At 49.2% G+C, this 124,202-nt stretch overlaps 6 protein-coding genes and 1 long non-coding RNA gene across 14 annotated transcripts; 5 read left to right on the top strand and 2 right to left on the bottom strand.

Moving 5' to 3' along the window:
• Window positions 1-10,047: 10,047 nt before the first annotated feature.
• On the bottom strand, window positions 10,048-13,191 carry LOC149304397 (uncharacterized). Its single transcript, XR_016271946.1, has 3 exons — window positions 13,103-13,191; window positions 12,336-12,461; window positions 10,048-10,305 (listed from the first exon to the last, which is right to left on the bottom strand). It is a non-coding gene; the product is annotated as an uncharacterized LOC149304397 (long non-coding RNA).
• On the top strand, window positions 12,529-29,044 carry TSC22D4 (TSC22 domain family member 4). The gene is made up of 4 exons (XM_089479784.1): window positions 12,529-14,486; window positions 16,912-17,072; window positions 26,937-26,988; window positions 28,209-29,044. Exons 1-4 carry the CDS (start codon window positions 13,671-13,673, stop codon window positions 28,407-28,409), a joined length of 1,230 nt encoding a protein of 409 aa, XP_089335910.1. The 5' UTR covers window positions 12,529-13,670; the 3' UTR covers window positions 28,410-29,044.
• A 902-nt stretch (window positions 29,045-29,946) lies between these two features.
• Window positions 29,947-34,731, top strand: LOC149304395 (uncharacterized). The gene is made up of 2 exons (XM_089479785.1): window positions 29,947-31,496; window positions 34,576-34,731. The coding sequence occupies exons 1-2, from the start codon at window positions 31,137-31,139 to the stop codon at window positions 34,729-34,731; spliced, it is 516 nt and encodes a 171-aa protein (XP_089335911.1). The 5' UTR covers window positions 29,947-31,136.
• Window positions 34,732-37,653: 2,922 nt separating this feature from the next.
• On the top strand, window positions 37,654-75,947 carry LOC149304394 (polyamine-transporting ATPase 13A3-like). Of its 2 annotated transcripts, none has more exons than XM_089479781.1 (33): window positions 37,654-38,180; window positions 46,223-46,307; window positions 46,841-46,934; window positions 47,670-47,843; window positions 53,271-53,450; window positions 53,529-53,680; window positions 53,870-53,939; window positions 54,789-54,923; window positions 55,081-55,153; window positions 55,595-55,726; window positions 55,820-56,002; window positions 56,112-56,269; window positions 56,546-56,734; window positions 56,830-56,891; window positions 57,783-57,933; window positions 58,252-58,368; window positions 59,591-59,608; window positions 59,751-59,904; window positions 60,965-61,085; window positions 61,175-61,299; window positions 62,339-62,514; window positions 62,643-62,780; window positions 63,122-63,201; window positions 63,336-63,378; window positions 64,068-64,177; window positions 64,328-64,424; window positions 64,544-64,616; window positions 67,768-67,939; window positions 68,626-68,861; window positions 71,991-72,079; window positions 73,633-73,713; window positions 73,872-73,961; window positions 75,350-75,947. In XM_089479781.1, the coding sequence occupies exons 3-33, from the start codon at window positions 46,884-46,886 to the stop codon at window positions 75,512-75,514; spliced, it is 3,795 nt and encodes a 1,264-aa protein (XP_089335907.1). In that variant the 5' UTR covers window positions 37,654-38,180; window positions 46,223-46,307; window positions 46,841-46,883; the 3' UTR covers window positions 75,515-75,947. The 2 variants fall into 2 exon arrangements, with proteins under 2 accessions (XP_089335907.1, XP_089335908.1); XM_089479782.1 differs by lacking the exon at window positions 37,654-38,180 and adding an exon at window positions 44,015-44,032.
• A 1,457-nt stretch (window positions 75,948-77,404) lies between these two features.
• LOC149304393 (stress-associated endoplasmic reticulum protein 2-like) lies at window positions 77,405-82,865 on the top strand. Of its 2 annotated transcripts, none has more exons than XM_089480167.1 (3): window positions 77,405-77,546; window positions 77,761-77,833; window positions 78,735-79,262. In XM_089480167.1, the coding sequence occupies exons 1-3, from the start codon at window positions 77,463-77,465 to the stop codon at window positions 78,773-78,775; spliced, it is 198 nt and encodes a 65-aa protein (XP_089336293.1). In that variant the 5' UTR covers window positions 77,405-77,462; the 3' UTR covers window positions 78,776-79,262. The 2 variants fall into 2 exon arrangements, 1 of the variants encoding a protein (XP_089336293.1); XR_016271963.1 differs by lacking the exon at window positions 77,761-77,833 and adding an exon at window positions 82,199-82,865 and having other exon boundaries at window positions 77,458-77,546; window positions 78,735-81,811.
• A 1,653-nt stretch (window positions 82,866-84,518) lies between these two features.
• On the top strand, window positions 84,519-110,169 carry SRRT (serrate, RNA effector molecule). 3 transcript variants are annotated; one of them, XM_089481114.1, is made up of 20 exons: window positions 84,519-84,662; window positions 86,314-86,451; window positions 88,111-88,239; window positions 88,925-89,071; window positions 90,032-90,220; window positions 94,821-94,990; window positions 96,703-96,872; window positions 97,306-97,407; window positions 98,637-98,751; window positions 99,467-99,627; window positions 100,062-100,123; window positions 101,897-101,975; window positions 102,811-103,002; window positions 104,327-104,497; window positions 105,391-105,544; window positions 106,562-106,755; window positions 106,862-107,018; window positions 107,634-107,723; window positions 108,904-109,000; window positions 109,872-110,169. In XM_089481114.1, exons 2-20 carry the CDS (start codon window positions 86,333-86,335, stop codon window positions 109,945-109,947), a joined length of 2,574 nt encoding a protein of 857 aa, XP_089337240.1. In that variant the 5' UTR covers window positions 84,519-84,662; window positions 86,314-86,332; the 3' UTR covers window positions 109,948-110,169. The 3 variants fall into 3 exon arrangements, with proteins under 3 accessions (XP_089337240.1, XP_089337241.1, XP_089337242.1); XM_089481115.1 differs by lacking the exon at window positions 107,634-107,723; XM_089481116.1 differs by lacking the exon at window positions 88,925-89,071 and having other exon boundaries at window positions 84,520-84,662.
• A 2,571-nt stretch (window positions 110,170-112,740) lies between these two features.
• Window positions 112,741-123,582, bottom strand: LOC149304391 (beta-1,3-galactosyltransferase 5-like). 4 transcript variants are annotated; one of them, XM_089480046.1, is made up of 3 exons: window positions 117,403-117,544; window positions 114,127-114,677; window positions 112,741-113,328 (listed from the first exon to the last, which is right to left on the bottom strand). In XM_089480046.1, the coding sequence occupies exons 1-3, from the start codon at window positions 117,504-117,506 to the stop codon at window positions 112,793-112,795; spliced, it is 1,191 nt and encodes a 396-aa protein (XP_089336172.1). In that variant the 5' UTR covers window positions 117,507-117,544; the 3' UTR covers window positions 112,741-112,792. The 4 variants fall into 4 exon arrangements, with proteins under 4 accessions (XP_089336172.1, XP_089336174.1, XP_089336173.1 ...); XM_089480048.1 differs by lacking the exon at window positions 117,403-117,544 and adding an exon at window positions 117,155-117,249; XM_089480047.1 differs by lacking the exon at window positions 117,403-117,544 and adding an exon at window positions 117,037-117,148.
• Window positions 123,583-124,202: the final 620 nt, after the last annotated feature.

The raw sequence follows: 124,202 nt of genomic DNA, 5'->3' as shown, positions 1-124,202 counted from the left end.
TGCCGCCTGGCCGGTTCTGGGTCTGGCTAGCTGGCTCTCCCTCCGGGGCCGGGGCCAGGGCCTTCCTCCTCCTCCTCCTCCTCCTCCTCCTCCTCCTCCGGATGGAGGGGGCCGGGGGCTTCTTCTTCCTCCTGCTCGGCCCCCCAAAGACCGGGCGTTGCCTTGGCGACGGATGCAGAGCAGGGCCAAGGCCCTGGACCACCTCCCTGGGCCCCTGCTGGCTCACCTGCCCAGCCAGAAGCAGCAGCAGCAGCAGCAGGAGAGGAAGGAAGGATGCTCGGGAGGCTGGCGCTGCCTTGGCTCCAGCTGACGCCGCCGCTCTCCTCCGACTGACGCAGCGCCTCCTCCTCCTCCGAAGGAGAGCGAAGGGGCGGAGGAGGAGGAGGACCCCGGCCCGCCTTGCCTTGCCTTGCCTTGCCTTGCCTTGCCTTGGGGTCCCTCCAGAGTCCGGCCGCAGGGGGGGTGCTCTAGGCGCCCCTGCCTGCCTCTTGGGCCTGGCGGGACCGCAGCTCCCAGCAGCCCCAACCCAGCGGCCCTCGTCTCTGCCCCTGGCCTCTTGGTTCCCACCAAAGCCCACAGCAAGCCCCCCCGGGTGGGTCAGTGGGGGATGATGGGAGCTGCAGTCCCTCCCTCCCTCCCTCCCTGGCCCACTTCGGCTGGGGAAGGAAGGAGGCTTAGGCGGAAGAGGCCCCCCAAGGCCCCAGGGAGCAGGGCAGCCCTGGCCAGCCATCCCCTCCCTCTGGCCTGGGGCTGGGCCTTCCCTCCAAGGAGGCCTCCCTTCTCCTGCGGGGTCCTCCTCACTTGGGCAGCCTGCTCTCGGACCCATTGGCCTGTTGTCCCTTCGGTCCCTGCAAAGGCAAGGCTTTGGACTCGATGGCCCTTGGGGCCCCTCCAGCTCGGCTTCTCCAAGGCACTTGGCTGAAAGGCAGGGCCACTCCTCATCCCTCCCCATTGGGGGCCTTGACTCTTGTCCTCGATTGGATTCTTCCCGGATTTGAGGACTATGTTCTTTCTGGGAATCTCGAGGTCCTCCAGCAGCACAACTCTATGGTCAACTTGAACTAACAGTTGCCCTGAAAGGCGTAGCTAGCCATGCCTTTGCAGCTCCTCCAGCCTAGGGAGGGCGAGGGCCCTTGGCCCCAGAAGAGTTGCCCTGCAGGTCCCTAGAGAGGGGTATTTGCAGTGGTTCCATAGCCCCAGGGGTCTTGTGGAGGGAGGAGGGTATATATATACGCTGGAAGTAGGGTGATGAAAGAGGCTGGCCATGGAGACAGCAAAGGCGGGGGGGGGGGGGGTAGTAGGAACCCTGCAGGCTTGCTAGCGATCCAGGCAGGCCATGCTGGCTCTCAGTCATAGAAGCCTAGAGCTGGAAGAGACCCCATCAGAACTCTGCCATGCAGGAAGACCCCATCAGGGCCCTCCCTGGGACCAATGGCCATCCAGCCTCTGTTTAAAAAACAGCCTCCAAAGAAGGAGACGCCACCAGCCCAGGAAAGCTCCTGCTAGTCTCAAAGGTGGTACAAGATCTCTACGTAGCATCATCATCATCATCATCATCATTGTTGCATCTGAGGAAGTAGACTGAAGTCTAGGGAAGCTCATACTGCCAACCTCTTTCTTTCAGTGAGTCTCAAAGGTGCTGCAAGATCTCTCTATGTACTGATTCCACAGACTAATACTGCTATATATCTTTGAATCCTGCTCCTTGAGGGAGTTTGCTCCTCTGTCGAACAGCCCTTACTCTCAGGAAGTTCCTCCTAATAGTGAGCTGGAATCTCTTTTCCTGTAGTTTGCATCCATTGTTCTAGGCCCTCTTCTCTGGAGCAGCAGAAAACAAGCCTGCTCCGTCCTGTTGGAAGATGTTTGCATTCTCTTTTCCCCAACTTAGATAGACAGGGAATTCCTGCATGCCAGCTCTCCTCTCTCTCTCTCTCTCTCTCTCTCTCTCTCTCTCTCATTCGAACTCCCCTTTGGGACTGGCTTCTCGCCAAGATTTTCAACTGAGAGCTGTTTCCCATCTTCCTGCTCTCTCCACTTTCTTTGAAAGATGGTGAGATAAAGACTTATTTTCTACCTGAACTCACTAGCTATCTTAGGATATGGCCCTTTATGTCAATATAGATTAAAGCCATTAGTAAACTTTTGTTTCTTGAAACTACAAACTATGTGAAGTCAAAGGCTTTCATGGCCGGCATCCATAGTTTTTTGTGGGTTTGGGGGGATCTGTGGCCATATTCTGGAAGAGTTTGTTTCTGCCGTTTTGCCCTCCTCTGAAGATGCCCATAGCCACAGATGCCGACGAAACGTCAGGAAGAAACTCTTCCAGAACATGGCCCCAGATCCCCAAAACCCCACAAACAATGTGTTTGGGCTTCTTTGGCGTTCTTAGGAAAGCATAGTCAGACAAGAGCACATTTTCTGCTACTCTGCTCATTTGAAGCTGATCTCTAACAGGCTTGGCTATGGCATTGTAATATTTAAACATGTTTTGTTTCCTTTGTTGCAGATATGGGGTGCAAATAACTGGAAACCAAGGTCCAAGGTAGGAAAGGAAAACAGATTTTATTTGGCCGAAGATTCACAGGGGCATCATTTCCAGAAGCCTTAGGAAACTTAAATTACCCCATCCATCTTGAATGTGACATCCCTTCAAATACTTAAACAGGGTTATCATATCACCTCTTGACCTTCTCCACTGGGGCAAGTGTCCAAGGGCCACAAAGCCAAATCTGGGTTGGCCTGGCTTTGTAGTTGTTGTCGTTGTCTGCCTTCAAGCTGTTTCTGAATTACGGTGGCCCTAAGGCAAACCTGTCCTGGGGTTTTCTTGGCAAATGTCTTTAGTGGGGTTTGCCATTGCCTTCCCCTGAGGCTGAGAGAGTGTGACTTGGCCAGTGGCACCCAATGCGTTTCATGGCCAAGCTGGGAATAGAATCTAGGGGGGGTTTCACACTGGGGCTGATTTCGACATTAAATTAAAGCATATTTAAAGCATCCCACAAATGAAGTGGAAATGGCGAATGATTGTGCGAATGATTATCACACACAATTGTGCACATAAAGTGATATCAGAAATGCATTGTCGCTGAAATCCTGAAAGTAAAAAGATGTGCATTAATCCTTCTTTGTGACCTCTTTAATGGTGGATTTTGTGCATAATTACGCTATTTCCCCGGGAATATTCACAGGATAAACTCCTGATCTTCTTCCTGTGATAAAAGGGTAGGAGACTTTAAAACGGGAAATATTTAAAATAGACTGCTTTTCCATTTATTTTCCATTTAATTATTTATATTTGAATTTCACCTGTAAAATCCCCCAAATACCTGATTAATGAGTGTTTTAAAATACTAGCGTATTATCACATATTCTGCTTAACAAATAATCTCCCAACTCATAGTTGACTATTTGGAGGTAATCATTTTATTGTCAACTAATGATGCTTGATTAATTAATATTTAGAAAAATCCATGGTCATTATTAACAAATGAAATCCCTCCACTCATAGCTGATTGATTATTAAGTTTATGTTTCTATATGCATTAACCTTAAAGTACTTTAATTGACATGACCATGCAGACCGTGATACTATGATATTGACCTGCCAGCTGACGAGAGTCAATTAACTGTCGTCAATACCATGTCTTTCCCAATTTGGCTCCAGTGCATCTAACAGTTTGCAACAGAAATTTGTTCTGAAATGCTGCAAAGGCCATTTGTTTTGGGGTAAGAAAAACCCCAGGGGCGCATTTGGAGGTGCAGGAAGCTGCCCAAGGACCACAAGCTGGGCTATTGTCCACCCTTGATGTCTCTTTTTCACCACAGAATGACCCCTCACCTGCCTTTGGGCATGCAAAGGTATGGCACACCTTGGCCAGAGTCTGCAAAGGTTTCTCCTTCCTTATACAAAAAAAAAGAGGGGACTTTTCCAAGCTCTGGTACAAACTTTCCAACATTTCACAAACGAAGACTAGGATGCATGTGGCCAAGCAACATCAGAGTAGGGTCTAGATGGCAAAAGATATGAATGAGGAAAAAGAGACAAGCTAGGAGAGGCTGCAGCAGTTTGCTTTTGCCTAAGTGTACAGGAAAGGGCAAGATCCTTTCCTCTCCTCTGCTAAGTTAATGAGTTGTTGTTGTTGTTGCATGCCTTCAAATCATTTCTGACCTACAGCGACCCAAAGGCAAACCTATCATGGGGTTTTCTTGAGCATTATTTTGCAAAGTTTCGAAGTCATGCAGGCGGCTCTGGGGTCGACCCACAAGGCAGCCATCGGCCCCAACCCCAAAGCAGAGCGGTCCTGGCGAGAGAGAAGCGTCCCAAAGTGTTGGAAGCCATAGAGCCAGGTGGGAAAGGGATTTCTCCATTCTTCCTCCAGGAAAAAAATAATAGAAATGCTTTTAAAAATTGAAAAATGCAGTACTAGCATCCTTTATGGACAGAATGTAATTACAAATTGAACTCAGTGTTTAAATTTGTATCTTATGTTACAAATGGAGCTACAAAATATTGGACTATAAGGAACACCTGAACAGTAAGGAACCTCTTTTTTGTGAGGAACAGGCAACCCCCCCCCCAGACCCATTAAACCCAAAGAGAATGCCAGCCTCAGTAAAGAGGGAGTCTTATTTGTCTCCTCCATTAGTTCTCCATAGGGACCAGCCAACGCAACACGCTCATTCCCCTAAAAAGAAGCCAGAAGAGGAAACCAGGGCCAGGAACTGCAATGGCCAAACAGCGTACGCAGTGTTACATAAAAGCCTTTCTCTTACCTAGTTTTCAGAAATGCTTTGAGGGCATAAAGCTTGTCAACACATTGTCTTAAACATTTTATCCATCCTCCTAAAAGAAAATACAGGCATACCTTAGTTAACCTGGACTGCAGAAAGAAGGCAGCTTGACACCACTTCAAACTGCCATGGCTCAATGCTGTGGAACTGTGGGATTTGTAGTTTTGGGAGATGTTTAGCCTTCTCTGTCTGAGGCTGCATCCATACTACAGAAATAATTCGGCTTGACCCACTTTAATTGCTATGACTCCATTCTGGTGCCACAACAAACTACCATTCCCAGAATTCCACAGCATGGAGCCATGGCACTTAAAGTGGGGTCAAACTGGATTGTTTCTGCAGTGTGGATGCAACCTTGGTGAGGCTGGTGCTCTGGCCAGAAAAGGAGTGGGGCTGAGTGCTGCCACCTGCTGCCCACTTGGACAACTGAGGCCAAGGCAGCTCCAGTGATGTTGTTCGTTGACTTCAAGTGGACTTTGACTCATGGCCACCCTGTGGATGAGGCATCTCCAAGATTCCCTGCCCTCCCTTCATCTGCTTAAGTCTTGTAGGGTCAGGCCCATGACCTCCCTGACGATCGAATCTCACCCTCTGGCATGCGTTTCTGTTTCTACTTCCCTCCACCTTTCCCAGCATCATCCTCTTTTCTTGTGAGTCCTGCCTCAGTTTGGCCCTGGCTTCCAGGGATATTTTAGGCTTGATCTTTTCAAGAACCCATTTGAGAGAATCACAGAATCCTGGAGTTGGAAGAGGACCATCCCGTCTGATCCCCTTCTGCCACGCAGGAAGACGCAGTCCAGGAGCTCCCTGTCACAGAGGACCATCCAGCCTCCAAAGGAAGAGACTCCATCACACTCCAAGGCAGCATCTTCCAGTGTCAAACAGCCCTTACTGTCAGGAGGTTTCTCCTAATGTTGAGGTCTTTTCCTGTAGTTTGCATCCATTGCTCTGTGTCTTGTTCTCTGGAGCAGCAGAAAACAAGCTTGCTCCCTCCTCAAGTATCCTTTCAGATACTTAAACTGGGCTGTCATATTACATCTTAACCTTCTCTTCCCCAGGCTAAACATCCCCAGCTCCCTAAGTCACTTCTCAGAGGGCTTGGGGCTCTCAGACCCTTCACCATTTTGGTCACCATCCTCTGGACACGCTCCCGCTTGGCCCCATCCTTTGTATGTCTTCTTGGCTGTCTGCAGTATCCTCAGCATTCTTCTCCAGCACCACATCTCAAATGAGTTTATTTTCCTTATGTCCATTTTCGTAACTGTCCAGCTCTCACATCTGTACATAGTGATGGGGAATAGATGGCTTGGACTAGCCTAACTTCAGTGTTCAGAATTATACCTTTGCAGTTTAGGATCTTGCCTAGTTCTTTCAGTGCCCTTGCCATTCCTAGTCTTCTACCGATTTCTTGACTACAGTCTCCATTCTGGTCTATCTGTGAGCAAGGTATGGGACTCTTTGTGGTCATTATGTTTGTTTTCTTAATGTTTAGCACACACAAAGTTTGTTGAGAACCACGGAAGACAGAAAACATCTAGGGGCAGCCATGTTGGCCATATAGCAAATCCAATAACATCCAAACAATGATCCCTTTATTGGGCCAACCAAAATGCACAACGATGTGTTGCAAGCTTTGCCCTCTAGACCACCTAAAGCAAAACAGGAAGACTGATGCAAAACAGGAAGACTTCTAGAGAATTTCAGTGTCCTCTACCTTCATAGGAACCTGTAGCTTCACAAAGGAAGGAGACATGCTGGATTCCAAGGAAACATCTTCCTCGAATTGCAAATGGACATTAAATTTCCTTGACTTTGAGAATCTCCTAGTGACTGCATGGCCAAAGCATTCAGATAGCCCATCTGAGACCAGAATCAGCAAAATGCAGGCCTAGGACTAACATCTTCAATTCTTTTCTCCTGTTTGCCTGATGAAGAAGAAGCCAGTGTGACTTGGAAAGCTTGCAAGACGTAGTTGTGCATTTTGGTTGGCCCTGTAAAGGTATGTTTATTATTTTCAGGGCTAGCCTGAAGAAAGAGGCTCCTCCCTCCCCAACTGTCATCGTTCGGCCTCTGAGGGAGAGAGAAGGCTGGCCCAGTACCATCAGGGGCTAGCCTGAAGAAAGAGGCTCCTCCCTCCCCAACTGTCATCGTTCGGCCTCTGAGGGAGAGAGTAGGCTGGCCCAGTACCATCAGGGGCTAGCCTGAAGAAAGAGGCTCCTCTCTCCCCAACTGTCATCGTTCGGCCTCTGAGGGAGAGAGTAGGCTGGCCCAGTTCCATCAGGGGCTAGCCTGAAGAAGAAGAGCCCTCCCTCCGGTCCATCTGCCTTGGTCCAGGCCTCAGAGGGACAGAAGAATGCTGGACCTGATTCCCTCCCCCCTCACCATTCCCTTCTCCTTTTGTGTCATGTCTTTTAGATTGTAAGCCTGTGGGCAGGGAACTGTCTGTTATCCCCTCTATTGTAAACCGCTCGGATTCCCAGTGATTGGGCGGTATATAAATAAAACCTATTATTATTATTATTATTATTATTATTATTATTATTTATATTATTATTATTTATGTAAACAAGAACACCTTTTCCTTAACCAGGAACCATGTCCGACAAACTGCCCATATCGAATGTATTTACCTGACCCTGAAGGCCAGGGACAGTTTAGGGATTCTGTTGGTCTACCGGCCACCCCGTGCGCTAACAGACTCCCTATCCGAGCTGACACAGCTGGTCTCGGAGCTGGTGTTGGAGTCCCCTAGGCTTCTTGTCCTGGGGGACCTCAACATCCCTTTCGAGGCCAGCCATAGTTCAACTGGTGCGGCTTGGGAGTTCATGGCTACCATGACTGCCATGGGCCCGTCCCAATTGGTCTCGGGGCCCACACATTCTGCTGGTAATACGCTTGATATGGTCTTTTGTACGGACATGGAGATTCCATGGGTGGAGGTAACAAATATCTCCGCCTTGTCATGGACGGACCATTTCCTGGTTGAGGTTAAACTCAAGGCATCTACCCAGATCCCTCCCGGGGGTAGCGGACCTATTCAGATGGTCCACCCTCGAAGGCTGATGGAACCCAAAAGGTTCCAAGAAGCCCTAGAGGGGTATATGGTTGGAACTGACAGCGATTCTGTTGATGCCCTGACTAACACCTGGGATACTGATCTCTCCAGGGCTATACACAGTATCGCTCCCAAGCGTCCTTTCTGGCCTGCTTCCAAAAAACAGCCCTGGTACACAGAAGACCTCAGGGAAAGGAAGCGGGTTCTGCGACGACTAGAGCGCAACTGGCGAAGACACCAGCACTTAGCCGACAAGGCACTCCTGGACTCTCATTTGAAGGCCTACGGAGTGGCAATAAGTGCAGCAAAGAATTTGTTCTATGCTGCACGTATTGCGTCCGCGGAGTTGCGTCCGGCAGAGCTGTTCAAGGTAGTGAGGGAGCTTACTCAGCTGCCCTCCTCCCTGAACCCTATTTTGGAACCATCCAAGGCCTGCTGTGACGAGTTTAACAACTTCTTCACGGATAAAATCTCTCGGATGAGGGCTGATCTCGACGCCAGTATTTCTTCAGGATCCAGAGTAGAGGTCCCCAGAGCCTCCGTGGACTCGATTGTACTGGATCATTTTGAGTCTGTGAGTACCGAGGAAGTGGACAAGATCCTTCGAAGTGTTAGGAAGACAACATGCTCCCTTGATCCCTGCCCCTCATGGCTAGCAGCTCAATGTCACGCCGTATAATTAATTCATCTTTCGGGGAAGGGCACTTTCCATCTAGCCTAAAATCTGCAGTAGTAAAACCGCTGCCAAAAAAGCCCTCCCTAGACCCCCTAATTCGGAATAATTATCAGCCAGTTTCGCTGCTGCCTTTTTTTGGGGAAGGTGATCGAGAGAGCAGTTGCTTTTCAGCTTCAAGGGATCTTGGATGAAACAGATTTTCTAGACCCATTTCAAACTGGCTTCCGGGCGGACTATGGAGTTGAGACTGCCATGGTCGCCTTAGTCAATGATCTCCGTCTGGGCATGGACAGGGGTAGTGTGTCCCTGTTAGTGCTCTTAGACATCTCAGCGGCTTTCGATACCATTGACTATGGTATCCTTCTGGATCGCCTGAGGGAGTTGGGTATCGGGGGCACTGCGCTCCAGTGGTTCCGTTCCTACCTCTCGGGTAGATTCCAGATGGTGCAGCTGGGGGACGTGTGCTCCGATAAGAGGGCCCTGACATCCGGTGTCCCTCAGGGAGCGATTTTGTCCCCCATGCTATTTAACATTTACATGAAACCGCTGGGAGAGATCATCCGGAGACACGGGGCACGGTGTTATCAGTACGCTGATGACACCCAAATATTTTTCTCTGTGTCTCCGACTGATGCAGTGACCAGGGATGGCATCTCTCCTCTAGATGCCTGTCTGGAGTCAGTAATGGACTGGATGAGGGAAAACAGACTCAGAGAAAACGGAAGTACTTGTGATAGGTTCCCCTGGCCCAGGGATGGAGATTTCTCCACCTGTCCTGAATGGGGTCATGCTTCCCCTGAAGGACTCAGTTCGCAGTCTGGGGGTGCTTTTGGACTCATCGCTCCACCTTACTTCTCAGGTGGATGCAACAGTCAGAAGCGCCTGTTACCAGCTTCGGCTGATATGCCAGCTGTGACCCCACCTAGGCCAGAGGGACCTTGAAACGGTGGTACATGCTCTGGTAACCTCTTGGCTGGATTTCTGTAATGCTCTCTACATGGGGCAACCCTTGTACCAAACCCGGAAGCTTCAATTAGTACAGAATATGGCAGCAACGCTGGTCACTGGATGCCCCAGGACTAGCCACATAACACCTATTCTGCAAGATCTTCATTGGCTGCCCATTCGCTTCCGAGCCCAATGCAAGGTGTTGGTTATTACCTATAAAGCCCTAAACGGCTTGGGCCCAGGGTACTTGGAGGACCGCCTCTCCCCATATAATCCGCCCCACACTCTCAGATCGGCTGGGAAGCAATTGTTGAGGGTTCCTGATACAAAGTACACCGTGACTGCACTGAGGGCATTTTCCAACTCTGCCCCGCAGCTTTGGAACTCTTCCCGGTGAGCTCCGCTCGGTTACCTCCCTTGACCTGTTCAGGAAGAAGCTGAAGACCTACCTCTTCCAACAGGCCTTCCCCTAGGCGTTGTGATATCTGCTCTCTCCTCGTTACACTTGCACTTTTAAGCTAGTTATTGTTGTGGTTTTTAATGTTTGTAATTTTTATCTTGTTTTAAAAAAAATGATGTATTTGTTTGAAATTTTATAATGTAGATACTGTTGCAAATTGTACATTGTTTAGTGCCTCTGTTGTAACCCGCTTTGATCTCCTTGGAAAAGCGGGCTATAAATAAACAGGATGATGATGATGATGATGATGATGATGATGCTTGCATGGAAGACAGGGAGAGGGTGAAGCGGCTCTCCTCCGCCACCAGGGGGCAGCAGCGTCCCACCATTCTCAGCATCCTCGTTTCTCCAGGAATCTCTTATAACATACCATGGGATCTAATAAAACACAGGATAAACTTTTGTACAGCCTTAATTAATTAATTAATTAATTAAAAATAAACACAAGCCATAATAGTGACCAAACAGGGAGACAAAGGGAAGTGGCTTTCTTTGGCTAACAGCTCAGCATCGTATATCTCAGTACAGTGGTCCCTCCACATTCGCTGGGGTTTGGGGTGAAGGACCCCCAGGAATAAACCCCAAATAAAATAACACTGTTCTTTTGACCTGAGGGAACCCCTCCCTAGGAATCTCCAGGTCTTCCAGGGCAACTCTATGGTCAACATTGTGGGGACTGTAGTCTTGTGAGCCATTTAGCCTTCTCCTCTGTCTGAGTGTTCAGGTGCCATAATAAACTACAATCCCCAGGATTCCCTAGCACTGAGCCAGGGCAGTTCAAGCGGTCTCAAACTGGATTATTTCTGCAGTGTGTTTTGGACCAATATTAAAAGAACAATATAATTAAAAGCCTACAAAAGTGATGCATTAAAATGGAATTAAATGCTGGGGCTGATGGGGCTGTCCAGTTATGTCCCTTGTCTTTCTCAGTCCCTCTGATGCCCCTTCTCTTCCACCTGCCTTTCTCCATCTTTTCTCATAGGATGGCCTCCTTGGACAGCATCACCATCTATCCCAACACTGACCCACAAGCGGGGCCTAGCAAGAGGCCAGCAGGGCCCCTGCGGTGGTGGCCACTTTGGATTGACCAACTTTGCTGCAGAGCCTTCTCAGGACTCCTAGTCGGGACAGTTTTCCAGATTTGGGGTAGGTTTTCTGTACCCACGTCCCCCCGTTATCTGGGACCAACGGAGAGTTGTGGGAAGGGGGCCCCAGTGCCACCCCAATCTCCTTGCCCCCCTGAGGCCTGCCGTGCGTCCCTTTCGCCTTAAAGAGAAAGTGGAGATTGCGCCACCCATCCTCCCCTCGCAGCTGCCCTTTTGACCCACGTCGCAGACGGTGGCGGGCCTGTTTCCCAGGGAGATAATCCCCCGCTTCCGATCCCATCCGTTAATCCCGTTATTCCCCCGAGGGTTTGATACGGATTAACCTTCTAGCACCTCTCAGGCTCAGGACCTTTGCCAGGAATTATAGTTTTCTGTGTGGGTGTCTGTTCGGACCCTCAGGGGTTGAACCCTAGATTTGGGGGGGTCCCTCAAAGGTCACCTAGTGCAACCCCCTGCGGTCAGTAGAATCGCAGATCCAAAAGGATCTAGCTAACACCCCGGTCATTGTCCAGCATGACCTCTGTAGGGGTCAACAGCAGAAGAAGTCTTTTGGGGGGGGGAGGAGATTAGCAAAGGTAGGCAGGGGAGCCAGGCTCTTCCTAGACTGCATTTACACTGAAGAAATAGCCTGGTTTGGCACCGCTTTAACTACCCTGGCTCAAGGCTATGGAATTCTGGGAGTTGGAGTTTGTTGTGGGCCCAGAGTGGAGCAGAGCTCCACCCCACTACATACTCCAACTCCCAGAATTCCATAGCCTTGAGCCAGAAAAGAGTTAAAGCTGTGTCAAACTGGGTTATTTCTCTAGTGTGGATGCAGCCCTAGCCCCATTCCTCTCCCCTCCTGGCTGTTTGGCAAAGGACACAGTAGAGTTGGTACAGAGTTTTTATGTGGGGTTTTAACTATATTTTCAATATTTTAATGTGCGATGCTTTAAACTTTTTGAAATGCTTTTTTCAAAATTGCTTTTTTTAAAATGTCGTATTTCTATTTTAATGCTTTGTGTTGTTTCTGACTTGTGCGCTTGGCCCTTTCTATCATCCGGGTTCATTTTATCCACGGATTCAATCATCCGTGGCTTGAAAACATTTTTAAAATATATACATCCCAAAGAAGTAAACCTTGATTTTGCCATTTTATATAAGAGAGACCATTTCGCTGCGCCCCTGTCTTTCACGGGACTTGAACATCCACGGATTTTGGTACCCAAGGGGGGTCCTCGAACCAAACCCCAGCGGATACCAAGGGCCCTTTGCAATAATTAACAACAATAACAGTCATAATAAGAAGAATAAGAATACCACCTCATTGTATTTCATGGGACTTCAGCATCCATGGATTTTGGTATCCATGGGGGCCCTGGAACCAAACCCCAGAGGAGATCAAGAGCCCACTGTCCTATTTTAAATGTTGTTAGCCGCCTTGAGTCCCTGTATGGGGAGAAAGGAGGGGTGTAAATGTAATAATAATAATAATAATAATAATAATAATAATAATAATAATATGGTGGGGGCAAGCAGGAGCAAACGCTAAGGATGGTCTGCTGAAGGTTCAAAGCAGAGCATAGGATAGTTATTTTGCAGGGAACTACAACTCCCATATTGGTTTGGGGGCAATATAGGAGTTGTAATCCCAGCCCCAAAGGAATTGCCCCCTCCCTGGGACAGAAAGGTCCGTTTAACTGCTCTGGCTCAGTGTCCCAGAGATCGCTCTCTCTGACAGAGAAGGAGGCTAAAGAATGTCTCGCCAAACTACACTTCCCAGAATCCCCTAGCCCTGAGCCAGGGCAGTCAAAGCGGTCTCAGACTAGGTTATGATTTCTGCAGTGTGTTTGGGACCTTGCGAATCCTCCTGCCAGTTGTGGCTTTTGCCCTTTGGGGCAAAGGAGGCCGAAAGGAGGCCTTCAAGCGGCGTCCGGCTGCCTCTGCCTGCGCCCCGGGCCCCGGGCTCCAGACAGGCCAGACCCCTCCCTGCCTGCCTCCCTCCCTCCCTCCCCAGGAGACGCTCGGCTGGAGAATGCGGGCTGCTTTGCTGGCTGCAGCCCCTTTGCAGCCCCAGGATTGGAACTCACAACTTGGAGGGAAAGAGGGGGCTCCCAGCAGCAGAGGCAGCAGCTCTGCTTGGCTTCCAGAGGCGGTGGGGCTGGAGGAGTTAACCCAGTGGCCAGGGCCATCGGGGCGGGCCTGGGGGCCGGGCTTCTCTCCGGAGGAGCCTCCTTGTCCTCCTCTGCGGGGCTAGTCAGCAGCAGCACCGGGCAGCTGGGTGGGCGAGCCAGAGCCAGAGGGGGATCGTCGGAGACCCTGGCCCCCTGCCCAGCCCCTGGGCCACTGGGGGGCCATCGCCCCCTGCCCCCCGTCTTCGGCCACCATGCCCCCTGGAGCCTAGACTGGACATAAGGGGCACTGCCCACCTGGTCCACCCTGCAGGGCTTGGCATGCCCCCTGGGGGGCTAGCAAGGCTCCCCCGAGGCCTGCCTTGCAGGGGGGGCGTTGGCCCTCCTTAGGGGCCCCTGCGAAGGTGAGGATGGCCTTGGGGCACTGGTGGCCGCAGGCGGTCTGGCCCTCCTGGTGAGCCTGGTCGCCAACACACCCCTTGGAGGAGTGGCCCCTGGGCTAGAGCTCTTTTCAGGGGACAGGACCATGAGCGGCGAGAAGAAGAAGAGTGGCTTCCAGATCACCAGCGTCACTTCAGACTATGAGCAGAAGGAGGCGGCTTCCTTGGCCAGCAACGGAGAAGCCAAGTGGCCCACTGGCCCCAAAGCGGCCCTGGAAGGTGACAGCAACGCCAGCCAGAGGGCCAACGGTGGAGGCGGCGGAGGTGGCACCGTGCCCAAAAATGGGCCCTCGGTCCCCACTTCCCCAGGGGCCTCGGCCCCCTCCTCCCAAGGCGGGCACCCCATGGTGGTCACCGGTGTGGCCAGTTCACGGTTCCGGGTGGTGAAACTGGACCAGGGCTTGGGAGAGCCCTACAAGCGCGGCCGTTGGACTTGCCGGGATTTCTACGAGCCAGAGGTGGATCACCACTTGGCGGGGCGGCTGGCCGAGGCTGGACGGCACCCTCAGTCCCTGGATTCCCGGCTGGAGGTGGCCGGACTCTTGGCCAAGCCACAGAGCCCCTTCAGCCCCCAGCCTCAGCGCCGCCAAGGAGGAGGAGGTGTCTGTGTCGGCCTGCAGTCCCAACTGGTGCTGCCTGCCCCGGGGCCAACGTCGGGCCACCAGGCCCATTCCGTAGGGGGCGGCCTCCCAGTCCTGGTCCGGCCCCACAGGACTCCCTCCAGCCCGGTTCCCCTCCAGAGCCCCGAAACACGTCTGCCAGCTCCTCTGGGACACAGTGCCAAAGAGCCAGGTGGTCCTGGGCCCACTGGGTCAGTGGTCCCAACGTTGGTGGTGGAGGAGCATCTCCTGCCCAAGAGCGTCACACAGCTGATCCAGAGGGAGACGGAAGAGCGGCGCAAGGTGAGGGGCAGTGTCCAAGCAAGGGTGGTCTGGTGGCCCTTGACACACTTGGTGGGAAGAATGGGGCAACCTTCCATCTTGTTCTGGGCCTGAGAGTCCACTCTGCCTTAGGATGACCCTCTCCTAGGGTTTCCTTGGCCAAAGTTGCTCAGGTAGACATTTGCCATTGCTTTCCTGTGAGGCTGAGAGCTTTTGTCATGCACAAGGTCACAGAATATCACACTACACTGTTATAGTGCTATGGTTCCACCTTAACTGCTATGGCTGCCTCCTGGGATTTGCAGTTTACAGAGGGACGGCATTTAGAATTCTGGGCCAGAGAGTTCTTGGACCTCCCTAAACTACAAACCCCAAAATTCCACAGGAGGCAGCCATAGCCGTGAAAGTGGAATGACAGCGCAATCGCAGTGTACTGTAGTGGGATATTGTGGGTTTCCAGAAGCGAGTGTGGCTTTGAATCTGGTCTTCCGGAGTCCAAGTCCAGCACACAAATTGTGACATCCAGCTGTTCAGATTTATTTGGAGAAGGTTTGCCCCCATTGCCTTCCTCTGTGACAGTTTGGCTCCCCTAAGGTCACCCACTGGGTTTCCAGGGCTGAGCAGGGATTTGAACCCTGGTCTCAGGGAGTCTTAGTCCAGTGCTCTATCCACTACACCACACAGCCTGTCCTAGGGTTCTCTTAGCAAGGTTTGTCTGGTCAGGCTTTGTTATTGCCTTCCTCTGAGAGGATGACTTTCCTAGGGTTACCCAGTGGGCTGAATGTGGATTTGAACCCTGGTCTTCTAGGATCCTAGTCCAGCATTCAAACCAGGGTTCTCTTGGTCAGATTACTTCAGCCTGGGTTTGCCATGGCCTTCCTCTGAGGCTGAGAGAGTGTGACTTGATCAAAGGCACTCTTGGCTTTCCATGGCCGAGTGACCATTGGAAAAGCCTGACCTTCCAGAGTCCTAGTCCAACATGTCGTCTTTCTTCAGGATTTCTTAGAGGAGGCTTGCCACAGCTTTCCTCCAAGGCTGAGAAAGTGTGCCTTGCCCAAGGTCACTCCATGGCTGCGCAGAGAATCGAACCCTGGTCTGCTACAAGCCAACCCTAAGCCAACTCCCTTTGGCCATCGAAAGGCCTCCAAGGACGGGATTTGAGAGGAGGTTCAGGCAGGCAGATCTAGGCTGGATGTTTCCCAGCATTGTCAGTCTACGGCATTTGTCTTTTGTTTCCTGGTGGAACTCCTTGCCACTTGCTTTGCTTGGAATGATTTGTGATCAGTTGCTGCTCTTAACCATGGAGCTAGTCCTCAGCTCTTTTCAAGACCTTCTCTCCTTCTCAGATTGGGAGGCATCCTCACTGCCCTTTGGCTCACCAAGACTGCAGCCGCACTGCAGAAATAGTCCACTTTAAATCCCTTGGCTCCATGTTATGGAATTCTGGGAACCGTAGTTTTGTGAGCCATTTAGCCTTCTCCATCAGAGAGCTCCGGTGTCCCATCAAGCTACAAAATCCAGGATTCCATAGCATTGACCACAGTAGTGCTGAACTGGATTATTTCTGCAGTGCGGATAGCCTCCAAGTGGCCTTGGCTATCCTAGTGCTGAGCCAGAGACACACTGATTTACCTAGGAAATTATTTTCTTCAAATATTCACATCCTGCTCTATATCTGAAAATCTCAAAGGCTGTGTGTGTGTGTGTGTGTGTGTGTGTGTGTGTGTGTGTGAAAAATCAACTTAAGACAAGACAATATCAGCCATGGTGGGTCATCCTGCCAGCCTTATCCAAGGGGTCCTGCCAGCATTTGAGCCTGGGGCCCTGTGTTTCTCCGGCCCAACAGTGCTCACAGTCACAGTTGGGAGGAAAAAGCCCGGACGCTAAAGATGGCTGAACCAAGTGCATGCTGGGAGAATCTTCGCAAGGTCTGACCATTTGGCCCAAGTGGGGATACATGAGTTTAAAGCTTGGGGAAAATTCCCCCTTTTTTGGACTACAGTTCCCAGTGCTGGCTGGGGGATTCTGAGAGCTGTAGTCCAAAAAAAGGATTTCCCCCTTCCTCTTTCTCAATTTTTGGGAATGTTTATCAGGGGAGGGTTCTGACGCCTGCTTTTTGCTGCACCCAGCCCCACTTCCTAGAAATCCATCTCTGTTCCCTCCAGCTGGAACAGGCAGACACAAGACCTCCCTTGTTTTTCCTTAAATGAACCCCCCTCTGGGATTTTGAGTTGGCCTCCCCCTTGACCACGGAGTCTCTAACACATGCTCCCCGGCTGCCAAAAAGGGAGGACGCCCCCACGACTCCCCTCCATGTTCCGGTGTGTCCCTATCTACCTGCCCTCCGCTGAGTGGGGGGAATGGTTTTATTTGCCCAGGTGGGGGAACAAATTTGGACAGTTCTGGGTTTTGATTATCTCTCTTTCTTGCTTCCTCCTGCTGCCAGGTCTCGCCAAGACAGTCCCGCTCACGCCCATCGTCCCCAGCTCCCCCACTTTTCCGCGATGCCAGCCCCAACCGAAGAACTTCGGACCCCTTTGGTTCTGCCCGCTTCAGCCTGGCGCAGTCCATGTTTGGCATGGGTGCCCACGACAGCGATGACGACAGGTAGGAAGAGCAGGGCGCCTGGGTTGGTGTGGCATGGAGGAAGCCAGGCCAACTTTTGCGTGTGCGAGAGTGTGTGTGTTTGGTGAGAAATTACAGATGGCTTGGCACTCTGGATCTGTGCTCCATCTTGCTGCTGTTCCCTGCCTTTGTGTGTCTTGTATCTCTAGACACAGCCAACGCTGGGGTTAACAGAGCACTTGGGAAAGCTCCTTTTTGGGGGACTGCATCTCCTGGAATCTGCGGATGGGAGGTGCAGTCCCCCAAGATAGGCTGTCTTGTGTCCTTGTCCAAAAAAGGGACTTTCTTGAACTCTGGCCTAGGCCCCGTTGATGTGCTCTTGGTGGTTGTGAGCATATGCACGTCATCAGCTGCAGAATTCTTAGGGCTGCCAGGAGTTGTGTGTGTGTGTTTAAGCAAGACTGGCAGGTTCAAAGGATGATGTGTGGCAGATGCAGAGGCATTGAATCAAGGGCAAACCTAACTAGCTCTCACATTTTCTACTCTGAGTAGTCCTACTGAAGGATAGCAGTTCATGCCTCTCTGGAGTACAGTTGGCCCTACGTATCCACAGATTTTTTTATCCATGGATTCAAGCATCTACGGCTTGAAAATATTCCCAAAAGGTATAAATTCCAGATAGCAAACCTTGATTTTCCATTTCCTACAAGGGACACCATTTTGTTCTGCCATTATACAGTATTTAATGGGGCTTGAGCATCCATGGATTTTGTTATCCACTGGGGATCCTGGAACCAAACCCCAGTGGATAACAAGGACCCACTGTACTGTAGTGAGGGATTCCCGCATTCATCAGGGGTTTGGAGTAGATGGCCTTTGGGAGGGGGGTCCTCCCAGCACTTTTAGAAAGCAAGCTTATGCCATGCCTTTCCCCTCTCTGGCTCTGGACATCCTTCTTCTCTAGGATGTGTGTGGGAGGGCTGCGGTTAAGCAAGAGGCAAGAGAGGGGCCGGCCCCACGCGCTCAGAGGCACCTAGGCCTGTGGGACAAGGTTGACCTCTAGCCTTGGAAAGGGTGCTGTGTGAAGCCAAGGGAGGAAGTTTTCAGGCTTGGGTAAAGAGGAAGGAAATGGGGGACGGAGAGAGGTGTCCTCAGAAAGCAGTGGAAGTGGTTTCAAGTGCAGGGAGGGGGTTTATCTTACCAGGCCAGCTCAGAACAGCCCCCCCAAACCCTCTCTGTTCCAAAGGCTCTAGGTCCCTGTCTACTACACAACCCAAATCATTTTTACAGAGCAGTCGACATAATCATTGCTTTCTAATAACTTTTGCTCTGGTGGCATCTGTTGCTTCTTTTTGGCTCCCAAACTTGGCATTGGAGGAGGAGAATTTGAGGGGAGGGATTGCATTGGAGAAGGGGGGCAATGTTTGTGGCAAGGGAGGGAAGGTCTGGACCCTTCCTCCTGACCCCCTTCCTGCTGGTTTCTGACTTCCCAGCCTTCAAAGCCCGATTTTGCAGCCATGAGGACTAGGAACATGCTTTCAGGAAGCCTGGTGTGCCTGGAGGGGATTCAGGGCATAGAAGGTTGGGGTCCTTGGGGTTTCCAGGCAGGTGCCCCCCACAGTTCCTTAAAAAGGAGCCCTTTCCTCTCCCTGTCCCGGCCTGGCCTCAGAATTCGGCTGCCTCCCAGCTAGGTGAGGAATGCAGGGCTTCAAATTGCCACGCGGGGCTATTTCCGTCTGTCTCAGCCTGGGGATTTGCCAGGCCCCCTCTGTGGGGAGGGCAGAGGGGGAATCTATTTCAAGCGTGACCCTCTGCCAGCTGTGCCCAAAAGTGACACGGCCTGCCAAACCCTTCTTCTCTCGCAGCGCTTCCCTTGAGCCTAGAGAGCTGGAGAAAGCACCTTTTTTCGGGCAAGGACGCAGGCTGGGACCCACACAAAGCCTTCTTGGTTCCCCTCCTTCTGCCAGGTTGCCCCCCTCCCTGGCATTGTGAACTGAAGTGCGTGAAATGCCCAGAAAGTCTGAGGTCCAAAGGGAGACATGTGTTTCCAGAGCAAAGGATCCTTTCTGTTTGAGGGAAAGGAGGCCTATAGAACCCAGAATCCCCCAGCTGGATGGCTCCCTACCACTATCATTGAAGAATCTTTGCAAAGGCCCAGAACCTGACTGAAGTTTGAAGGCCCAGACAGGGATGTCTGTGTCCAAAACTTTGGGTTGCGGGAAAATCCTCTCTTTTCTTTTTGGACTATATGTGCCAGAATCCCTGCACCAACTATGCTCCAGGGGTTTTGGCTCCTTCAAATTCTGCACTTGCCCCTATGCAACAGTGCAGTATTAGAACAGGAGGAGCAACCATGGCTATTATGGCATTGCAGCCATCACCCCAGAATATAAGGCAGGCCTTGGAGGTTGCGAGGGAAGGCAGCCCCCCATGCGATTTCTACATGGAAATGGCCTCCTTCCTTTTGTGACTTTGTGAAGACCCAAGTGCATTGTGGAGGAGGAGGAGGCTGATAAATAAGGGCTACTAAGAGACTGATATGAGAAGGGGGTGTTCTTGGTGCTGGGGGTGTCATGAAAGGAGCTGTCAGGCCAGGTGGGGCACAAGGGCCAAGCCCTCCCTCCGAGAGCAACACAGCCTCCAGCCCTAACCTCCCTTGGCGCACTTTGGTTCCCACAGGTGTGGCTGCTGTGGCTGATCATCTGCATGCTTGCACAGCCTTTGCCCACATGTTTACAGGAGAGGTTGAATCACAGATTCACACAGCTGGAAGGAGCCACAAGGGCTACCCAGTCCAGCCCCATTCTGCCATGGCGGTGAATCCACTGTTAAAGCCCTCCTGAGAGATGCCCACCCAAATGCAGTTTAAAGGCTCTGAAGACGGAGAGTCCCCCAGCCTCCAAGGTAGTCCATAGGCTAAAGTGAAACTGTTCCGATTAACAAAGGCCTTCCTGAGGTTTAGTGGGGGATCTCCTTTCATGTCCTGCTCCATATTTCCCATGTCATCTCTTCAGAGATTTGAGGACAGTTCTGTCATGTCACCTCCCAGTCTTCTCTTCTCCAGCTCCCTCAGTCCTTCCACATCAGGTTTGGTTTCCAGACCTTGGAGCGTCTCGGTTGCCTGTTTTGCCTCTAGCCCTTTCCTTTTCCTAGGCCTGGTTTTGTGTTCTGCTGTCTTCTGATTTCACCATTAAGAGCCCAAAATAAAAACATATTTATTTAGTTAGTTAATTATGTCCCACCCAGTATCCCTAATTCCAAGGACAGCATACAGTAAAATCAAAGACTATAAATGACTGGAAAAATAATATCAAAAGACTAAATAGATACTAAACAGTTTTTCATTTTCCAAACCAGACCATTTAAAGCCAGTGAACACCAATTAAAATGTAATGCCACCATAAAATGTAATGCTACCATAGACAAAAACAAACTAGGCCCAAACAGAGATGCCAACATTCAACACTGTCAGAGGTGCTTAACAGTAGCTTACTGTCAGCAGAGTTCAGAAGCACAACCCAGTGTGCAGTATTTGGCAACCAGGCACTGACCAACCCAAAATAAGGCACAGATGCAGTGGAAGCTTTTATCTTCCAGTTGCAATATGCACAACAGAAACTCTGACTTGTACTGTCTGTTATATTTACAAACTCAACAAACCAACTCCTCTCTCCAGTCCACTATCCTCACTCCAGTCCACTATCCTCAACCTACATCTGCTCTGGGTTTCAGAGTCCTTATATATGTAACTAATTACAAAGTATTGGCACCTGGTGTTTGCCCCCATTTACAGCCATATAATTATTTGTAAATTTCCTTAAAGGGACATTTAACCCAACAGTATATTTCCCAGACACAGCAGAGGGCTCCTACAAGAGACCTCCGTGATCAGGAAAGTGTGTATACAAAAGGCCTTTTTAAACTCCTTTTGCACTTTGAACTCAGTTTGCAGCAACTGAGGACAAAGGGTTGAAGTGGGAAGAGTAGAGAGAAACTCTGACATTTTAAGAGCTGCTGGAAAAGTGGGATGGCTGAGGATGAGCTGGGAGCGTCCTTGCGAAATCAGGGAAGTTGGCGGTACATCTGCTCTCCGAGTCTGAATGCGCTTCCTTATGTGCGGTGGGAGTCCAGGCCTTCCGGAGCCTCCTCCCCACGCCTCCCTTTTGCACACTGGGGCTCCACAAGCCCAGCACAGGCCTCCTTTCCCTCCCCTCCAACACTGTCTTCTCCTTCCAAAGGAGGAAGGTTGCATTGTTAAACACACTCCCTCCACACACTTGTCTTCCCTCTGGCAGCTCTCTGCTAAAGGGATTGGCTGTAAAATGCAGGACAGTCCCTCTGTGGCATGGAGGGGGGAGAGTCCAGGCCAGCAAGGGGCCGGAGTGTGGCCAGCCAGCCGGCCAGCAGGGCCAGACCAAGCCGCAGGAGCTAGTGAGAACTGGGCTGGTTCAAGCTGGCACCCACCACATTCCTTCTGGGATTTGACAGGGCTATTCTTAGCCGTGTTTATGCAAGGGATGGCAGGGCAAAGTAGCCAGTGAGGAAAGGGGGCGGAGGGCAGGGAGGGGGGCATCCAGGCTGGACGGGGGTTGGGGGGTTGGGACGTCTTCAAAGGGAGAGCCCTTCCTTTGCGCCCCCCTCCAAACCCAGGTGGGAAACTTGGCACAGGGCAAGAGAGGCAGCCTCAGCACCAAGAATAAACCCTTTGGAGGAGGCTGGAGGGTTGTAGGGCTGCAGTGTTTGGGGTGGAGAAAGAGAGGAGGTCCATGCATGCAGGAGGAAGGGGTTGGCTATGGATGGATATCTCTCTCCCTCTCTCTTTTCTCTCCCCTTCCTTCTGCCTGGTTCCTCCTTCTGCCAGCTGCTCTGGACCGGTGCCCTGGGGCAAAGGAGGCGCCCTGTCACATCCAAACCAGCAGGGCTGGTTTCTGCTCACAAGGTTCATGCCCAGCTGGCTCAACACCCCAAACACTGCCCAGGTCTAAGGTTAACCCCTGGCCTGCCAGCCAGCCTGGGACAACTCTCAAGCCCTCCTTTGGCCTTGCCTCAGTGACATATTTGCTGCCAGAAGGAGAAAGAGAGCATTTTTGGAAAGGAACCGCATTGGAGTAGCCAGGCTTGGGCTTCAGTGGAGCGAGGCAGGCAGATCTTCTTGCGTACTTCTTGCTCCTGAGGAGTGCCTCTTCACAGCCTCTTCCTCTCCATCCCAATTCTGGCTTCCAAACTCTCTTCCAGCTTCCAGCTTCTGTGCTTATTCAGTGGGATGGACGCCCTGTTCAAGCACTCTGTGCATACTCAGAGGCACTCTTCTTCCTTACATGTTGGACTCCAGTCCGTGAGCTTCTGACTTTGCTCCAGTTCAGACCTCGAAGTAACAGGAGAGCTGGAGACTCCTGCTTGCCAGACTCCAAAACCAGGGCAAAGTTCCCTTTTCTGGCCAGGCTATCTGGGGGTTGTAATCCAAAAAAGGTCCCTTTTCTCATTTATTTTCTTGCCTCAGATCTCTGGCATTCTGGGTGGGCAACAGGACAGCAAGCAGAGGCTTGCCCAGGAATGCTCCGCTGAGCAGGAACACCCCGCCCTGCCGTTCGGCAGAAGAAGGGGGTTGCCTCGGGCAGCGGATTCTGGGTGTCATGACGGGACATCACATTTTTTGTTATTTAGAGCATTGGGACCACATTTGTGCTGCTGGGAAGGGAGGCTAAGAGGCACGCTGGAAATGTCCTCCCGCTAGTGCCACAGTATCTTAGCTGGCCTGTTTCTGCCGGACGCCTTGATTTGGGGAGACAGAGTGGCCTGGCTGGCCATTTGTTCCCTCACCTCAGGCAGCAAAATGTCTTGGGACGGCCCTCTCAGCAAACATTGCTTCCAAGTCACCAAAGGATTGACCCAGCGAGAAAAGGGCATTTACCTGGGTTTTGTTAAAACCTGGGCAAAGAGATAGGAAAGAATCCTGTAGCACCTGCAGTGTGCATCTGAGCAAGAGAACTGTAATACACAGACGCTTCTTGCTAGAAATATCTTTCTCTTCATTAGTCTCAAAGGTGGTTTGGATGATGCCTTTATATCCTTTTACGCTGAAACAGGCCAACATGGCTATCTCTTTGAATGCTGTACCCTCCAACTGTCCTCTCTCTTCCTACTTTCTCAGATGCTTTTAAAATGTTCCAGTTTCTCTTTCCTCCTCCTCCTGCTTTCCCTCTTTGTCCTCTCCTTACTTTAGTTGCTGCAAATTGAGTTCAAAGTGCAAAAGTAGTTTGCCCCCAATTTACTCAGCGGTGAGGAGAGGAGAGGGCAGAATCCTGCCCTTCCCGGGAGGCAAAAGCAAACTGCTGCAGCCTTTCCTCCTAGCTTGCAATTGACCTTGCTCATTGGTAACCTTTGCCACCTTGGTCACCCTCCGATGCTTCTTGGCCACTCGCAGCCCGGTTTTCCTCAGTGAAAGGCTGGAGGGTATGGAATATAGGACAGGGCAATTGTGGGGGGCAGGCAAATGGCACGTTGTCACGCAAAGCTGTCTTCTTTCACAGGCTAGGGCTGGATCAATGGGAATGTGCCACAGGCCTCCATTTTGGTTCCATTGAGGGGGACGAAGCCAAGGTTGCTTTGACCTCAGCTCAGGAGGAACCTGACTGGTCTCAGGTTGTGGGCAGCAACCCAAAAGAAACTCAGACCTCCCCCCAAAATTTTCCCCAATGGCTGGAAAGAAGATGGGGAAACATTTGCACACACACCTCCCCCAAAACCCACAGACCACAACCCTGCAACTCCTGCCTCCCCATGGGCCTTGCTCCCCTTACTCTTTGCATGCATTCACAGACAGGGACCCTCGGCCCCCTCCCCACCCACACCTTCCCCCAAAGGAGAACCGATCGGATCCGTGGTTCTGTTTCCCATTGAGCGGAGCAAGTGTGCCCAGTGCCATGTTATGTAATGTTTTTGGGCTGTGTTCCCAGTTTCCCTAGTAACATTGCTGCCCCCCCAGCATCCCCCCTCCCCGGATGGGACTGGCATAAACAGAGGGTGGCAGGCGTATAAAGGCCTCTTTGTGCCCCCCACACCCTCCTTCTCTGCCACACCAGAGCCAAGAACAAGCAAGGGGTGAAGGGGGAGGTTTTGGACGGGGACACGTTTTGCTTTACTTTTCCCTGGAGGACGGTGTGACTTGTGCGTTGTGTGTGTGAGAGAGAGCCTGCACAGTGTGAGCCTTGAGTGTGTTGGGGTGTGTTTGTTGGGGGAGAAAGAAGGCTGGCACAGAGGGCAGCCACCAGTTTGAGAGCCTCCTGTTGCGCTGGGGCATCTGACGTCCCTCCTGCTCTCCTGGCTCCCTTCCCACGGATGGCATGGGTGGGCACACGCTTGTTCACTCTCGCTCATACACACACTTGCACACAGACACACACACACAGGGCCTTGGCCAATGGGAGTGAATGAGAGGGGGCCGAGGAGCCAGGCACAGAGATGGCTATTTATGCCGAGCCAGAGACTGGGCATCATCCTCATCAGAAGGCATCTTCTGGTGCCCACACCCCCTTCCTCCCCCCGCCTCCATCCGATTTGGCCAGCTGGACTGGATGCGGGAGGAGGAACAGCAGCTGCAGCCTTTGCAGTGGATTGGGCCCCGGACCCCATGCTCATCCTCTGCCCCAGCCCCCCAGCCTGGTCTCCTGAGGTGGGAGACGTCCCATCGTCCAGACCCAGACCGCTGTGGGGCAGGAACCAGATGATGCAGGAGTTCAGACCAGCAGAGAAGAAACCCTTGTGATTGTGATCTGAGGGGGTCCACTCCCCCAGAGTCACTGCAATTGCAGAGCCCACCGGAGACGACCCAGACGGAGGCCACAGAGCAAGAGACCCAGGCCCCCGAGGGGAGTGTGGGCGCCCCAGGAGGGCCCCGTCATGTCTGTCACATCCCCTCCAGGGGTCTCCGTCAGGTCCATGGTGAATGCCTACGAATCCCAGCGGGAGCCTCAAGGCTGCGGATGCTGCGCACTGCCCAACTCAGGGGACCCCCCGCGCCCCCGGCAGCGCGGCTGCACCTCCCCAGCCCTTTCCAGGGACGCATCGCCCTCCAGGCCCAGGGAGGGCCTCCGAGGCCCCTGCCGGAAGCTGAACAGCCGGACAAAAGAGGTGGACAAAACCTTGGTCTCGCTCCTGCTTGTCTTGCACAGGTAGCCGGGAAGGGAGGGCAGAGGAGTGCAATTGCCAGGAAGGCTTGGGCGTTGGTGTGTTTCTGTGTGTGCCTTGGAGAAGGTCTCAACAAGGGCCACAGACCAAGAGTGTGTTCTGAGTGTGTGAAATTATTGTATCATAACCTGGGGGGTAGGTCAGGGCTATTGTGGTCATGAAACTCAATGGGCAGTGATGTCTGGTGTGTGCTTTACTTGTGGACTTCATCCATGGGTGGGGTGGGGTGGAGGCTGGACTAGTTGATTCTTGGAGAACCCTTCCAGCTTTATCCAGGGCTAGCTGAATTGGCCAGATAGCAAACCCCAATAATATGCAAAATCCACAAAACAGCAATACTTGTCCAACCTTAGGATTCTGATCTTGCAACGTAGAAGCACAGAGCTGGAAGGGACTGCAAGGGCCATATACTCCACTGGTTCCCAAACTTTGGTCCTTCAGCTTTTTGGACTTGAGCTCCCAAAAGCCCCTGCTGCCTTGGTCAATAGTCAGGCATTCTGGGAGCTGAAGCCCAAAATAATTGGAGGACCAAAGTCTGAGAATCACTGATCTAATCCAAGCGTAGGAACTGCAAAAGCAACCCTGAGAGGTGAGCATTTGACCTTTGTTTAAAGACCTAGCCAAAGAAAGATAGCCCACCGCCCTTCATGGCAATCTACTCTCGGCCTAAACAATCCTGCAGGGTTGTGGTGGGGATAACTGTGTGTGTGTAAGAGAGAGACGCTTCCTTCAACCATTTAGGAGAGTACCAATAAAAATGGTGGGCAGCTAGGTATGAAACTTGAAAGAGAGGATTCTGGGAATAGCAAATGCTGTATTGAAGAAGAAGACTGTTGTGCTTCCTTGCCCGGACCAATGTGTTAGTTGTGGGATTCTGGGAGGTGTAGTTGGACTCATTCGGTTGGAGAGCCTGTCCCAAAGCCCCTGGCTGCCTCAGGTGGGTTTGGGTTGCTGTCCAGCTGGGCTACTCTCGGGTCTCAGCATCCGGGGAGCCTTTTCGTAGGCACACGCTGGCCTTTATTTTGGGGGACAGGAGAACGGCTCATGGAACATGCCATAAATAAACAAACACAGCTGGGTCCCAAGAAGCGCATGTGACATGGTCCTTGCTGCCGGTGTTTATAATTTCCTTTGGATGGCGGCAGCTCTCTTGGCTAGATGGTGAGCGACTTCCGAATCCCTGGGCGGGAGTTTGGAAAGCATCAGGAGATGGGAGACCCCAGTTGCTCACGGACTCCCTGGATGCCAGAGGCTGTGATTTGGGTCGTTCTGTGTTAGCGCAAAGCCTGATGCCTGGAACATGAGCTGCTCCAAAGCTGCTTGAAGTCCACATCTTTTGGGGTGGATGCCTTTCCCTGCTGAGGTCAAAGTGTTATTCAGGGGTGAGTGGATGGGCAGCACTCTGCATGTGTCTAAGGTCACTCTTGTTGCAACTTGCTACAAGGATGCCTTTAGGCTGCCAGCGTGTGTATTTGCTGGTGTTTGTGTGAGCTCCACAAGACTTTGTGGAAAGATTTGGGAGTTGTTTGTGGGCAATGGGGGAGAGATGCCGATTGAAGCCATGCATTTTTGGCGCTCAGAGGTTGACACTGAAGTTTGCAGAGGAAGCGTATGAAAGCAGCTGGAGCCGGTTGGGTCAGTGGTCAAGAGTTTGGCCCTAGGAATGGAAGGTCTGGTTTTTGCCTCTTATTAACCTGCCTGTCCCTCTCTTTTCTGCAGTGGAACCAGCAGCAGCATGATTGCCATAGACAACAAGATTGAACAAGCCATGGTGAGTCAAGGGAAGTTAGGGGAAACGGGGCGGATGTCCTGCAGGCGGCTGAAGCAGCGTGTGGCCAGCTGCGCACCTGAGGGACAGCGGGAGGGCTTTCTGCATTTCACATGAGGGATGGAGGAACAGACTGAGGGCCGCTCAGCAGCAGCACAACCTCATCAGTACCCCTTCCACCTTTGTTCCCACCTGCTTTTTCCTCTTTAAACTGTGTGTGTGTGAAGTGATGGTGCTTTGCACTATCTGCACAAATCCTTCCAAGCTGTCTGGCTGCTGTGGGGATCCAGTCCTTTACTGTCATTTTGTGCTTGAACGAGATTCTAGTTCCAACTGCCAGTCTGCTACTTTGGCATAACAAGGAGGGTTGTGGGATGTCGTTTCTGTATGGGTACATCTTTGAGTCCTGTATTGGGAGAAGGAGGAGGTCAATAAGTTACAATGATCAATAAGTTACATGTGCTGCAAAGAGGCTGACACTTGTTTCCCACAAACTGACCTAGTTTGGAGGACTGGTGTCAGCTGTAAGCATTTCAGTGAGTAGTAGTTCCCGCCTGGGGAATCTGTTGGTCCTCATTCTAGTCTCTGGAGCAGCAGAAAACACGCTTGCTCCACCTTTAACATGATATCCCTTCAGGTGTTTAAAGATGGCTCTCATGCCACCTCTCCGCTTTCTCTGAGCCAAGTATGCCAGCTCACTAAGCCTATCTGATTTGGAGGTTTCCAGACATTTCACCATTTTGGTTGCCCTCCTCTGGACATGTTCCAGTATGGCCATGGGGGAGAGATGCCAATTGAAGCCATGCATTTTTGGTACTGAGAGGTTGGCACTGGAGTTTGCAGAGGGATTTGTGCTCAGAACTGGACACAGGATTTGTTGAGATGACATCTGACCAAAGCAGAAGAGAGTAGCACTATTACTTCCATCCATCTAGATCAAACTGTGCCCTTTGAAGACTTTTGGACTTCAGTTCCCAGAATCCCAAACTATTGGCCAACATGACTGAGGCTTCTGGGAGCTGAAGCCCAAAATTTTTTAAGCGGAGCAGTTTGGGGACCACTGATCTAGACACTGTACTCCTGTTGAAGGTTTATGCAGCTCAGAATGGCCAGGGCTTTTTTTTTGGCTTCCGCATCACACTGTTGGCTCACTTGTCTCCCCTGACTTCCCAGGTGATTGACCATGGTGTTGTTGTTCTTCTTGTTGTTGTTATGTGCCCCAGGACCTGGTGAAAAGCCACCTGATGTTTGCTGTGCGTGAGGAGGTGGAAGTCCTGCGGGAGCAGATCAAGGAGCTGTCTGAGCGCAATGCCATGCTGGAGCAGGAGAACGCCTTGCTCCGCTCCCTCGCCAACTCAGAGCAGCTCGCCCATTTCCAGGCTCAGCTCCACGCCGCCAAGCCCCCTTCCAGTGGCACCGCATGACCCCGGACTTGTGGCGAGTGGACAGAAGGGGTGGACATGACGGACGGACGAGAGACGGACACTAAGGATGGAAGGGTAGCGGCGTGTGAGGAAGGGAGTGTTACTCACTAATGGATTCCCACAGATGTGAACAGGGTGTGTGTGTGGGGGGCAGCGTGGCACCAGAACAGCTGGAGTCAGGTGCATGAGTGGGGTGAGCGGGTGAGTATGTGTGAGCAGAGCCAGCCTTTTGGGACAGGTTGGGGGGAGGAAGGGGGCTACTAACACGGCATGTGCCTTCAGGGGGTGGGATGGAGACTTGTTTTTATCACCCCCAGCTCTGGGAGAGGATTGGGACCTTTTGTGGGAGGTGAACTTTGCAGGTTGGGGGGCTTTGCTAGGTGGGGTGATGCTCAGGGGCCCTCCAGAGGAGCCAGGCTCCTCTTCCCCGTTCCCCACCCCAAATTTCAGTCTGGGAAGCCTTTGCCATCATCCCAGTGGAATGTGGGCGGAGAGATGGGCTTGGCACCTCAGACACAATTAGAAACAGGGTGAGGAGGGGGAGAGGGGCATTGGGAAAAGATGGGAGCTGGTCAGAATTTTATATTAAGATCACTTTTGCAGTATTTCAGGTTATTAAAGAAACTGTTAATGGCTCCCCTCTTGGCCTCTGTCCATGTGGTTGTGGTTGTGCGGTGGAAGGGGTTTTCTGGATGTCCCAGGAAAAGCAGCGGATGGGTGAGAGTTAGTTAAGGGGTGGGATGCCCTTGACCAGAATGCACATGCGCATTTTGAAAGCACATCTCCTACAAGGTACATCCTCAGCCCCTACCCTTCGAGGTAGGCCTGTGGGTCCATGCAGCAATAGAGTTCAGGAAAATCCCTGGGAATTAACTGAACTGCAAGACTGTCCAAATAATACCCAGGGACTGGTCTGTGCTGCATTGTATGGCCCCTAGGCAGCTGAATCTCAGGGCAGGTGGAAGGACAACACCTCCACAACCCAAGTCCAGTGTAGTGTGCCTTGACTGCCATGCCCTTCCACCCACCCTTCCCAGCTCAAGCCCTTGCATCTGGGTGCATGCAATGCAGAACACAGCATCTGCAACAAGGGCTATTGTTCGACAGGTCCACTTCCCACCCGTCCCTCCTTCCTACACAAGATCACTGTGTTCCCATAAGGCTGGGACAAACAGCACCACTGAACAGACACACACACACACACAAAACACTGCCAGCCCTGGAACGAAAAGCAGCACAGCTGGGTTGTGTGTGTTGTGTGAGTCAGTCTAGTCCAAGAGAGTTGCAGGGGTTCTTGGGCCACTCACAGAACCCACCCCTTGGAGGAATTGAAAATCCCCACCTTTTTGGAAACAACAACAACAAAAACCTCACACAGCTCCATGCAAGATTGGGTTGGGAAGGCAGGCTGGCAGCCCTTGAGGTCATGCCTAAAAGATGGTAGGAGCTGGAATGTGGGGAAAGAAACAGAGCCTGCTGTGCAGGAAAAGCAGTGGGTGGGTGGGGGTGCAAATAAAGCGGGTGTGGAAATGGGGGAGAGGGGGCTTTGCCAGGACCTGGATGGGCCCTTTTAAAGCAGCTCCTAAAGAATGTACAAAGGTAGGCTCAATGCTGAACATAAAGGACACAAAAATAATGGCCATAGGGGATCTACAGGCATTCACCCTAGACAGTGAGGAAACCAAGATGGTAGAAGAATTCCCTTGGATCAAACACTGATCAGAACAGAGAACGCAGTCAATAAATCAGAAGAAGACTAGGAATGGGAAGGGCAGCAGCGAAAGACCTGGAAAAGATCCCAAACAGGAAAGATATACCAACGGAGCGCTATAGTTCAAATCATACAAGCCATTGTATTCCCCATCATCCCCATGTACGGAAGAGAGCTGGACAGTGAAGAAAATAGGAAGAAAATCAACTCCTTTGAGATGTGGTTTTGGAGGAGAGTGCTGAGGATCCTGTGGATGGACAGAAGGACAAACAAATAGGTCCAAGAACAAATCAAGCCTGAAGTCTCCCTGGAGGAAGCCAAGGTGACCAAACTGAGGCCGTCGTTCTTTGGCCGCATCATGAGAAGACACGACTCGCTGGAAAAAACAATAATGCTGGCAGCAGAAAGAGAAAGGCTGCATGCCAGATGGATGATGGTCTCCGTTAAGGGGATTGTGGGTCTGGATTTACGGGACCCAAGCCGAGCAGCGGATGCCACGGGGCCTTGGAGGTTTCTCATCTATAGGGTCAGTCATCCATGAGTTGGGATCGACTCAAAGGGAGCTAACAACAACTGCAACAAGAATTCTGCAAGGAAGGACAAAATGCAGCCATAGCTCCTAGTCTGCCGGGCCACCATTCAATGGCCACAGTACGGAGGAGGGGGAATCCTTTGGATCCCATTCATCCCTCCTTTGCCCCATCAGTGTTCCTGAGTTGCAGTAGCAATTCCATTTACATTTCTATACCGCTTCATAGTGAACCCAGCACTCTCTAAGTGGTTTATGGTGTATAAGTCAATTGCCCCCAACAAGCTGGGCACTCAGTTTGCCTACAAAAGGATGGAGGGCCGAGTCAACCTTGGGGCCTGCCTGGGATCGAACTCACAACCTTGTGGCTGCGTTACCATTATCCAACCACTGCACCGCCAGGACTTGGTCCCATCCTGCTCCATGAATCCTCTTTTTGGTTGGTTGGTTTGTATATAATTTTAAGAATACATGAAAAGTCACAGAAATGGCTGAAAAGGGGGAAAGTGGTCCACTGAGGCTTGTGACTCCGGTCTCCCTGGTGACGGGGAAACAGACCGGAATCCCTGGAGAAGATCCCCAGAATGAAGACAACACCATGGAGAGAAGGTTCTTTGTCCTGCTCCTGGCATGGACCGTGGTCAGCCTAGCCCAGGCCAGGCGGCAGAGGGTCGCTGAGGTCTTCCCGGAAAAGCCGACGGGGTCCCATGTCAGACTTCGGAGGCTTGGGCCGCCCATCAAGGACTGCGATGCGCCGCCTCTGCTGCCGATCCTGCTGCCCTGCGGCCACTTGATGGGCATCCTGGCTGCCCTGGTGCTCTACTTCCTGTTCTTCAAAGGGAGAGGGGTGAGTCTGGACGGAGAGGAGGGCCTGCGTTGACCCAGCCGGTGGCTCGGGGTGGCTCCTTGGGCAGAGGGTGGCCAAATTGCCTTCCCCTGTGGCCAGGGCTTAGAACCATAGAATCGTATTGGGAGACCACAGGAGCCATTGAATCCAAATCCTTTCTGCCACACAGGAATACACTGCTAAAGCACCCCCAAGAACCATAGAGTTGCAATCAAGGGCCTCCCAGTCCAACCCCATTCTTCTGCCATGCAGAAACTCACAATCAAAGCATCCTCGATTCATGGCTATTGAGACTCCACTACACTCCGAGGAAGGAGTGTGTTCCACTGTCGAACAGCCCTTACTGTCAGGAAGTTCCTCCTAATGTTGAGGTGGAATCTCTGTTCCTGGAGCTTGCATCCATTGCTTCAGGTTATAGTCTCTGGAGCATGAAAAAACAAGCTTGCTCCTTCCTCAATGTGACATCCCTCCAAATATTTAAACAGGGCTATCATATCGCCTCTTCTCTTCTCCCAGCTCCCCCAGTCTCTCCTTATAGGGCTTGGGGCTTTCCAGACTTTCCACCATCCTGGTCACCTCCTCTGGACACGCTCCGGCTTGTCAATGCCCTTTTTGAACTGTGCTGCCCTGACCCAGTCACCCAGATCCCCCCAGGGAGGTCCCTCTGGCCTGGCTCTGCCCAGAAACCTCTTTAGTCCCTTGCAAAGGCTTCCTTCCCCCTCAGAGACCAGTAGTTATACCTGGCCTGGCCTGGTCCTCCTTTTCCTTTGTTTGCCTCTGAGCCGAAGACTAACAGTTTTAGCCCTGGCAGTGGACAGCCACCTCCCCGGTTCCTTCCAAATCCCTCTACTTTACTGCAGTGTCTTTTGCTCAGAAGAGATGGGTGCAAATTATGCAGCCCCTCCAGATGTTGTTGGGAGCACAGTTCCCATCATTCCCCACCGTTGTCTGTGCTGGCTTGAAGGATGCTGAGAGTTGCAGTCCAGCCAGGTCTGGAGGGCCAGAGGACCCCTATTCCACCCAATCAGAGCCTCTGGCCTTAGAGAGAAGGTTGGACTGGCAAGCCCCATCATCCCTAGGCAGCGTGATCAGGGATGATGGGAGTTGTAGCCCAAGAGCATCCCTGTTCAAACTGTTTCTCATAAGGATGATGGACCCTTATTCACCCCACTCCACCAATCTTTGGTTACTGTTAGTTGTCCTAACTGGTACCTTCCTCACTTCAACCATAGATAAGGTCTGAGTGTTGGACTATGACTCTGGAGACCTGGGTTCGAATACTAGCTCAGCCATGGAAACCCATTGGGTGACCTTGGGCAAGTCACACTCTCTCAGCCTCAGGGGAAGGCAATGGCAAACCTCCTCTGAACAAATCTTGCCAGGAAAAACCCATTATAGCGTGTCTTAAGGTTGCCATAAGTTGGAAACGACTTGAAGCCACGCACCAACAACAGCCACCTCTGGCATGCCACGCCAAACCAGAGGTACCCCCTGCTTAAAAAATAATAATAGCCATAATAACCAAGCCCCCTCCCCACATATTTCATACTTGATCCCTTGAGCCTCTCTTCCAGGGGCCAAACTTTGGTGACTGACCACTGGACTAGCTCTGCAGTTTGGATTAAAAAGCTGCCTCTTTTCATCCATTTCAGAAGGACCCAAGCCACTGTGACTTCCTCAACTAAGGCTGCATCTGCACTCCAGAAATAATCCACTTTGGTACCACCTTAACTGCCATGGCTCAATGCTATGGGATTCTGGGAATGGTAGTTTATTTAATTTAGTGGTTCTCAACCTTCCTATAATATATAATAATATAATACTTTATTTATATACCACTCTTCCGGAACGATCAAAGAGGTTCACAGATCTTTAAAAATTATACATCATAAAAATGCACATCATAAAATATCCATCAGTAAAACTAATAAAACCAAACAGCGTATAAAACCAACATGGAATCTTCTATCAGAGGAGACATTCTCTATAAAGAGTCCAAAGGGAAGGCTAATCGGAAGAGGTGGGTCTTTAGAGCCTTTTTAAAAGCATCCAATGTAGAGGTCAGACGAAGCTCTTCTGGAAGTTTATTCCAGTACATTGGTGCAGTCGATGTAAATGCTCTCACCTTAGGATGTACTAGTAGATTTCCCCCCGATGTTCTGAGAGTGCGGGGTGGACTATATGGGGAGAGGCCTTCCCTCAAGTAACTGAGGCCCAAGCCATATAGAGCTTTATAGGTAATAACCAACACTTTGTATTGAGCCCAGAAGCTAATAGGCAGCCAGTGTAGAGATCTTAGTACCGGTGTTATGTGGTCTGACCTGGAAGTTCCAGTGACCAATCTGGCTGCAGCATTTTGAACTAACTGTAGCTTCCGAACCTGGTACAAAGGTAGCCTCATGTAGAGCGCATTACAGAAGTCCAAGTGAGAGGTTACGAGTGCATGTACTACGGTTTCAAGGTCCTTTCGGTCCAGACAGGGATGCAGTTGGCGTATCAGCCGAAGCTGGTACCAGGCACTCCTAGCCATCGCATCTACTTGAGATGATAACTGTAGAGATGAATCCAGGAGTACCCCCAAACTGCGGACTTTGTCCTTTAGGGGAAGTGTGACCCTGTCCAGGACTGGATGACAAATTTCCCTGCCTGGACTTGGGGTACCTATCACGAAGTACCTCTGTTTTCTCCGGATTCAGCCTGAGTTTGTTTATCCTCAACCTAATGTTGTGACCCTTTAATACAGTTCTTCATGTTGTGGTGACCCTCAACCATAAAATTATTTTCGTTGCTAGTTATATGTGAAATAGAAACGTGTGTTTTCTGATGGTCTTAAGCAATCCCTGTGAAAGTATCATTCGACCCGCCAAAGCTGAGGACCGCTGGTTTCATTGCTATGGGCTCAGTGCTATGGGATTCTGGGAATGGTTGTTTGTCGTGGCACCAGAGCAGAGCTCTGAATCCCATAATGCCAGAATCCCATAGCACTGAGCCATAGCAATGAAAGTGGTATCAAACCGGATTATTTCTGCCGTGCAGATAGAGAGACACAGACCCGACAATGTACTTTCCTCCCACGTAGGACGATTCTGACCTGAATGTCCTGTTAGACGAGGCCTTGCTCCGCGACATCTCGGGAGTGCTCTTCACAATCCGGTGCCGGCTGTGTCAGATCATGGAAGACAGGAAGAAAGACCATCAGCGCTTCCCGAGCAGAAGTCGAGCCAAAAGCCACTGAGAGGGCCAGACGGATCGGTTCCTTCCTGCAAGGAAGAGATCTGGATCGGTTCTGAGGGAGGGACTGCACTGTGGGGGAATAAAGGGGAACTCCAGACAAAGGGGGACAGGTCTGTCCTTTGTGTGCGTTTGTTTGTGTGCGTCCGGATGTGCAACCTGGTTCAGCCCCATAGGAAAGGGGCCACTGCCAGGAGCGTTTGGGGTTTCTCTTCGGGGGCTTTGTGTGTTGGGCCCACAATTGCCTTCAAGGACCAGACTGGCGAGGCAGAGTGACCCCTGTGCAGTCCTCCTCTGATAAATACCTGAGCATCTGATAAAGGAAAGCCCGCACCTTTGATCCTTCCTCTAATTGCAGGCTGAGGAGAGATTGCCTTCCTCTGAAGTCCTTCTCCTGGGATTTAAAAAGAAAGAATTATGTTGTGCTTTGGCTGAACGACACTCAAGAACAATATAACCATCCCTTAGTTAACAACAAAGCGCTTCTTTGCAGATATTTAATGGCCCCAACCAGTTTTCTTCCTTGTTTTCTGACTAGCCAGTTGTTACTATTATTGTTGTTGTTGTTAGCAGTATTGGCTGCATAAATAATGCAGTTTCACATTGCTTTAACTGCCATGGGTCCATCCAATCGAACCTGGTATTTGTAGTTTGCTGTGACGCCAGAAGCCACTGACAAAACTACAGATCCCAAGATTCCATAGCACTGAGCCATGGCAGTTAAAGTGGTGTCAAACTGGATTATTTCTGCAGTGCAGATCAGACCATTGAGAAGATGGTGAAGGAGGGCTGGAGGAATGCAGGCCTCTGGTTGCAGCAGCATGTCTGCCGTCATGAAGGCAATGAAGCTTGAGGGGAATGAAGCACTTTCCGCTCTCCGGTCCGAGGGTCTCGGTGTGGGGCTGCCTGCGACACGCGAGGGGGACCCCTTACGAAGATTGCATGGAAAAGCAAAACGGAGAAAAACAGAAAGCGGATTAGCCTGTGTCGCCAGATCCCCACCACCAGCATCATGTTCAAAAAGCGTCACAGTGGAAACCCCTTTAATTATAGCTGTGTTTTGGAAGAAACTTTCACATGGCTCCTAGGAGGTTCCAAATGTTTTTGCTTGCTTATAAAACCTTATCTGACCTGCTGGGAAGGGCTTCGTTGTACATAAAATGGCGAGTTGGAAGGGTCCCCATGGGCCATCAGGTCTGACCCCCTCCTCAGTGCAGGGTCTCCAGCTGAAGCATCCCTCTTCCAACTCTATGGTTCTATGATTCTGGATGTATGCGCACACACGGTGGTCCCAGTTTGCCGCGTTCCATGTACGGCTTGCGTTGCCCTCAAAGCCCAGCCTGAGCCACCTCGTTTTCCAAGGCCTAGTCTTCAGACAGGTAGAATCATAGAATCCTAGAGCTGGAAGAGATCCCAAAAAGGGCCACACAGTCCAAGCCCCTTCTGCCATGCAGGAACTCTCAATCAAAGCACCCCCCCCCCAATTGACAGATGACCCTCCAGCCACTGTTTAAAGACCTCCAAAGAAGGCGACGCCACCATCCTCCATTGAGGGACTGTGTTCCACTGTCAACCAGCCCTTACTGTCAGGAAGTTCCTCCTAATGTTGAGCTAGAATCTCTTTTCCTGGAGCTTGCATCCATTGTTCTGGGTTCTGTTCTCTGGAGCAGCAGAAAACAAGCTTGCTCCCTCCTCAATATGACATCCTTTCAAATATTTAAACAGGGCTATTATCATATCACCTCTTAACCTTCTCTTCTCCAGGCTAAACATCCCCAGCTCCCTGAGTCGTTCCTCATAGGGATTCATGGCTTCCAGACCCATCACCATTTTAGTCGCCCTCCTTTGGACACATGGCTCCAGTTTCTCAATGTCCTTTTTGAATTGTGGGGCCCAGAACTGGAGACAATATTATTCCAGGTGGGGCCTGACCAAAGCAGAATACAGTGGCACTATTACTTCTATTGATGCAGCCTAAAATCACATTGGCCTTTTTAGCTGCTGTGTCACACTGTTGAGTCATGTTCAATTTGTGATCTCCCAGCCATCCATATTTCCATTTTGGTCAGTTCTGAATGGTGTCTCTGGCTACATCTGCACCACAAAAATATTGACTTTAGCTGCTTTGGCTCAGTGCTATGGAATTCTGGGAACTCTGGTTGTGGCACAAGAGCAAGGCTCTGAATTCCATAGCAGTCTCCAACATTCCATAGCATTGAGCCAGGGCAACTAAAGTGGTGTCAAACCAGGTTAATTCTGCAGTGCGGACGAAGCGTCTGTGTGCAATTCGCGTCATGCGCTGGGCTGCTCTGTGTCCAGTTTGAACCTGGAACTCTCCTCAGTTATTGCCGGGATATGAAGATGGAGGGCCTCTGACTGGGAGAGAATAAGCAAAGCACACTGAAAGCCTAAGAGAAGAAGAGCGCATTTGAGGCGGAAAACAATCCTTTTCAGGGGAGGGAATTGTGCGTTTTGTCTCTTTAGAGGCTGTTTGATGGCGGTAACAAAAAGAGGGATATCAGTTAAAGTTCTATTATGTCTTTCTTTGAAAATTACTTTTATTACATCACGCTCTATAAATCATTATATAGTGCTATATCATAAAAACAATTTAAAAAGAATGTTAATTAATGTATTATATAGTGTTATATAATGCAAGCTCGACTCAGGCTTGCATCCTTCCGAGGAAGGAGCTAAAAGGAGTACCCAGACTGTCGGGGGCTAATTAGCTGACTTGCTAATTAGCTGACTTGCTGTTCACTGCTATGATCTCTGGAATAGCGGTATATAAATAAAACAAATTATTATTGTTGTTAATGTTTGTGATATAACGCTATATAATAAAATAAATGTTATTATAGAAGACTATAAACCTATATTAAATTATAAGTCTTTTCGTGAGGGGATTTTTCATGGCTCTTTAAGCTTTACTGAGGACGTTTTTAACTTGTTGTCTCTGGAAATGTCTGATGGAAAGGCGGCGTCTAAATGGAGGTAAATCAGTGCTTCAGTAATAAACACGCTCCTTTCTGACTGAGGTTAAAAAAAGGGGAGCTGAAACTTTCCCTCAGCGCGAGGGAGGGACTACATTTCCCAGGCTGCCTCGCGTACACTGAGCGGCGGGGCCGAACAACGCAGTGCGCATGCGCGGTGGAGTAAAGGCGGTGCTCGCCATGTGGCAGAGGAGCGCATGCGCCCGGCGCGGCTTTCCCGGCAGCCCCCGGGAGGTCCTGACGCGTTTGCCGGCGCCTCCACGTTTTTCCGCCGCTGCTGCTGCTGCTCCTTCGTCGGGCTTCTCCTTCTCCGGCAAGCGCGCGAGGAGGAGACGGAGCGGAGCCACGCCGTAGGCCTCGCCGGCCCTCCCTTGCCCCCCGCTTCCGTCTCCCTGGCCCCGCCCCCTTCCGCGGCCCCTCCCCTCCGGCGCCGGGAGATGTGATGAGGAGCCTCGAGCGGGTGAGTCACGTGGGGGAGGGAGGGGGCGGGGCCCACGAGGCGCCGCCCCCGCGTGACGTGTGAACGCGTTGCCCGGTGGGAAGAAGGGACAAAGCCTCGCGAACAGTTAATGCAGTGGCCCCCAAAGTGTGCCCTTTAAGGCATTTTGGACTCCATCTCCCAGAATCCCCGGCCATTGGCCGACAGGGCTGAGGCTTCTGGGAGCTGAAGTCCAAAAGCTCTTAAAGGGCACCGTTTGTGGACCACTACCCCAGAATGTATCTCCTATGGGCAAATAATTCCCAATCTTTCCCCATAGGCAAGTATTCGCCAGTGATTCCCTATGGGCAAGTATGGCTTCCCTGGGGGCAAGTACTGTCATTTGTTAGTGGTCTCCAAACTGTGCTCTTTAAGGGATGTTGCACTTCAACTCTCAGAATCCCAGGCCATTGGCCAGCGTGGCTGAGGCTTCTGGGAGCTGAAGTCCCAAAGCCCTCACCCATATTTGTAGTCCAGGCCCAAACTGCCTTAATCTTTCAGTGCAGATGGAGCCAGACTCCATGAAGTGAATGGGAGATGAACCCTCCTGGAAGTGCTGTGGGTTCGGTGGGCGTCCTCTGGTTGGCATTAGCCCTTGGGTTTAGGCCTAAATGCCCTATGGCTATGCCTTAAACAAAAGAAGCCTGTGGAAGCAGAACGCGGATGTAAAAGGGAGAGAGAATTCCCAGCCCAGAGGCTTTGGATGTGTGTTTTTGGCTTGCGGCGGTAGCACAGGATAAGATGATCTGGGACCTGAACTGGGACAAAGAAACAAAGGTGATGATGATGATGATGATGATGCTGAATAAAGGCTTGGTAGACTTCTTCAGGGACCACAAGGTGAAGCTCTTGGTAGTCCAAACCAAGCCACATGTTCTAAGCCTGTGCTTGAGAAGACTGCCCTGTGCCCCTTTGAAGACCTGCCTAAGCCTTGTGCCCAGAGGCATCGCTGTGTGTTTCCAAAAGGCTTTTTACCATTGTATGTCTTCATTGGTCTCTATTTGTTCCTGACCTAGTCAGGACTGCCTTTATTGGCAGGTCATAAGAATGCAGCACAGAAGTGATAGGAAAGGGATTCTGGCGCTGGCGCTGGGTCTGGGCTGAGCTAGGAAGGCGGCACACTGCAGGAGAAATGTCAGGCTGAGGGACTAGGTCAGGTCACCGACTAACAGTCTTGCGTCCCGGTGAGCATTTGTTTTCTCAGGAGGCACAAGCCTTCTGTCTGCTGGGATTTCTTTCCAAGAGAGTGCATTCGCATACTTGTGCAGCCCTTTCTCCTTGAGGTGCTACTGTTCTATGGGGATTCTTCCCATCCAGGTCATGCCCTGACGCCGTGGCCTTCGCTGCTTGGTTCTACTCAAGAATGTAAAAAGCCACCAGAAGGACCGAAGCGGAGACTTCTAGGAGAGGAAAAAAGTAGATTTGAAGGGATGAAGGGGGACCAGAGCCCAGGAAAACATGGCTGGGGGGCACACAGCTTTAGAACCACATTTTGCTCATCCCTGCCTTACCAAACTCACATCAGAACACCAAGATAACAGTTTTCTGGGGGTCTTTCAGGCTGTGTGGCCGTGTTCTGGAAGAATATCTTCCTGATGTTTCACCTACAGCTGTGGCTGGCATTGAAGATGACTAAATTCTTCCAGAACACGGCCTCCCAGCCCCCCAAAACCCACAGGAAACTATGGATGCCAGCTGTGAAAGCCTTTGGCCAAGATAACAGTGTGTATATCCAATCAAAAATCCACCAAACAGTGAGACCTTTATTGGCCAACCAAAATGAACAATATACACTATATACTCGATTATGGATTTTGCTATGACCCATGGATAGGTTAAGGGTAAAACTTAGGGGCATCTAGCAAAGGATCTAAAGGATGAAGCAAAGCAAAGCAATGTCGAAGAACTTGTAAAGCTCCAGCAGACACTCAGAAGGCCAGAGGGGCAAGAGAGCAGGGATTGGTGCTTCCAGGACAGATGATACTCTTGTCTTTCAAAAGGGAATAGTTCTTTCTTTTAAATAAGAGTTAAGGTACACACAGACTTAATTATTGCCCATTTTAAAACAAATCTTTAAACACTACAAATGGAAAATATCAACAAATCAAACAAATTAACATACAAACTAATAGATACAGAGCAAAGGCACCACACCTATTAAAATAAGAATTACAAAATCCTCAATGATAGATAATACTGTGTTTCAATGTTCTCCTATCCATCCGTAACATATTCTTTTATCTATTTTTGCTCTTATTATCTTGTTTTTAACAAACATTATTGTCTAACTAAATAAATGACTGTTTACATCATTATAGTACTAGTTACATGTTTCTTATTATTTACATATTCATGTATTGTTGTTACTAAAAATTGGTCAACCTCTATGAGTTTATATAGATATTTGCATGCTTATGCAATCATATTCATAATATTATTCCTGTTCATATTGCAGTTCTTTAATCCTATCCATATTGTTTAATGTCGGTCATTTGAGCTAAATTTCTAGGCTTATACATGAATATACGGTACATGTTTGTATATAACTAGCTTGTATAGTTAGCCAGTAAAAACTTATAAAGGTTATGCTTTGGGATAAAAACACCCAGAATCCCCTGGCTAGCATGACACTGGCCATGTTAGCCAGGGGATTCTGGGAGTCATGCCCTCCTCCCGAGTTAAGTTTTGCAAGATCTGACTTCTCCTTTCCTTGGCAAAGTCATTCCATTGTGGGATGTATGCTGGGAATCGTAATTGGAAACGTGTACTTTTCCAGAGAAGGCACTTTACAGGTAATTTGACCAAGATTTGCCCTGGCAAGGGAGAGTCAAGAGCAGGAACAGGAGTCACGCAGCCCTCCAGATATTCTCCCTCATCAGCCCCATAGCCAGCAAGGCCTGCAGTGAAGAATGCTGGGAGTTTCAGGCCAACAGCAACTGGAGGTTGGATCCGCACCTTGATCAAGAGGACCGTGTGAGCTCTTTGGCGACTCTTCTTCTGAGAAATGTAGGGCCCTTGGGTGGGTGGGTGGCAGGGGGGATGAAGGGTGGAAGTGTTGCGTTTCGGAAGGACATAGCCAAATTGGAGTAGATTCAGAGAAGGGCAACAAGGATGATATGAGGTCTGCAGATCAACACCTAGGAGGAAAGGTAGAAGGAGCTGGGCATGGAGGACTGGCATGATGTCCCTCTTTAAATGCCTCAAGAGCTGCTACAGAGAGCAAGGAGAAGCCATGCTCTCCACTGCCCTGGAGGGAGGACAAGGAATGATGGTTTGAAGTTACAGGAGGATAGATTTCAGTTGAACATTAGAAGGTGCCTCTGGATGATGAGAGCGTTTCTGCAATGGAGCCAATTGCCTAGAGAGGTGGTGGGGTCTCCTCCTCTGGACGTCTTCAGGATGAGTCTGGACAGCTCCCTGCTGCTGGGGATGCTTCAACTCAGAAGCTGCACTGGATGGCCCATGAGTCCCCTTCCAACTCTATGGTCCTATGAGTCTGTGATTTCAGTGCTGCAGAAGCAGAGTTGGCATGCAAGGCCCTTGCTCACCAAACTCTGGACAGTCATGTATTTCACAGTTGCACAGTCACAAACACACATTTAACCTGTGTGCATGTAAAGTCACATGCCGTCGCCTTGGAGTAGGGTCCTGGTTGCTGCGTTCGGCATGGTGTCTTCGTGCTCTTTCTCTTCTCTTCTGTCCAGCTTCCCTGGCATGTGGAGTCCCAGTTTCCCATGTCTGCTGGTTGAAGGATGCAAGAAAATCCCTTCAACCTGCATCCTGACACCATTTTGGGTGTACGTATGCTTTGCACACTCAAGCAGTGAGCGAGCTGAGAAGCCATTTTGTCTGGTTCTTAGTGAATGGCTTCAAAGGGTGGATGACACCCTCCAGCCAGAAAGCATCCCGAGATAGGTGCTCCTTCCTTCCCTCCCTCCATCTTAGACTCGCTCCCTCTTTTCAGGTCTAGGCAGAAGAGCAGATAGTGAGATATGGGTTTAATGACTGGGCTGGGTCCCCACCAACAGATTCAGCTGCCCCAAGGAGAGGTGGGTAGGAGCCGCTCACTTAGCCAAAAACATCTGTCTGAGCCTTTCATATTGGATCCTGCTGCTGAGGGGGCCATGGGGGCCCCAGGGATGTGCTCTGCCCCACTTCAAGAGGGTGAGAAATTTGGGGTCAGGCTCTCTCCTTCCCCACTTCCCTCTCCAACCATAAATAGGTATGTTTATATCATGCCAGAATGTTCAATGTGAAAGGGAGATGAGATCGCTCAACTTTCTTGCGTGTGTGCGTGCGTGGCTTCCTGACATTGGGGGGAGGTGTCTGTGACATGTTTGGAGAGGTGTGTTTCTCCCCATAGCGATCTTAATGTTCCCTGTTTAGACATGCCATGTTACAGCAGCAGATCCTGCCTTTGGACCCCACAGCTTCCTGGAGCAGCAAATGGGGCTGTGTTTTGGGACTTGCTCTTATGGGGGTTACTAGAAGAGAGGCTACTCAGTGTAGCAACTGCTTAGGAGACTTCCTTCTTGGGATTACAGTTCCCGTAATCCCTCCAGATAGCTATGTAAGATGTGTGTGTGTGGGGCTGGGGGGGATTCTGGAAGCTGTCATCTAGAAAGTAAATCCCTCCCCTGACCCAGGTTCTGCAGTAAGAGAATCTGGAGCCAAACCCCCGGAGCGTGGCCTCCTGCCTTGACGTGCCGGGCCCCACCTCGCTCTGCTCCTTGCACAGGACTCTGCCATCCATCTTAGTTTCGCCCACAGAGGGAACAACCCCAGCAAACCCAGGTGTCCTGGCATCGGAAAGGAAGGTGGTTTAGCTCCCTGCCAGAAAAGGCAGAAGAGCATCCGGCTCCCAGCCCAACCTAACCTCCGAATCTCTGCCCTGGAGGAAAAACCGTTACTCTGCAGATGAATGATTAAAAAGAAAAAGAAAAGCTCACAAAATTGGGTTCCTTCAACCTCTCCCAGGGTGAACCGGCTTCACCTGGCTTTTGGGATGCAGCCGTTCCTCTCCAGGGATGGGCAGGGGAACCCATCCGCACTGTTTGTTCCCAACCGGGATCAGGGCCTCTCTTCCGCTACCTGATTTGGGACACATGGAGCTGGTGGATTTCTTTCCCAAGAACTGTTGGTATTCCCAAGGTGGGGCTCTCCCTTCTCCCCAAAGGCCTGGAGGGGAAACCAGGGGTCTTGCACTGTCCTCCCCTCAGATCAGAGACTTCTCAGGCTTTGCCACATCGCCACCAGGATCACCATCCACACGCGGCTGCATTCCCAGGGCAAAACCGCGGACAACTGTTTGAGCTGAGCTAGCCCTCCGTTCCTCTTCTTCTTTGGGAAGGTACAGAGCTACAGGGAATTGAGGGAAGGGGACCAAACTGAGAGCTTCTACCAGAGGCACTGCCTCTCCAAATATGAACTCTTTCCTCTCTGGTGAAACCTGACTTCAGTCCCCCCACTTCTAGTGTTGCAGAGAGCAAGACACTGAAAGTGGTTCATACTTAGAACCTTTGTACTTGCTTTGTCTGCATTCCCTAGGTCACTCTTTGCCTTTTGCTCTTTCCTTGGGATGCCTAAACTCTATTTCTGAAATGCTTGGCTGGAGTTTTAAGCTAACAGCAATGCTAGAAATTTGGGGACAGGAAGAAAATTTCAAGGTGTGTGCGCAGAAATCTTACATTCGTTTAGAAAACCTATTTTTCCTCCCTGCTCTAACCAGACACTGTTGGAGCTCCAGCGCAAGTGGTCTCTTGACACCAGAGAGAAAGCCTTTCTAAACTTCCTTCCTGCAGGCAGTTAAACAGGCGCAACCACAGGAGTGGCACGTAAGCGAGCGCAAGGGTGGGTTTGGCCGTTGGCACGCTCTGCGTGGCACTCTTCCTCCCCGACCCATCTCCCCTGTTACTCTTGGGCACATAACTTCTTTCCCACAAGACCAGGAAGCTTGAAACTTGGATCTTGCCTTTTATTTGCCAAACAAACCAACTGTGGCTTTAAAACTTGCCTATCTGGAAATGTTACTGTTAAGCCTCCACCTGTTTTCCTCTCCCAGCAACCGCAGAATGAACTGTGTGCGAAATCCCTTTTTCTCACTCACCTGTTCAGGAAGGAGGCAGGGCAGGTGGCAGGTGGAGGCGCAGGGAGGGAAGGGAGCGTGGCCAGTTAGCACCCGGGCAGCTCTGGGGTCAGGGCCATTTTCTGCCCAGGTGGCGAGGTTGTTCACCAAAGAAGGTTTGAGGATGTTCGCCTTAGACCCTCGAACCCTGCCTTAGTCAGAGCATGGGAAAGTTACTTTTCCTGCATGACAACTCCCAGAAACCCCCAGCCAGTATTCTGAAAGTTGTCAAAGGAAAGTAAATTGCCTAAGCTCATTACCCCACAAAGTGTAGGGCTGCCTGCTTGGTGACTTTGTGGGGAGGGAGAGAGATTCAAGGAGGGATTTGAATAATTGACGATGATATGGAGCCTCCAGTTCAGGAGCAGTGTGCCTCTGGGTATCAGGTGCCAGGCACAAAGAACAATAGAGACACCTTCATTGCAGCCCAGAGTACCTCTCAGTAGATGCTGAAAGGAAGAAGCAGAGGATTGGATTAGATGGAGACCCCCCTCCCCCCCGTTCTGTCTAATCCAGATTGAGAGCCCTTGCTGAGATTAGAGATGCCTCTTAGAGTGGGCACAGGGGCATCTGCCAGTCTGAAGGGCCCTGGAGCAAGAGAGCCACCTCTGCATCCTCTAGGACAACTGCCTCCAGCGGTTTCATCTCTCCAGGAGCCTGTGGAGTGCAGGGATAAATGGCTTTATTTAGTTAGTTGTGTTTGGGGCATTTATATCCTGACCAAGGCCTTGGGGCAGAGTACAAGAATCCTTTTTTAAAAATGTAGACACACAGAAAATAGGTCACTGCCTGTCTGCACCTCTTCTCTTTCCCTCTGAGCATGTTTGTGTATGGATGTATTAGAGAGAGATATCATCCTTGGGTTCAAGGACCAAGAATATCTACACTTTTCTCCCTTCTCTACACACTCACACAGAAAAAAACCTCTGTTCAAAAAACCCAGAATATATTGTTTCTCGCACAGAAAACCTATTTTCTGTAGAGAATGTGCATTTTCTGCATAGAAAAACTATGCGTGTTTCTGGGCAAAATGGCCAGAAACATTTTCCAGACGGTTGTGTCTCATTGTTTTTCTTGGTGGGATTTCCTGAGCATTGGGAGACCCTTATTTCATTGAAGTTATGCAAGGCAATGAATATTTTCCCCACTCCATGTGTATGTGTTTGTATACATATACAGTGCGCCCTTGGTATCCGCTGGGGTTTGGCTCCAGGACCCCTGTTGATACCAAAATCTGTGGATGTTCAAGCCCCATTATATACAGTGGGGTAATAAAATGGTGTACTTTATATAAAATGGCAGGATCAAGATTTTCTTATTGGCATTTATGATTTTTAAAAATATTTTAAAGCTGTGAATATGGATACAGAATCTGTAGGACCAACCGTATGTTCGTAGTTTTGAAAGACATAGCTGTGTTAAGCATAAAAAGGAGAAAGGGAGGGGGGTTATAAAAGGGAAAGTAGCAACACCTTTAAGACTTACTGTTTTTACTTTAGCATGAGCTTTCATGGATATGAACCCACTTCTTCAGATGCAGTGCAAAGCAGTATTAAGCCCTTGGGTATAAAGCATATTTATACAGTTGTGGGAAAGGGATAGCATAGAATCCAGATGTATGTATACCGATCTGTTTATAGCACACTCTCTCCAAACATTGCCTTTGTTGCCTGGGCACACTCTTTTGACCACGTTCTGACATTGTTCAGCCACACATGTCTCAGTTTTCATCCATAAATTGTTGCAGGTGTGTAGTTTTCCTTCTGCACAGTGTTGTGCCCTTCAGAATATCTTTATATTTTATTCATTTATATGTGAATACTCCTCACTCCTTTTGCACCAAGAGACCGAACTACTCAAGGCAGCTTTTCCCTTTCATTCTTCATTTCTCTTTCTCCAGTTCCTGAGCAGGCTGCCAACCTTTCCGTCCTGGATGTGGCCGGTGGATCCAGGACCCTACAGCTGACACAGTGACAAAAGCTGCCGTAAGTTTGCCAGATGTGTCCCAGTGGCTGGGAACCTGGTTGCCCTCCCCTTGCCCTGCTCTGACCTACTGGCCAGGCTGCTTGTCGGCCTTTTTTAGCCGGTCCCTGCAGGGTTACAGCCACAGGCTTGTGGTCAGGAGGAGGCAGAAAAAACGCATGCCTTGGAAGGGGCAACAGGGAGCTGCATTCACAGCCGAGAATAAGCGGCTCCAGAGGTGGCTCAGGCGGATGCTGACGTGCGGAGAGAGACGGATAGCTTGGCTGACAAGGCTGCTTGTCTCCAGGGCCAACAGGGAGGAGTGGTGTGCTTTGGAAGTCACATGAAGAGGGAAGGAAGCCTGAGGGGTGGACAAGGGAATGGGGCAAAGAGAGGTTTATGTGACATTAATGTGGGTTAATGTGGGGGAAGAAGGGTGAGAGGTTGTTACACTCACACATGCACACTTATGATCCCTTGCTGGCCTGAAATGTGTGGCAGTTGTGGCCATTTCTGACAGACCCCCCCCTCTTTTTGTTCTCCGTTGGTCCCTCAGGAGCGTGGAGGTGGGGTAGGTGTGTCACCCACAGGAAGGAGACATGGAGAGAACGGGTGAGGCGTACGTGAACCGCGACAAGGAAGACGAGATGGTCAGTGGGGCACGAGTTCCCCAGACCTTGGTGTTGGGGATTGGCGGGGGGGTTCAACCCACTGTACCAGGGACTGGCAGCATTTTTGTGCCCATTGGCTTCAATGGTCCCCTTCCCGAAAATTTGCAATGGACCAGCAGCCAGAAGTTTACAGACTGGCACTGGCCTGGAGACCACCACTTTGAGTAGCAACTGCCCTGACCCGTGGTGCCTGCCAATCCAGATTGGTTAATCCAAAACATCCGTCACAGTTTGCTCCCATTCCGCCACACCCGATGTTAGGTGAAGGGCCATAGTAGAGCCCCTTGCTTTGAGTCATAGAATCATAGATTTGCATGCAGGAGGCCTTGGATTTTATGTCTGGTAACAACATCTCCAGGAAGGGCTAGAACCCTGAGTGAGTGCATGCTGGCAGGCTATGTCAAGCAGGAATGGAGGAGCTGCAGCTTCCAAGGCTTTTTTCCTGCTCCCCAGCGCTCCTGGACACTCCCTTTTTTTGCGGGGGGATGCCCAGAAATGACCCCAAACCCTTAAAAGCTTCACCCTACTTGGAGGAGCTCCAGAAGGATAGGGGCTTGAGGATCAAGGATGTTTATCATTCCTCCTGTCCTCCTCCTCCAGGTCTGTCCGCTTCCATCAGAGAGGGGTAAGATGGAGGAGCTCCCAGGTCTTCGCTGTTTGATATTTTTCTTCTTCCTTCAGGCCTGACTCTTTCTTCTCTTCTTCCGCACTCAGGAAATCTCTGGCTACAACCTCTGCTACTGGAAACTGGCGCTGGTCTCGCTGGGCACAGTGTGCAGTGGAGGCTTCCTTCTCCTCTTCCTTTATTGGCTGCCAGAGCTGAGCGTCAAGTGGACCTGCCATGCTGTGCCATTGCAGGAGGCCCGGGTGCTGCTGCTGAGGACCACGGTAAGGAGCCAGGGACAACGTCTCCACTGCTGAGTCCTTGTAGAAGTCAAGAAGGAGCCAGGACTCAGAACGGGAGAGCCCTGGCTTCACATCCCCAGAGGCTCAGGCCCCATCCCAGGCAGCATCCCCAGACAGGGCTGGGACCTCCCTTGTCTGCTTGACCATGGAAGAGCAGCTGCTGCCGCTGCCAATCAGTGTCAGTATGACTGAGCTGGAGGGACCCATGGCATCCTGATACCATCTGAGGCTGCATTGTGCACTCCTTTCTAATCTTCACAAAATTAGTTTCGGACTGCAACTCCCAGAATCCCCCAATCAGTAGCCATGTTGGATAGGGAATTCTGGGACTTGTAGGCCAGAAAGAACATTTCCAGGCACTGGCGCCTTGGTTTGTACCCCACAATTCTCTTTCTCTTTGCTACACACACAACTTCCCTGACCTTCTTTCTGTCCCTTCCCCAGTTTTGAGTGCTCTTTTTGTGCCCAAACCGGTCCTCTCTGACCCACTGCCACATTCACACAGTCAGCATTAGAGGTGCCATTCACAGTTCTTTGGAAAGAGAGGGCTTGATTTTTTGTTCTTATTTCATGGAGGAGAGAAAAGGTGTGCCTCTCCTTCCCCTGCTGTGCTCCTGTTTATTCCTAAACTCACTCCCTTCTCTAAATGGGATTTGGAGGGTTAGGTAGCCATTCTAGTAAACAGCACCCTGAATAGGTGTGAGGGTGGCTTTTAGGTTTTGATTTGGGCAAGATCTATGACCTTTAGGGCCATTGGTTTGCTTGCCCGTCTTCACCAAACTGTGGTGTTGTTTTTTATAGAGGATAGACTAAAAGAATACCTGACAACCAATGTAATCTTCCACCTGACATTTGGTTTTTGAAAGTGATTTTAAATTCAGCTTTTAAAAATGTTTCTAAAGAGTATTTCCTCATATATACATGTAATAGGAGCCACGGTGTGCAGAATTGTTTTTTTAATGTTGTCATTATAATTATTAGTATCAGTGCCGACAGGGTTTCTTTAAAGATTGTTCCCTCGAGGAAAAGTGGCAGCCAGGGCTGGGCTGAGGGCAGCCATTCACTCCCGCCTCTCTCTTTTCCCAGCAGACAGGGTCCCAGCCTCCTGTATTCTGGGTTTAGCTCCTCCTATTTGCTCCTGTAGGCAGGGATAATAAACAAAAGACTGGCCCCTATATAGGGAGGAGCTAGCCCCCCTGGGCCCCAGTCTTGTTCCTGCCTATGCTCCTTGCAGGATGTGTCTCTTCGAGCCAGCAAGGTTTTTCCTTTCTCCAAAAGCGGTTTGAGAGTTTCTTGGCCTTCCCTTCTTCTCCTCTCTCCTACCATTCCCCCCTTCCTTGGTGGTGGCTATGGCAGAGGACCCTGAGAGCACTGGCTAAGGGTCATCCTTAGCTCAGGCTTCCCTAGCTCAGGGTCTGCCAGCTCAACAGAGGGAGCTGGCTTCAGAGGGAGACCCATTGGGATGGGTTTGCTGTTGCTCTGCAGCTTCTTCACTACAGCGACTCCAGTCCTTTTCTTCTCTTCGTTTCTCTTGCTGCCTTGGAAGCATGAAGAAAGACTTAATATGGCAAGGGCTCCCAGGATTGGACAAAGGTCTTGGCTTTGCCAATGACTCTCCCTCTCCTCCAAAGCTTCCCCCTTTCATGGGGGGAGCACAGGAGATTTCTGCATACAGCATTGCAGCACATGGGAGCCGTGGGAACAGATGGTGAGGGGTTTCCCCTCCATGTCTCTGTTTCTCCACATCACCTCTGCCCAGCCTGTTTAAGGCCAGGGATCAGTGAGGAAACTGGCCAGAAGTCATGGAAACTTCCCTCCTCAGCATCTCTGCTCAGCCAGAGTTCAGAGGACAGGCCAGCCAAAACCATGGCAAAGGATTTCTCTGCATCACCTCTGCCCAGCCTGAAACGGCCAAGGTCAGAGAGGCAAGCCAGCCAGAAGACACAGGAAAAGGGTGAGTCCTTCCTCATGGGCCTCCATCTCTGTCTCCATTGGGGCCAGAGCCTTTTTGCCTTAGCTGGAACAGCCTAAGACATAAGATGAGCACATGGTTCTACCTCCTTTGTGCAAAATGTTATCAGCCATAGCACTTCTCATTGAGAACATAAGCCTTAACAATACAGATTCATTTAAATGCTAATAAACAGGGTGACTCAAGCAAGGAGAAGGCCTCTGGTCACTCAGCAGACTTCTAATGCTTACATGCATTGAGGATCTTTGGTAAAAACATCTCATAGGAGGTGATAGATATATTGGATTAAGGTGACCAACTAAGCTCCACTTTAGTGGCAAAAGGGTTATGTTCCTGTTATAAAACACAGGGAACCTCAGTCAGCTAGCCTCAGGAGAGGTGGCTCCCCTTGCCTTCCCTTCTTTCATAGGAGAGATGTCTGTTAAAGGGAAGAAACTAAAAAATACAGTTTCTTCCATGAGATGGTTCTCACTAATACAGGGGGTTAAGAAAAACTCTTTATCAAAAACAGACAAACAGCCTCCTCTCCGTGGGGAGGGAGAAACCCCCCTTTCTCCATGAGTGTTTTAAAACAATATAATCAGGTTTTTCTGCTAAGGGGTTGCTTCAAATCCCATTCAGACATCCTACAGAGCCCTGAGGAGTCTGCCACAAAGATCACAATTACCTCTTACCTTGGCTAGATAGTTACATTTTAAATAAGAATGCCTGCTGATGGACTTGCCATTCAGCTGCTGCCTGGCTTGGAAGACCTATTGTAACAAGGTCTATCATGCATATGATGAGTTGGGCTCAAGGCCATGAAGGTTCATGCTGCCAATCCTTCTTTTAGTGGTCTCAGGGTGCTACAAGATTCCTTTGCATACTGTTGGGCATGCTTTGATTGTGATTTCCTGCATGTCAGGGGGTTGGACTTGATGGCCCTTGTGGTCTCATCCAGCTCCATGATTCTGTGATTTTATTGTTATAAGGTTAGCTGCTGTGTGGGTGAGTGTCTTATCCTTGTCTGGGTTTTCATGCCAAGGTCCGGTCCAAAAAACACCATTGTCCACTGCCTTCTGAGGCTGGGAAAATGGACTTCCTAGTGCCTGTGCCTTGTTTTCTGCTAGCACATGTGCTCAGATTTAATATATCATACAGCTCCATATAGACACTTACACCAGCCACCTATAAGCCCACAGCTTGTGTGTGTGTGTGTGTGTGTGTGTGTGTATTCCCCCCCCCCCAAAAAAAAAAAAACCAAGAAAACCAATCTGATTTTACTATTTTATACAGGAGACTCCATTTGACTATTCCATTATATTTTATGTGACTTGAGCTTCCATGGATTTGGTATCCATGTAAAGTCCTGAATCCAACTCCAGTGCATATCGAGGGCCCACTATACTATTTAAAATTTAGGTTTGTGTTCCTTTGACAGATCCTTTTTGTGGAGAAGGTTCTCTCCTCGAAATTAGATACCAGAGTGCTATCCTTGCCAAGCCCTCTGTTCCCATTTCATGACTCCTTAATCAGCAGTTCATTCAGCCGGGAGACCCCTCAGCCTTCATACTGGTTGATGATAGCCTGCTACATGGAGTTGGGGTGATTTTTGAAGCCTCTAGACAAGTTCATCCTCAGATGAAATCAGACTTAATTCTGACCACAGGCCCTGTTAACACAGAGTGCCTCCACGCTTCTGCATGGACTCACCAATGTCTGCGAGGTAAAGGTTAATCCAGTGTCTCCTCCATGGGATTAGTCTTATTTTACACAGGTTCACAGATGTTCCAGTAAAGAACTGCACATTGTTTTGAAATATTAGTTGGAGGTCAGACATTAACATTCCTCTTGCAGAGCGGTAAGTCTTAATTGCTACAAGTGAAATCACCTTAATATCACCTTCATTGCTATAACCAGTTGACAAGGTGATCAGTGATCGGGTGGAAGCCGCCATAGGTCCAGATTAGATCAGACTCTATTCTGATTGATGACATCATCCACCATTATCCACCTTTTAGACAAGTTCTCATCGGCTGCTTCAGGTTTTCAGTGGCTAACCTGCTATAGTCCATCCAAGATGGCATTAAAAAAGAGACTAAGACCCAACATGGTTATAAGGCAGGTGTCTGCCATCACATCGGTTCTGCTCCATACGAGAGCAGCTAGAATGGCGGCCATCCTCACATGAAGAGGCTGTTGAGGGGAGTTTCCAACAGGGCCAGCCCACCAGACATCATTTTCCATCTTGGGACGTGAACACGGTCTTAAAGGCGCTGACAGTTGGGTCGATCCAGTCCCTTCGGGAGGCCTCCCTCAAACACCTCTCCCTCAAGGCCATCTTCCTCATGGCCATTCCCTCCGCCAGATGGGTGTCAGAGCTGGGGCCCTGTCGATACGTAAAGACTTGTGTATTTTTAGGCCTGTCTCAGTGTGCCTTCGTCCAGACCCTACATTCATGCCTAAGGTCAACTCAGCCTTTCAGGTATCACAGGACGTTCTCCTGCCTTCATTCTGCCCTGATCCTAAGAAGGACTTGGAAAAGACCTGGCACACATTGGATGTGTGCAGAGCCCTCAAAATCTACATCAAGAGGACTTCAACCTTAAGGTCATCTGAGATGTTGTTCATTTCCTTTCTCCCGGGCTCTTTGGGGTGCAAGCTATCTGCCTCAACTCTGAGTAGGTGGATCAGGTCTTGTATTCAAGAGAGCTAGTGAACTCTTGATCTCACTCCACCCGAGGGGGTGATGGCGCACTCAACCAGGAGTGCATCGACCTCTGCGGCCCTGGCCACTAGCGCCTCCCTGTCAGACATTTGCAGGGCGGCCACATGGAAGTTGCCTTCGACCTTCATAAGACATTACAAACTGGACGTGTCTCAGTCCGCTGAGGCGTCATTTGCAAGGAGGGTCCTCCAACAGATTGTGTCGGTGCCCACAGTCTCCTAGCAGCACTTCGCTCCCGGTTTGAGAGGGCTTTTGTAAATCCCAGAATACAGGAGGTTAGGACCCTGTCTGCTGGGAAAACGAACGTTGGTACTTACCTGTGATACGTTCATTTCCAGCAGACGAGGGTCCTAGCATCCTGCCCACCCGGGTGCTGCCTGCAGCCTCTGACCCTGCCTGCCTCTTGGTGGACCTGCCTTGTTCTTCTAGTTGCTGGATTGGTTTTTCTGAGTTCTTGTTTGTTCTTGGACTAGTTTTTTCTAAGGTGTTCTAGTTAACCCTTAGCTGATGTTACTAAAGTTCAGTTCCTTACTACTCGCATGGCTTGTTATTGACTCAGGCCCAGGGGGCTAGCTCTTCCCTATATAGGGGCCGGTCTTTTGTTTATTGTCCCTGCCTACAGGAGCAAATAGGAGGAGCTAAACCCAGAATACAAGATGCTAGGACCCTCGTCTGCTGGAAATGAACGTATCACGGGTAAGTACCAACGTTCGTTTCTCCCCCCCAACAGGACGAATTCCGGACTTGGTTCCGGATCCAGGTCTGTTCCCTCTCGGCCCCCGGATCTGATCCCTTGGGTTTCCCCCAGCTGTCGGAGAGCAAGAGGCCCCTGTGCCAGGCCGTCCCACTGGAGGACTGGGATTGTGAGGAGGGACTTCTGAGCCCCCCCGGCTTCAGAGAGCAGACAGAGGTGAGCTGGTGAGTGGGAAGGAGGCCGGACACCTCCTTGGCCGCAGTGGGCTCACCGAGGCCCTCCTTCTCCTCCTAGGTCCGCTTCTTTGTCCACCACAACACCCGCTACTTCTGGAGCGTAGAATCCCAGTCTTTCCAGCGGCTTACGGCCCTGGATTGCAGGCTGCCTTTCTCTTCCCTGCACACCATCCACGGGAGTGGCCTCCCTCGCGGCACCCAGGACTACCGGTAAGTAGGGTTAGGAGGAGATCCAGCTGGTGATGGTGGGACTCTGTGGGCAAGCCCACGCTGTAGTGGAAGTCTCTTCTGTCTACAGAGCGTAAAGGGAACAGCTGCAGCAGATGGGTGGGCAGGTGGCCAGCTGAGAGAGACCACCTCCTACAGGTGTCCTCTCTGATTCTAGTCCTCTGTCCTCAGGAGGCTTTTCTATGGCGCCAACCAAATTGATGTTCAAGTGCCTTCCCTCCCCAAACTCCTCATCAAGGAGGTAAGTTTCTCCCCCATGTTACACAATCCCCGTCTTTGAGACCCCTGACTGTGCCGACACTGCTGTCATTTTGTTGCTGGCTAAAAACATAACTGTTTACTAAATACCTTTGGGGCATGACTGATCTTACTTAAATTTGCATGTGTTTTAGCTGCTTTTAAGCTCTTCTGTTTTCACTATTAAATTGTTTAATGTTCCTTCAGTCTTTAAAACAGTCTTAAGATTTATTGTTTTAAACTGGTTAAATTGATTTTTGTGTGTGCCACCCTGAGGTGATAGAATCATACAGTCACTGAAAACAGCCCCCTGCCTTGCAGGAGTGCACAGTTAAAGTACTCCCAAGAGATGGCCATCTAACCTATGTGTAAAGGCTTCAAAAGAAGGGGATTCCACCATCCCAGCTATTCCCTCAGTCAAGAGATTCTTCCTAATGTTTAGCTGGAATCTTTTTTTTTTCTTTTTTTGTAATTTGAATCTATTGGTTTGTGTCCTGGTTTTTGAAGCAGCAGAAAACAAACTTGCTCCATGTCTTCTATAAAATATTCCTTCAGATATTGAAAGATGGTTGAATCGTATCCCCTCTCAAGCTTCTCATCTCCTGAGTAAACATATCCAGCTCCCTGAGCTGTTCCTCATAATGCCCTTCTCTGAACATGTTTCAGTTTGTCAATATTCTTCTTGGACTGTCCTTGGATCCTCATATGTGGAGCACATAAATATTTTTAATAAAAGCAATAAATAAGTGTTGGCATCCTTTGTGCAAACCTTGGCTGCCATCTGGTCCTGAGGTGTTCCCCTTGCCAGGAGGGCAGTCTCCCTAACCCACCTTTGCTTCTCTTTCCTTCCCAGGTATTGAATCCCTTCTACATTTTCCAAGTCTTCAGCATGGTGCTGTGGTCCCTGGACAACTATTACCTGTATGCCTCGGCCATCCTCTTCATGTCCCTCGTCTCCATCTGCTCCTCCCTCTACACCATCCGGAAGGTATGTCAGAGGAATGGGGGAGAGACTGACCTGAGAAGGGCCTGAGAAGTCTTTGGCAAAGAGATCGGGGTGGTCCATCCATAGGGGTGCCAAGAGGGACATTGGTAGGAATGGGTTTTTGGAGACTGGAGCTGACTTTTCTTCTTCCTCTGCTCAGCAATATGTCCTGCTGCATGACATGGTTGCTACGCACAACATCATCCGGGTGACAGTGTACAGGGGGGCGCATGGTGAGTAAGCAGCAGAGGAGATGCCAAGGGGCTATGAGGAGCCTGGACCTGGCCTGGCCCAAACAACTGTAAGAATTATAAGAGTTGGAAGAGAGACGCCAAGGGCCTTGTAATCAAGCCCATAACCGTGCAGAAACCACAGTTGAAACAGCCTGAGAGGTGGGCCAGCTAACTTCTGTTTAAGAATTTCCAAAAGAAGAAACATCTGAAAGTTCTTTCCCATGTTTAGCCAGAATCTCCTCTGTCTTGTAACTTTGAATCCATCGATTCATATTCTATGCCATAGAGCAGCAGAAACCAGGTTTCCTCCACCTTCCATGGCATAATAGCCCTTCAAGATGTTTAAAGACAGCTGAATGTGGCCTTGATGCACAGCAAGGAAGTTTTTGGAGGCTGTGACTTCCAGGATCCTCCTCACCAGACTTTGTGTTTCCCTTGCAGAGACAGAGGAGATCTTCTCCACAGAGCTGGTGCCAGGTGACGTTCTGCTGGTTCCTCCAGAAGGGCTGACTGTGCCGTGCGATGCGGTGCTGCTGAGCGGCACTGCCATTGCCAATGAGAGCATGCTCACTGGTACGGGTGCCAGGCCTCTGGCCTTGTGGGGGTGGAGTAGGGTGGTGGAGGGGCAGCCACTTTCCTTTGGCGCTGATCTCTTCCCACCTTCAGGAGAGAGCGTCCCTGTGACAAAGACAGCCCTGCCTGACCCATCCCGAGCGGCAAATGGCCCCCACCAGGATCCAACCTATGACCCAGAGGAGCATAAGCGCCACACACTCTTCTGCGGCACCTCCGTCATCCAAACACGGTACTACTCTGGGGAGCCTGTTCGGGCGCTGGTCATCCGGACAGGTAATGACAGCTGTGTGTGGGGACACTGGGCCCTGACCCTGGCTCAGGAGGGGGAGAGTGGCAGCTGGCGGGAGAATTGGTGCAGCCTCTGGCTTTTTCTCCCCACCAGGTTTCTCCACCTCCAAGGGGCAGCTGGTTTGCTCCATCTTGTTCCCAAAACCAACCGATTTCCGCCTGTACAGAGATGCCTACCGCTTCCTCCTCTGCCTGGTGGGCGTAGCTGGGATTGGCATGTTGTATTCGGTGATCCGCAGCGTGCGGCAGGCGGTGAGTGCTCCTGCGGTGTGGGGCAGGCGGTCCAGTTGAATCTGGATGGTGCCACTAGCAAAGGCTGGTGGTAGGAAGGGCACAGAGGACTCCCTGGAGGTCAGCCTGCCAAGTGGTCGGAACACTTCTGTTATTTCCTATCACAAAGATGCCTAAATGGTCATATCTAGATTCTTTTTTTTAAGTGCCTGAGAGAAGGGAGGTCTAATCCAGATTCCACCCACCCACCCACCCCCTCTCTCTCTTTCTCCGCCCCCCTTCTGTCTTCACTACTAGGAACCAGTTGGCCGTATCATACTGGAATCCCTGGACATCCTGACCATCACGGTCCCTCCTGCTTTGCCAGCAGCCATGACAGCCGGGGTGGTGTATGCCCAGCGTCGCCTACGCAGGGGGCACATCTTCTCCATCAGCCCCCAGCGCATTAACATCTGTGGGCAGATCAACCTGATGTGTTTTGACAAGGTGGGGCTGCTTCTCTTTCATTCTTTTAGCCCCCAAGCCCTCTCCCTCCTTGTCTTGGGCCTGATTGCTAATGGGATCTGGTTTACTTTTTGCAGACTGGGACCCTGACTGAGGATGGACTAGATTTCTGGGGTTTCGTACAAGCTCAGGACGGCTGGTGAGTGAAGGAAGGAAGATGGAAAGCTCTTCTTGCTATCGCTTTTCACTGCCCACCTGGCGAGGACTAGGAATATCCCTTCTTGTTGGAGATGGAGGGCGGTGCACCACTGCATGGTTCAACAGTTGGTATTTCATAGAATTGGCTCCACAATGAATGGTACTCTTTGGAAGTAGATGTACACTGGGCCATCCCTACTATAGAGGTTGTGGCCATTGCATGATGTTAGGATAGGTCCCCACAGGGCATGCTTCTCCATAGGGCTAATATTTTACCCCAAACTTTCTGTATGGGCTGCATCCCCCCCCCCCAAAAAAAGCCCTAATATCTGTTTGCTTCTGCAGTCACTCTCAAAATGGTGACAGGAAGAGATATGCCTTCTCTTCCTGTCACCATTTTGAAAGTAGCCTCAGAAGGAAACAGGTATTTGGGGATGTACGGGGTTCTTGGTCACTTTGGGTGGGGGAATTCCCCCCCCCCTGCATGTTTTTATTTGAGAGGTCTCCTATGGGATTCTAAAAAAAAAAAATTGACCAAAGACCATGTCAATTTTTAAAGAAAAATTGGGTCATGGGGAGCTTTGGAGGACTGGTGGGGTGCAGCAGGGCCGACAAAGTGGGGTGAGGGCAGTTTACTCGTCCTGTCATAGGATCTGGTTTAAAAACAAAATTGTGAAATATTCAAGAGGGTTGGCAACCCAGCTTTCTTGTCTCTGTTGACAGCCTGACCATCCCACCTATAAGGTTCCTTTTAGTCACTTATTCTGCATTGGTTCCTGTGAGTTCATCTGTTCCTGTCTGACTCAGTATCAGAGGAGCTCTGTTTTCCCCTGGCTGTTGGTCTCTGAAAAGTGTGCTCATTTCCTTCATTCTTGTGTCCCTCTTTTCTCAGCTTTCTCTCACCTGGACAGGACCTCCGTTCCCCCTCCCTGACCAGCTCACCCTTTGTCGCTGCCATGGCTGCCTGCCACTCACTCACCACCATCGGGGGACGGCTCTCAGGAGACCCTCTGGACCTCAAGATGTTTGAGGCCACCGGCTGGGTAAGGATTGGTTGCAGGGAGGGTGAAGAGGTGGGCAAGCTTGAGACTTCGGTAGTTCCATCTGTCCTTAATGGTTTACAGGAAGGTCATGGCCACACCACTTTGGTGTGTTTCGGCTCCACAAGCCTGCAAACCTGTAGCATTCACTGATAGATACTTTTAAAAACATGCATATATCTTCAGTGCACTTGAATCAGGTGAAGGGGAGTTAACTGTTTTCTAACTACATTGGTGAGTGGCATTACCTGTTATAAGTTCCTTTTTTTTAAAAAAGTAACATCCAAAGTATGGCACGTCAATCCTCCTTCTTCTGCACAGGTTCTAGAAGAGCCCACTTTGGAGGAAACGGCCCGCCACGACCAAATTCAGCCCACGGTTGTACACCCTCCTGACCAGGAGCCTCCGGAAAGCCCCAAGGAAGCCCCTGAGGATGAGGTGAGTAGGAGCTGTGTAACCATGAAACCTCCCCCCCCCCCTCTTCCTGATGTTGCTGCTGTTATTATTATTACACTCGTCCCTCCACATTCACTGGGGTTAGGGGCACAGGACCCCTGTGAATATGGAAAAATCGCAAATGACAGAAACACGATGTTTTCACCTGAGAGAACACCTCTCTAGGAATCTCTAGGTCCTCTAGTGCGACTCTGGTCAACATCTGCCAGGCATTGACCATAGAATTGCGCTGGAGGAGCTACAAATGCCTATTGGAGTGTTCTCTCTAGGAATCTCTAAGTCCTTCAGTGCAACATTTGGTTAAAGTTGACCATAGAGTTGCTCTGGAGGACCTAGATATTCTTAGAGAGAGCATATTAATAAAATCCATGATTAATCAAATGCGCAAAAGTCAAAACCACAAATGTGGAAGGGACGAGTGTATTTTTATTTATGCTGTGCCTTTCCCCTCAAATTGGGACCTTGGTGGCTTAACAAATCAAAATGATTAGGATATAGTTAAAACATGGGAAAGATCAACATTGAAATATAATTGAACTGCCAACAATATTAAAGCAGTTTAAAACATACACTTGAAATAACACCGCCGCTGGGCCAGCTTCCTCATTCTGATGGGGGCAGAGGGCAAGTTGAGGCAGGGAGCTAATAGGCATCCAGTGGGTTTTAAGTCAGGAGTCGTTCAGGCTTTTAAAAATTTCATTTCCTACCAGATGAATATTTCATCCACCAAATCATTCTTCCCCATCTCCACTTCCCTGCTGCTGCTGCCATATCTCTTTTTAGTTTCTGGTCAAAACAGTCAAAGCATTGTGGGGTGGTCCAGTTTGATCCTAAACAATGATTCTGTAGGCATACATGTACACCTCTGAACTGTGAGAGTTTCCAGAGAGAGGAGCCCCCAGGACAAATTAGTTTGCAGTGGGTCTCAGTCTTTTGGTCCACTGTGTGTTCTGGAATTCATCTCCAGAATTCCTGGCCACCTGCCATTCTGGCTGGGACTTGTGGAGTGGAGGTCCAAAAGATCCAGAGGACTGACGTACGAGAATAATTAAACTAGATGGCCATGCTTCAAAAAGAGAAGCCCTCCCACTGCAATTGCCAGAAAGAATTATTGGTTGCCCATATGGAAGATTCTTCTGAAATTTCAAAAAATGTAATCTCCAAATCCATTCCCCTCAGTTCTGACTTTCCTCTTTCCTTTCAGGAGCTAATGGAGTTGATGGTGAGTAAACCTAGCGTTTGCCTCACACCCAGCCCTCATATATACCACGTTCCCTTTTTTGGGGAAAGCCATAGGTGCCTTGACTTACTGCCTCCTGCTTTCCTTGCTCACTCCTTCTCTCCTGCCCTACTACCCCTTGCAGAAAGTCTACCAAATCGGCCTCCTGGTGCAGTTCCCCTTCTCCTCTGCCTTGCAGCGCATGAGCGTTGTGACCCGCACGCTGGGTGAGAAGCGTCTGATGGTTTACATGAAGGGAGCCCCAGAGACTGTGGGCAGCCTCTGCCGCAAGGAGACGGGTGAGTTGCTTCCAGGGAGGTTTTTGGGTGGGGGTGGGATGAGAGGGAGAGGGGCAGGAGCTTGATGTAAGCCACCTTGAACCCCAATCTTAGGGGAAAGGTGCAATATAAATAAAGATGACAATGACAGTGATGACAATACCGGCAAGTTTCAATTTAGATTAAGGTTATGTTCCTGGACTCATGTAAATTGAGATTGACATAAATTAAGGGAGGCAGTTCCATAAGAAATCATTGGAGACCAGTGGGGTGTGTTCTGATGGAGCTGGGCCATTTTACTCAACCCACAACCCAATTTTCAAAGAAGGTTAAAGTACAAAACATCAGAGCTTACCTTTTCCAGGCTAGAAAAACCCCTCCCTCCCAGATGCTATGAATCCAGTTGCTCAGACACGCTCCCAAGCAAGCAGGAAACCCCTTCCAAAATTCTAAGATAGTGGGTTCTTCATCATCCTCCCCATGCCTAGCCTTCTAAGCAGGTAAAGGAAACCCTTTCTTCCATACAACAGCAAGGTCCAAGTTTCTTCCTCCCCATTACACTCACCCTTCAAAGCAGGCAAAGGAAATCCCTTCCTTTCAGCAATGCCAGTTGTTTCTCTCCTCATTCATTCATTTTTTCCTGGAGAAGTGTCTCAAATTTGAAATGTTGTAAATTGGGACAACGCAAATTGAGACCGGCCTCTAGCCGAGTGGCTGTTTAGACCACAAAGGACACAGGAGAACTTCTTGGTTGTCTCTCACTATGCTGGGGAAGAAAATCACTGGCTTCAGGTGGAGAAGGGGGGAAGGAGAGCAGAAAGAACTCTGGAGGATCCTTGGGTGCTTCCCCTCTGATTCTCTCAATTGCGGGAGCGTGTTCTTCCCAAACATTTACAGAGAAAGTACTGCTCAGTTTGGCCTTTGGGTAAACAATAGGAAAGCAAAATGGGTCTGGGGTGGTGGTTTGAAGACTAAAGATGCAGGAGCCCCATTTCTATGGGTCAGGAGGCATCTGTGCCAGGGAACTCCAGGGCTTAGTGGGGGTATAACACCTGCCCTGATGCCCAATGGCAAATTTCAGTTCCAGAGAACTTCTCTACTGTGCTGGAATCCTACACACGGCGAGGGCTGCGGGTCATTGCGCTGGCGAGGCGGAGGCTGGAAAGCAAGTACACATGGCACAAGGTCCAGCACATCAGCAGGTTGGTTTCTTTTCAGCCTCCTCCCTGTAGGCCCCTGGGGGTCTTCACAGACCTCCCCACATGCCCCTCCATCCTTCTCTTCTCTGCAGAGACATCATTGAGAGCGGCATGGACTTCCTGGGGCTGGTCATGCTCCAGAACAAGCTGAAGCCTGAGACTGTGCCGGTGCTGGCAGAGCTGCGGAGGGCCTGCATCCGCCCAGTCATGGTGACAGGTGTGCTGGGATGGCAGGGGAAGTGGAGGTGGGATGGGAGAATGGCAGGAAGGTGTCCTGGCTGAATTGCAGGTATATCTTAGGTCATGTTCACCAGCAGTGCCCTTTCTTAGGGAAGGCAGATGTGGCCACAGTGGTTCTTGCCTTAGTTACCTCCCATTAAGACTACTATGATGTGCTCAATGTGGAACTATCCTTGAAAAGTTCATATAACATTCGGTTCTGCAAAAAGTGCACTGGGTTGCAATTTGCTTCCCAGCTCAATTCAAGGTGCCGGCATTGACCTACAAAGCCCTCAATGACTTGGGCCCCCAATATCTGAAAGACCAGTGCCTCCCATATGAGCCTGCCAGAAATTTGAGGTTTTCTCTCTAGCAGCACATTTGCTGTGGACCTCTCTGCCGCAGGAAGTGAGGCTGGCCCTATTCCTTTTAAGCTTCTGTTGGGCAGCCAGTGCATGGAGACAGTAAGATCAGATAGAATCTCATTATTTTCCAGATCCAGTTTTATTGCACTGTTTACTGCAGATACACTGCTGTTACCTGACACTAAAAGTCTGTGTTTCTCCAGCCCTCCTTCACTATTCTTCCAGTGCTAATGCTGGTAAAAAAAATATCCAGGTAGGCTGAGGACAAGGAGGGCAGAAGGGCTGGGGGATCATAAAAAGTCTATAAAAAGGAGTTTCTTTGTCAAGGGCTTTGTTAACTGGGGCATGCCTATATAAATATGTTCCCTGCTGGGTCCTAGGTATAGGGGCTAATGAGAAAAGGAGGCCGATGACAGAGATGGCAGTAGTGAAGGGATTTCTTTCAGGGGATTTCTTATTAGGACTCCCCACCAGCAACTTTAGACACCCAACCTATCCCCTTCTTTTGGGGAGGGCTGATCTGATGATGGTCAGTCTTGGCTCTTTGGGGAGGGGGCTATTATCTCAGAGCAGTAAGAGGGGGATCGGGGCCTGAGGAAGGCCTGGGATGCTCAGCCTGTCCATGGGAAGCTGTCTTACTGTGATGGTGTTCCTCTCTCCGCCATGGCCCAGGAGATAACCTCTTGACGGCCATTTCGGTGGGCCGTGAGTGTGGCATGATCCCAGCCAAGGGGAAAGTGATTTTGACTGAGGCCCTGCCCCCCAGGGACGGGCAGCCAGCGACCATCAACTGGCAATACACAGACGAACTGCCCGCCCCAGAAATACCCAACAAGGCCAGCAAGCAGGTGAGGTTTCCTGGTTTCTTCTTGCCTGCTGACCCAATGACATCTCTGCATTCCTCATGGACTGAAGCAGGGAACAGAGGGTCTTTCGGGAAGTTGAGCTGTTTCCCATCCTGTCTCTGGCATCCCAGGAGATCAAGCTGATGTTAGATGAAGAGGAGCTGCCTCCGGTGCCCCGGCCAGGGATTCCTGAGGTCAGCTACCATTTTGCCATCAGTGGGAAATCCTTCTGTGTCATCTCGGAGCACTTCCCTGACCTGCTGCCCAAGGTGAGCCTCTGCTGACAGGACCCCGCTGCTCCTTACTGAGCCCAAAGGTTCCATTCCCAACTTGGCACCTTCCACACTTGTGGTGGACAACACCTCCCATCATCCTCAGTAATTGTACTGGCTGGAAGGAATGGGCGTTGGAGTGCAACACACCTGGAAGGGTCTAGTTGGGGCTTCTGAAATCTGTGAAGGCAGGATGGAGGGCCACAGAGTGATGAAGTGACATGGTCTATCTGCTTCCTTGGTTATGGGCTGACTTACACTTGAATGGTCCAACTCTGATGCCCAACCCAGGCTCTCACTTGCCTGAAGCCGCTGTCTCTTTCATTGGTGTGTTACAGCTGCTGCTCTGTGGCACCATCTACGCCCGCATGGCCCCCGACCAGAAGACGCAACTGGTGGAATCCCTGCAGAAAATGGAGTGAGTGCCCAGCCATGTCTCAGCAAGCTGATTGCCAGGCCTCTTTTGGGATGGAGGAAGGGTCCATTTTCTTCAGGGTGGAAGGAACAACTCTCCTTCCCTCCTTCCTCACTAACATGTCTTCTGTCTTTCAGCTACTACGTGGGCATGTGCGGGGATGGAGCCAATGACTGTGGAGTAAGTTGTTAGTCTGTCTGCACCACATTGCTTGGCACACCCACGCATGCGTCTCCTCAGCCCCTCAGATGGTCACCAAAAAGGCCTTCTTCCTAGTTTTTATCTCTTTATTCATGTATTTAATTTATAGCTCACCTGTTTCCCAAGGTGGGACGTAACATTGTTTCACAACATATATTAAAAACAAAGCAAAACTAATAAATAATTATTATGATAAACATATTTAACATTTGAATCAGTTTTAAAATGACAGTGAAAATAAAACTACTGCACACACTTCTCTTCAAATAAATCAATCCACGGGAACTAGTTAACAGTCTGGACAGCCATGAAGAAAGCCTTACCTTTTGTGTCCTTACCACCTGCGAAGGTGGGATGGGGAGAAAGCCCTCCCCTGAGGATCTTAGAATAGAGGCAGGGTCCCACAGGGGGACACTATAGTCTGGCTTTGTGGGGCTAAGCTGGTGAGCCAAAGGAGGGCTCCTCTAGCCCAAGGCCTTTTGCCCTCTCAGTAGCGTGGATCTGGGCTGCTTGGTGAGAGTGGTGAGGCAGAGCAAAGGATTCTGGGAGTTGGGATGAGCACTTGTGTGTGGGTCAGTGGGCTTAGAGAGCAGGCTCACCTGGAGCCTCCGCATGTGATGGTGGTCAATGCTGCAACTCTGACCCTTCTCTCTTCCTGTCCCCCGCAGGCTCTTAAGCGAGCCCACGCTGGCATCTCCCTCTCGGAGTTAGAGGCCTCCGTGGCTTCACCCTTCACCTCCAAGACCCCAAACATCTCCTGCGTCCCAGACCTCATCCGGTAGGTGGCAGCAGCAGTTGTCTGGGCCTCTTGACTTGGGAGACTCACCTGTGATTCTTGGGGACAGTGCATGCTGGGATTTGTAGTATGCTGTCTCTGGCAGGCAGCAGTCCAACAGCACTCTGTGTGCGTGTGTGTGTCTTTCCCCAGGGAAGGCCGTGCGGCTCTCGTGACCTCCTTCTGCGTCTTCAAGTTCATGGCCCTCTACAGCATCATCCAGTATCTCAGCGTCCTGCTTCTCTACTCGGTGAGCCCTTGCAGGCCCAGCTCCCAGATATTTTCTGACTGTAGTGGGGCTGGGCAAGCAGATGCGATGGTGACCAAAGTAATGGGAATGAAGCCTCCTTTCTTTGTCCTCTCCTCTAGATCCTGCGTAACCTTGGAGACGTGCAATACCTCTTCATCGATGTGGCCATCATCTTGTCTTTGGCCTTCACCAGTAAGTAAGATCTTTTGTGTTTCCAAGACCTGTGATGTCCTCTTAATCTTGTCGCTGTTGCTTGACTTTGGTCTCCTTTCTAAGCTTGTGGGGTTGAATGGGGGTGCATCTTGTCCAGCCCAGTTTTACCAGGACAGGAATCCACAGCTAAAGCTCCCCTGAGAGAGGGCTACCCATCCTTTGTTTAATGATCTCTAAAGAAGGAGCTCTCCTACTAGATTTCTGCAATGCGCTCTACTTGGGGCTACCCTTGTACCAAATTTGGAAGCTTCAATTGGTTCAAAATGCAGCAGCCAGATTGGTCACTGGAACATCTAGGTTTGACCATATAACACCAATACTGAAATCTCTTCACTGGCTGCCAATTAGCTTCCGGGTGAAATACAAGGTGTTGGTTATTAGGCTTTAAAGCCTTACATGGCTCGGGCCCGCGTTACTTTGGAGAGCGCTTCTCCCTACATAATCCGTCCCACACTCTCAGGACATCTGGGAAGTTCTTACTAGAATATTATAATACCAGGTTAATGACAACTGTACATCAGGCATTTACTGCCGCGGCCCCAAGATTATGGAATGGCCTACCGGAAGAGATCCATTTCATTACTACTTTAGAGTCCTTTAAGAAGGCACTCAAAACGGATCTCTTCCAGCAGCCTTATCCACTGTATTCCATATAAAAAGGTTATGACGACTGCTCTTCCTTGACTCTGATTGTTGGTTAATGGACGAGTTGTAATTTTTAGAGAACTAATAGGAATTCTTGGTAAATTCAGTGTTAGTATTTTGTTGTTGTGTTGATTGTAAATTGTACTAAGTGTCTTTTAAGGTTGTAATCCCGCCTTGATCCGTGAGAGAGGCGGGAGGTATAAATGAACTATATTATTATTATTATTATTATTATTATTATTATTATTACTTCTACCTTCTGAAGGAATCTCTTTTAGTATAGAGTACCTCTTACCTGCAGCAAATAGTTTAATGACATCCCATTTCTTATAATTTGAATCCATTAGTTCATGTTCTACCCTTTGGAGCAGCAGAAAGCAAACTTGGTCCATTTCCCTGTGATGACAGCCCTTCAGATATTTAAAGATGCCTGTAACATATCACATCTCACCCTTCTCTTGTCCAGGCTAAATATACCCAGCTCCATAAGCCGCTCTTCATAGGGCTTGGAAGTTGCTGGACCTTTGACCATCTTGGTACCTCTCCTCCAGCCACATTTTTGCTACCTGTGGCTCTTTGTAGAGAACCAGTGCTAGCTAGTGGTTGGAATGGTGGGCTGGGGCTGTTGGGATTCCAATCCCGACTGAGCCATGAAACCTCACTGGATGGCCCTGGTTACTCACTCTCTTCCACAGCCTGAGCAACCTCATAGCAGGGTGGAGAAGGCAAGGGGAAAGAGAGCTGTTTGCACCAACACCTTGGATGCCTTGAGGGAAGGAGGAATGTAAATGCTACTGTTGTTGTTGTGGTTGTCTTTGTCATTCTTAAAAATATTAACAATGCCCAACCTTCATTGCACCTGAGGAATAGGCTCAAGTATAGCAAAGCTCATGCTACCAACTTCGTTCTTTCCGTTTGTCTCAAAGGTGCTACAATATCACTTTGCATACTGATTTTCCAGACTAACACAACTGTCTTTGAATTCAGACCTCTATTGTGTGGTTTTTGGATAGTGTACAGATAAAACAATAAACAATTATAATCAATTCCAGATTAAAACAGTTATAATAGCTCAATCAGGATTAAAATACAGTAAATACAACAGTAAGGTAAAACAGCTTAAAAGGTAACAAGGCCTAGAAACCATTCCCTATGAGATGCGACTTAGGGAGCTGGGTATGTTTAGAGACGGTTAAGAGGTGATGTGATAGCCCTGTTTAAATATTTGAGGGGTGTCATGTTGAGGAGAGAGCAAGCTTGTTTCCTCCTGAAGAGGAAACAAGAAAAGAGATTCCAGCTCTTTTCTTGGAAGAACTCCTTGACAGTAAGAGCTGTTCAACAGTGGAACACACTCCCGCAATGGAGTCTGGTGGAGCCTCCTTCTTGGAGGCTGTTTTTTTAGCGGAGGCAGGGTGGCCATCTGTCACAGGGAATGCTTTGAGTGTGGATTCCTGCATGGCAGCAGAAGGGGGTTGGACTGGATGACCCTTGAGGTCTCTTCCAACTCTAGGATTCTATAATTTGTGTTGTTGTCATGTGCCTTCAAGCCATTTCTGACTTACCACAATCCTAAGACAAACTCCTTGCAAGGTTTTCCTGGCAGAATTTATTTGGAGGGGGTTTGTCCTTGCCTTCATCTGAGACTGAGAAAATATGACTTTGCCATTAAGGCTTACGAACTTTAATAAAAAAAACCTCGTGGTGCTGAAAAGAAAGCAGCATTGCTGGCAGTCAGGCCTCTGAGGGGAAGGTAAAGAAGGCCCTGCTGCCATGCTGCATTGCTGCCAGGAGTGGGACATAATGGAGGGCCCTCCAAGAGGCCTTGCTCCTCTGGGAGGTATGCATAGGAGAAGCACTCCTGCAAGTATTAAGGTCTCAAGTGCTTCAGAGCAACATACAAATGCAGCTAGTAATAATAAAACCAATAGCGATGGATGGAATGCATGGTGTTTCCATAAATCGACAGGCGATGTGTAGGCATATACACACCACACTGGTTACAAGAAAAATAATACTATTTCAAAAATACTGATAAAAAAGCTACTGAATGAAAATGGTCCAGGTAGGATCATCAAAAACACACTTTCCAAAAAAGGACACTGCTTGGAACAGGCAGCATTATCCAACGGTAATCTCTAAGAGGTTTCTAGCCTCTTCAATAGGATCCAAACTTTTCATGGTCCAGAGTTCCAGTCAGGAGTGTGTGGTAGACTTGAAAGTGAGAATAATGAACTGTTAGGTTTGCGCTTGAGATTAGCTGGAACAGTAGGGAGAGGCATTTGGGACTCTCTGCATCCTCATTGCCAGACATCGCTGTGAGAGAATGAATGCTTGCCAGACAGGATGCAGATACTGAAATGTCTTTGGGAGGCAGGCCTTGAGCTGCTAGAGCTCACCCTGTGGGGCTTTGGGTTGCTGGACATACAAGGAAGGCTCTGTTTGATTTCCCCCCTGACTCACGGCATTCTTCTCCTCCTGCCTCCAGTGAGTCTGAACAGCGCCTGGAAGGAGCTGGTCCCCCAGCGCCCGCCCACCAGCCTGGTTTCCCCGCAGCTGCTGCTCTCCGTCTTCACGCAGATCCTTCTCTCGCTGGGCTTCCAGGTGGGCGCTTTCCTCCTCGTCCAAGGGCAGCTGTGGTACTGCCCAAAGGAGAACGGGTAAGAGACCGAGGGTAAAGGGCAGGCCTGCAGGGGGGAAACTGCACCTTAGTTCTAGATCAGGGTGGAGAAAGTTAAGGCTGTGGACCATCATGCTGTTTTTGTGGCCCCTTTTAATTTGACATCTCTCCACACGCTCCGTCAAAAGTGTGGGAGCCCATTTTTGCCAGTTTGGGGGGGGGGTAGGCTTTTTATGCCCAAGAGAAACCCTTTTTGTCCTACAGGGAGGAACCTAGAAGTTTTTGTGGGTTTTTCGGGGTATGAGGCCATGTTCTAGAAGAGTTCCTGATATTTCGCCAGCATCTCTGGCTGGCATCTTCGACCTAGAAGTTGATTGCCAGGTCCCTTCCTGTTGGGGGGAAAATGGGCCACTCCTTGCTTGAAAGAGTGGAGAGATTCCCCTGTGCTCCTTAGGAGGAAAAAAAATCACATTGGGTGGCAGGGTTTTGGCCCTCTGCAGCCCCTAACCCCCAACTGTCCTGTTTTGGATGGCAGCTTCCATAATCCCTGGCTAGCTGGGGGATTCTTAGAGCTGCCATCCAAAAAAACCCAACTTTTTTTGTTGTTGCGTGGACCTATCCAGTTTCCATTTTGGGAGGTTACCTTCTTACACATTTGGCTTTGGGGAGGGATGCCTTAGACAGAATATGAAACTGCTGTTGTCGGATCCCCCCTCCCCTCTGCAGGGCTTGCGGCCTCGATCCCTGCAACATCACCCTGTTGAGCCCCAATGTCTCCAACCTGGTGAATGCCACAGCAAGACAGGAGCCTCAGCCGGGAGAAGAGGAAGCGGATGGGGAAGATGACTCGGTGCAAAGCTTTGAGAACACCACCCTCTTCTACATCTCCTGCTTCCAGTACATTGCTGTGGCCCTTGCCTTTTCCAAGGGCCGCCCGTTCCGCCAGCCCACCCGGACCAACGGTGAGTGGCACTGCCCAGCGGTCATGGCTGAAATGCTAGGCGACCTTTGGCGGTCAGGTCAGGGTCTCCCCCCACACCTCACCTCCGCTCTCTGTTGCCCTGGTCTGGGGAGGAACCCCTTTGTGGACTCCAGTTCCCATCAGGCCTAGCCAGTGTGGATGGCAGCAAGGATTATGGGATGAATGGCTCATCAGTCTCTGGAGGAATGTGGGCTCCCAACTATTGTTGTTTTGTTCCTTCAAATAGACCCTGACTTACAGTAACCTTCTCTTAGCATTTCATAGAATCATAGAATCGTAGAGTTGGAAGAGACCACTAGGGCCATCCAGTCCAACCCCATTCTGCCATGCAGGAAATCACAATCAAAGCATCCCTGACAGATGGCCATCCAGCCTCTGTTTAAAGACCTCCAAGGGAGGAGACTCTATCACCCTCCGAGGGAGTGCATTCCACTGTCGAACAGCCCTTACTGTCAGGAAGTTCCTCCTAATGTTCCGGTGGAATCTCTTTTCCTGTAGCTTGCATCCATTGTTCCGGGTTCTGTTCTCTGGAGCAGAAGAAAACAAGCTTGTTCCCTCCTCAATATGACATCCCTTCAAATATTTAAACAGCGCTATCATATCACCTCTTAACCTTCTTTTCTCCAGGCTAAACATCCCCAGCTCCCTAAGTCGTTCCTCATAGGGCTTCATGGTTTCCAGACCCTTCACCGTTTTAGTCGCCCTCCTTTGGACACATGGCTCCAGTTTCTCAATGTCCTTTTTGAATTGTGGGGCCCAGAACTGGACACAATATTCTAGGTGGGGCCTGACCAGAGCAGAATACAGTGGCACTATTACTTCTCTTGATCTAGACACTATACTTTTATTGATGCAGCCTAAAATGGCATTGGCCTTTTTAGCTGTCGCATCGCACTGTTCACTCATGTTCAACTTGTGGTCTACTTGGACTCCTAGATCCCTTTCACACGTAGAAGTCTCCTTGAGCCAGGTGTCCCCCATAATCCTATATCTGTGCTTTTAATTTTCCTCCCGAAGTGCAATACCTTACATTTCTCCGTGTTGAACTTCATTTTGTTAGCTTTGCCCCAGCTTTCTAGTCTATTCAGGTCATTTTGAACGTTGATCCTGTCCTCTGGAGTATTAGCTATTCCTCCTAATTTGGTGTCATCTGCAAATTTGATAAGTATGCTCCCAATTCTGTCATCCAGGTCATTGATAAAGATGTTGAATAGCCCTAGGCCCAGGACAGAGCCCCATTGGACACCCCACTGGTCACTTCTCTCCAAGATGAAAAGGAGCCATGGCTGACCATCCTTTGGGTTCAGCCGGTCAACCAGTTACAGATCCATGTAACAGTTGCCTTGTCTAGTCCACATTTTACAAGCTTGTTTGCAAGAATGTCAAGGGAAACCTTGTCAAAGGCCTTACTGAAATCAAGGTATACTATATCCACAGCATTCCCTTCATCTACCAAAGTGGTCATTTTATCAAAGAAGGAGATAAGATTTGTCTGGCATGACTTGTTTCTCTGAAACCCATGTTGACTTTTTGTGATGATGGCATTGCCTTCTAGATGTTCACAGACTCTCTGTTTAATGATCTGCTCCAGAATCTTTCCTGGGATTGATGTCAGACAACTGGAGGATAGTTGTTGGGATCCTCTTTTTTCCCCTTTTTGAAGATGGGGACAACGTTTGCCCTCCTCCAGTCGGCTGGGACTTCTCCTGTTTTCCAGGAGTTCTCAAAGGTTATTGCCAAGTATTATTTACTTGGTTTTATTTCATTAGAGGTCGTTCCCACCATTGCTTTCCTCTGAGGCTGAGAGAGAGTGACTTATTCAGAACCATCCAGTAGGTTTCCAGGGTTGAGCAGAATTTGAACTCTGGTCTCTCAGAATCCTAGTCCAACGCTCAAACCACTATGTCTCCAATAAGGCAGACTTCGAGGGTTTTGATGCCAAGGTTTCTTCAGACAAGGCTTGTCTAAGGTCTTCCTATGAGGCAGAGAGAGTGTGACTTGCCCAGGGTCATCCAGAGGGTTTCTGTGGCTGAGCCAGGACTCGAACCCTGGACTCAAGGAGTCCTAGTCTGTCATTCAGACCAGTATGTTATACTGACCTTCTTCATGGTTGTCGTATCTTCATTTATACCTCATTTTCTTCCCAAAACAGGGACTGTTGTAAGTCCCTACGCATTCCAAACTAGAGAAAAGGTGGGAAATAAATAAGTACAATAACAACAACAATAGTATAATACTCCATTTTTATATATGGAGCATTGGTTATTGATAGATTTATTGTGACCTTTTCATAGTTGTTTATTGCACATAGATCTGTTTATTGACATCCTATTTTTCTCCTTTTGGCTAGATTTGTGACTCAGGCCCTCCGTCTCTTTGTTCCTTGTACTCTTTGATAAGTAACACACTGTTGACTCCTGAGGGAGGGATACGCAGTACTTGGGTCATGACTTTGTCAGCTTGACCTGGGTCCTTCCTGGGTGGGAATTCAACCAAAATCGAGCCTTTGCTGTGTTGCAGCAAGGTGGGCCTTGTTAGCTTTCAGTAGGTTTTTCCAGCTACTGATTCAAATACCGCACTGATGTCCTGGTTAATGCCTCACCTTGCCTGGCATATTGTTGTCATGTGTTCTATCTGGGTCTGGCCTTAATGCCTGCTTCGAAACTTCTCCAGGGAGCCAATGGCCTCGCTTGAGCCCAGCTTGTTTCCAAGTTCAGTTCCAGGCTCAAGTGATCACTTTAAAAGCCCATGACTAGTCAGGACCCAGGCATCTCCATCCATATCTCCCTTCCTGTTTGTAGGAGAGCAGGTGCTGAGAGTCTTCTGGCAGCCTCTGGCATTGGGTCCATCCCTGAGTGGGCATTCGGGGTCCCAAGAGCGTGGGCACAGTTTCCAGTGGGAGCCTCTCTTTATCTCTGCATTTGGCCATGTTTTGTGTTCTTGTGCTGCTTGTCTTGAAAACTGAGTGATCACCATGTTGAAAAATGTTATGGCTTATTACACCAAGGGATGGGCAAAGTGTGGCCCCTGGTCTGCATGTGAGAGAGCAGCTCTGGAAGCCCCCAGACCTCAAATCTCATTCACATCCTGCGTGTCCTTCTCTTTGCAGGTCTCTTTGTTGCCTCCCTGCTTGCCACCTCTGGCTTTTTGCTTCTCCTCTTGCTGTGGCCGATGCCAGCCCTGGATGAGTTCTTTGAGGTAGGCTGTGGCAGTGGGTCCTCCCTTCCTCCCGCTGGGGCTGTGCATCTCTGAGCTTGTGGTGGACGTGAGCAACGTGGTCCGGCTGGGTGGGTGGCTGGGTGGGGGACCCAGGGCACTCCTGAGTCCAGACGCCTTATCTCAGGCAGCCCCGGTTTTGTGAGGCAGGGCAGGGCAGGAGATAAAGCCTCCTGTGTTTGGGATGGAGGTACGTACGCCAATCCCTGCTGGGGCTTGATCTGTGGGTTTAGCAAATGGGCAGAAACACCCGCAGTCCCTGCCATTAGGGACAGTCCTGGATGTAAACGCAAGAGGGCCTCTTCCCCATATACTCCAGTTACAGCACTTGGGCCCCTCTGTAACGGCACCACAGCTCCCTGCTGCACAATACTGGAATTTGTGGCTTGGTGGAGCGCTACATCTCTCTGACAGAAAATTCCAAGCGCCTCAGAAAACCATAAATGCCAAAGCTCCATGGGATAGAGCCATGGTAGATAAAGTGGTATCAAAGTGCTATGCCACTTAGTCCAACCCCTGCTCAGTTGAAATCTACCCCCCTGAACCCTCAGACCCTTAGACATGGACCTCCCCTCCTCTCTGGGGCAGCCCTTCAGGTATTTAAAGAGGGCAACAAATCATCCTTCTGTCTTCGCTTCCCCAGGCTGAACATGCCCAGCTCCCTCAACTTTTCCTCATAGGTTTTATCCTCCAAGGTTCTGTGCCATCCTTGTTGCCCTTCTCAGAACTTTCTCCAACTTGTCTATATCCTTCTTAAAAGGAAGGCTAAAAAGAGCATTCTGAATGCCTCATGAAACTACAAATCCCAGGGTTCTGTAGGACAAAGCCATGGCAGTTAAAATGGTACCAAAGTGCTGTAACTGGGTAGTGTGAAGGAGACACTGTTGTGTTTTCTTTTCAAGCTTAGAGCTGGGGAGAGCTGCCCTTGTAGGGACTACGTCAGTGAGAATGAGAGAGAGGGGAGATGGGGAGTGCATCACTGGTCAGTTTCCGATGGAAGAGAAAACTAGGCTCCAGTCCTGCTCCCTCTGACTTCCACACCTTCTATCTAGTGTCCCATCATTCTTGCCCACCTGCCCCCTTGGATGGCCTAGGTTCAATCTAGGTTTAGTGGGGTCTCAGGGGTAAAGCCTCCTACTTAGTAGGACATGGGAGCAGGGCCTTTGCCTTGCAGGACCAGCTGGCTCTGGCGCACCTGGTGGAAACAAGGCTCTTTACCAAAGCCTTGAGGGCCTCATTGATTTCATCCAAACCTGCACATGGGTTGTGGCTTTAAATTCAGTTAACAGGAAAGAAACATTTAATAAAATAAATCATTGATTCAATACTGGCTCTCTGCTTTGGAGAGATCACAGGGCTGACAAACAGCAGCAGAGCATGAAGTGGGGTTGAAGGGGGCAGGAATGAGATGCCCCTCCTGGACCCTTTTCCGGTTTCTGTCCTATGCCAGGGAGTGTTCCCTTGCCCTTCTCCTCCAGAGAGGGCCAGGCAAAGAAGCACCCCATAGACTCAAGGCCCTTCCTTTCCCCCCTCAGCTGGCTTGTATTCCTTACGAATGGAGGCTGATCCTTCTGGTGCTGGCGCTGAGCAACCTGGTGCTGTCGGTCTCTCTGGAGGTAAGGCTGGGCCCCCGGATTCCTCACAGCAGGGAAGATGGGTGATGTTGGAAGGAAGCCCTCTGCTCTGCACCCAGGGCACTATGTTGCATGCATGTGCAAATCGTCCCCACATTTGTCTTCCTCTGCCAATTGTGTTTGTTGCTGTCCTCCCCCAGAACTTTGTTTGCGATTGTGATGTCCTTTGGCAGCGGGTTTGCTACACCAGGAGGAAGTATGAATATCCAAACCAGGCCACCTACCCTCAGGTACAAAAATGAAGTGTGCAAGTGTGGGATGGGGGACCCCTGGCTTGAAAGCCGTACATGTGAAAAGGATCAAGGGGTCACAGTAGACCACAAGCTAAACATGGGTCAGCAGCGTGATGCAGCAGCCAAAAAAGCCAATGCAATTCCAGGCTGCACAACAAGAGTACTGTATATTGTTCAGATGTAAGGAAGCTGTAGTGCCATTCTGTTCTGCTTTGGTCAGGCCTTACCTGGAGGAATCTTGTATCTCATTCTGGGCACCACAGTTCAGGAAGGGTATGTGCTGGCGATGGGACGCTATGGCTATGGCCACTGGCTATGATTTTCTTTTTCTTTTCCTAGTAACTCTTTACAAGAGAGTGATTTAAGAACTGACCTAGGAATCAGGAAAACCAGGGTTCCAATCCCTGTTCTGCCATCTAAACCCACTGGCTGATCTTAGGGAAGTCATACTCTCTCATCCCCAAAGGAAGGGCGTGGTGGTGAACTTCCTCTGAATAATAAATATCCCCAAGAAAACCCTGTTAGAGGCATATTTCAAGGCATATCACCGTGTGTATTGATGAGAGCCAGCAAGGGGTAGCGTTTTGGGTATTGAGCCAGGCCATTGGGAAACTAGGATTTGAATCCCTGCACCTCTATGGAAACCCACTGGGTGACTTTTTGCAAGCCACCTTCTCTCAGTTTCAGAGGAAGTAAAGGCAAACCTCCTCTGGAGAAATCTGGACCAGAAAACCCCGGGACACAATTGCCAGAAGTGTGAGCCAGCATGGTGTAATAGTTGGAAGTTTTGGGCTAGGATTCTGAGAGACCAGAGATCAAACCCCACTCTGCTGTGGAAACCCAAATCGTGCTGTCTTGGGAAAGCAACTGCAAAATCTCTGAGCACATCTTGTCAAGAAAGGCCTTGTAGTGTAGCGGTTTGAGTATTGGACCAGGACTCTGGGGGACCAGGGTTCAAATCCCTGCTCAGCCATGGAAACCCCTGGGTAACTGTGGGGTAGGCACTCTCTCTTAGCCTCATGGAAGGCCATGGTGGCAAAGCTGATCTGAAGAAATCATGCCAAGAAAACCCAGTATAGGGTCACCATTAGTTGGGGTCGACTTGAAGGCACAGAGTGGTATCCAACAACTCACACATAAGCACTAGTCCATGCGCTGTCTCTCTTAAAAGAGGCACTACTTGAGGCAAAGTGAGTAGCTCCTTCCCTGGATGACCATCTGTCAGGGATGCTTGATTGATTGAGAGTTCCTGCATGGCAGAATGGGGTTGGACTGGATGGTTCCTGGGGGTCTCTTCCAACTCTATGATCCCATCTCCGTTCTTGGTGCTTCTTTCCTTGGTTGCCACGCAGCCTGCTCACCTCTTCCTTTTCCCTCCCTTGCAGCTGGAGCTGGACGAAATGGCCCCTGGCTACTCCTGCCGCCGTCAGGCCCCTCCCCGGGCCAAATACAAGCGCCTGGCGCAGGAGCTCCTCTTCGACCCTGACTGGCCCCCGCAGCCGAAGACCAGCACCAAAGGCCGGGGGCCGCCGGCTGAGAGCAGCGCATGACAGTCGGGTCGATGGAGAGGCGGCCCTCATCTGCCCCCCAATCTTCTGGTTCTGCTTCTGGGTGCAGAAAATATCTATCAGAATATTCCAGAAATTATGGTACCTGCAGGAAAGAGAAGCTACTAATATTTCCATAAATCGCCAGAGGTTGGAAAATTCCCCCACGGTGGCTGGCCAGTGGGGGATTCTGGGAGTTGTAGTCTGAAAAGGGAGGGACGTTTCCAAGCTCTGGTGAGATCGCAAACCTCCAAACCACAGATACCAGTATCCACCCTCCATTCCATCCGTTACCTTCTTAGGGTACCAGTTTAGGTCAGGAGGATCCATGTCCATTCAATGGACGGAGAGAGGTTTTAGCGGAGCAGCCTCCCGAGGGGGGCCCTTTTACCCCTTTTTTTTAAATAAGGAAAGAAATAAAAGATAATTTTATGTATGAAGTTTTAAATTATTGTTAACTATGGAAGCAACAACAACAAAGAAAAGATGTATTTTTGTTCATCCAGAGCTTTTTTAGACTCTGGCTCCAAGCATCCCTTCTGCCAGCGTTCTGGGAATTGTCCAAAGCTGGTGGGTTCCCCCATCTAGGGCTACATCCACACTGAGGAAATAACCCAGTTTGGCACCGCTTTAACTCTTTCTGGCTCAAGGCTATGGAATTCTGGGAGTTGGAGTATGTTGTGGGGCCTTCCTTCCTTAAGCTCTGCTCTGGGCCCACAACAAACTCCAACTCCCAGAATTCCATAGCCTTGAGCCAGGATGCTGAAAAGCAATGCCAAACTGGGTTATTTCTCCAGTGTGGATGCAACCCTGGTTATGGTTTTGCCCCGTTTCCAATTTTCTTCCTGTTTCCCCCCTTGAGAAACAGAATTTGGGTTTAGTTTCTTGGACCCTTGCTGGGTAGGAAACTGCCCCAACGCATGCGAAGGACCGCCTGGGGCCCTCGGTCTCATCATTTCTATGGTGAAGACGCTTGATCTTCTGTAGCCTTGCCCATTAAAAAACCCTGAAGGCTCAGCCCAAATGTCAGTGTGGATTTTTGTGGGGCGAAGTTGGCAATTTGTTCAACGCCGTCAGCGTGAACGTTGCGGAAATATCCGGAATCCTGCGTCATCGACGCCGTTGAAGGAGGATGATCATATTGGCGATCTGGGACAGGTCCAGAGAAGGGCAACCAAGATGGCCCTGTCTGTTTATTGGTTATTCATTTGTATCCCACTTCTCTGCCAAAACTGGGACCCAAAGCCACTTTCAGTCTGAAAAGTTACACAATTAAAAACATACTTAAAATGGAATGAAACTGTCGCAGGGTTAAAACAGGCCAATTGTTCAGAGTACGGTTAAAAAGAGAAACGCACTTAGAAACGATATGCGCTAATAGAAGACCAAGTTCTGGAAGCCAAGTCTTGCCGTTTGATAGTTTGATTCTCCTTTTCTCTCCTCAGAGAATGTTCTCTGGTAGAATTCTGACATGATTTTATTCTCACATAAAATGTTCTCTCATGTATTCTCTCCTATTTTCATGTAGAACAGCCTCAGACAGGATTTAATTCTCCTATAGAATATTTCCTCACAGATTCTCTCACGCTTTCATAAAGAATAGCCTCTTGTGTAGAATTCACATACGTTATTTCATTCTCATATAGAATATTTCCTCACACACACACAAAAATAATCATTCTGTCTAGATATTTAACTGGTCACCAAACTGCCCTTTAAGGGCTTTTGGACTTCATTTCCCAGAGTCCCAGGCTATTTGCCGGCACGGCTGAGGCTTCTGGGAGTTGAAGTCCGGAAGCTAGGCAGGGCAGAGCGGGCAAGATGGCGCCGCCCGCCTCGGCCTCAGTGGCGCTGGCAGCGCCCCACTGCGCCTGCGCCCTGGCTTCTCCAGGCGCCACGACAACAGCGCTGGCTGCGGGCCCCTCGCGCCGCCGCCGCCGCCGCCGCCGCCATGTCCGGCGTGCAGCGCATGAAGGTGGCCAACGAGAGGCACAGCAAGAGCATCACCCAGAGGGGGGGCCTCCATCGGGCCCCGGTGAGGCCTTTGGCCGAGAGAGCGGCCCCGAAAAGAGGGGAGGGGAGGGCAGGGCCAGAAGGGGCCCCCGCCCGCCCCGCCTCTTCTCCCGGGGGAGGGAGGGAGGGAGGGAGGGAGGATGGAAGGGGAAGAGGCCTCGGGGGTCCCAGGGAGGAGGGCAGCCTTTGGGAAAGGTCACAGTCTCTGGCTCATGGAAGCCTCTCCCTTCGCAAAGGCGCCCCAGGAAGACCAAGCCCCCGTCGGACCCTGGCTCTTGGCCCTCTTCGTCTTCGTCGTCTGCGGATCAGGTAGAGCGCCATCATCGCCATCCAGCCTCTGGGGGAGATCGCTGTCCTCCGCCCCCCCGGTGTCACCCTCACAACAGCCCTGCAAGGCAGGCTGGGAAGGGAGGACGAGCTGAGAGCGGCCCTTTCAGGACTCGCTCGCGTTGACTCCTCATCCTGTTCGAATCCTTTTGGATCCCTTCCCTGCCTCTCTTCGGGGCTCAAGGCCGGGCACGGCATCTAAAACAGCAACAGCAATCCAGCCTCAGACCAGATTATTTCTCCGGTGCGGATTGTGGAGAGGGATCGGGTAAAAAGCTCTAGTGCAGCCGTCCCCAAACTCTGCCCCTTAAGAGACTGTTGGACTCTGCCATAGAACCACAGAAGAGACCCCCAAAGGGCCCAGATCCAGCAGCCCCAGCCCCTCCTCCTGCCATGCAGGAACTCTCCATCAAGGCATCCAGCCCCTGCTTAAAGGCAGCCTCCAAGGAGGGAGACTCCGCCACAGCCTCCATTGAGGAAGGAGGCAGTGAGTGTCTTCCACGATAGTCTGGGATTCTGGGAGCTGAAGTCCAAAATCCCTCAAAGGGCACACTTTTGGGACCACTGCTCTGGCGCTTCGCCAAACTGCGCATCCCAGGGTTGCATAGGACACAGCTGTGGCAGTTAAAGCGGGACGACAATGCTGCCGTTGTGCGTTGTGGAAGGGCCTTACAAACAGTACACTATAAAACAAGACAGCAGCCCATTCTTTGAAGGCTTTCTGTTTTAAAACCTGTCTGAATAAAAACATCTTTAAATGAAAATGTGGATTTATTTTTTCAGGGTCTCTTCTCTGTCCCTTCCTTCCTTCCTTCCTTCCTTCCTTCCTTCCTTCCTTCCTTTCTATCTTGACATCTCATCATATTGTCCTCTTCTTTCCCAGCCATCTTCCAGATGATCCAGAGCATCCGCCTTGGGGGCTAAACAGACGTCGAGATCGTCTCCGGCTGTCCTGACCTCCGCCGAGCCTCAGGGAATCGTGGGCTGATGCTCCAGACCTCCCAGCCGGCCACCTTTCGAAGCCATGACAGTCTTCCTTCCTCTTCCCGGATCCGGATCGCTCCCTCCCTCCGAGAGCCTCCCGATTCCTCCCTCTGTCTCTCTTCAGCCGGGACGCTTTCTTTTGCGGGGAACAAACTGAGAAAGGGAGAGGGAGCCCAAGCTTTCTTGGCTTTCTTCTGCTGGAGGGACGTTTTTCCATGGAACTCAAAACAGTTTTGAAACAAGCAAGAGGGGAGATTTCCCTGAATCTGCAAACACTTTGCAGCGCTGGGGGGGGGGGGGGCTAGACGCAAAAGTCTGCCATTTGCAGGGTGGCAACTGCCCCCGTCAACCTGTTGCACTTCATTGTCGCCAATCCTTTTACACTCCCGCCGCCGAGTAAAAATAAAAAATGTTGACCTTGCTGAAACCTTTGCCACAATCTGAGTTCATAAGGAAAAGCTGCTGCCAGGAGAGTTGTTTGTGTGAGAGAGAGAGGCGACGGAAATGGTCTGCAAACTATGAAGCCCTATGAGGAAAGACTCAGGGAGCTGGGGATGTTCAGCCTGGAGAAGAGAAGGTTAAGGGGTGATAAAAGAGAGCCCTGTTTCAATACTTGAAGAAGGGATGCCAAATTGAGGAGGGAGCAAGCTTGTTTTCTGCTGCTCCAGAAACTAGGACACAATGAAGCAATGGATGCAAGCTCCAGGAAAAGAGATTCAACTTAAACATTAGGAGGAACCTCCTGACAGTGGAACACACTCCCTCAATGGAGATTTTGGTGGAGATCTTTAAACAGAGGCTGGGTGGCCATCTGTCAATGGGATTGTTTTGATTGAGAGTTCCTGCATGGCAGAAGGGGGCTGGATTAGATGGCCCTTCTTGGGGTCTCTTCCAACTCTGATTCTGTGAGATAGACAGCCCTCAGACCGTCCCTCCTCCTCTTCCTCATCGGAACCCAAAGCTCAGAAAACTTACTTGTTTCGGACGTAGCAATTCCAGCGGTCATTCTGTCTGGACAATTCTGGGAGCTAGAGAGAGAAAGAGAGAAGCAATGTGGTGTAATGCTTTGAGCACTGGACTCCGACATTCAGCTCTGGAGGCCCTTTGCTCAGCCCTCTTCGTAACATCCGAGGAGCACAGAGGGGAGTTGGTCAGTTGGGCTTGGCAGACCATTTGGAAGCGAAGGTAAAGGATTTCAGGCAACATGGAGGCTTGTATTTTAAGCCCCCTTCCTTGAGTTCATGATCTGGAGACTTTCCTTCCTCCAAGAGTCCCAGATCTTAGTCTTCCTTGAATCGGCGCAAGACTGGAGGACGGCTGCCTCTGCGTTGGCCTGAGCAAGCCACAGTCCGGCCTCTGTGTCCATCCATAGGAGAGGAAAAGGAGCCTTGGCTCCAGGCCACAGTCCACCTGGACAAGGGAGACCCCTGACTCAATTGCCAAATGGTGGGTCAGCAGCATAGATGGAAAGAAGACGCCTTCATTTCCCGATTTGCGGTGGCCAAAGGGAAGGGTTGGCTTGCCACTCAAGAGGCAGTTGGCAAAAGCTAGGCACATTAACTGGTTACTGGGTGAGCAACCCAACAAGGTCTAAAACAGTGGTCCCCAAACTGTGCCCTTTGAGGGCTTTTGGACTTCAGCTCCCAGGATCCCAGGCTATTGGCCAACGCAGCTGAGGCTTCTGGGAGCTGAGGTCCAAAATGCCTTCAAGGGCACAGTTTGGGGGCTACTGGTCTAAAAGGAGATCCGTCGCCCGGTTAGACTGGATCAATGGGCAAAGGGAGTTCATCTCAAAGGTCCTCCTCAAGATCCTTTTGCATTCCTAGCGTTATTTGGGTTTTGCAAAGTACCCTCAGACCCTTCCTCTCCGCAGTTTCTCTTAACGCTTGTTTCTTTCTGGGCATTTCCCAAGCGCCATCTTCTGCCTCAACCCGACTGGCTTCTCCATCTGTGGCTTTTCACCCTACAGTTTTCCCCGGGTGTTATTTTATTTATTAGAGTATTTATAACTTAATGCGAAGTCTATGGCCCACACTGCAGAACTGACGCAGTTTGACGCCGCTTTAACTGCCATGGCTCCGTTCTGTGGACTCCTGGGATCTGTAGTTTGTTGTGGCACCAAAGCTCCCTGGCAGAGAAGGCTAAATAGCAAACGAAACTACAAATGGGCGAAAGGCGGGATATGGGTTAATCATAATCATCATAATAATATAATGATTATTTCTCACCCAGCTCTTCCCACTGAATAGTAATGAGAATGATGATGGTAATAGTAATACTATCACCATTATCGTCCAGTTTATTTGTCTGTGGCACAATGTCCGTTACAAGATATTACAAAAGCAGCACCGCAGGGAGATTATTATCGCGATACGGTCGGCCCTTCTTATACATGGATTCAAGCATCCACAGTTTGCTCAAAAAAAGTATACGTTTCAGATATCCAACCTTGATTTTCCACATTTTATAAGGGACACCATTTTGCCATGTCATTATATTTAATGGGACTTGAGCGTCCAGGGATTTTGTTATCCACAGATGGGGAACTTGGAACCAAACCCCAGTGGATAACAAGGGTCCACCGTACAACATGCGCAGTACAAGATCTCCAGATGTCCTGGTTTGCCAGGAACATTCCGGAACGTTCTCCTGCCTTCTAAGTTCTAGAACCGGCCAGCGTTTGACCGTTGGGAACCAGTGGCGCTGTCCAAAATGGACAACCCCAGCGCCGCGTCGTTGCTCCCACCGATAGGCAATCCGACAATCCAGTGCGTCTTCCGCCAAGAAATGGAGGCCAATGTATCCTTCCCAACTTTGGTAGACCCTTCTTTGTATAGGAGAGTCCCTCTGAAAATGCCATCGCCAGGAAAGGGCTCTGTTCCGGAGAAAGGAGCTGCGCAAAGGAGACAACGCGGTGGCGGCGGCGGCGGCAGGAAGATGGAGGACAAGGAGGAGGAAGGACCAAGGCGCCTGGAGGTGAGGTGGGCCCAGGGTGGCCATAAGGGACACAGTTTGAGAGAAGGCCTTCTCCAGTGGCCAGGAGCCCCCTTCCTCCCCATAATCGGTTAACTTTAGACTAGCTTTAATCATCTGATTGTGTTTTTTAATTGGGGTTAGGAGGGCGTCTTCTTAATTATGTTACTATGTTTATGATTGCTACCCACCTCTAAACAAATTATTATTATTATTGTTATTATTATTATTATTATTATTATTCCTAATGCCGCGACCCCTTTGCGACCGGAAGCCCCGCCCCTCCTTCCCGCCAGTGGCCTCCCTGATTGGTCGGGAGGAGGAGGAGGGCGGGACCCACAGGCTGAGGACCGCTGTGACTCATTTGAATGTGAACTTTATTCCTTTTAGGCAGGAACCGGCAAGTTTTACTTTGAGAAATGCCAAGTGACCATCCACACTTAAGAAGACGTGGACCTCTGGTTCGGCTTTCCCTTCCCCTGAACCCCAATCCCTTTCTGGCATGAGGAACCGGCAAGATCTCTATGGACCTTTGGCTTCCTGGTCTGTGACAGCATGAAACCAGGCCCCAGGCCTTGGAAGAGGGTTGATATTTTGGGATTATCTGGACTACAACTCACAGGAGCTAGCATGGCCATTTGGCATTAGTGCAAAAGAGGAACTTTGCAGGGCTCTGGCCCCAGCTTCAGCAATGGGGCAATACCATCTGCCTTCAAACCAGGACCGGTTCACAGGGCTCTTCCACAAGACTTTCCTGCAGCTTTTGAAAACCAAGGGCACAGGTTTACCACCGTTGTTTTTCAGGATTCAACAAAGCAAGGCAACTAAACGAAAACCTCTTTCCTGCTCTGGTTCTTGCCCTTCTGCCACCCAGAAACAAAGGGCATCCTTTATTGTATTTGCCATGTGAACGCTGTATGGTTTTCTCTTGTGCCAATATGCATACCTTCCCATTTCCCCTCCGTTTTCCCTGGAATATTTGTGTTTTGAACTCTGCAAATGCCAAATAAACTTTGTCTTGTGTCCAACTAGAATTCGGAGAATGCCTATAATGAAATGCTTCCAAACGTACATCATAGCGCAATGGTATCGTAATATGGTACAATAATGCTCTTGCATCCAATGAAAGAAAACAGTTTCAAGTCTAATGCTGAATTCACACAGGGTTCCCTTGAATCAGTGGGACTTCCATAACTATTTACTCGCCAAGGCCCAATAAATTTAGCGGGTCAACTCTAGCTGGCATTTTCAACTGGATTTAGCCCTATAGTTCTTGGAGAGGTTTTCTTGGGGCAAAGGTTCCTAGATAGCAAGGCTGTGATCTCGAACCTTCGCCGTTTGTAGACATGCTTTCTAACAATGGACTGGCGTTGCTCCATAGCCTTAGAAATGGTTGCATGGCCCTTTCTTCAGCGATGTCTTTGGATTGTGGCATGAGGTGTTTCCACACACAGAGACAGTCTGGCCTAGTGCTTGCAGTGTTTTAAGACCAGGATTCAAATCTCCCGTCAGCCATGGGAAGCCCCTGGGAGTCTTGGGTAAGTCACACTCTCTCAGCCTCAGAGGAAAGGAAAGCAAGCCAACCTCGCAATGAACAAATCTTGTCAGGAAAACCCTGGGATTGGATCACCTTCGAGTCACAAAAGGTGGAAATGCCTCTGCAGATAGTAGTTGCAGAAATAATCCGTTTTGCCGCCACTTTAACTGCCTTGGCTCAATGCTATGGAAAGCTTGCGAATTGCAGTTGGTTGGACTACAACCAGAGAGCTGGGTTCGATTCCCTGCTTGAGCTTAAAAAAGAAGAAGGCCATGGCAAACCTCCACTGAGCAAACCTTGCCAAGGAAGCCCCAATATAGGGTTGCCTTTAGGGTCGCCATAGGAAAGGACTTGAAGACACACAACGATATATATATATATATATATATATATATATAAAACCAATTTTATTTGATTTAATACAGTGCAACATACTTCCAGTGTGCTTACAAGAAGAAAATAAATCTACAAAGTACAAGGAGAATGCAGGAATTTAATTACAGGGGATATTAATTAAAATTAATTAAGTAAATTGATTAATAAGTATTAAATAATAATTAATTAATACGAATTAATGCCATAATACAAATTAAAATCAATTAAAATTACAGGGAAATTAATTAAAGTTAAGTAATTAAACAGAATTAATTTAATTAATTAATCAAAATAAAAATGAACTAAAATTACAGGGAAGTTAATTAAAATTAATTAAAAGAATTAGTTATAAGAATTAATTAAACTAAATTAATTAAAATTAAAATCAATTAAAATTACAGGTAATAATAATAATAATAGTGTCTTCTGTTTCTCTGCATTGATTATTATAGCTGCAGTTTATTATACTATCGCAGTTTTCCTGATCCTCGCTCATGAGTCGTTGAACAGACAGGCCTCTACCATTTTCCTATCTCTACAGCTGCCCCTTGTCCTTTCAGAGTGAAAAAGCGGAAACGGAAGTACGAGGCCCTCTAGCCCTTCACGGGGATCTCTATGATCCTTCTCCTTCCGCCGCTGCGCTTTGGAACCATAGAGCAGGGAATTGTGGAGCGTCCAAAGCCCTCACCTTCCTCCGCCGCGCTGGGCCTCCTCTCCTCTATGGCCGCGTCGTCCTAGAGCGTCACCGGAAGTCCCCTCTCCGCTCACGGCTCTACCTCCGAGATAACGCTAAGGGAAAGCACAGGAAGTGTTTGGCCAGGACCGGAAGTTCCGGTGCGGGGCGCGAAGGCGAGGGAGAAGGCGCGCGGCAGCGGGTGGCTGGGGCTGCCTTCTCCCGCCGCTGAAGGGAACCGGAGCCAGAGAGAAGCGGCGGCGGAGGCGGTGAGTCTCTTTGGGGGACTGAGGCTGCATCCAGATTGGAGAATTAAGCCGGTTTGGCGCCGCTTTGACTCTTTGTCTTGGCTCAAGACTGTGGGATTCTGGGAGTTGGAGTTTGTTGTGGGCCCAGAGCAGAGTTTGTTGTGGACCCCATAACAAACTCCACCTCCCAGAATTCCATAGCCTTGAGCCAGGAAGACTTAAAGACAAGCGTTTTCGTGGTGTATTTTGCTGCATTGCAAGCCGCCTCGGTCCTCAGAGAGGCGGATCAAAAGAAAGCTTCTCTTCTGTTCTAAAAGGACATAGGAATATATGTATATATCTGTGAATCGAGTAGAAGATATGACTATAATACACACACCTATCTCTGAGTGGAATATATATATGCAGCCGGCCCTCCTTATCCACGGACTTCTTATCCACGGAGTCAAGCGTCCAGGGTTTGAAAATGCCCTGGTTCTCCATGGTTTATAAGGGAGACCATCTTGCTTGGAGAAGAGGTGATATGATGAGAGCCCTGTTCAAATAGTTGAACGGAGGCCATGTTGAGGAGGGAGCAAGCTTGTTTTCTGCTCCTCCAGAGAATAGGACCCAATGGAGCAGGGGTAGGCAACCCTTTTGAGCCGGGGGCCGGGTTGCTGTCCCTCAGACAACTGGGGGGCCGAAGCCAAAAAATAAATAATTACATCATTTTAAAAAAAATTAAATAAATAAATAAACCGGGACAAATGTAGGACAACATTTTCAAATGGAGGACACTTTTGTTTTTAAAAAGTGGAGGACACGCAACAAAATTTGCTGATTTTTAAATAAATGTCAATATAAATGCATGTTTCTGAGGCGTCTGTAGACAGTTGCCCCTGCGTGCGAGAGGCCAAAGGCCCCGGCGGCAATCGGCGGCAGGACTGGGCTGGGGCCGGTCCCAAGGCCTGGCCGGGCCGCATCCGGCCCACGGGCCGCAGGTTGCCTACCCCTGCAATGGAGCAATGGATTCAAATGAGAGGAAAAGAGATTCCACCAAAATGGTGAAGAGTCTGGAAACTATATGAAGCCTTATGAGGAACAACTTAGGGAGCTGGGGATGTTTAGCCTGGAGAAGAGACAGTTAAGAGAGGATGTGATAGCCCTGTTTAAATATTGGAAGGGATGTCACATTGAGGATGGAGAGAGCATGTTTTCTGCTGCTCCAGAGAAAAGGACACAATGGAGCAATGGATGCAAGCTCCAGGAAAAGAGATTCCAGCTCAACATTAAGAAGAACTTTCAGACAGTAAGGGCTGTTTGACAGTGAAAGACGCAGCCTTGGAATGTCATGGAGTCTCCTTCTTTGGAGGTCTTTAAGCAGAGGCTGGATGGCCATCTCTCCCAGTGATGCTTTGATTGAGAGTTCCTGCATGGCAGAATGGGGTTGTCTTCCAATTCTATGGCTCTATGATTTAGCTACCAGGATCTCATAACTTTGTTTCCCAGATCATTGGTGCAGATATACCTCATAGCTGCTGAACACCATCCCACCACTAACATCCACACACTTATTTTTCTGCTTCCCTTTAACTGTCCAAGCTTAGTTGTCCTGGTTCAGACGCAACCCTCCGAAGACAGCCATGCTGAATGTCAGAGCTTTACCATCTCCTGCTTGTTCTCTGTTCTGCAGACAGTAACTTCCCAGTGCAATGGCCGACAGCGACGATGAGTATGACCGCAGGTGCAGGGATAAATTCCGGCGGGAGAGGAGTGACTACGATCGCTCTCGGGAACGGGATGACAGACGGCGAGATGACTGGAGCGACAGGTGAAGCTTAAACTATATTGGGGGTATAGAAAGGATTAGTCTGGACCCTAAAATGTCATCAGGGGCTAGCCTGAAGATACAGTGTATCTTAATTGTAGATTTTTCTTCTACTGTTTTATAATTTTCTTGTACACCGCTATGATCTATGTGGAATAGCGGTTTATAAATAAAACATATTATTATTATTATTATTATTATTATTATTATTAAAAGACCCCTGCAGGCTTCCTGTGTAGCTTTGGAGGGAAGCCCTCTGAGCCTGCATTTTCCAGTATTTAAATGGGAACTATAGGGCTGTAGAGACTGCCCCTTTTAACATTAGATTGGAGCTGTGGCAACCGCCTGCCATGGCCCCAATCTTGCCTTTTCACGGTGCCAAAAGGAGCCACAAAAAAGCGTGCCATAATCATCAGCACCACAGGTTTTCGGCACTCCTTTGGAGAAGCGTCATCTACACGCAGCGCCAGAGGAGTGCCATGACACCACCCACCATGTGGTGCTGTGCGCAGCATCATGCCAACCTGGGTACAGAGTTGGGGTGTGCGTCGTGTGGATGCCACACCCTGACTCTGTCCCCATGCCATCCTTAATGACCAGTCTATACAGACTCTGACTCTTTGCTTTTCATAGTTGTGTAAACAGAACTTTTTATTGGTGTGTTTAGTGGGGACACTAGACAGGGCCAGGGCCTTCTTGGCTCCAAACTGTGGAAATGCTTTTTTAAGGGAACCCCAAGGGAAAGATCTTTTTGTTTAGGTTGACTTTGACAGCTGCATGTCAAGGAAGTGGCTTTTTAAGAGAGGGAGAATAATGCACAAATGAATGGGCCTGAGAGCAAGTCAAGCCTGAACTCCCACTAGGAGCCAAGATGACTAAACTGAGCCTCTGCTCTTTTGGAAATATCGTGAGATGGCATGACTCACTGGGAAAGGCAGTAGTCCTCAGTAGAGCAGAAGACAGTAGGACAAGAGGGACTGTGTGACAGATAGACGGACTGCCATCAAGGAAGCCTCAGCTGCTGCACTGACTTTGCAAGACCTGAGGGTGACCAGGGGGCTCTTGCAGGTCTCTCATAAGTCAAACCTGACTTGATGGCAAAAAACAACCTGTATTTCTCTTTGCTGTTGTTTTTATTTCAGTTGCTGTTGAGCGCCTCAGTCCTCTGAATAGCGTTAATTATTGTGTGTATTAATGTTAATTATATACAATAATATTAATTATTAACATTAACACAGTAGTATTAAATGTTGCTGTATCTTGAGCCATATCTGTTTTCTGATCATGTGAGCTACCTTTGGTCCCTGTGTTAGGAGTGCAATAGCAATGAGGTAAAGAAGAAATGAAATGCTTAATAAATGGTTGTCTCAGGTACCTCTATTTGCTTCATGCAGAGTATAAGGAAACATCCCTCCCTCCAGCATTCAGCTTCAGTGACTGCTGCCTTGTCTGCTTCAGGGAAAATCCAGTAACAGATAACGCTTTCTGTTGTTGTTATGTGCTGGCAAGTTACTCTGACTTCTGGGAAATTTGCCATGGCCTTCCTGCAAGGCTGAGAGAGTGTGGTATCCTGGTCTCCTAGAGACCTGTCCTACACTCAAGCCACTGCATCCCACTGATTCTCATTATGCTTCTTACTAGTTCTGTATTTCTTACTTTCAGGGAGTGGGACAGGGGTCGAGAACGTCGGAGCAGAGGCGAATACCGTGATTATGATCGGAACCGGCGAGAACGGTTCTCTCCACCTCGCCACAAGCTGAGCCCTCCGCAGAAACGTATGCGGCGAGACTGGTCAGTCACCAGTTTTATCTTCTCCATGTTTCTGCTGCTCACTCTGCACCAGGTTGTTCCTGGGTTTCTGGTTGTGCATGCCACATCTCTGGTTTAAATCAGCCTTTCTCAGTTTGCTACTCTCTAAACAAACTGAGCTCTAGCTCCCATCTTTTCCCAAGTGACATGCGCTGTGATGCCTATCTCATTTCCAGGATTCTAGCATCTGATCCAGGGAAGCTTTCAAACAGAGCAGAATGGGTGCATCTATTACCTCTCGTTTGCCCCCAGCAGCTGCTCTGAAATGTAAATAAGTTCAGCCTCTGAACAGTAGCATGTTGCATGTTTTTGTGAACTCAGTTTTTCTGAAGTTGTTCATCAAAATGGCCATGGGTCCATCCTGCAGGAGTGCATTTTCTGGAGTGAACTGTGATTTGTAGATTTTCCAGTCAGTGTCCCTGACCCCACTTCATTTACCCACATCACATGCTCCAGAAATCAGGATCAGTACAAAAACTTGAATTAGTTACTTTTTGGGGGCCACAGCTCTCCCCTAGAATCTCAAACCAGCATGGGGAATTTGGGCAGTTGAAAAACAAACAAATGATAACTTTTCCAAGGTTTGGTTGGTACCTTGCTCCATTTCCTGGCTCCCTCCCAGTTGCCTTGGGGTTATTGATAGTTTGCTTTGGTGCCGTCTCTGCAGGGACGAGCACACGGCAGACCCTTACCACACTGGGTACGAGATGCCCTACACGGGGGTCTCCACTGGCCCCACCTACGGACCTCCCCAGCCTTGGGCTCACCCAGAGATGCACGTGACGCAGCATCACATCTTGCCGATCCAAGCCAGGTAAGCCCTGTCTCCTGCTCTCCCAGGCCAGCCTTCCACCTCCTCTGCCCAAAGAGCTGGGAACTATGAAGGGAGCTTAAATGCTGGCTTTCTTAAGCTCAGGCTTTAGCCTGTCCCAGAGCAAGTGGCTGCAAACACTTTTGTCTTTTCTGCTGTGTTCTGTGACCTTTTCTGATTTATGGTAGCTCTAAGGCAAATATATCATGGGGATTTCTTTGTCAGATTTATTCTGAGGAGGTTTGCCACCAGTTGCCTTCCTCTTGAGGCTGAGAGACTGTGACTTGCCCAAATCTGTCATTCATTGGGTTTCTATAGCTGATTGGAGATTTGAGGCCTGGTCTCCCAAGAGTCCAAGTCCAGCATATACAGTAAATCAATGCACTACACAAAAGCTTGTGTTTTATGGAGCAGATAAAATAAAAAAAGCTTGTACAAGCTTATTCTTGACTGTCTACAGTTCGGCCCCAGTTCCTTGAATAACATTTAAATTTTCATGAACATTTTTTGTATGCTGTTGCTCAGGCCTTGGGGTGGACCCACAAGTGGAGAGCTCCACAAGTGCTCTATTTTTTTCAGGTTATCCCCCCCTCCCCCCCCCCCCCCATGTTTGCTTTTTTAAGATGCCCTTTTGACATTGGCAGATGCTGCCTTTTCTGACTGTACTGTTCTGGGCTTTTTATTTCTCTGCTGTGTTATATAGATCTAGCAGGGTTTTAGTTGGCTGCTTGCAATCCTCTTAGCTTGTCAGTCAGTGTAGAAACCATTGGGAGTACAAAGCAGAAATTATAAATAAATACATAAGATAAATACATTTGTTTTATTTATCAAATAAGTAAAATGTATATATTGAATAAAATAATTGCAGCTAGTTACTGTGCAGTTGGACACGTTATGCAGACATGTCTTGGGTACGTGAAAAGTGCAAAACTACAGCCATGTTTCTTCCTTCTCCTCCTCCAGGTTGGGGCACATTGCAGAGGTGGACCTGGGCATCGCTCCTCCCGTGATGAAGAGTTTCAAGGAGTTTCTCCTGTCTTTGGATGATTCCATCGATGAGACTGAAGCGGTCAAGCGCTACAATGACTACAAGCTGGATTTCCGGCGACAGCAGATGCAGGACTTCTTCCTGGCCCACAAGGATGAAGAGTGGTACGTCTCTCGTGGGCTGGGCTGCCGTGTCCTGGACCACTGGGGAAAGGAAGGGGCTTGGTCAATGACAGCGAGGGGGGGTGCATTTATGGCTGTACCTGGATGGAAGCCCTTGGGGTGGGAAATATTTTTTTTACAGAATTTGATAAATTGTTCAGGTATCATTTTGTCACTTCTTCAGTAGAAAAGTGTGCCACCTCATGGTCTTCATTGGTTTTTTAAATAGGTGTAGCTCATTAGAATTGCTAGATTTTCACATTGTGTCCCTGTGAAATTCAGGATGCGGGCAAAGAGATCCATAGCTTAGTATCTAGATTGGTAAGAATTGCACCTATTTCTCTTGAAGCTGAACTGTGCCACCCACCCACAGACCCCACAGGAAAAGAAAATCTTTGCCACAGTGACATTGTTAAGGCTCCTTGGCAGCAAAAGCTGGCCTGAGGCGGACCCTTAGAGTAGCCTACTGGCTTATGATTCCTCCCTGGTGAGATTCAATTATTCATTTAGTAAATGGGAGAGTTCTGTTAGAAATATGAGAAAGGAAACTGAACAGTTATGGTCCCCAGGTCAAGAAAACATGAACAGGTAACACTGTGTGTGAGCAGTAATGGAGGTAATCAAGGAATTTGAGGTAAAGGGAAATGTTGCAGGAGAAACATGAAGTCAGGGAGCTAAGCTGAATTCTGAAGCACACAAGGAGAGATCATGGGAAGGGCATGAAGGTGGAAGGGAGAAACAATGCAGAAATGCTGCCCAGTGAGGTTAACTGGGGTGTCTAGTAGTCCCAGTTCTAACACTTCAGTCACCAAAGGCACCCATCTTAGCTTTCACTTCTCTCTTACATGCAGATTCCCACCAGTGAGCACAAAGAGTTTGTCATTTCCCAGTTGCTTGTTTATCCTAATGGATATAATTACTTTGCTCCTCATTTGATGAGACTGAATACTGCATGCTTTTAGAACATAAATTATCCCAGATTACTGCTTCAGAGCTACATAAGTTTACAGTTTTTTAATTTTTTTAGCTTTCAAATTTTTGCCCATCCCAAATCTCAGACCATTTTGGTGCTAGGATTTTGGTGCCTGGTGTTCAGGGCTGTTGAAACCTTATTGTATATACTCGACAATAAGTCGACCTCATGTATAAATTGAGGGCACGTTTTGGGTCCTAAATTATGGATTGATATGACCCATGCATATGCCGAGAGTAAAACGTAGGGACATATAACAAAGGATCTAAAGAAGGAAGCAAAGGAAAACAATGCCAAAGAACTTACAAAATCCCAGCAGGCATAACTGTTTGTGCTCACTCCAAAGGCTGGATGGATGAGAGAATAGATGGAGGGTCAGTGCTTCCAGGGCAGATGGTTCTTTTAAAAAAAGAGAGTTAAAGTACAATACTTACATAGACCCATGCATAAGTCCATCCAGGTTTTTTTGGGTCAATTATGAGACTAAAATTTCTTGACCTGTACATGAATGTATACAGTATTTCACTATCAAGAAGGGTAAAACACACCAGCTGTTCAGAGTGAGAAAACCCCTTTCGCTTCTGTTCAGTTCATTGGTCTGTTCAGCATACAAAAAGTATGTTATGTGGGCAACTGATTTGCAGGTAAAACTCCACCAGAGATGCCTTCTTGTTCCATTGAGCCTCTAGCTGTCCATCCGCTCACTGGCAAAAGGTGCTTTAAGGGCCCTAGCTAGTAATACTGATGTTCAGAAAGAGGAGGCTTCCACCCAAGAGCATCAGGAGCGAGCGGTATGCTCTCGGCTGGAAAATGAACCAGTTTTTCAGTGCCAGTCATCTGATGCGTTTGGCATCCCAGCTTCCAAAACTGTGCTTAGCTGCCCTGGAGTGTGGACCTGTGTTTCCAGCCACTTGGTTCCCCTCCCTGCCCTGCTGTCCTGATCATTTGGTCTCAGGGCCAGGAGGGGCGGAGGAGCCAGGAAAGAAGATTAATTGGCAGAATGGGGAGAAGGGTTGTGTCTACATGGGATGAATGGGCCTTTGCAGCAGAGCAGAAGGGAGCCACAAGAAGCGTGGAGGAGGCTTTTCCCTCTCTTATTGCAGCCTCCCCCAACCAGGAGCCTCCCAGTGCCTTGGACTACAACTCCCATGTCTGCTCTGTCAGCTTGCTTTTATAGTCCAACGCATTTGGTCCACGGGACCCGGTTGGGGAAGGCTGTGCCATTGGGTACAGCTGAAATGGTTGTTCCCCTCCACTTTTCATTTTTAGCCGTTTTAATTTCCGTTACAGTTTTTGGGATTTGCTTTTTTTTTGTTCTGGATGTTAACTGTAAATAACCTGGCCTTTTCTCCCCTCCTCCCAAGAACCTCTCACAGGAGACTTCCAAAAACCATCCGTCCTCAGCCTGGAGAATCCATATTTAAGCCAAACATTTTGAATATTTTTTCTTCCTCTCTCTCTGCTGGCTTTTTTTTTCTTTTTCCATCATAGCTTAGACAGTCAGGGTGTTCACTGTGCACAATGCAGTGACTAGCTGAGTGTGCCTTGGCAGGATGTAGGCAGTGCCAGGGATCCGCAGGCGCATGGCTCCTTACACGCTTTTATTTATTTTTCTTCCAAAGTCCTGCGGCCCAGCACGCGAGAGAGAGGGTCCAATCTTGATAAACCCAGGTGTGGTTTTTGTTTTTCCTTTTTCTTAAAATCCACTGAAGAAAACTCTCTTCGCTTGGAAGGCTCCGAGTGTGACTCCCCTCAGTGTATGTATGACGTGTTCTGTCTTCTTAAATCAGACATGAGAGAAAATTAATAAAGTCTAAGCGCTTATCTTTGTATTTGCAAGGTAAAAAAAAAAGATATAGAAGAAAGTGTGCTTTGGATTTGGTTGTGTTGACTTCCACCTGTCCCTTTTTAACTGCTTTCCCCAGTTGATACTGCTTTTAAAAACTGTACCCTGCCAGCAGCCATCTTGTGTCCCAAGGGAGTGGTGCCATTGCAGAAAAGCTGGAGGGAGAGGGGTCAGAAATGACCACCTGTCTTCCAGAGAGGTGCCAGCAGTGTCTTGGATTCTGTGTGGCTAGCCCTCCATAGCAGTTCCTTGGCCAAGGTGGGACATATGGGGGCAGGCTGAGCTTTTGTCCAGTGAAACTTCTGTTAAACATCCCTTTGTGTCTGTATAGCACCAGCAGCATACTGTGGAGCATATGGACAGGATAGGCACCCCTTGCTGAGCCCTGAGGAGCTGTGGGTGCTGCTCAGGTTGAGGAGGGCAGGAGAGGTGAGACCAGGGGTGAGGGGGGGGATTCAGTGTTTTTAGGGGGGCAGGGGGGAGCTGGTGGGCCTCTGCAAAGGCTTTGGCAGGGGGCAGTGTGGTAGAATGGACACCTGATGTGCCACATTAGGTGTCAGTTCTACCACACAGTAGGACACAACCAGGTGAGCTTGTGGGGAGGAAGATTCAGGATAAGAGAGTGAGTTCACAGAAACCACAGAGTATGGGAGAATGCCAGGAGATAACTGGAGCGAGGCCTGAGAAGAGGATGAGGTTCTGTTCAAAACTGACCAGGGATATTGTGGATTGACAAGCAGATAAGTGGTCATGAGGGAGGAGAAGGCAGCAACCCTTTATGAATCCTCTCCCCACAATGGTTTGGGCCATTTCTGAGTTAGGACCTTTTCACACTGCCTAGTTACAGCAGTATGATCCCAATTTAGCAGCCAAGGCTGGCATTTGTAGTTTGGGGAGGCACTAGAAGAGCCCTCTGTGTGAGAATGGGCCTGAACAGACAGGCCAAAATAAAGCTGCTTCGGGTCACTTTGGAGGTATGCTATTTAAATGTTGCATGCATCCTAAGAGGCTGGAAGCCGTGCCAAAGCCACCCTCCAGCCCTAACAACTGGAGCGCAGCTTTGGCGCAGCTTCTGGTCTTTTAAGATGTGTGTATCATTTAAACAGCATACCTCCAAAGTGACCCGAAGCAGCTTTATTTTGGCCTGTCTTTTTGGGCCCAATGATAAGCACCCCTCCCTCAACTGGAAACCTCAGGATTCCTTAGGAGGAAACTCTGGCATTGAGATCTTCCAGCTAGAAAAGTGCCCATGGACTCAGTCTGCTCCCACTGCCCCCGTTCCCAGCCAGCTAGGAAAGACTTCCAGTGAGAAGCTAATGGAAAACATTGCTCTTTCCCCCATCCCTCTCTTGGCCAACTTAATGCCACTCAACATCCTGCCTTCCTGAGCCTAAAAGTGGCAGCAGACCTCTGAGTGGTGAGAGGGGCTTCAGGCTGCCCCAGAGAGATAGACCTTTGCCTTACTGGTAAACCTTTCCCGACCCTCATAGTTTGCCTCTGCCCCAGCCAGCAGCTAGTCCTTTTTTGCCAAAAGTTACTCAGGCCCTCCCCAAAGTTCCCTCTTATTCCTTGCCATCAGAAAAAACTGATGGCTCCTGGATTTTCTCCCATCTTCCCATGCTTTGCATGTGTGAGTTAGTGACCGAAGGGCAGTGCTCCCCGTCCCTGACGCCTGTACGTTGGGGGCTAACGTGCGTCTCCCTCTTCCCTTCCTTTTCTCTGTGTGTGTCTTCCTCCTCACCTTCCCCCCTACTCCCATCCCTGATCATTTGGGTTCCATTCAGGTTCCGGTCCAAGTATCACCCGGACGAAGCTGGCAGGAGGAAGCAGGACGCCCACAACGCTCTTCAAAACCGCCTCAATGTCTTCCTGTACCTCATGGACAATGGCTGGTTTGAGGGCTTGCAGCTGGACATCGACAAAGCCACCGCCATCATCAAAGTCCTGGATGCCGGTAAGTTTGGGTTGACCGTGAAATGTGAAAGGGGAGTTGCCACCTAGATTTCTGCTTAGGGTGCATGGCTTTATATTTGCATGTTTTAACTTATTTCAAGTGGTTGAATTGCCTGACATGCTTGTGGTCAGTGTAAATTATTCCTCTTGCTTCAAATTGATTTAAACAGTCAGGCCCAGCTCCACCAGGGCTAGCCTGAAGAAGAAGAGCCCTCCCTCCAATCCATCTGCCTTGGTCCAGGCCTCAGAGGGAGAAAAGAACCACTGGACCTCATCCCCTTTCCCTCCATCATTCCCATCTCCTTTTGTTTCGTGTTTTTTAGATTGTAAGCCTGAGGGCAGGGAACTGTCTGATTAAAAATAATAATTGTAAGCCGCCCTGAGAGCCATTTAGGGCTGAAGGGTGAGGTATAGATACCATAAATAAATAATAAATAATAATAAATCAGCCTGCATTAATAGAATAGCTTAGTTTCCAAGTCAAGGGAAATAATAGTCCTACTATATTCTTCGCTGGTTAGGCCTCACCTGGAGTCCTGCGTTCAGTTCTGGGCACCTCATTTTGAAAAGAATATAGATAAGTTGTTTAGCCTAGTAAAATAAAAACTGGGGGTGGCAGGATTGCCCTCTTGCAATACTTCCAGGGCTGCCAGAGAGGAGAGGAAAGGTTTGTTTTCCTCTGTCCCAGAGGATAGGACTGAGTCTAGTGGTTTTAAATTACAGGAGAGTAGATTTTGATTGAAAATTAGAAGGAATGTCTTGCAAGTGAGAGCAGTTTGGCAGTGACCAATTGCCTGGAGAAGTTGTGAGGTCTCCTCTTTTAACCATCTCTTGAACTCCTTTTTTTAACCATCTCTGCCTGCTGAAGAAACCAGCAGGCTTTGAAAGGTGGGACAATTATTTGTGCACCTTCCAGTTGGCCCAATAAAGGTATCAACACAGTATGGGTTTTTGATTGATTTTTCTTTAAATGTTGGGCATGACAAGGCTGTGGCGCTCGCTCCTCCTCCATGAGGCTCCTCCGTTGGCTTCCCTCTTTTGCTCTCTTTCCACCAGCAGGCATTTAAAACAATTTAGACAGGCCTTTGACTTAAAACTAGCTGTAGTTGTAGAAGGGGTTTTTGTGTGAGGATGTGCTATATTTAAAAAAACCATTGTTATATTTTAATGCATTTAAAAATTGTTGCAAATCAGTGTTTAACATAACTTTGTTTTTTAAAAATCTTTGTACTTTGCCTTATTTTAATTGTATTCTGTTTCAACTTGTGTTGTAAACTGTCTTGGGTCACATATTGGGGTAAAGCTGGGATACAAATAAATATAATAAACCAAAATAAAATAAATTGTATAGTTTTTGTGGGGTTTTTTGGGCTATGTGCCTATGTTCTAGAAGAGTTTATTCCTGATGTTTTGCCAGCATCTATGGCTGGCATATTTCCCACCCTGTTTCTTTGAAGATGCCAGCCACAGATGCTGGTGAAACTTCAGGAATAAACTCTTCTAGAAGATGGCCACATAGCCTGCAAACCCCACAAAAAACGATGGATGCCGGCCATGAAAGCCTTCGACTTCACAAAAGAAATTGTATTTATTTTACGCTCTCCTTGTGGATTCCTGCATGGCAGGAGGTTAGACTAGATAGCCCTTACAGCACCTTCCAGCTCTTAAGAGTCTCCAGTTCAAAACCAGCTCTGCGTTTTTGTCTTCCTGCAGCTGTCATTAAGATGGAAGGAGGGACCGAGAATGACTTGAAAATCTTGGATCAAGAGGAGGAAGAGGAGCGGCAAGAGAAGGCCGAGTTGGCGAAGAAAGAGGAGGGCCATCTCTCAGAGACGGACCGCAAAAGCACAGAGAAGGATGACAAGAAAGAGGAGGCCAAGAAGGTGAAGCTTTGGCTGCATGGCTGTGACTCGCGGGTGGGGAAAGTGTGGCCTGCAGGCTGTGTGTGGCCACTGAACCACAGCTTTTGTGGGACCCATTCCACCTCCCCATTTAAAAACAATTGCACTGATTTCCACCCAGGTGGGGAAAAACCTGGCTAAAAGTCCCCCATGTAAATGCAGCACTTTTAAGTCTCCTGAGCGCCACAAAACCTAAAAATATGGAGGCAAGCTGGAAATTGGCCAGAGTCATGGCATCACCTCTGGTGAGCCTAAGCACAACCATAGGAGCAGTGGTGAATATCAGACACACATTGTGAACTTGCCCTCTGCCGTGCCTTGATAACTGCTCTAACTTGAGCAGAAGTTACTAATGGGGAGCTGGAGACTGTTTGGGCCTCTTCTTAGTCTCTGATGTTCTTCTTCTCTCTCCTAGACCAGTGATGAAGAGACCGGAGAGGATAACGCTAAGAAAGCTTCGGAAGAGGAGGAGAAGCAAGCAGAGAAGAAGGAAGAGCCAGAGAAAGAAGCAAAAAAGGTAGAGCACTTGTGTGAGATTTCCAGCACTTCTCCCATTTGGTCTCCTTTCAAATCACTCTCCCTATTTGAGATCTTGCTGCTCTTCACCAGAGTCCCCATGAGAACTGCCACAAAGTACTAGCAGAGTACAGCAGAGAATCTGATTTTTCCTGATCTTTAAATATCTTTTTCCAGGATTGGGATGGGAGGATTCATCCCATCCTAACAAAAGAAGAGGTTCCCAGGCATCCTAAGAGGGAAACATTCTGATCTGTCCCTACAGCATGTGCACAACCTGGCACGATTACCTTGAGAAACTGCTACTACTGAATACCATGTTGTTCTTACTTGCTAGTTAATTGAGGCCTGCTCAATTAACTAGTAAATTCCCAGTTACTACTGTATTATACATTCCTTAAAGATAGAAAGCATGCTTATGGGATGGATGTGAGAGCTTAATGATTACTCCTCAACAACATCTCTGGACATTCCAGGCGCTTTCTTTTAAAAAGTCATGTGAGAAGGAAGTCTGCAGCTTGTTTTACAAACAGATTATGAAAATGAAGCCATAGGTATGTGGAGAGCTGTGCAGATTCAGGTTAAAGGCCAGTATGGAGGATGTGTCCTCCATCACTAGGCAGAGAGGTTTTCTAATCCTTGCCAGCATCATGGCTCAACATTAGGAGCTGTTCCATGACCTCAGTGGATGCAAACTCATGTATAACTGTGTTTGCATACTGTAGTTTGCCTGATTTCCTTCAAAATCGAAAGACCTGCCCAGGGACCTTCCTTTCTTCTGCCCCATGCAGTTTTTGCAACTCCATTGGGGACTTGGCCCCACATGTCATTGATTTGTCTTTGGTCAGGGGCCTCATGCTTTGTCTATAATGTAATTTTGGAGGCATGAATTTAATTACTAAACAAAATAGCAGATCTGTGTCTTATAGCAGATTCAGCCGGGCTGCACACAATAGAAAATGTTGATCAATGCTGCAGTTTCTGTCCTGTGATGGCAAGCCTCTTACAAGTTGGAAGGTGGAAATCCCTTTGTCAAAAAAAGATTTGGGAACCAGTATGCCCCAGATGCCAGAGGCGTGAATTGTGAATTTCAGCAGTGTGTGGATTTCTTTTTGAAAGGGGGAGTAATAATGGAGAATTCAGGCCAGGGAGCAACAGGAGTTGGGGGTGAAAGGCTGTCAGATTAGGAATGGAAGTGGCTGATGGCCATGACTCTCTTTGGGCCCACAGACCAGCCACAAACGCAAGAGGAAACACAGCGGGGATGACAGCTACGACGAAGGCAGCGTTTCCGAGTCAGACTCTGAATCAGAAAGTGGCCGCCCAGAAGAGGACGACAAAGAAGGTCTGTAGTTGCCACATAAAGGTGTGTAGGTGCCACAAGCAGTCCAAATATCTCCATTTTCCACTGCAGTCCCCCTCAAAAAGGCAACGGAATATGATGCAACATTACTTCCTCTTGCCATTTTGAGAAGGACTGCAGAAACAAACAGAAGTATTTAGGGTTGCTGTGGAATGGGGTGTCCCATAGGACTCTTGAGGACCAGAATGAAATTTGTCCAGGCCCTTGTTACTGTTATTTTTTGCATCCCACTTTTCCCCCAAAATTGGGACTCAAAGTAGCTCACTACTGAAAAAACAATACAGTTGCTCACCCATGTCATACAAGAATAAGCTATTCATATCCTATATTTAGTTTCTCTTAACACAGTTGATAGCACCCAAGCCACTATGGATGAATGGAGAGAGAGGGAATTTTTTCATCCCACATCTCCAGTTTGGTGGGGGTCCTGAAGGTTTGGGAGATGTGGTGGGGCTCTATAGCCAGGATGGGAATCATGTTGCCCCCAGGTATTTTAGGGTTTTGACTCGCAATACCCTCAAGCCAGAATATAGCCAATAATGAGGCATGCTGGGGCTGCAGTGCAACCACATCGGAAGGGCTGCACAATTTCCAGCTCCTATTCGTCGGCTGTTTTGACTCTGGAGTCGCCCAGAAATGGGACCTACTTGGAAGCGGTCTTGCTCTGAGTTCTTTGCTGTCTGTTTTTGACCCACAGATGAAAAGCCTAAAGAGGAGAACGCTGCCACTAAAGAGGGTGAGGAATCTCCCAAGGCCAAGGAGAAAGATGGGGAGCCCAAGCCGCGCCCCCTCCACAAGACCTGCTCTCTCTTTGTGCGCAACATCGCCCCCAACATTTCCCAGGCTGAGATTGTGGCGGTGAGTTCAAGCAGGGTAGGGACGGTTTGATGTGGCTGGTGCCCTTCTGGCCTCTCTCTGTAACCAAAATCTGGACCCAAATCTCATTGGTCATAGAAAAACAGACACAGTTGGGGGCATAGGGTCTCATGGACTTCTGGAGACACTCCACCAGCAGGGAAGCATGGGAAGGAATGCCCCTCTTTCCATGGCACCCCTGCCAAGAGTTCAGAGTAGATAGTCTTGCCTCAAAACACCAAGATTCCCACCATGGTTAGTGGCAGGTAAAACTGGGATGTGTAGTTAAGGTCCAGAGGTTTCTAATGGTGAGAAGGCTGTCTTGCTGAGCATTTACTCCATGTGGGTGGGAGAGGAGAGGCAGCGGGATAACCTGGATGGATTTCCTCTCTGTACTTTGACCACCTAGCTCTGACTGCCGTCCTTTCTTCCTTCAGCTCTGCAAAAGGTACCCTGGCTTTATGAGAGTGGCTCTATCAGATCCCCAGCCAGAAAGGAGGTAATGTCCACTACCCCATTCCCACTTTTCCATCTGTTTGACTACCTAAAGATATATGTTATAGAGCCAGTGTGGTGCAGTGGTTTGAGAGAGACCAGGGTTCCTGCTTAGCCACAGAAACCCGCTGGGTGACTCACTTGGGCAAGTCCCAGTCTGCTCTCCGCTTCAGAGGAAGGCAATAGTGACAAACCTCTGGAGCAATCATGCTAAGAAAACCTGAGGGGGGGCGATAACTGTATCTTTAAAGTCAATGTGGTGCCTGATTTAAGTGTTCAAGACAGGGTCCAGAATTGGAATCTGTACAGCCGTAGTAACCTGCACAAGTCACACTCTTCTCTCAACAGCCTGAAATGAAGACAATAGTGAGAAATCTCCTCTGAATAATAAACCTGGTCAAGAAAATCCTAGGATCTGGAAACCATGTCCTATGAGGAGCAACTTAGGGAGCTGGGGATGTTTAGCATGGAGAAGAGAAAGTTAAGATGTGATATGATAGCCCTGTTTAAATATTTGAAGGGATGTCATGTTGAGGATGGAGCAAGCTATTTTTCTGCTGCTCCAGAGACTCAAACATGGAGCAATGGATTCAAAGTACAGTGGTCCCTTCCCTTATGTGGGGATCTATTCCGAACCCCCACCCACCCCCGCACGCATAAGGAAAATTTTTCATATGCTCGAGCCTCATTAAAGATAATGGGACTCGTGCCCGCAGTAGCGTGTTGTGGTGCACCTGCACCATTGCTTTTTCCAGTGCAGCTTCCAGCATATGCTGGGAGCCGCATATGACGCAGGGTGCACTGTACAGGAAAACAGATTTCATCTGATTGTTAGGAAGAATTTCCTGACAGTAAGAGCTGGAAGAGGGTGGCAGTTTCCTTTGAAGGTTTTAACCAGAGCCTGGATGCCTTTCTGTCGGGGTGTTGATTGTGTATTCCTGCATGGCAGGGGTTGGATTCTGGATCGCCCTGGAGGTCTCCTCCAGTTCTAGGATTCAGGGATTCTAGGATAGGGTCAGAGTCTGCTTGAAGGCATGTGAACAGCAGTCAGTGTTACAACAAGAAGTACTTTCCTGCCAGTATGAGGTAGACCTAACCCAGAATCCTCTTGAGCAACTGCGATTAGGGTCTACCTCAACAGAAGCAGTTTCTGGGATGTTCTACTAGGAGGAGGTACCAGTAACTCCTTACCCAGCGTTTCTTTTCCTGGCTGCCCAGTGGCTGCCAAATGGTGCTGGGTACAAGTCCACACAGACAGCTGACCCAAATGGCTCCCTCACACCTCTCTCCGGGGTGGGGGGGGGGAGCTGTCTCCTTCCCAGCAACATGTAATACTTCAGGGGTGGTCTTGGCGAGATTACTCTTCACTGCTATTCCTGAAAAATTCTTCATCATCTAGCAAACCCCAGGAGCGATTTCTAGCACAGTTGTGTAAAAGACTCTGCTAAGTTAACCACAAGAACACTTTTTGAAAAGCCTCATCATCCCCAGCAATACAAAATGTAATTGTCAAGCAACAGGCAACTGTCAGCTTCTGAAACATGTCTCTTAAACTCAGAGCAGACTATGTTAAGCTGCTGTGTTTTCTACCTGCCCTACCTTGCAAGGCTGTTGTGTACATAAAACAAGAGGGCCAAATATGACAAGCCTTGGAGCAAAAGGCAGATCCATGTCTAATGCAGAATTGTAGCACTCTGGTGTGTGTATATATGTGTGCGTGCGCGCGCCATTCAGCATATCCAGAAGTTAGCTGCTTACTTTCTTTTCTTGTTTTCAGGTTTTTCCGAAGAGGTTGGGTCACCTTTGATCGCAGCGTCAACATCAAGGATATCTGTTGGGACCTCCAGAACATTAGGGTAAAGCCAAGAGGAATGGGGGCAAGCCCAGCTTCCCAAGTGTGGTGGGCAAAGGAAAGGATGCCTTCCTTGAATTGTTGAAAACCTCCACCTCATTTCTGAGAGATTTCTAGGGGATTGCGTTCCAGCACTTGATGGGGCTGAAGGCAAAATGTTCAGGCCAAAAATCCCAGCATTTTTTGTGTTGAAAGCTCTTCAGAACAGGAGGAAGGGGCCATGGGTGTGTTCTGTTTATTCTGGACACCTGGATTCAGTCTCCAGATTCTGTGGCTCTCACTTCTTTAAAATATTTTAAAACTTCTATTTATTCTTTTTAGAATGCAATGGATGACAAGCAAATCAGTCCCTACCACCCATTTCTCCTTGAAATTGACAGTATAATTAAAACAGACTGTCAGCTAAAATCACGTACATATATTATGAAATCACCTACAAATTATCTGTCCATCCATCCATCCTTACATAATATCTGTTATTAGTTTCCTTGTATGTGGGTATGCACATGCCATGCCATACCAGAAATCCAGTCGATGAGAGATTCATCTTCATCATTCAGTCCTTGACCAATGCCAGGTTGCCACAAAGTTGTCCTCCTTTATTTCTCTCCTGATCATACAATAACAGATGGTTAATTTTTCTCCAAGCGCAACTGAACATATCTTCTTAAGATGCTGACGGAACGAAAAGTCCTTGGGCATTTCCCATTTCAGCCCCTTAGGATGGGGTTGGAAGAGGGCACAGCCATCTTCCCCCGCCTTGGAGAGTCAGATTCGGCCTCCGAGCCCTAAGGACCCCTCCACCCTTGTACTGAACTCACCTTGCCTCCTCTTCCCAGCTGCGGGATTGCGAGCTGAGCCCCGGGGTGAACCGTGACCTGACCCGCCGCGTCCGCAACATCAACGGCATCACCCAGCACAAGCAGATTTTGCGCAATGACATCAAACTGGCTGCCAAGCTGATCCACACGATGGACGACCGCACACAGCTGTGGGGAGCTGGAGAAGCCCGTCCTGCCTCTGAACTCTCGGTCAGTTAGGTGGGAAGAAAGGGGCAGAGGGCTGTCTGCACAGTGAGTGATCTCGTATTTGGCCTCGGATGTTTTAACACATCTTCAAAGGGAAAATTGGATCCTGGGGCCTCTCGGTCTCGGGGGAGTGGGATGGGGTTGTCTTAAGGTTGCCTGGTCTGCAGGGCTGCCCTGTCCATTGTTGTCATGTGCTGTCAAATCATTTCAAACTTACAGCAACTCCAAATTATTTAAGCAGGTTGGACATGGCCTTCCTCTGAGGGTGAGCGAGTGTAACATGCCCAAGGTCACGTAGTGAGTTTCCATGACTGAGTTGGCCTTTGAACCCTAGCCTAGTGCAATCTTAGCCCAGCAGTGAAACCACTACACCACATTGCTTCTGCTTTCCATTGTAAATACAACAGAGAGTCTGCCAGCACCTTGAAGGCTGACAGAGTTATTGTACCATTAGTAATGTAGAAAGACTCAGGAACCCCAAGAATCAAAGAGTTGGAGGGGAACCCCAAGGGGCATCCAATCCAGACTAAGAATCCACAGCTAAAGCACCCATAGGAAATGGCCTTCTAACCTTATTTTAATGAAGAAGAGTCCACACCAAGCGCACCTATGTACTAGTCCACTCCACTATGGAACAACTCTTGCTATCGGGAAATTGTTCCTCATGTTTAGTGTGTCTCTTTGAAACAAGGTGTAGAATTTCAAATGACAGCAGAGGTGTCATGGATATCTGCCAGCGCAGCAAATCCTGAGCCAAAGCATCCCTCAATTTGGCAATTTAAATTCTGTTTAAAAATCTCCAAGACAGGAGAGTTTGCCACCTTCCAAGGTAGTCTGACTGTTGAATGGTTTTTACCATTGCTTTTCTAATGTATGGTCCATTCTTTTTGCTTGAATTTGTTGGGTTCTGCTCTTCTTCTTATGAACAGCAGAAAACAAGTTTGCTCTATGCATAGCATCAAGAGCGGGTGCGGGGCAACTGTGACTTTCTGTTTTTTTGTTTTTCTTCTTTGCGTGTGTGTGGTTTTCTTGGGGTTTTTTGTGGGGTGGTTGGCCTATAAGTCCCAACAGCTCTCTCCAGAATGCCCACTGGTGATGGATCATGGGAGCTGCAATCCAAATATTTCCAGAATTTCTGTGCCTACCCCCTGCCAGCATGCTAAGCAGGAGCGCCAGTTTTTAACAGAACTGGCGAGAGAACTGTAGGAAGGATAGGCCCAGACTGGGCTCTCCATGGGCCCCTTTGCCTTCAGGGCCAGATGACTGAATTGTTTTGATGCATCCCATTCTTGTTCACCACACGTTCTTTTTCTGTCCTCCGCTCCAGAGCCTTCCTTCCCAGAACCCCATCCTCAAGAACATCACTGACTACCTGATAGAGGAGGTGAGTGCCGAAGAGGAGGAGCTGCTGGGCAAAAGCGGGGAGCCTTCTGAAGAGCCCCCCAAAGAAGGGAATCCAGCAGAGATCACCGTGGAGAGAGATGAGAAACTTGTCAAGGTGACTGTGGCAAAAGGGGATGGCTTTTTTTTGGGGAGGAGCCAGTGGGGAGGGTGGCATCTTTCCTGTCATCTCAAGGGGAAGCTGGCCTTTCTCGGGGGGTCCTTGACTCCACCACATTTGGTAAGGACAGGGGAGAGGGCCTTCTTGGTGGTTGCTCCCAGACTTTGATAGAATCATAGAAGAGACCGCAAAGACCATCCAGTCCAACCCCATTCTGCCATGCAGGAATCCAAATCAAAGCATCCCTGACAGATGGTCATCCAGCCTCTGCTTAAAGACCTCTAAGGAAGGCGACTCCACTACACTCCAAGGAAGCAGAATGTTCCACTGTCAAACAGCCCTTACAGTCTCCCAGGAAGTTCCTTCTAATGTTGAGGTGGAATCTCTTTTCCTGGAGCTTGAATCCATTGCTCCGTTGTGTCCTAGTCTCTGGAGCAGCAGAAAACAAGCTTGCTCCCTCCTCAATATGGCATCCCTTCAAGTATTTAAACAGCCGTCATATCACCTCTTAACCTTCTCTTCTCCAAGCTATGGAGATTCTTTCCATTAAGAGGCTATGATGGCTCCCTCGTCACTCTTTCCTTCAGCAAGTAGAAAATCTTCCTGTTCTGTGCCAATTTCTGGGTTTTTTATGAAGGTTTTATGAACTCTACAGATTCCTTAGTTCTTTATTAAATAGCATTGACACACACATGTCTCTGTGTCTGTATATAATTGCTGTTTTTGTATTGTTTAAATCTGTACTGGTTTTAATAATTTCTAAGTTGCTATGAATTCTGTTATTGAGGGAAAGGCAGGATATAGATGAGGATCATCATTATCATTCCCCCTGGTGTACTTTGGGGGTCTCATCATTGCCAGCCTCTTTCTTTCTTTCTCCTCCCCGGCAGGTGCTGGACAAACTCCTCCTATACCTGCGCATCGTCCACTCTGTGGATTATTACAACACTGCCGAGTATCTCAACGAGGACGAAATGCCCAACCGCTGCGGCATCATCCATGTGCGGGGGCCCATCCCGCCCAACCGTGTCACCCACCGGGAAGGTATGGCTCGGGGAGAAGAGAAAAGTAGCATGTCTGGACTCTGGTGATGCCGGGAGTGGGCAAAATGTAACCCTGAAGGCGCATATGGCTCTCTTGACCCTGCTTGACACACTCTCTGGACTGCCTTTTTGGAGAGGGAGAGAGGTTGGATTTCTTCTCCTTTAAAATTGGCTGCATGGCACCTCTCTGCTGCTCAGTGTTTTTTAAAATAACTTTTGTAATATCAAAAATGGACTTGCAGCTTCTTTTGCCTTGGTTCTGTTTTGCTGGCATTTTTGGCAGTCTGTGTCAGGCAGTCCCACAATCAGAGGATTGGCCCCTGGACCTGCTGTAGTTGCCCACCCAGCTGCAGGATATTTGGGGCTTCTTACTGACAGTTTCCCGGCCAAAGGGCCAGTCCAGCTAGGGCTATTCCTTGTTGCTTTGTAGTATCTCAGTAGCCAGTGTTTGTCTCTTTGATGAGTGAGTACCGCTTTATTTGAGGATCAGGAATTCATCCCTCAATACCAAGTGCTCATAAGTGGGGAGGGAGATTGGTAGTGGGTTGCATACGCATACCTTCAAGTTGCCTGTTGCCTTAAGGTGACCCCATGCATTTTATGGAATTTTCTTAAGCAAAGAATGCTCAGAGATGGGATAATTCTGCATGATCTTAAAACTCCTTGCTACTGGAATCTCTCTAAATTGAAGAACAGCTCATAGACTTCATTGCTTCATGATAATAACGCTCTGCTCATTATTAACTGAACATTCTCTCAGTGAACAGGATTTTTTGGAATGTCCTGGTTCAATAAATATGTTCCAGAAAAGGGGATCGCCTGTGCTTGCTCTTTAGGTCGTAGTTTCACTAGGATCATAATCCAGCACCTGGAAAAGAGAGTGTCTGCCCCTTTGCTCACTGGCTGGAGTCTTGGCCCTCCATGTTCCTTGCCTTCTGCACACAGGGCTTTCTTTCCTGCTTGCAGCCAGAATCTGATCTCTAACTGGTTTCTCTGTCCTGTCTGCTTTTCCCTTCAGTGGCCGAGTGGCAGAAGCTGTTTGAGGACAAACTGACCCCCTTGTTCAGTGTGCGAGAGTCCCTCTCTGAAGAAGAGGCCCAGAAGATGGGCAAGAAAGACCCCGAACAAGAGGTGGAGAAGTTTGTCACATCCAACACCCAGGAGCTGGGGAAGGACAAGTGGCTGTGTCCCCTCAGCGGAAAAAAATTCAAGGTGGGCCCAGAGCTCCCTTCTTCTTGGGCCCAAGGGGCTCTGCCAAGCGGGGAAGGCAAGCCAAGTTTGTAAAGGCCCGGATTCTCTCTTTTTTACCCACCGGCAGGGTCCTGAGTTTGTGCGGAAGCATATTTTCAACAAGCATGCGGAGAAGATTGAGGAGGTGAAGAAGGAGGTGGCGTTTTTCAACAACTTCCTCACGGATGCCAAGAGGCCTGCGCTGCCCGAGCTCAAGCTCAACCAGCCGCCGATACCAGGGCAAGGTAAGCGGAGAAGGAAGAACGAAGAGAGGGGTCCCTCTGAGTACTGGGTCACTGAGAGGATCATTTTCCAGGTGGGAGTTTGAAAAAGTGACTTTGTGGGAGGGATGCCCAATTCCAGATGCTGGGAATTGGGAGTCCCCCAAAAGTCGCTTTTCCAAACTCTGTGGCTGATTACCACCAGCCATTTGAGGTGCCCCAGAAAAAGAGATCTGGATCTCATGAACTGTCACCATGCTGTTTTAAATCCAGGCAGCATGTTTAGCTGTTGAATCTTTCCTGCACGGTTTGGGTGCAGCTGACAAAAAGGTCCTCTGGGTGACTGAGCATTACCAGTCTACTTCTGCCTGGCTGAAGTAAAGGTCTCTAAAGAACCTAAGGTCACAGAGTGGATAATATGAGAGGAGGTGATCCTGTGGGTAACCTAGACCCAAACCATGTAGGGCTTTGCCTTAATGCCCATGAATAGGATTAGGTCACCATGGACACCAGTTCCCAGGCTATGTCCCACCCTTTCTCTTTCCTTTCCAAGCTGTAGCATGGAATTTTGGCAGGCCTTCTTGTCTCTCGGTTGGAGCGCATTGCGGTGCCTAAACTGCCTTGGTTCTCTCTTTGCAGGCCTGGCCCCAGGGTTGCCTTACCCTCCGCAGGCACCCCAGGGCTTGATGCCCTATGGACAGCCCCGACCCCCAATCCTGGGATACGGAGGTACGTCTTCTGGCTCCAGTGCTGGAGAGGCCTCCCCACAAGAAGGCACCGCAGAACCGCTTTATTTGTCAAAGTGTTTCCCCTGTAGCAGCACCAAAAGCTTGAAAGAAATTGCCTTTTTTGGACTGTACCTCTCTAGATTCCCCCCAGCCGGCATGGCAGGTGGGGCATTCTGGGAGTTATAGTACAAAAAGTACAATGTTTCCAAGTTCTCATTGCAAAAGGCTGAGGAAGCAAGTAGTTTCCCCTGGTCATCTGACATGTTCTGTCCTCTTGCCTCTGCTTCTTCTACACTCCAAGGATGTCAGGCTTGCTGATCCTGTATTGGCCAGGCAACGGACTAGATGTCCCCTGGGATCCCTTCCTTCTGTAAAGATTGCTTACTCTGAAGGAGACAGTTTTGAAGCCTTTCTGTCAGGAATATTTGGCTTGTCGGTTTCAAACATATAGCCAGATTACTTGCCTGTGAAATAGATAGGAATGTGGAGGAAGCTGCTGTGACTTTCTGCATGCATTTTTCTAAACGTAGAATGACAAGGACCTTTTAGAATGTGTGTTGTAGTGCCTTCGAGTTCACTGACTGTTAGTGACCAACGTAAGATTTTCTTGGCAAGTTTTCTTCAGAAGTGCTGTTGCCTTCCTCTGAGCTCAGAGGTTCCCTCCGAAGCTGAGGCATTGATCCAGAAGAGGAAGTTTTGCCATTCCTGTGGGGCTGAGACTTGCGCAAGGCCACCCTGTGGGTTCCCGTGGCGAAGCAGAGGCTTCAAACCCCAGAGTCCTAGTCCAGCACTCCAACCGCTACCCCATGCCGGCTCTTTAAGACAGAATTGGGTTTTACATTGAGTCGGTGCTGTTTTTTCAGTTCATGTTTTCACCGACATTTGCAAGATTGAGAATTACCTTTGGAGATAAAGATTCAGAAATGATGATGATGTGGAACTCAGCTTGGAGTGAGTGGAGTTAATTTATGCCAAGTGTTACGCATCAAGACTTAGCAATAGGCACATATTTGGGTGTGTTGAGTTACTGTTTTGCTGGGAGCACTTACGTTTTGGAAAAAGCAGTTTAATGACATGTGTCTCCTTTATGAATTGACAAGAAGGGAGACAGAACCAAAGGCACGCTGCTGCCCTGGCCATGCACAGAAGTCTCATGTTTGTCTCTGTTGGTCTCTTCCCAGGCGGACCCCCTTATGCTCCTGCCCCATATGCGGCTGGCAGAGGGAACTACGACACTTTCAGGGGGCAGGGAGGATATCTGAACAAACCCCAAAACAGGTATGATTGAGTGAGAGTAGCCCAGGATGGGCAGATATGATGCAAGAAGGAGGCAAATCTCACAGCTCCCGTTTTTGGCAGGAAATGGCAACCAGATGCCACTTCCGATGACAGTGTTTGGGTTTGTTGTGTGAGGAGGGAGGTTTGAAGCACGTTTGCCACCCTGGAGGACTGAAAGAAGAATTTGGGGAGGGGCTCAGGGAATGGAGGGCACAAAAAAGGTGGGGATGTACATACTCCCACACACCCCTAGTTCTGAGAAGGACTTGGCTGTGTTTACACACACACACACACACCCCGCAAGACTTTGTTTAGTACAAAACAATGACCTATGTCCCTGCTATAAAATCAGCCTTATTGGTGGTAAATGGGTGCCACTGGTGGTCTACAGCAGAGGAAGGTGTCACAGTCCTTTTGTGGATTGACCCCCTCCCAGCTGGTATTAGGAGTGGGTCCCTCAGCAGCTCATTTTACCCCGCTGTGATGCCAAGGCCAGCGCTCTAGTTCCCCATAGGCTGGCTAAATGGGGAAACCCTGTGCCAGGGCAGGTGTGTGCCAAAGGAAATCTTGTCTAGTGTAGGAGCACAATTCTGGGCAGGGCCTACCAAAAACAAATCAATCCTTGATGGGCCTCTAGAGAGCTGTAAAGGGTTGGCTGTGATTTTAACAAGGGCTTGTAACTCCCTCCTGTCTGTCTGCTGGCAGCTTCCTACACCTGGTTTGGCAACTCAAGGAAAGCCAGCTGCTAGGGCCCGGCGGTTTGCGTCGCAGCCCTGCGCTTCCTTCTCCTCCTCTTTCTCATGAGGAGTAGTGGGCTTCACGCATTGGGAGAGGTGGGCATCGCCAGTTCACCTCCCACATCTCTCCGCAGGATGGTCCGAGGGGACCCCCGCGCGATCGTAGAGTACAGAGACCTGGACGCCCCAGAAGACGTCGATTTCTTTTGAGCAAGAAGCGCTGCCGAGATGAGTTTAAATTTCTTTCCCTCCCTCGTGGTCACCTTTTTTTACAAAGGAATGCCTGTCCTCCTCTCTCTTTCCTCCCGGCGGGTGTTGCTCTCCCCATCCTCCCCTCCCCAGGACACACTTTGAGCCCCTCTCCCTTGTGTGTATGCTTCTCATGTTTTAGTTCCAACTGGATTTCAATAAACTCCTCAGTTGAACACCCGTCTTGTGGGCTCGGTGCTGAGGTCTTATCACATGCATTCATCTGAGTGGGACGGTTAAGAGCATTTCCAGCCACCCTTCGGAGGAAGTGGGGTCGAGTTAGTAACAACCGCCACCAAGTTGTTGTTCTCATTTGCCCGCAAATACCAGATGTTACCAACTGCAGTTGTGGACCATTAGGGATTTGGGTTCTGCCTTAAGAATGGCAGAGTCAATGAAATATCCTCAGATAACATGGCATATGCCAAGTGGCCTTGCTTTTTGTAATTGTGCTCTTGTTGGCCTATTTATGGCTATTTCATTCATATGTTTTGTTGCTCCCAGAGCACCCCTCGCCACTGGGACCATAGTATTACCATTACCATTCAAAGATCTAGCCATGTTCCATTGGAAAATCAGTGTGCAAAGGGGTCTTGCCACATCTTTGAGACTAATTGAAAGCATTGGTAGCATGAGCTTTTGTGGGCTTAAGTCTATGAAAGCTCATGCTCCTAATGTCTTTGCTTTGGTGAGTCCCAAAGGTGCTACAAGATCTCTTTGCACATTATTATCATCATCCAGCAATGGCTTCCCAATTCCTAGGCTCTTGGATAGAACCTGAACCACTGAAGGTCCAAAACTTGTATCGGTATCCCCAGGGAGATTGAAGCGATGATGTTGATGACTGAACAGCAGTAGTAGTAATAGTCCAAGTTGAGTATAGGTATCCCATCTGCACCCCTCTTTCTCTCACATACACCTACCCACCACCTTTTCCTTGTGCAAGGAGTTAGATAAGGAGAGCTAAGGTTAGTTGGGGGGATTATGGAAGTTGTAATCCACAACCTGACACCCCCCCCCCCCCAGCTGTGTTGGTCAGCTGTGTGCCAGCCTCTAGTAGCAGCTTACTGTTTTTCTGGTTGCTTTTGCTGCTGTTTCTTCCCCCCCCCCTTTATTTTCTGGTGCTCTGAAGGATCTCTCCAATTTTTGTCACACACGCATACACTCTCATGCGCTATCCTCTTTATCCGAGCTGTGAGCAACCTGTGGCCTACTGCAACACCCAGCAGTCCCCTGTGCTGGCTCTAGGGTAATAAGGGTTGGAAGTCCAGCCACATCTGGAAGGCTAACGGTTGCCCAGTGCCCTGCTGCGTGGGCCAAAAGCTTTCCTGCTTGGCTGTATCCCCCTTCCTGCCCACACAGGCACAGTTTTTATTAGCAGTCGCTGCAGAGATTCACTTGTCTTTGAACAACACAAAGCTGCTTCAGGATGTTATTTGTCTTGGCTCTAAATGGAAGATTAATGGGGTGTGGTTTGACAAAATAAGGAAATAGCAACACCAACAATGCTGCACAATTTTTCTCACCCTTTGGAAATTAAGAATCTCAAAAGACCACTAAGTCCACCAGCCCTTTCCTCGTTCATGTTGGCATTTGTCCAGAGGTGGGTGACTAAAATGCTAAAACATACAGCAACCAGGAAGAGGTGCTGGGCGTGGGTTTAGACTGGAGAAGAGGCCGAGAGGGATGTCCTGCAGAAAGCTGGTTCTCAAGGTTTTGGCCCTCAGCTCCCAGAATCCAGGCCTTGCTGAAGCTGGCAGGGACTTCTGGGAGTTGAAATCCAAACGACCTGAGGGCCAGAAGCTCCTGGCTGCCATGGACAATGATCTGGGTGCTGGCCCTTGAAGTCCCAAATATCAGAAATCCTGGCATCTGTGTGGGTCAGCTGTAGGACCAAGGGAAAGCCACCAGGGCCAGACGTAATTCCCACCAATCCGGACATTTTGCCACCAGCCATACAGAGCAGCAGTCAGTTCCCTCCATCTCTGTCTACTTGGGAGTAAGGCCAGCACAACCACTTCCCTGGGCAGCAAACCAGAGCTCAGTTCCAAGCAACAGCTTCCCAGCCTGTGCATAAATCAACTCTTTTCTCTTGTTCCCTGACTAAAAGCTCCTGTTTGAACAAAAGCCTGAATGCCAGGACTGACTGACTGCTGCTTATATCTGGGGGAAGGAGCGCAAGGTGATGGGTTCCAAAAGTAGTCCCAGGCCTCCCCCCCATAGAGACACATAGCCAAGCTCACAGCCACAACGAAGCATGGCTGGAGCTCTGGGTCTGAACTGCAGGGGCTGGAGAAGGGAGTCTGTTGAAATAAGACCTCTGCCTCCGCTCCTTGGAGTGTAGCTCCGTGTAACCAACCACCCAAAGTTTGGGAGCAGGAAACAGCTGGCTGGGCTTAGCCTGTCTTGTCTTGTCTGAAAACCAGAAGCAGACCGAGGCGCTGCAGGGTCTCCAGGAAAGTCTCTGATGGAGAGGCCCTTCTCCTCAGCCACTGCTTCCCCAAGCTCTCCACTGGAGACACTCCCAGGGGTCAGGGCTGTGACTCTGGAGGCAACGCAGGGGCTCCTCCACAAAGCAAAGGGCCTTTTCCTGCTGAATTTGGAGCTGAAGCCTCTTTACTCTGTGGAGCAGTTTGGTGGATTCCTCCTCTTCCATCATTGAGAGCCATCAGCCTCTCAAAAGTAATAGAACTCTGTGGGTGTATCCCTCTGGTCCCATCCACTCCTTCCACCTCCCACTTACAGACACAGCGATTCAAGGAAAACTCTTTTAATGTGCCAACACTGGAAAAGGATTGAGCCAAAGTTAAAACTCAGGCATGGAGCCATCGGAGCAGGCCACCAGGGGCTCACTTTGGGTCGAGAAGAGTCTAATTGTGGGGCGCTGGGTCGGGGGCTCCTTCCACTTGAGGGGTCTCTGGAGTTGCTTCCACACTTGCTGGATCCTGTCCATTGAGATCCCGTGGACCGTCAGAGAGTCTCGGTACACCTCCAGTTCATCCTTCGGAGGACCCCAGACACGGAAGCGCTCTTCGTGCCAATACTGGAGCCCACTCGCCAAGGCCAGGAATGCCAGGTAAACGTCGTCCAGCGGGAAGACAGGGAGCTCCAGTGATGCTTTGTAGAGTTTTAAGATGGAGGAGCGGGACATGATGAATCCCCCGCCGGAGGCAAAGTTGGGGTACCACCTCATCGGGTAGAAATCCAGAGGCACCGCATACTTTCCCTGCCTGACGACTTTGGAATAGTCCTGGATGTAGCCATGGATAAATTCAGAAACACTGGGCGTCTGGTTGAGGTACTCAGTGAGCGCCTCGATGTTTACAAAGAGATCGTCATCCCCTGAAAGACAATACGGCGCCATTACTGCTGTGGTTGCTTCTGGGCCAAATCTGCCTTTCCACACTGAGTCACTTGTTCACCCATAAAGCTGAATCAACAGTGGAAACCATTGGCTTCCCTCCTGTGGCTTATGAACCCACTGGCTCTAATTTGTATGTGAGACTCAGGTTGGCCATTTGTGCCAAATTGTCTCATATTTTATAGCAGCAGTGCTCAGACTTTGGTCCTCCAGGTGTTTTGGACTGCAGCTCCCAGCATCTGTCAAGATGACCAGGGCTTCTGGGAGTTGAAGTCCCAGGCTATGGAACTCCCTTCTGAGGGAGGCACAGCTTCCCCCTCTCTTGTTTTTTAAACCACCTCAATGAAACAGGCCTTCAGGTTTTAACTGGTTGGGATTGTGCAACAAGTGTGCTGGTTCTTAATATGTACAATTGGCCCTTGATATCCGCTGGAGTTTGGTTCTAGGAAACCTCTCTCTCTCTCTCCCTCTCCCTCTCCCTCTCTCTCTCTCTCTCTCTCTCTCATCCTGCTTGGGGTCTCCTATGGGAGAAAAGCAGGATATGAATTAAATAAGCCCCCAACACTTGGAGGACCATTGGCTGGAAATCACTGTTTTATAGTGATGTTGATGGTACTTTTGCTTGGAATCCAGTGCGCAGCGCACGTGCTTCGTGTAGCCTCCAGCTATTTTACAACATCCCAACTGTCTCTGACATGAACTAAAGGAGCTAAAGACCACTTCAGATGTGGAGGAAAGAGCTGGGAGCACCTTTGCCCTCGGCCACCTCTTGCGTTTACCTTTGAAGACATAGGTGGCTTGCTGGCAGTGCCGCTGGAGCCACTGCAGGAAACAGCGCTCTTTGAGGGACAGGTTGTGGTGCGACTCCACAAAATCCCACATCAAGATGTCTCCAATGGCGTCGGTCTCCTGCTGCACCAGGTTGGCATGCCTGGCGTCAGGGCTGATGGCCATCAGGAAGACGTACTTGAGCCGGAAGCCTCCAGCCACCCTCGGCTGGGCCCAGGTACGGCGCAGGATGGCCCTCCGGCTGTTGGACGCCGGGTGGGATTTGATGGCCATGAGGAGCAGCGGGGGACCCCCAGGGATCTCCCCTTGGCACAAGTCATCCTGGGAGACCAGTTCTCGGCACTGGTAGTGCTGGAGCTGCGGGTAGAAGTACTCGTGGAGGTCCCAGTCGAGGACAAAGGTTAAATTTGCATCAATGAAGCTGATGGACTTGTGTGGCCTGAGATAATGGCAGGCATAGAGGACTATTCCGAGGAGGACTGCTGCCCCTGAGACCAGCAGACAAACCCTGAAGCTTCTTTGATCCCTGCAGCGTGGGAACCTGCATAGAATAATAATAAAATTTTGTAAGGTCAAAGAGTGAGGTTCGGAGATATCACACAAGTCAACAAAGCAACACGGACAATACACTTGTCCCTCTGTATTCGCTAAGGTTAAGGCCACAAGACCCCCGTGAATATGGAAAAACCACAGATAACAAAAACACCATGTTTTTCCCTGAGAGAACACCTCTCTAGGAATCTCTAAGTCCTCCAGGGTAACTCTGTGGTCAACATCCGACAGACACTGACCAAAGAACTGCGCTGGAGGAGCTCCAAAGGCCTAGTAGAGTGTCCTCTTTAGGAATCTCTAGGTCCTCCAGGGCAATTCTGTGATCAACGTCCGACAGACACTGGCCATAGAATTGCATTGGAGGAGCTACAAAGGCCTCGTAGAGTGTCCTCTCCAGGAATCTCTAGGTCCTCCAGAGCAACTCTGTGGCCAACGTCCAACAGACACTGACCATAGAACTGCCCTGGAGGAGCTACAAAGGCCTTGTAGAGTGTCCTCTCTAGGAATCTCTAGGTCCTCCAGGGCAATTCTGTGGTCAACGTCCGACAGACACTGACCATAGAACTGCCCTGGAGGAGCTACAAAGGCCTCATAGAGTGTCCTCTCTAGGAATCCCTAGGTCCTCTAGGGCAACTCTATGGTCAACGTCCGACAGACACTGACCATAGAACTGCCCTGGAGGAGCTACAAAGGCCTAGTAGAGTATTCTCTCTAGGAATCTCTAGGTCCTCTAGGGCAACTCTATAGTCAACATCCGACAGACACTGACCATAGAACTGCCCTGGAGGAGCTCCAAAGGCCTAGTAGAGTGTCCTCTCTAGGAATCTCTAGGTCCTCTAGGGCAACTCTATGGTCAACGTCCGACAGACACTGACCATAGAACTGCCCTGGAGGAGCTACAAAGGCCTAGTAGAGTATTCTCTCTAGGAATCTCTAGGTCCTCTAGGGCAACTCTATAGTCAACGTCCGACAGACACTGACCATAGAACTGTGATGGAGGAGCTACAAAAGCCTAGTAGACTATTCTCTCTAATAATTTCTAGGTCTTTCAGTGCAATTTTTAGTTAAAGTTGACCATAGAGTTGCACTGGAGGACCTCGATATGCCTAGAGAGAACATATTAATCAAATCTGCAAATATCAAAGCCGCAGATATGGAGGGATGAATGTATTTACAACTAAAACCGCAAAGCAAAGGTGCCCCTATCTCAGGCACTTATTTTAAAAGTTTTGGTTTATGGACTATTTCAGATTTTGGAATTCCAGATAAGGGAGACCCGACCTGTAATGCACTTTGAGTGATTTAAAAACACATTGGAAAAGAACAGTCTCCTTTTAAAGCCGCATAAGATACTGACAGCCATCTTGCGGCAATCAGTCCTTCAGCTTTAACTACATCTGGCAGCCATGAGTCTCACAGTCTAAACCACTGTGCTGAGTGAAGAAACCTTTCCTTTCCTCCATCCTCAAGGCTCCACTATCTCCCCTCATTCACAGGGGCTCTGTGGCATCATGCCTCCAATGAGGAGAAATGGGGACCCAGGCTGAGCCTTTAAAAACAAACTTTTGAGCAACTCAGTGGAGGGAAGAAAGTGAGGAGTTAAGAGGTCTGTGAGAGGAAAGGGCCCCTCAGAGCATCAGGAGGAATCCATGCCTCAATTCTCTCTCACAGTTTTTTCCTCACTTACAGTCCTCACTATTTTCTCTCACAAGAGTCCCATGATGTGCCTCACAATTCTCTGCATTCACAAGTCTGTGTGCCTCACAGTTTTCTCTCACAACTCTGTACTAACAATTCTATGTGTGCTTCTCAGTTGTTTCTCACAACTCTCTGTGTGCCTCACAATTTTCTCTTATAATTTGCTCTGTGAGCCTAACAGTTTTCTCAGAAACAATTCTGTCTGCTTCACAATTCTTTCTCACAACTCTGTGCTCAAAATTATCTCTCACAGTTCTCTCTCTGGTCACAACCTTCTATGTGCTTCACAATTTTATACACATAATGCTCTGCTTCGCAGTTCTCTCTCACAACTCTCTGTGCCTCAGACTTTTCTCTCACTGCTCTGTGCTAACAACCCTCTGTGTGCCTCACAATTTTATCTCACAATTTGCTCCATGAGCCTAATAGTTTCCCCAGAACAAGCAATTATGTCGGCTTCACAATCTCACAACTCTGTGTGCCTCACAATTCACACACACAATTCTGTCTGTCTCATTCATAATTCCCTCTCATAATTCCTTCACAATTCTGTCCACCTCACAATTCTGACAATTTTCTCTGTGAGTCACAACTCTATACCTCACAATTCTCACACACAATTCTCTGTGTGCCTCACAATTCCCTCATACAATTGTGTGTGTGTCACCATTCCCTCTGGCAATTTATTCTTGTGAGCCACAACTCTTTTGTGACAATTCTCTGTATGCCACACAATACAATTCCCTCTCACTATTCTGTACACCTCACATGAGTCACAACTCTCTGTGTGCCTCACAATTCCCCTCACACAATTCTGTGTGTGTTGGCATTCCCTCTGGCAATTTATTCTTGTGAGTTATAACTCTTTTAGTGTGCCTCAGAATTTCCTCACACGATTCTTTCTCTGCTCCTCACAATTCTCTGAGGGCCTCACAATTCCCCCCCACGATTCCCTTGCACACTCCTCACGCACACCCTCACACACAACCACCGCAGGGATCGGCTTCTCAGTCGACCTTCTAGTGGGCCATTGCGGCTTCCACCAGCCCAGGGCCATTGCTGTCGAGGGCAGCCTCCAAATGCCTCCTTTCTTGGCCTTGTTGGCAGTAGAGGAAGCCATCTTTGTTGAGGGCAGCTGCTGTCAGTGCTCCTTATGGAAAGGCCAGAGCCAGACTGGCGCTGAGGAGGAAGAGGCCTTGGCTTCTTTCCTCCTCACAGTCTTTGTGGAACATGGAAATGAACATTGAAACATGGCCATCATGTCACTCCTTAACCTTCTCTTCCCCAAGCTAAACGTACCCAGCTCCCTAATCTGTTCCTCATGATGGTTTCCAGACTTTTTGCCGTTTCACACACTCCAGCTTGACAGCAGTTCAAGAAGGATGTTGACAAAATGGAGGGTGTGAAATGATGAAAGCTCTGGAGAGCCGGTGTGTGGTGTTGTGGTTTGAGTTTTGAATTACAGTACAACTCCAGACCAGGGTTCAAATCCCAGCTTGACCACAAAACCTAGTGGCAGGCCACACTCTCTCAGCCTCAAGGGAAGGCAATGGAAAACTGCCTCTGAACAAACCTTGCCAAGGAAACCCCATTATAGGGTCGCCATAAGTCAGAAACAACTTGAAGGCACACAAAAACAACTGTTGCAACTCATTAAAAATTACACATTTATTGCTCATTCAAATGAAGCTCTCTTCCCCATTCACTGCCTGGGACTCATGGGAGGAAAAGCAGGAAATTAATGTAACTGTTAATATAAATATACAGATTGAATCTCCCCTATACAGAATCCCAAAATCCGAAAAGATTCCAAAATGGTTCATGTCACGTGAGCGGCTGAGATACTGACATCTTTCCTATGTGATGGTTCAATATACTCCAGCTTTGGTTCATGTCTGTGTTGTGAGCCTCCAAGCCATTTTTTACTTATGGCGACCCTAAGTGGTTCATCATCATTATTCCCCATTAATCATCATCATTGTCATGGGATTTCTTGGCAAGTTTCTTCAGTTGGCCTTTGCCATTGCCGTCCTCTGAGGCTGAGAGAGTGTGACTTGCCCAGGGTCACCCATCCTAAAATCTGATGGTACACATTTAATCTCCATTTTTCGAAATGTTTGGGACCAGAAGTGTTTTCAGTTTCTGAGTTTGTTGGATTTTTGTATATTTGCATATACTTAATGAGGTGGAACCTAACTCTAAACATCACATTAATTTATGTTTTGTATTCCCCTTTATACACAATATTTTTAATAGCTTTGAGTGCCAGAGTGGCATAGTGGTTTTAAGACCAAGCCAGGAATCCAACCGTGATTTCCAGAGACATACTCCAACACTCAAACCACTGGGATTTTGGACTTCATCTCCCAGAATCCCAGACTATTGGCCAGCAACTCACCTTAGAGTTGCCGTAAGTAAGTTGGAAATGGCTTGCAGGTGCACAACAACGGCATGCCACGGAGTTTATTTTATGTTATTTTAATCCTGCCTTTTCCCCAAAAAGGGACTCAAGGTGGCTCACAACATAAAAACACATTAAAACAATGTTTTTAAATACAATTAAAATAGCCTAATGAAAAAGTTAAAACTTTTAAACATACTGTCAGAGTTAGCACCCAGAATCCCAGACAATCAACCAGTCAGCTTGATTGATATAATCAACAGCACTTTATTGATAGATCCAGAATCAGACATGTGCCTCACTCAGCTTCTTAGCTGAGACTAACCACACCCCTCCCACAGACAAAGTAACAGAATCCCCAAAAGCCAAGATCCCCTCCCATGCAGAAACCCGCCAAGCGAAGCCCCTCCTGTTTCCCACAGAACTGAAAGCACATTCCCTGCTCAGAGAGCCAGGCCCTCAAGGCCACCCGATAAGACACCTGGCCCTGCTATGCACTAAACATCACTATCTACATTGCTAACTGCAACTAAAGCCCCATCATCCCCAACTACTATACTACAACACTAACCACTATCTGGTAGAATACTAACAGGATTCTAACACATACAAAGGTTAAAAATAATTTAATCTAATTGGACTAGATAACCCTTGTTGTTCCTTCCAGCTCTAGGATCTTATGAAGGTGAACACTGGCCTAGTATGCGCTAAGCAAGGATGGGCATGTGGCCCTCCAAGGCTATTTTTATGGCCCTCCAGGCTCCTTGAATCACCCCTTTTCTGTTTAGAAAAAGAGGAGTGTTTGTCAACGGTTTCTCCTGGAAGTATTCAGGAGTACCACTTCACTTTTTAAATCAGTTGCCTGAACGCACACACAATCCCACTCTTTTCACATCTAAAAATACCTGTCTTTTAAAACCAGAAGTAGGTTTCAGATCCTTTCTATTTCATTTTTTCCTTTTTTAAAAAATACATGTATTGATTAAAGCATTTCTTTCCTAATCTGTATCATAAAATCTCAAGATGGCATACAAGTAGTATCAATATAAACATGTTAAAACATTTTTTAAAAAAACAATATTTAATTAGATTAAAAACAGTTGAACACGGTACCAAGTTCAGACAGGTATAAAAGATTACAAACAATTTAAAACAGTGCTTTGGCATTTGGGAGGTCCATGTGGCCCCCAGAGGTTCCTGGAGTTGAAATTTGGCCGCTGACCACCATGTCCCGTGCCCCTGGGTCTCCTGCATTATTTTGGGAGGATCTCGGGTCTTTCCATCTCCTGCTATCCAATCCTCTTAGTTAAAGAAGGGGATCAACCTGCCGCAACTTTCTCCAGTTGAGCCAAAAATCCCCTGCAGAGGAGAGGGCTTCTTTTTCTAGTTTGTGAACCACAGATCTACTAGTCCTGAGACTCTGCAGCACAAAAGGCTGCCCCAGCCAAGGCAGCTGCGTGGCTCCCCACCTAGCAGATATGGGTAGTCTATCTTGACTTAACCAGAAGATCGCAACACAGCTGGAATCAATATTGGGGGTTAAGAGGGAGCCCCAAGGGGCAGAGCAGCTGGACATGGTACCAACAGGCCAAGATACGGCCAGTTACATCAATTCAGAACCATCACAGAGGTCTTTGCCATAGTGGACAGGGCATACACATGTGCAATAAAGCAGTGGGTTGTTTTTAAACACAGGTTGGGTAGACATCTTTCAGGGGTGCTGGAATTGTGTATCCCTGCATGGCAGGGGGATGGAACAGGTGACCCTTGTGTCCCCTTGCCACTCTCTGACTCTATCCTTCTATGATTCCCCCCCCCCCCCCCTGGCCAAACCAGGACTGAACAGCAGCATCTTCTGACAGCCCTCTTCTTCTGCAAAATAGGAGACGGTCACTCAAAGTAGCCCACAACTTCTTGGTCTGGACAGTCTCATTCCCGTGTGTGAGCAGAGGAAAGGGCTTCAACGCATCCTCTCCTCCAGTGCAAAGGCTAGTGGCCAGGATTACTTGGCTGGACGGGCTTCTGGATCTCTTTCCACACTTGCTCGATTCTCTCCATTGAGAGCCCATGTACCACCACAGAGTTTCGGTACACCTCGAATTCATCCTTTGGAGGCCCCCAGACTCGAAAGTGATCGTTGTGCTGATACTGGACCCCAGCCGCCAAGGCCAAGAACCCCAGATAGACATCGTCCAGTGGGAAGACAGGGAAACACAGTGATGTTTTGTAGAGTTTTGAGATGGAGGTTCGGGGCATGATGAACCCCCCTCCGGAAGCAAAGTGTGGGTACCGGTTCATTGGGTAGAAAGCCGGAGAGACCGCGTACTTTCCCCTCCTCACCACAGTTGAATGGTACTGAATGTTCCCATGGATGAATTCAGAAGCATTGGGCGTCCGGTTGAGGTACTCAGTGAGTGCCTCGATGTTTACAAAGAGATCATCATCCCCTGAAAGACAACATGGCGGCATTACTGCTATGGTTACTTCTGAGCCAACTCTGCCTTTGCATACTGAGTCACTTACTCAACCACAAAGCATCACCATTCCTTTGTTACCCTGAAGGCCAGGTGCTTAAAAGCCGTGCCTTTTGGTTTCCATACACCCCTCTCACTCAAAGCACCTGGCATCCACCATTTTGTCTGAGAATGCAACAAGTTACTAAACTGAGAAAGTGCCAAGACTCAAGAGCTATACAGGGTGAGGAATTGGTGCACCCAGTTTGTTTTGAAACGGGAGAGGAAGGCGTTGGACCAAGGCAGCCGGAGGCCAGGAGAAGATGCCAAAAAGAAGCTGGGCGGGTAGGGTTGCCAGATCTCAGGCCCTGAGACTCCAATTTTTGTGGTCCATCTCCAAGTAGGAGAGAAGGGGGAAATTTTTATCAGGGCCCCTTGTTAGCTCCATACAAAAAGAAAGGACTGTGCTAGGAGAGCACCATCTTCCTACACTTTCCAAGGTCTAATTTGTCCGTTCATAATGTAGTGCTTTGAGTGTAGGACTAGCCTGGAGAAGAAAAGGTTAAGAGGTGATATGATAGCCCTGTTTAAATTTATGAAGGGATGTCATATTGAGGGGGGAGCAAGCTTGTTTTCTGCTGCTCCAGAGAACAGGACCCAATGGAGCAAGTGATCCAAGCTCCAGGAGAAGAGATTCCACCTCAACATTAGGAGGAGCTTCCTGACAGTAAGGGCTGTTCGACAGTGGAACACACTCCTTCCTCGGAGATTTTGGTGGAGTCTCCTTCCCTGGAGGTCTTTAAACAGAGGCTTGATGGCCATCTGTCAATGGGGATTCGACAGAAGAACACACTCCCTTGGAAAATAATAGAATCTCCATCTTTGGAGCTTTTTAAACAGAGACTGGATGGCCATCTGTTGGGGATGCTTTGATTGTGAGTTCCTGCATGGCAGAATGGGGTTGGACTGGATGGCCCTTCTTGGGGTCTCTTCCAACTCTGATTCTATGACTCTGGAGACTGGGGATGTAACTCCTCAATCAGCCACAAAACCAACTGGGTGACCTTGGGCAAGTCACATCCTCTCAGCTTCAGGGGAAGGAAATGACAAACCTCCTCTGAACAAATCTTGCCATAAAAACACATGATTCCAACTTTAGTTGGAAATGACTTGAAGACACACAACAACAAACATCCTGCAACCTGCAAAGACTTTCTGGGTCTGTATATTTACTTAGCTTCCTTTCCAACTGTTGTGACATTATCCGGCTAGAAGCAAGTAAACTTAAAATGTCCCTTTCTCTCTGAATAAATGAAGAGGAATCATAGAACAACCCCTCTACCTAAAATCTCCACCTTAATTTCCAAACCGGGGAAGAGGTTCTCTCTTTCTTTCTCACTCCCTGCTTGGATGACAAGCTGGGATTAACTATGGCTGGTTTGTGTTGTGCGTTATTAGCCTTTAACTCATTTCTGACTTCTGGCAACCTTACAGCAAACTTATCAGAGGCAAAATGCCTAATGACTTTGCCAGGGGCCATTGTCCTTAAATCCCAGATTTTGACCCAGAAAGCTCAGCACCTGGGTTGGTCCTGCACTGACAACCCTATGTGACCTGTCTTTTTGCAGGATGCTCCACTGCAATAAAAGAGTGCACACACACACACACACACAAAACAGAGAGCTGCCTGCCCCCAGTTGCTGCCCCTCCATGTTCCACTTTGCCATCTTTGCCCTTGGCCGCCTCTTGCGTTTACCTTTGAAGACATAGGTGGCTTGCTGGCAGTGCTGCTGGAGCCACTGGAGGAAACAGCGCTCTTTGAGGGACAGCTTGTGGTGCGACTCCACAAAATCCCACATCAAGATGTCTCCAATTGCGTTGATCTCTTGCTTGACCAGGTTGGCGTGCCTGGCGTTGGGGCTGGTGGCCATCAGGAAGATGTACTTCAGCCGGAAGCCTCCAACCACCCTCGGCTGGGCCCAGGTACGGCGCAGGGAGGCTCTCCGGTTGCTTGATGCCGGGTGGGATTTGATGGCCAGCAGGAGCAGCGGGGGACCCCCGGGGATCTCCCCTTGGCACAAGTCATCCTGGGAGACCAGTTCTCGGCACTGGTAGTACTGGAGCTCAGGGAAGAGGTCCTCGTAGATGCTCCTGTCGAGGTGAAAAGTTAAGGTGCCATCACTCAGGCTGATATCCTTGCCCCGAAGGGCTGGTGGCTGGAGGTTCATGGAGTCCTGAAGGCAAGGCGCACTCGCCTGGTGCTGCCGATTGACAAAGCTGGTGTATAGGACAATGGAGAGGAGGGACCCCGCCACAACCCAATACTGGTAGGCCTTCCTCATTTTGAGCCAGAAGAGGCTGTGCAGGAGCAAAAGGCATTGGGTTAGCTGCGGGTGGCAGGATGGTGAGATCTTTAGCAGCAGAGTGTCCCAGCCCAAAAGACGCACACAAACACACTCCTGCAAAGAGGCTCCATCTTCACCTGGCCCCTTTCCCTCCCCAGGTAGCCCCCCAGAATCCCACCTTCCTCATCCATCCCTCTTTGACCCCACCCGCCGACCCCAAAATGTCCCACCTTCCAGTGGTGGCCCCTTGGCTCACCTGCCAGGGAGCGGTCTGCCTTCTCACACCACCTGCGGAGCTCCTTCCTCTGACCTGCCAAGGCCTGCTCTTGGCAAAGGAGGTGCCAGCTCCTTCCTCTAAAGGGAAAGGAAAGGATGGGCTGAAACCCAGCAGGTGCAGCTTCCCTGCCCTTTTGCCCCCTTGACTCTTAAAAAGACACAGCTGGAGAAACAAGCTGGTTCTTTGCAGCTAAATTCTCCACTGGATTTGCTGAGCGTCTGGAAGGGGAGCATTGCAACCACCGCCTCAGAGGCATACATTTGGCAGATGCTTTGTTTGTTTTTGTGGAAATGCAAAACGGACAAACTGAAAATAGCATGCTCCTTTTGTGAACTTTAGG

This window comes from Sceloporus occidentalis, unplaced genomic scaffold (assembly GCF_023333645.1).
Source record: "Sceloporus occidentalis isolate IW3139 unplaced genomic scaffold, rSceOcc1.0.p SCAF_14, whole genome shotgun sequence".
NCBI classification, from domain to species: domain Eukaryota; kingdom Metazoa; phylum Chordata; class Lepidosauria; order Squamata; family Phrynosomatidae; genus Sceloporus; species Sceloporus occidentalis.
This window is presented reverse-complemented; position numbering and strand designations above follow the sequence as displayed.

Coding starts and splice junctions, on each gene's coding strand:
- LOC149304394 (XM_089479781.1), top strand. CDS start 46,884: ATGGAGAGAACGGGTGAGGCGTACGTGAACCGCGACAAGGAAGACGAG. Junction 53,681..53,869: donor CGCGGCACCCAGGACTACCG/GTAAGTAGGGTT, acceptor CTCTGTCCTCAG/GAGGCTTTTCTATGGCGCCA. Junction 54,924..55,080: donor CCCTCTACACCATCCGGAAG/GTATGTCAGAGG, acceptor TCCTCTGCTCAG/CAATATGTCCTGCTGCATGA.
- LOC149304393 (XM_089480167.1), top strand. CDS start 77,463: ATGTCCGGCGTGCAGCGCATGAAGGTGGCCAACGAGAGGCACAGCAAG. Junction 77,547..77,760: donor GGGGCCTCCATCGGGCCCCG/GTGAGGCCTTTG, acceptor CCCTTCGCAAAG/GCGCCCCAGGAAGACCAAGC. Junction 77,834..78,734: donor CTTCGTCGTCTGCGGATCAG/GTAGAGCGCCAT, acceptor CTTCTTTCCCAG/CCATCTTCCAGATGATCCAG.
- TSC22D4 (XM_089479784.1), top strand. CDS start 13,671: ATGAGCGGCGAGAAGAAGAAGAGTGGCTTCCAGATCACCAGCGTCACT. Junction 14,487..16,911: donor AGACGGAAGAGCGGCGCAAG/GTGAGGGGCAGT, acceptor TCCTGCTGCCAG/GTCTCGCCAAGACAGTCCCG. Junction 17,073..26,936: donor CACGACAGCGATGACGACAG/GTAGGAAGAGCA, acceptor TCTTTTCTGCAG/TGGAACCAGCAGCAGCATGA.
- LOC149304391 (XM_089480046.1), bottom strand. CDS start 117,506: ATGGCTTCCTCTACTGCCAACAAGGCCAAGAAAGGAGGCATTTGGAGG. Junction 114,678..117,402: donor CCGCAATGGCCCACTAGAAG/GTCGACTGAGAA, acceptor TATTCTATGCAG/GTTCCCACGCTGCAGGGATC. Junction 113,329..114,126: donor AGCCACCTATGTCTTCAAAG/GTAAACGCAAGA, acceptor ATTGTCTTTCAG/GGGATGACGATCTCTTTGTA.
- SRRT (XM_089481114.1), top strand. CDS start 86,333: ATGGCCGACAGCGACGATGAGTATGACCGCAGGTGCAGGGATAAATTC. Junction 89,072..90,031: donor ATCTTGCCGATCCAAGCCAG/GTAAGCCCTGTC, acceptor CTCCTCCTCCAG/GTTGGGGCACATTGCAGAGG. Junction 101,976..102,810: donor GGGACCTCCAGAACATTAGG/GTAAAGCCAAGA, acceptor TCCTCTTCCCAG/CTGCGGGATTGCGAGCTGAG.
- LOC149304395 (XM_089479785.1), top strand. CDS start 31,137: ATGGCTGAAAAGGGGGAAAGTGGTCCACTGAGGCTTGTGACTCCGGTC. Junction 31,497..34,575: donor TGTTCTTCAAAGGGAGAGGG/GTGAGTCTGGAC, acceptor CCTCCCACGTAG/GACGATTCTGACCTGAATGT.